Below are 106,480 nucleotides of genomic sequence, written 5' to 3'. Positions count from 1 at the left end.
AAGTGAGGACTGCGTTTTAGCCAGGTTTCCTGTGACAGGTGTGCGCCCCTCTTCCAACCCACGGCTCTCACAGACTCCTGCCCGCCCCTCCAGCATTCCTCAGCTGTTGGAACAGTTGCTGATGGGTCTGGATGGGCTCCACCTACCAGCAGCTGTTGAGCTGTATCCCGAGGGTAGAAACAGATGTCTAGAATAGTGGTGACTAGCCACTGAGGTCAACACCGGGAACATAGCCCAGGGGGCTGATGTCAGCCTGGGGTGCATAGTAAGTCAGGTTTTAGGCAGAAGATGGAGTGTTGAAAGAAACAAAGTGACTTCTATTCTCCTTTTAGAATGGCACAATCCCCCATGGTTTCTCTTTCTTAAAAATCCTCTTTGTATGTGGCATCCAGCAATCTGCATATGGTCAGAGGACAGTGTGGGAAGTTCTGATGCATACACTCGTGAAGAATTCTTCACCAGAATGGTATGCGATACACATTCATGAGTCATAGTGAATGTGCCACTCTGGTGGGGATATGGCTAATGGGGGAGTCATGGATGTGCATTTGGAAATCTTCTTGATCTTTATGGGAACCTGGAACGGTGCTAAATATAAAGCCTTTTTTCCCTTAAGGGCTAATAAAAGTGTGGTATTAACTCAACAGGATGACTGCCCCCAAAAGCTTCCCTTCCATGCCTTGTAGTGCCTGGTATAAGTGGACACACCCCTCTCCCCATCCCAGGCGATGCTGCCGGTGCAGAGCACAGCTCATCCCAAAGAGAAGAGAGACAGTTCTCTTGTGCCAAACATGAATCCCATGACCTGGAAACACGTATTCGGGTTGTCACAAAAGACGTGTCCCACAGTGGAAGCAGTCACATGATGTTTTATTAGTTACAAAATGCAAGTCATTGATCAAGGAACCCACCAAACACGTGACTGCTGATCACAGGCACACAGATTGCAGTGAAACAGGGAATATGCTGCTGTAGGTTTTAGATGCCGTCTGAGGCATCTGTAGCGTATGGATTGGTGGGAGTTACTGTCTGCTAAGAATACATTTGTTTGTAAATGTTAATATATTTTAAGATGTATTTGTTTATTTTTATATGCATGTATATATGTATTTTATATGTATTTGCCTGCATGTACGATTGTATGCGTGTGTTTATGAGTACCACCTGCATGCCTGTTGCCCATGGAGGCAAGAATAGGGCATCGAATACCTCTGGAACTGAAATTACAGGTAGTTATGAACCACACTCGGGTGATGGGAACTGTCCAAATGCTTTACCCCACAGTACCAGAGAGGCTCATTTCAAGGATCTGTTGAAGACAGAGCTAACTAAGCAGAACAGCAGTTCTCAGGAGTAAGACATTCTTGTTCAAACCATCAAGGGAGGAGTCCCTGGAGCATGCCAGCATCATCAGGCACCTTGGTCAATTCTGGTGTGGACTATTACTTTAACTGTGTAAAGGTGTGCTGCATTTGTTCATGCTGCATTTGTGTGGTTATGTAAAGACGCGCTGCTGTTTCCCCTTGCCTGCCTAAGGCACCTGAGTAATAAAAACCTGAACAGCCAATAGCTGTGCAGGAGAGGTAAAGGTGGGCTGGTGAGCAGAGAAGGAGAGAGAGAGAGAGAGAGAGAGAGAGAGAGAGAGAGAGAGAGAGAGAGAGAGAGAGAGAGAGAGAGAGAGAGAGGAGAGAGAGAGAGAGAGAGACAGAGAGAGACAGAGAGAGAGACAGAGAGAGAGACAGAGAGAGAGACAGAGAGAGAGAACAAGGAAGAGAGGAGGAGGGAGAAAGAGAGGGGGATGCCTAGGGCCAGCCAGCCAGATACCTGCCAGACAAACAGACATGGAGTAAGGCATACAGAATGAAAGAAAGGTAAAAAAAAATCCTGAGGCAAAACACAGAGGAAGAGAAGCAGATTAAAATGAATTTTAAGAACTAGTGGGACAAGCATAAACTAAGACTGAGCATTAGCTGATAGTAAGTCATGACTTGGGAGCTGGCTGGTGGCCAGAAGAAAGTCTGATACATAGGTGGGGTTGTTTATTTATTCTTACCCTCCCTCTGCATCTAACAGAAACATCAACATATGCTATACAGTAGGAATGTTATACTCAAGATTATCAAGAACGCAGTATGACCTAAGAAAGTAAAGGCTCCCTAACCAAACAAGAAATTTTGTGTGTGATAACATGCTTTTTGGCCAGACTGACTGTATGTTTCTCCTTATGTCCACCATCTTTTTTTTTGGTGGCGGGCGGGGAGGGGGAAGGGGGTTCGAGATAGGGTTTCTCTGTGGCTTTGGAGGCTGTCCTGGAACTCTTTCTTGTAGACCAGGCTGGTCTCGAACTCACAGAGATCCGCCTGCCTCTGCCTCCCGAGTGCTGGGATTAAAGGCGTGCGCCAACTTGCTCTGCTGTGCCCACCATCTTTGTACTTATTCTATGACATATTTTATTTGACGTTCGGAGTATTTTAAGCCATTTATCGTTTTAATTTTACATTTCCTTTTGGACAGTTTTTCCCTTAACTATAACTTCATATGGAAGGACAAGCTCTAATTTTAAGAAATACTAGTTTTTAGTATCTAAGCTATTTTACCTCTTACTTGTGACCAATTTTCATTTGGTCTATAGGATTGGTATCCAATCAGATTTCAGTTTGGAGAAACAATGTCACATTATGAAAGAAATCAAGTATTAATATAGTATCATTTTAAATTCTTTCCCAACAAGACTGTCTTTTCTCCACATACCGAATGAGACAGTCACAAAATGTCAGATTTAGGAGAAATCAAGATTGCACAGATGGAGCGTGGGGGAGGTACATGTATGTCATCAGGCTGGTGTGGAGACCAGAGTGCAGCCTTGAGTGTGTTGGTCCTGACTTTCCTTGTTTCAGGCAGGGTCTCTTTGTTGTTTGAGTGTTACAGTCCACAGGCGAGGCCAGCTCTCAAGCTTTTGGGGAACCCTCTGCCCTCACTTCTCATATTACCACAGGAGAGCTGGGGCTATAGACACGCTTGTCTGCTCATGATGTTTACATGGGTTCTAGGGACTCAAGCTCAGGTCCTTACACTTACACAGCAAAGGGATAAATGAATTCTAGATTGAGCTGTCTCCGCAGCCCCTACATGCTAGATCTCTCTCTCTCTCTCTCTCTCTCTCTCTCTCTCTCTCTCTCTCTCTCTCTCTCTCTCTCTTTCTCTCTCTCTGTCTCTCTCTGTATATATGCAAAAGCAAAATTTTAATCTTCATAATCATAAGGGAAACAACGTTAAAAGTCACAGCTACTCTGTAATGTTCCCCACTTGTTGGGGGAAGTCCTGTGCATTTGTCAATAAAGTACTGTTAAGCCAATAGGAAACCTAGATAGGAGGGACTAGGAGTCCAGGAGAACTCTGGGAAGGAGAAACACAGGAGTTTGAGATGTAACACCATGGGGTAGGAGCCCGGAACTATTCTCTGGTAAGAGACATACTTAGATTAACAATTATGGGGTAATTACTTAAGTCAGAGCTAGCCAGTAAGAAACAGGCAAGGCCAACAGCTTCATAATTAATACAGCGTCTTGTGTGTTATTTGGGGACTACAATGCGGCAGAGCCCAGGCGGCTGGCGGGTGATAAACCAAAGCGGCTAGCAAGGAAAAGCTCTTAACACCCACTTTTTCAGCTTGGCAAAATATAGTGTTTAGTATTTTTTTTTTAATTCAGGATAACTGTACTTTGGGATACCTTGAAGACACATTTAGTAAACATGAGTTTTTGAGTTGTAGTCTCTTAGGTTGCAATTTCCATCTTTTTGAAATAATATTGTTTCTTCATGTCCTGTTTTTGGACATGAAACCTTTTCAAAATAAGATGTTCCTTAAAAATTGTTTTTAGCAAATGTCGTCTGTGTTAACATTCTTAATCCATATTATTCCATCAGAGAGGTCTCCTTTGGCTCTAGCATGTGGCCAATTACCCAGCATTTTCAATTACACTTGTTAGTTAATTATGTGTATATGGGGGCATGCACATGGCAGGGAACACACATGGGGTCAGAGGACAACCTGTAGGAGTTGGTTCTCTTCTTCCACCATGTGGGTCCCAGGGGTCAAACTCAGGTTATCAGACTTGGTGGCCAGCATCTTTACCCAGTGAGCCATCTTGCCAGCCTACTTCTGTTGGGCCCCAGCCCCTACGGGGTCTCTGTGAATTGCTTGTCAGCCAATAACCACAGGTGCATCCTGTTTTCTAGTCCTGGCTTACAGCCCTGGCCTTGCCCCATTGGCATCAACCTCTAATTATGAAAACACAAACTCTTACACCTGGGGTTTCTACAGTGTGCTGTAAGTCTGTGTGTAAGGCTGCTCCCTCCTTGCAATACACACACACACACACACACACACACACACACACACACACACACACACACACACATTCTCTTAGCACAAACGGCCGGGCATCTTGTCTTTCATTTAAATCTCCAGGCTTTTGCCTGATACATTAAACTTGCTCATGGCGCAGGCAACACATACTTCACCAATTTTGATTGAAAAGCACCACATAACAAAACAAAACAACAATATCAAAACCCACTGGGAATGTTATTGCCATTGGAGAGTTTTTATATAGTTTGGATTAAAGAAGTCAATCCCCAACATTTGGGTGTCTCTAAGAAGAGTCAGCAAAGTCAAAGCTACTTCAAAGTAGGCAGAGGTGTGAAGATACTACAGGGCTTCCCAGCGCCTTTTAAGCCAATGTACATTCTAACAATCATATCAGCAGCAATACAATAACCCAATTGGTTAGGTATTCTTGACTTTTTCTCAAGAAGATGCCTTATTTTGGGCTCTAGGAGTTTGAATCTAAAGTGAAACTCCCCCCTTTCCCACCAAAAGGGGAATTTAGGGCCTGGAGAGAAGGTTCAGAATGTATATAATGTCCTTGTAGAGGGGTTGGGAAACAAGGTTCAGAATGTATATGATGTCCTTGTTGAGTTCCATTCCTAGCAGCCACATAAGGTATCCTGAAACTCTAGTTCCAGGGGAGCCAACCCCTTCTTCTGATTTCCATGGGCCCTGAATTTAAATGCACAGACCCACAGTCTCTCTCTCTCTCTCTCTCTCTCTCTCTCTCTCTCTCTCTCACACACACACACACTGAATATTCGATCTTTTAAAAAGGAAGATTTAAATAGAGTTCTAAATAGAGTTCTTAAAGACTATAGTCTGGAATTCTCCTTTATCCAAATTCTATGGAATAAAAAAAATGTTCTTTTTTTTTTTGGTGTGTTGTTATTGATGTTGATGCTTGTTTTTAAAACAAGGGTCATGAAAAGTTTGAATCTTTTGAAGCATAAGGACCAGCATTAAGTGAAGTAGGAGATGGAAGGAGTCACAGGAAAGCATGGCTGAGGAGAGGATGTGCTATCAGCATCCCCATTTCCCCGTTTTAGATTCACTAAAGCCAAGATTAGCATTAGTTTTTATCAATTTGAAAAATACACCAAGATGAGTCACAGACATTTTAGACAAATTTCAAAGGATCAAGAAATATGAAAGAGTGAGAGCTGTAACTGTCAGAGGGGTTTTGGGTTCAGTGACTTGGGGCCCTCAGCACTGAGGTAGGTGACAATGAGGACCTCCCACCTCTCCTGAAGTCTGCATGGATGTTGTCTGATAAAGTTGGTGCCAGTTTGAGATATGAAACACAAATCCAAGAGTTTATCTTCTGAAGTTTTATAGCAGAAGAGGTGGTTAGAATACCCCACAGGGTTCCTTTGATGGGGAGGAGGGGAATATGGCCAAGGAGACACGGGAACCGCAACTGAACGATATAATCATTTCGTACACACTCAAAGCCTGACCCCCTAGAGGCAGCTGCCTGCAAATCTGCTGGGTGAGATGGATTAGGCTTGAGGCAGATTTCAAGTGCTGGCATGGAAACCCCCAGGCTGCTTGTAACTAGTTTTCAGGCAGCTGGCTTCCATTGTTAGATTAAAAATACGTCTTCAGTATTGGCACATGATCTGCTTGTAACTAAAATCAAGTAAAAGATGTAACAGAGGCTTTAGGCTGGCCAATGGACTCCAGGGTACCCAGACAACAGAAATACAATGAGCATCCTTTGGCTAACAAGGTATAAGGCAAATGGACATAATCAATGCAGCTATGAGTCAGCGCTTCCTACGGTAGGTGTTTTCTGTGTTCTAGGTCACCCAGAGTTGCTGCCAGCCCACTACAAGGGTAACCTAGATGACATTAAAGGTGAACATTTCCTCCTGCGTTTAAGGCCTACGCCATTCTCTGAGGAAGGCCATTTTGTGCTACTGCCAATAAAAACTACAAGGAAAAAGGCTGGGGTACCTGGTTCGTTCTCTTTTCCAGGGTGTCTGGCTTGTCTCTCTGCAGGGAATCTTTTTTTACTTTTACCCTGTTAAAAGTATGACTTTTCCCCTCTTTGATCTCTTTCCCTCAACCCTGACACTCATGGCCTTCTCAGTCTTTAACTCCAGGAGCCTTGGGTCCATTCTGTGTCGATTCTCTCCCTCCCTCCCTCCCTCCCTCCCTCCCTCTCTCTCTCTTTCTCTCTCTCTCTCTTTGTTTTGTTTTTTCTTTCTTTTTGTTTTTATTTTTGTTTTTGTTTTTTGAGACAGGGTTTCTCTGTAGCTTTGGAGGCTGTTCTGGAACTCTCTTTGAAGACCAGGCTGGCCTCGAACTCACAGAGATCTGCCTGCTTCTGCCTCCCGAGTGCTGGGATTAAAGGTGTGTGCCACCAATCCTAGCCTGTGTTGATTTTTAAATTCTTTTATCGATGAGATTAAGAATGTGCAAAGGAGGCTTTGCATTCCTGGTTATGGAAAGATTAAGGAACATTTAACTAGGCTTGTATTTGTAGTGTAGTTGTGATTAAACTTAGAAGAAAACTGATGCTATTGGAAACACAAGGAAAACAATCAAGTTTTTAGGTGACGAAAGTTTGGGAGGCCTAACTGAAAGGTTGGATGTCTAAATCAATACCAAGTTTACACCGACCAAAGTCAGTTCATTGCAAACTTTACTGTGGCTTTGTCTTAAAATAATTCATTAGCACTAGGGAGGCAGAGGCAAGTGAATCTCTGTGAGCTCAAGGCCAGCCTTGTCTAAACAAGTTCAGGACAGTTATGGCTACACAGAGAAACCCTGTCTTGAAAAACCATATAATAATAGTACATAATAATGATAATAATAATTCATTAGATTTACATTATTGAAGTAATTCCTGACTTAGTTTACATTAGAAAATATGTAGGGGCCGGGCGTTGGTGGCGCACACCTTTAATCCCAGCACTCGGGAGGGAGAGGCAGGCGGATCTCGGTGAGTTCGAGGCCAGGCTGGACCGATAGCCTCCAAAACAGAGAAACCCTGTCTCGTAAAACCAAAAAAAATATGTAGGGTTTTTTCAGTCCACATCACAGACTCAATTTGAACCAAGAACAAATGTGGCTGCCAACATGAAACCCACTCCAAGATGAGTGAATAGACATCGCTCTTATAAAAGTAAGACCCTTTTTTGTGCATGTGGGGAGGGACTAGGAGGAGAGGAAGGAGGGAAAACGATGACTAGGATGTAAAATAAGTATTTTTTTAAGTAAGACTTTACTTGTTTTGGCTTTTGAGACAGCATTTATCTGTGTAAAGCTGTCCTGGAACTTGCTTTGTAGATCAGGCTGGCCCTGAACTCAGAACTCAGAGATTTGCCTGCCTCTGCTTCCTGAGTGCTGGGATTAAAGGCATGTGCCCCCAAAGCCTGGCTTTTACAGATGATAGCCTAGACATTTGGATCGTGGAATTATGACTCTTAATATAGGGCTCTTCTCGCCATAGCGTTAATTTCCCAGCTTATTGTATATATTTTGTATTCATTCATTCATTCATTCATTTTGTTTGCGGAACATAGGTGTTGCACTGCATCAACCATATGGCAGGAGTCATTCCAGGGACAGAGCACAAAGAAATGGACAAACCCAGCCGCACGCTTTAGACACTCACAGTTCAAGAGGAAGACGGAAAAGCAGACGGCAGGATGAGGTGGCAGCTGCGTTCACCGCCACAGAAGGCGTGGTTGTGCACGACGCTGTGGAGGCAGGCGGCAAGAAATATTCAGTGTGGTCTTGGCTGAAGAGTAGGCTTTTGGGGCTGGAGAGATGTCTCAGTGGTTAAGAGCTCTAGCTGCCCTGCCAGACGTGCTGAGGTCACTTCCCAGCAACCACATGGTGATGTGGGAAGTCCTGTGATTATGTCAATAAAGCACTGTTGGGCCAATAGGAATCTATATAGGTGGGGCTAGGAGTCCAGGAGGACTCTGGGTAGGAGAAACACGGAGAGTCAAGATGTAACACCATGGGGTAGGAAGCCCGGAACTATTCTCCGGTAAGAGAAATACTTAGATTAACAATTATGGGGTAATTACTTAAGTCAGAGCTAGCCAGTAAGAAACAAGCAAGGCCAACAGCTTCATAATTAATATAGCCTCCTGTGTGTTTATTTGGGACTGATGAGGCTCTAGAACCAGGCTGGCGGGAAGGCTACTCTCAAAGAAAAGGTTTCCCTTACAACATGGTGGCTCACAACCATCTAAAATGGGACACATGCAGACAGAGCATTCGTACATAAATAGATAAACGTCATTCAATAGTAGACTTTTGACATTTCCTTCTAATGGAGCTACGCCTTCCGCTTCGCTTCATGCTTACAGGTCCTGTCATCTTCTCTACTGTACGAATGCACACAGTGGGCCTGCAGATTGTTGGACGAAAGCTTTGGATAGACTGTGACTGTGGTGCTATAGCCAGAGTTTCAGGACTGAAGCCTGGGCTCCGGCAGCCCCAACAGGCTAGGACATCACCACTCACCTTAACACACCAATTACAGAGACAAGAAATGACGGAAAAACCAAGCAAGGGGGCTGGATCACTGGCCACACTGAGAGGGAAAAAGGAAAGATTAAGGGGCCCGGTGACCTCGACTCTGTCTTTGGAACGCTGGCATGTGCTTTGGGTTTAGCTGGGAAGAGCCGGGACAAGGGGCAAGTCCAAGAGGTGAGCATGATGAAGCCGTGATCCTGGTCACCTCCTCATTTCTGGTCTTACAAGGTGCTCTGTACAGTCCTTATTTCTTGAGGAGAAGGTCTGCCTCTTCAGAGCTGCCTACCCTTGCTCCAGGGGGCCACTTCGACACCATGAATATTTAACCCTGCAGGGGCCATGCTCTTGCTGAGGAGGAAGTCTGCCCTGCCTGACTGTGCTCTTGCTGGAATCCTACATGGCTGCCCACAGGACAGTGGCTTATCTCTTTTGTGCCTTCTGCCTTGAAGAAGGGAGGAGATGGGCGAGGCAGACAGATACTGCCTGGGTGATTAACACGCCTAGACTGAGTCAGGCAGCACAGATACCATAACAGAAGTAAAGGAGACACTCAGGAAGGGGATGGAAATTCCAAGCTTATATCTTGCTTTCCAGTTATCTTGGGAGCCCGGCAGAGCATTCAGGGTTCTCTAGCAACAGCAGTTCCTGTGTCAACTACAATGTATTGTGTGACAAACCTTTTCCTGGGGGGACACAACACATATGTCTACTCACAGCAGATAGGGAACTCATGACAGACCAAAGTATGGACCTCCAAGTCCAGCTTGGTGAACCAATGTATTTGATTGTAGATACTTACAGGAGTATGGGTGAGGGGCTACTTATAGGAATGACTCAAAGACAGCTGCATCATCCAAAGCCCACCCCAGCATGGGTGACGGCTCACAAAAGCTGGGAACCTGGAGCTCACTGCACAGCCTGCAGGCAGCTCAGCAGGTTGCACAGTGTCCTTGCCAGGTGCTGCAGTTGGTTTAATCCTCTCCCAGGCAGCTTAGCTGACTTTGGCTCCTTCCAGGCATCTGGTCGTCTTTGCAGCTTTTCTCCTCTGAGTTTTCTGGGCAACTCTGTTCTCCTAGTCTCGGGGGGGGGGGGCTCTCAGCCTTTACAGCTTATTCAGGCAGGGTGGGACCTAGTGAATCTACTTAGTTTCAGGGACTTCCTGAAGCTCTTTTGAGTTGTTTACCTTCCTGATTACCGAGCTTTCCTGCAGGATGGCATGTTTCAATCTCGGAAGAAACTATTATACGACACAATGCAAAAGAATTCATGCTTAATTCATACCTAACATTTCAATCCATTGAGCAGATGGTTGATCATTCTCCATGCTGTGATAATTGCCAGGGTTAAATGCTTGCTGGGCTGCTGTAAAGGTTAAGTGTCATGTGTAAGTTCAACACATCCAGCAGTAAACACGCCCCATCCCAGCAGGGGCCATTCTCTGTGCTTATTTTTGTGGCATTAAACATCTGGCTGTGGCCCAGTTACAGATAGAGCCTGAGCAACAAGAGACCTGCATTGTATCACAGTGTGAGAGAAGAGCGCATAGGAGTCCCTCCAGTGCAGAGATGCTAACCATCTGGAGAAGAACACGCACCTGGAGACACTAATGGCCTACTAGGACCCCACGATTCTGGCACCTTCTTTCCTTGTTAATGATTGCAATTAGTAATCCACCTTTGTGTGACCCTGGGAAAACCTGCCAGGTGTTGCCCTGCCCTCTAAAACAGTCACTTTGCTGCCAGAGAGAAAATGTCTGGTTCTTTTCCCCCCTTTGAATTCATCAAGGGAAGGCTGTTCTTTCTAATGGGTTTAGAATCTGAACTTTCATAAAAGGCTCCTTATCTTCCTGGCTTCCTCATATGTCTTCATCTGTTCTATTGACTCTCTTTGATGGAATATACCAGCAGGCACTGCAAAGTGCTTTTTAATACTTTCGTAAACAGTTGAGAGAGAAACCTCGTTACAGATAAAGTGAGAAGTGAAGTTGGACAGCCCATTTATCTTACTCAAGATGAAATAAGGGCTATTGTTCAATTAGGCTAAAATGCAACCTCTCATGTTTCCTTCCTGATGTCTTGTTTGGGAGCAGGGGTGGGGGAAGCAAGTGGCAGGATGTGTAAGCTTCTGAAATATTGCCCAGGAATGTGCAACAGAATGTGACCTGACGAGGGAGGGCACTGGGCTCAGCAGCTGCTCCTGCAGAAGTTTCTGGGCACCAGTTTCTGCCGCAGGAAGCCAGGCATGAATCCCCAGCTAGGGATCCCTGGGAGAGAGCATGCTTGGGTCCTTCCACAGTCGGTTAGTATGCCTCAGAAGGGAAAAGGAAGGAGTAGGTGGCTGGCACTGGGTGTGAGTGTGGCTTGAAAGGAGGAATAGTTGGACAGTCCACCTGGTCTACACTAAAATGTCTAAAGATTACACATCTGCCTCGTCCTTTAGCCATTAGTTGTAGAAATTTATTTTGTTTATTTTTAATGGGATGGAAGGGGAGAGGGGCTGGGACAGGCATTGTGAGAGGATGGCGTGGAAGGGAGAAATAGACTTTACACCTGGCTCTTCCTCAGCCTGCTGGGCTGGCTAAGAAAATGCCTTAAAGTTTTCCCTTGGATTCACATCGATTTTCAAAGAGTAGTGCCATGCCCCATTTCTGGTTTTAGATTGAATTTGGTAGAAGGCTGATAGCTTTGCTAAGATTCATGTGTTTTGTTTTGGTTTTTGAATCAGGTAAGATTTACTTTGAGATGTCTATCAAAAGTTAAACAAAAATAACCACAAGAAAAGAAATCCTAAGTCCTGAGTCATCTGATGTCATAATACCTTCTGAGTAGGATGTGTTAATCTTTGCACTATAACTATAGTACTTTTTTTGGTTTTGTTTTGTTTTTTTTCAAGGCAGGGTTTCTCTGTATTGTTTTGGAGCCTATCCTGGAACTCGGTAGATCAGGCTGGTCTGGAACTCACAGAGATCTGCCTGCCTCTGCCTCCCGAGTGCTGGGATTAAAGGCGTGTGCTACCAACGCCCAGCTAACTACAGTACTTTTAAAAACATATATTTAGATTGAAATAGAAGATGGTTTATTCATCCTTTTCTTTACTGTGTGTGTGTGTGTGTGTACACGAGGAGTCCAGAGATTAACCTTGGATTTTGTTACTCATGGCAGCCATCCTCCATGGTTTTTGAGACAGGATCTGTTATTCTCTTACTGGACCTGTTCCTCATGTATTAGACTAGGCAACTTGGCCAGAGCCACATGGATCCTTGTCCCACATCCCCAGGGCTAGAATGCAAGCATATGCCACCAATGTTCAGCTTTTCGAGTGAGTTCTGGGAATCAAACTCAAGTCCTCATGTTAGTGAACTGAGAGGATCTGAGGTATAATCTTGTGGGAGTCTCTTAAAAGTGAAATGTGTAAGCTAAGCTCCACTGTCCCAACGCATGTCTACTCACAGAGGTAGACTTCTGGTTTCCATGGGCCTCCAGGTAGGGTCTTCCAACCCAAATGAAATGCTGGACCCTTGGAGGTCTATGGAGCTCTTAGTTAATTTTAAGGGAATTCATTTTAGATCATCAATTCTGACTGTGCCCTTTCCTAAAACTGATATGTCAAGTCTGTGACTTCCTGATTCTTCCTTCTTCATCATTTAAATTCTCTTTGGTGAAGAACAAATCTCTCTTCCACCTTAAAATGTATTAATGTGAATTGCTCCACGGCAGCAAACATAGGGGCAATTATAGGATGCCAAGGCAGGACCAGTGTTAGCAGGAAACACAGATGGGAGCCTCCCCTTTGTCATTCCAAAGATAAACTCTTGGCAAGGCTGAGTGAGGACTTATCTCTCCACCCACCCATCCACCCATATTTGAATTAGACTTTAAAAGTGAGATCATTGTCTCCGGGATGGACATTCATATGCTTATCTGAATTGAAAAATGAAGTCAGACTTTCTGATAGAAAAAAAAATGCCTGGTTTTGATGACTGCCTTACAATGAGAAATGAATTTGCCAAGTTTATAGTTGGTATCCTGCATACATTGAATATCTAAGCATACATTTAAAAACATTCTGAGTCAATAGGAACTATGAAATATGTTGAAAATTAGACTTAGAATAAACATTTTAGTTGTACATTAAAAATTCTGTACAGTGCACATAACTTGGTTTTAAAAATAAGTTGAGTGTGCAACAAATTGAAGAAAAGTATTGTAGGGTCTTGTAAGGGATTGGCCAGACTGAGGCAACCTGAGGATGGTTCTTGAACTGGTAGTGTTGAGGTTGGTATTGGAGAACGATAGGACTGGTTCAATGTAAAAATCAGGGAAAGGCCACATGTGCAAGAACTCTGAGGTTGTACCTACACTGTCAACAGCATGGGAAAGAAGTTTAAGGCTGTACCACCATGCCCATTGTCATTGACAACGGGATTACCAGCCTCATCTTGGGACAAGAAGAAATAGAATGTCAGGGACATTAACTTTGTCACCTGACTAAGCCTGGCAGAAGCCAAGGTGAGGAAAATTGGACAGCTGAATGGTTGGTGAGAACGCTTAAAGGTTTTTGATACCGTAGGATGTAATCTGGATATAATCAACCTCTCTCAGTGTTTCTAAGTAGAATATGTTGCTCTTCCTCTGAATTCTTATGAAATGATTTCCATTCTTTTTTTGTTTTGTTTTGTTTTGTTTTTTTCGAGACAGGGTTTCTCTGTATTGTTTTCGAGGCTGTCAGTCCAGCCCAGCCTCGAACTCAAAGAGATCCGCCTGCCTCTGCCTCCCGAGTGCTGGGATTAAAGGCGTGCACCACCACCACCGCCGCCGCCGCCGCCGCCGCCGCCGCCGCCTAGCTGATTTCCATTCTTTAACTACAGGATGTCTCCCATGCCATGACAACTATTTGTTTATATGTTGGCCTTGTATAATCTATAAAGTCTTCAAGAACACAGACTGTCTTCTCCATCTTTTTAATTCCAGTCCCTAGGGCATCTTCTCTCTAGTGACAAGATCATCATAGAGTTTTGATTAATGATGAAGGACCAACAAAAGAAATCCAACAGGAAAATAATGAGGGCTGGCATAAGAAAAGAGCTCAATAGTATTGCACCTTCCTAGGTACCAGGGACTCTTGGTCATCAAGCTAAATAATTCATAAGAATCAGTTCTTAGGGTTATATTCATCACTGTGAGAATAGGGTGGAAGAGACAATGGCATTGACTTTTGTTTTCAGTCACATGTGTATATGCACATGTGTAGGTATGAATTTTTATTTGTTCTGAATGAAAAAATGGATTTCTAACTGTGGGTCACACTGAAAACAGTTTTAGCAACACCAGAGCACTAGAAGAAACCATCCTGAGTGAGATAACCCAGCCACAAAAAGAGAAACATGGCATGGACTCACTCTTTTTTTTTTTTTTTTTTTTTTGGTTTTTTGAGACAGGGTTTCTCTGTATTGTTTTGGAGGCTGTCCTGGAACTCACAGAGATCCGCCTGCCTCTGCCTCCCGAGTGCTGGGATTAAAGGCGTGTGCCACCAACACCCAGCATGTACTCACTCTTATATGAATTTTAGACATGAATCAGGGAAGTGCCAGCATACAATCCCACTGCCAGAGTCTGGGAAACAGAACCTTCATCCAGCCACTGATGGAAGCAGAGGCAGACACAGCTAAACACTGAACTGAACTCCTGGAAGCCAGTTATAGAAAGGGAGAACTGATGAGCAAAGGAGTTAAGACTGGGCAGGTTTTACCCACAGAAATAGTTGACCTGAACAAGGGGGAGTTCTTGGACCCCAGATTGATGGCTGTGTGGAAAACATGGGACTGACCCAGACTCTCTGAACATGGGTGTCAGTGAGGAGGCCTAAGTAACCTATGGGGCCTTGGTTAGTATTTATCCCTGGCGTACAAACAGACTTTTAGTGCCCATCCCACAATGAGGGAGGCTCTCTCAGCTTGGACTCTTGTGGGAGGGCCTAGGCCCTGCCCTGGATGAATGACAGTCACTGGAGATCCATCATGGAGGGCCTCACCCTCCCTGGGATCGGAGTGGAGATTGGGTGGGGAACTGGGGGGCCTGGTGGGGAGGAGGAGTGGGAGAAGGAGTTGGGATTGACATGTGAAACAAGCTTGTTTCTAACTTAAGTTTAAAAAAAGGAAGAGAGGGAAAAAAAAAAGATGTCCATGACTTAGAAACAGAAGACATTGAAACACACTGGTACAATGTTTGCAAAAACTGAAGTAGCCGGTTGTCAGTCTGCTCATACATTTCCATTTACTTGCCGGTGGTCACTGGGTGGGCTTATCTGCCTGGATCTTCTGTGCGCGGGGTTATGCGAAGTGCTTGGACCAATGAACTGTGGCGGAACGTGTACTGTCTGGTGTGAGACCTTTTAAAATTGTCATTCCTTCTGTGTGGATCATGGAAAGGTTTAAAGTGCTATTTTTTCCCTGTGAGTCTGAGACCAGGAGTGAGGGGATTTGGGGCAGGGCTCCTTGGCCAATACCTGATGAGCAGTGTTTACACTGTTCACATCAGATGAGCAGGAACAAAGAATGAGCAAGAGAGAAACTGTCTTGAGCATCATAGTAAAACGTCTCCCAGCCTCAGAGATGGTGGTATACTCACCCAGTGGAATACACTCTTCTTTCATTTGGTTTCTGAGGAAGCTCTTGGCCAGTGAGCAAATCTAGTGTATGAAGTGACTACGAATTGAGAACCCAGAAAAAATCCATTATTCAATAACATTAGACATAGATTTGTCACAGACACGGGGGTTTACCCTTGCCTCCTTCTCCAGTTGTGGTCTCTCAGCTGGGGCGCAGTGAGCCATCTGCTTTCTTTCTGGGTTAGGCAGCCTTACCCCACTCCCACCCCAATGTCTTCATCTAATCTACCCTGAGAATGGGGCGACTTTCCACTGTAGAGGCATTTTGCAGATATCGTTAATGCCAAGGATTTGAGATGGGAAAATCATATCAGGTTGCCCAGGGTCCAGTGTAGCCACACGAGTCTTTTGAAATGGAACCAGCAATGGCGGCATGAAAAGTATTCAACACACTCTTGCTGATTTTGATGAAGGAGGAGAGGGTGCCAATGGTACAGGCATAAACCCCTAAAGAGAGGCAACAGTTTCTCCAGTGGAACTTTCAGCAATGGACACACCCATGCTAGTCCTTGGCTTTAGCCCAGCGAGATGCAGGCAGGACTTCTGACCTACCAAACTACCAGACAGCTTGTATTTTTTAAGAGACCAAGCTTACTTGTTACACAGCAAGAGGAAACCAACACAGTGCCCAGCTCCTATGTGACACTCTGACTCTGTCTTCCTTGTGTGTCTTGTTTCTTTCACCCTCTCGGTCTGATGCTTCCCAGTCCCACTTACTGGAGTCCCTGACTAGAGGGAACCCTTTCTCCTCCAGCCAGCCTCTTAAGTTTCTCTCCCGTCTTTGCATTTCCAGCCTGGCATGGGCTCTCAGTTTCACGGATTTCCACTATTTCCTCAGGTGATTTCTAGCACGTCATCCGTGTGACTCACACATACATTGCATGCAGACGTGACAAAGCAGCACTTTCAGGGGACACAGTTGTGTGGTGTCTTTGTTTTCCTTTACCCATGTCTTAACCACTGCAGGGGACACTTGGGACATCAGTCCGACCATAGTAACATGTACTACAGTTATTGTCTCTGTACATGCCTGTGTTGGCTTGACGTTCTTGACCATGCACACCGCTGCCTGCACACCTGAGCCTCTTCTTGGTTTCTTAGCTTAGAACCCCGATTTTCTTTTTCTGTTGTCTACTTTGCCCTCAGAGGCCTAGGGGCCTGCACCCTTAGCTTCTAGGGTGTTAGATCTTATGGGTTAGGGTTAATTATGGCAATCCCATTCTCTTTCCTAGTGACTGCTTTAGACACGACCAGAGGAAGGAAGCTGAACTAGAAGGGTCTTTATAGAATGAGATGGCAGAAGCGGCCAGTTTCGTTTTTTTCAAAGGCTAAATACAATTTTAAGGGAAGGGAGGGGCTTCTCTTCAGGGCAATGGCCATGCATTAGGTGAAAGCAGAGGGGTTTTTATGTTAAGCCAGTGAGGTCAGTGAGGATCTTAATTTACTTCTCATGCTTTGCTTAGACAAGATAATGCACTTAGTACTGCTTGGCTGGTCTCACATGCTTGGCCGCCTCTCAAAGAGCCTTTGGTTTGGGGAAGGGATAGGACAGGGCGTTCCCAAGCAGCCTTATCAGCACCAGACAGTACTTGAGCTGCAGCCTCAATTGTGCATGCCTTCTTTTGAGAGACCTTTAAAAGGCTGGGTCTGCTTACAGAGCCATTAGCTGTGGGGTCCCACAAGCCACCTTTCAGGGGTGGCCGAGCATCCCTTCTAAGTGCTCACCAGTAGAAACAGAGACTTTGTCTCTTAACCATTTCCAACCCAGTGGTATTTAGCAGAGGCAGGAAGAATGGATTGGGGCCAGTGGAGGCTCCTTGGAGGACTAGGATTCTCCAGCTGTCCATTTGCTCGTGAACTCAGCCTTTCCCAACAGGAGTTCCTCCTCTGAATGGAAGTGCACAGACATTACTTTCAGTGACCATGCTCTCTGCTCCTCCAGGATGCACAGTCACACTATTCTTGATGCACAGTTGAGAAGGTAATTCATATGGCGGACGATAAGAGTGTTAGGGCTTAGTTCTCCCATGGAACTCCAGCTAATATATTCAATTCATTTATACATTTATTGAGTGATTATTATATAACAGATACTCTTGCAGGTGTTGGTTATACAGTAGTGCACATGTGGAGTCATGCTTTAATGGAACTTATATTCTAATGTGTGTGTGTGTGTGTGTTTTAAGAAGCTCTATCCATAGATATTGAAGAAAAGGTGTGACAAACCTACCAGAAGGGGGAGCTAACATGATTTGAGAGGGCATGACCACATGGAAATGGGCCTAGGACCTATCTGCTTTCTGCTTTCCCCATATAGGAAAACCTAAAAATGCAGGCTGTTCTTGATTCTACCATGGGACCTCACATCCTTGAGTGCGTCTCTATGTCTCCTGGGATTATGGTTAGGGAGTGCTCCGGAACAGGTAGTCTTGAAGTCATTACCTGGGGAGATCCTAAGAATTTGATTATAGGGATCTCAACCTATTTGGAAGGATGGACTCATCTATGGGCCATGATCCGGGGACTTGAAGGGGTCCTGGTTCCGCAAAGTCTTTCCTGAGAGCATTTAAGTTACTTCACATGCCACCCCTACCCACTGCTTAGGCTTGAGGCTCAAGTTTTCAAACTTCCTATTCACAGAACATTTGCTTCCCCCCCCATGGCTCTTCTAAGTCAAAAGAAATTTGTAACAGTTGTGTTTATTAAGTAGGCCAATCCAAATAACTTCATAGTAGTAATTTGTGCACAGCCTGACAGATGTGTCTGTGTTTCCCTTGGAATTTTAAAAACACCCCAAAGTCCCCCTGTGAATTCACTATCAAATGCCTAGCATGCGTTCATCCTCGAGGGCTTGAGGCTCAGAAAGTGCTATTACAATACAAATGGCCCTTAACGGAGATAACTTATCATCAGCCCCGAATGCCAGATGCTTCCATCTGGTCTGCTGGAGAGTGAGTGGGCTAAGCCTAGAGAGATGGAAAGGAGGGAGATTGAGTTTTGGAGGGAAATGAGAGGAGGGGCAGGTTTTAAAGCACATGAGAGAGAGAGAGCTGGGAGGGGAAAGAAGGCGGCATCCGGCTCTGCTGAAGCACTCCTCAGCCCCGGAAGTGAAGGGAAAAGGTGGTTGCTAGGTTACCTATTTCTTCGTGGTCTGAGTGCGAGGTGCTGCTCTGCAGGGCTCATGGGCTCACTCAGTCTCGGTTGCTCAAGCATGCCGTGTTCTTCAAATTCTAAAGAGGTTCACCCTCAGCCCCTCCTCTGTCTCTGTTCCAGCTGTCTCACTTCCTCTGTGTGCTTCCGGGACCGGTAGGACAGTCCACCTTCACATCTCACTTACGGCATGAATAACCTCGCCCAGGCTCTGTCTTGATGCCACAGACATGTGAGGAACAGTCTCTGTTTTTATGAACTCGGTGTACCGGCACCTGTCCAGAAAACCTTTGGGTCCTCCTAGTCTCATTGATTTCATGGCTGGGGTCATACTCAGGTTCATCATGCCTGTTGTGAGAATTCCTTCCCCTCCCCAGACAATGCCTACTCTACCCTATGAAGTCCCCACAACAAAGCACAAGTCCACCAATGTTCACTTTAAATCGGTGATCTAATTACATTTGGCAGCACTTTTTCTTGTTTCCAGAAAAGTTAAAATGTGAAAGACAAGGTGTGTCCTAGAATGGATGGAGTATGATAACTGTGTAAGCATCCATGATGGTTTGATGTACATGTATCATACTTAACTTGCCTTCTGTGCTTACCACCTTGTGATAATTTCTGCATGACTAAGACATGTTCAGAATTTTGTTACATCATCAATGCATTCATCTCTTAGTTTAAGTTTCTCTAAAAGCAGCATTCAAGACAAGAATGTACAGAGGGACGCCATTATTTGTAAGGTCTGGAGCAGGTGTAGAATGTATAGGGGGATGCCATTATCTGTAAGGTCTGAGCAGGTGTAGAATGTACAGGGGGATGCCATTATCTGTAAGGTCTGGAGCAGGTGTAGAATGTGGAGGGACGACATTATTTGTAAGGTCTGAGCAGGTGTAGAATGTATAGGGGGATGCCATTATTTGTAAGGTCTGAGCAGGTGTAGAATGTGGAGGGACACCATTATTAGTAAGGTCTGGAGCAGGTGTAGAATGTATAGGGGGTTGCCATTATCTGTAAGGTCTGAGCAGGTGTAGAATGTATAGGGGGATGCCATTATTTGTAAGGTCTGGAGCAGGTGTAGAATGTGGAGGGGGTTGCCATTATCTGTAAGGTCTGGAGCAGGTGTAGAATGTACAGAGGGACGACATTATTTGTAAGGTCTGAGCAGGTGTAGAATGTATAGGGGGATGCCATTATTTGTAAGGTCTGGAGCAGGTGTGCAGGAACAGGGAGAAGGCAGAGGGAAGGAAGAAGCTAATCAGTGTAAATTATGGGGTCACTACCTAGAACTACAGGGCGTTAGACCCTGTGGTTACCGCTGAGTCTTACACAATAGTTTTCAGAGTAGTCTAGGCGTAGGGAATTTGCTCAGTGGTTCCCATTTACCTGCAATTAAGAATTATTCCTGGAGGTTTTAGCCATTCCCTTTTCCTGTGTGAACCTATGTGTGGATGGACTGCAGTTCTACAGAGAGTCAGGAGATAAGAGAACAAGGGAGGACGCACTTGAGACTCCTTCATGGCTGTAGCTGTGATTGGGAAGAGGGTATAGGACAAGGACCTGGGCCACGTCTGAGAAAACCAAGCGAGTCTGAGCCTTCTCTTGTGATGCATTGAGATGCTGAGGTACACTTCCATCACTTGATATACCCAGATCTGTACAGCAGTCCCACATTCAGTGACCCTGAGACGACACAGGTTCAGAGACACACCTGGCTGCTAGTCTCAGCATCTCCATTCACCACCTGTGTCCAGGTATCTGAGCCAGAAAAGCCCTGCCAAGCTATTCCCAAGCTCTTAATACACAGACACTCTGAGAGCTAACTGCTCTTTGAAGACACTGAACTTTGGCCCCATTTGGTTTATAGATCCTATGCCTGTCGCTCAAGTCAGTCTTAACCATAGACACAAAGTCACTACCTGGGTAGTGGCTCGAAGTCTATTGTCGATGCACATCTGTCTCCTCAGGCGGAGGGCCCCAAGCCACCAGGGTGGCCCTCACAGACTCTTACCCCAGGGGGGTGCTTGTTATTTTTCGTATCACAGCATTTGTTAAATGCCTGGTCTACAGTAAAGTCTATGCTAGAACTAAGTGAAGCTTACACTGATCTCAGGGAATACTGCATGAGACAAACATGAGACATATAATTAAATTGTGATGAAAGAGCTGGGTGCATTTAGGAAAAATGAACAGTAGGGCAGGCATAAATTTGATGGGAGGAAAGTCAGGGCAGGGCACCCTGAAGAAGCCATGTTTAGGTTCAGACTTGAAGATTAGAAAAGGACAGGCATTGGGAAGAATGCTGCAAAGGAAACAGCTTTAGTGGAGCCTGGGGGCTAGAAAGAACTTTCTAGATGGAATCTCGTTCAGCCTTGCTCTGAGCAGTACGTGTGATCTGGGACTATACTGCTTGTTTTTTCATCTGGGCTGAACTAGAGTTATTAGGGCCAGCTCTTCTCACGGTGCTGTCGGAAGCCTCAAAGGCCTAACCTAACGGTGCTAACACACTAGAAGACCGATTCTCATTCTGTAGACTCAGGTATTGGCCATGAAGCACACTGTCCTAAATGGGACCTTTATCAAACCGCTTCCCTCAGGGCTTGGGGATCTATGTGGAAGAGGAGGCAGACTGTAAGAATGACAGGTGGTGTGCAAATCCCAGTCCAAGACGGGGAAGTGACCACAAAGTCCCTCCCCTAACCAAGGAGCTATCTGCAATTGGTACCTGCTGTGGAGGGAAAATAAGTTTTCTCCAATGGAGTGACACTGGGTATTCCAACCACACTCCAGGACAGGCCCCGTGCTTTAGAGGAGATGACAACACCAAGTAAGGCTTGATGTTTTACATGCACTTTTTGTTTTGGTGTTTTTTTGTCTTTTTCTTTTTAGGTTTTTTTTTTTTTTTTGAGAGAGAGAAAGAACATGATTTTGGGTGGGTAAGGAGGTGGGAAGGATGGGGAAGGAGGGGAGGGGAAATAATATGATCAAATACATTGTGCAGGTTTTTTTTGTTTTTAAGCCAATACATTTAAAAATGGAGAAACAAAGCCAGAAACGGTCCATGTGCTCCAACATCGCGGTAATGGGAGATGGTACTTTTAAGATGGGTTGAATACATGATTGGGTAATGATGATCTCTGGAGATGATTAACGGTGCTGACCAGTTCCAGGTATTCTGTTAAAGCAACACAAAACAAACTAATGCACTTAGCATTTCATTGTACAAGAAAGTCACACGGCCAATGTACACCCACCAGGTAGGGGAGAACACTCTTCTGATGGAGATGGGAAAGCAGATACGTACATTCCCTTCGGGAGCACAGTTTAAGTGTGTCGGCTGAACATAGTGCATTCTCAGCTATTGTAACTGCTACCCCTGTGCCCATGCTTTATATGCCTATTGCCTTTCTGTGTTGTACCTGACCAACTGGTCCCACACGGCCACCTGGGCTGGGTCCCTGCACCTGCCCATCTGGCCACGCCTTTTAACCCTTGTCAGTGCTCTCCTTACCCGATTCTCCATTCTGTTTGCCTCATTCCACAGCACTTAGCTGTCTGTGCTGCCTGTACTCAGCTCTGACAAGACAATTTGATGAAAATGCAGGAATCTGGCAAAAATTCATTCTATGGAGAAAAAGTAAAATCATTTAGGCTAATTAGAACACTGAAGCATAATTGAATTGGAACAGGGGCATTAAATTCACTCATCTTATTGGGATGTCATGAAAACTAGCTTGTCAGTATGCATGGTTTGAGCACAAAAGAAAAATTGTTATTGATTTACATATAATCTCTGTGGTGGGTCTTCCAAAAGCCTCTGTAGCTTCTATACATCGGGGGGGGATGAAATCAAATGTCAAGCTTAAGGCCCATCTATCTTGGATCTATTTTTTTAAAGCCCATTAAAGAGCAATGTCGGTGCTGGCAAAGACAGCACTACTCCTGTGGCTGTGGGGTGGGAAGGAGTGAGATCTGCCTCTGGAGCCAGACATAAAGAACTGCAGGCTAGTTTGTACAGCACCATTGCAGCGCAGCGCGCGCGCGTCATTAGATCTTCCGATGAGAACCTTCAAGGCGCCACTGTTTTTGTTTTTGTTATTGTGTTTGTTTGTTCGTTTTTTTTTTGTCTTTGCTCCAGGCCCCATCTCCCACCCCAATTGGCAACTATCTCACAGTAAATGCTGGCCTGCACCTAATTACTCAGGGCTTGCTCGGGTAGGCAGCTGTCTTTTTCTTTGACAAACTGCTTCCTTCCATTTCTCAATCTCCACCTTTACTTCTGAGTCTACCAGAGCGGAAATGGAGGAGGGCCGAGTGCATCTCACTGGTGATGCTGGTGATGGCTGTCTAGAGGAGGCAAGGGAACTTCTGCCTCAAGGTTCCGAAGCCAAAATAAGAAGTTTCTTCCCTCCAACTTGCTACAGCGATGTCAGCTGAGAAGAGTTTTCCCATGGCTTGGCCTTGGTTTGTTTTTGTTTGTTTGAGTTAAAGGCTATCATACAATTAGAGTGGCAATAGTCACAGGAAGACATGAACAGAGGATTCCAGACAGAGTAAAGTACGTCAGATGTTTCATTTCATTGCCCCCAGTGGTCTGCAGGGGGGGATTTGTATGACCCTTATTCATCTAGAAGTTAGGTAACTCACCTTCAGTCCTGCCAGGAGAACAGGAGAGTCATGGAGGAGGCTTACTTTCCAGCGGAAGGAGCACCACCACTGCTTGGGTCCATCCCACTGACCCTTCCTGTGCACTGACCACCACTTCCTCTCCTGAAGTTACGGAAGCTCGAGTGGAGATCGTCACACTCTTCAACATCTGAATGGAATAGAGGAATGTTCAAGCCAGCTTATGTTTAGATAGAGAGACACTGATATGAATGTCTAGAATGGGCCAAGATGACAAACACTGGACACCTTGACATTGCAAAATGACTGACATCATGCATCTGGGGAAACCCAAAATCAAGCAGCGATGTAATGTTATATATCCATTCCTGGTAAAGTGCTACTCTTGCGTGAGTCTGTATAAATATGGCCTTGAGGTCAGAAGGGTGTGCCTTCCCTTTCCCTGTTTGCCTTTGCTAGTCTACGTAGGGCTGAGTGTGCTTATCTCTGTCTGTGTGCTGGCCAGCCTACATGTGTGCCTGTGCCCACCCGGGGACAGCCCATTCATGCTGTCATGTATGTGCCTGGGTGCCGGTCAGCATCTGCCTGCCCAGCAGCCTGGGTGCTGGTAAACAAAGTACGTCTTATCTGTCTACTCATTCTTTGCAACCTCCTGGCATCCTGAGACACTCCTTCCTTTGCAGCCTTCACAGAATTCCCATCCAGCCCCCTCCACGCCTCTCGCTCGAGGGGTTCCCAGCAGTGCACTGTGAGAGTTGTCTACACAACAGTGCCTCCACACAGACTCAGGTCTTCACAACTCTCCTAGTGAGTAAAGCCCCACAGTGGAACTGCCCGTCACACCAGCTCGGCGTTCAAAACGACTGGACTCTGTTCCTGCTTCTGCCACTTAGTATTTCTGGGATGATGAAACGGCACTTAACTTCTGTAAATATCATTTTTTTTTCTGTGTGTGCATGTGTATGCATGGGGGACAGGGGACAGGCAGCCTGGGTGTCATTCTTTAGGAGCTGCCTGATTTTTTTGATATTGGCTTTTTCAGTGATCCGGCCTTTACCAAGCAAGCTAGCCAAGGGACACATTTGCTTCTGCCTCCTGAGCTCTGGAGTGACAAGTGTGTACCAGCACCTGTTTTTTGTTTTTTCCCAAGTGACATTAGGGAACCGAGCTCATGTCTTCATGCTTGCAAGGTAAGCACTTTCCCAATGGAGCTGCGTCTCTAGTTCCTCGCCCTTACCTCAGTTGCTTGAGCCTCATCTTATGTTGGCTGCCTAGAGCTGCTGGGAGTTGTCAATGTGAAAGTGCATGGGGAGTGCTTCAAGTGTTTGTTAAGTGTCCATTAAATACCATCGTTCTCAATCCACTGGGCTCTCCTGGATAGCTCCAAACCCACGTTTGCACAGACGGCCCTGGTTAAACCCACGGGGTCACAAAAAAGCTCAAAAAGACCTAACGGTGAGACAGGGATTCGTAGGGAAGCACAGGGATAGGAGGAAGATAGAGAATAGAAGGTTGGGTGACAGTCATCAGAATGAGCTATATGCATGGATGAAATTGTCTAAAAAAAGAACAATCTGAATAAAAAGTACAAAACGCTCTCATTTCCTACTATACTCTTGTCATTTCATAGACTTCAGGTGTGTGAACGGGTTCAGGGAATTGAAGGGTCTTCCAGAACTCTACAGGGTTCTCATAGCTGCACTAAAAGTTTTAGGTCAATTATAGATTTGAAAGATTTTGGGTCACTCACCTGGGAGCCTCACCAGCATTTGTAGCTTATGAATGTGCCCCTCTATGTTTTAAGTGATTGACTCTCAGAGGCTCTGCCCAAGCTACCAGCATTTGTAGCTTTTGAATGTGCCTCCCTGTGTTTCAAGTGATTGACTCTCAGAGGCTCTGCCCAAGCTACTAAGCTGAGCTGAGCACATTAGAGAAGAGAGGAGGGTGACTGTTTCCTACACTGAAAATGCAGCTAGGAAGGGTCCCAGTTCACTGTTACAGGTTCCAGAGGGAACAAATACAAGGTAAGGAGCCAGAGGAAAGGGAACTGGCTTCCTAGAGAAACATTATGGGATGGCAGATGGGAGACTATGCCTGAGCTGTGCTTGAGTTTTCTGTTGCAGAAGGGATCAATCACTGCCCCCTGATCTAAACCTTGTTAACTGATCTAATAGTTCCCAGCGGAACCCTCTAAAGCAAGGCCTTGGAAATGGGGAGATTTGGGTCAGGACCCAGGCTGTGTGAGTTAAGAGTCTTCATTACCCCTTTTATGGAGCATAGGGAGCAAATGAGATGGATGTAAATCACCTTCAGCACTGTCCCGCTCTGCAGTTAATCCTTAAATCATTGTAGCTGTTATTATTTCATTGCTTTAAACTTTCAGTGTTTCTGCTAATGAGACCTTTGGGGGAAGGGATAGGGAAAACGGGAAAAGGAAGTCCTGCCCAGACACTATGACTTTTCCTGTGGCTCCTGCGGTCAAATAAAGCAAATGACTACAAATGGCAGAAGCCAAGCTTGCTGGCTTTCTAATGTGAACACAGGTCTGTCAGGAGCTTGGTAAGTTTCTGGATCAGTACCGTTTGTTTACTACAACACTAAAGGTTTTAAAAAAGCTTTTGGGGACTAGGGATATACCTTAGTAGTAGGGTGCCTTGCCCATCACCCTGGGTTTGATCCTTTGTACCATAAAGGGAGTTAGGGTGATGGCTCAATGGGTAAAGAGCTCATGCTGTGCAAGTAGGAGGATATGAGTTCAAATCCCCAGAGCCTACATTAAAAGCTGGGTATAGTGACATGTCTGTAACTCCAGCACTGTGGGAGAGCAGAGGCAGAAGGTGCTCACGGGCCATTAGTTAACTCCATGCTCAGTTAGAGACCCTGTCTCAGTGGAATAAGACAGAGTATGATAGAGTAGGGCACTATAGGTCCTTTTCTAGTCTCTACACACCTGCACAGGCCCCACTCCAAATACATCAATAAAACAAAACCCTTTGCATTGGAATGCACGAATCGTTGGGAGGTAGACGTTCTGTGATCCAAACGTCACCAATGGTCTTTCCAACTTGTAAGTCCTGAGCAGATGACTGCTGTGGGCTCAACAGACTCTGCAGTGTAGCACTGTTGAGACAGTAAGGATGTCACTATTCCAAGAGAATAGCTTTTGGCTACTCATTTTTTTATTAGACCAATCAGGTGCCTCAGGCAGGCAAGGTGAAACAGATGGAACATGTCTTTACATAATTAAATGCAACATAAACACATGTTAACATACCTTTACACAGTTAAAGTAATATTCTGCAGCATAAACAAATGTAATACATCTTTGCCTAGTTAAAAATAATATTCCACAACATATCCCCCTTTTTGTTTAAATAAAAATAAAGGTTTTAATTACATATAATAAGATTATATATAAGAAAAGTTATCAAGTAAGAATTACACTTATAATATCCAGTCCATTTATATTTGGCAAATTCAGGGAAAATACTCCACTATTTATTCTGTCTTGGTGAGTCCAAAGTCTTGTACCTAATTTATCTTCTATTGTAACTAAGGAAAATTATAACTATCTAGTCTTCAACTCTATCAAAGAACCCAGAAGGATATAGTATTACTTGAGTAAACAGAAAGTACAGTGCAAGCCACTTCCAAAATTATAGAAATTACAGACATCTGGCTGCTTGGACAGTCACCAAGGCTCCTCTGCAAGGTTGACGCATCCATTTCCAGCCTACAGGTGTAGAATATTTGGCAGACTTCTCTATGAAGCAGGAGTTTTGAAGGACTGTACTGCCTAGTATTGGCAAAGTTCAGCAGTTGCATTCTTGTGTGTCTTGCAGAATGTCTGGCAGACTTTTCTGTGAAGCAATAATTTTGAAGGACTGTCCAACCTTTTCTCGGCAAAGTTCAACAGTCTTTTTCCTTTGTGTCTTGCCTGTCCAGTATGTACAGCATACTGTTAGCAGTCAAGACAAGAACAGTTTCTTTGCCACAATGAAATCAAACTCCATAAGGAGTTTCTCCAATGGCCATCATCTTCTCTGAAGTAAATTGGTGCTGCCAGGAGCAGACAGATCTCACTATCATAAAAAGACTTAGGTTGTTAAACACCTTAAATGCCATATTCTGTAGGTCTTTGAAGTGTTTGAAGATCATCTGTCTATCTAAATATATCCATTTGACCCTGAAAACATACTTAATATGACTACAAGAAATACTAACCTTATTTCTTAATTATACATTACATTTTTAAATGAGCTGCCTAGATACAATACCCAAAATGAGTAGAAACATACACACAGTATAACAAAATAACTTTGTATCAGTATACCAAAATCCATACCAATGTAAAATATTTGAGGTTAACAGTTGTCTTTTTATCCTATATTCCCCCTAAATGATGTCAAAAATCCATAACCCACAGAATGACCAAAAACCACCCACCCTGCCTCTTCAGAAAGTGGGCAATGTGTTCTCTAAACTGCTTCCTGTTGCTGTGCGTGAAGGCATCTTTTTAGAGAACCTGAGAAAATTAAGATAATGGTCAAATCCTGGGAGAGGTAGCCATACATTTGTTGTCTAGTCTCTGAGCAATGATAAAGTACAAGGCTTATCTGCAGTCCTGGCTAGAATAGTCTGTGAGGCTGGACCATCTCAGCCAGAAGCCTTGAAGCTTTCTGGTTGCAGAAGTCTGAAGAAACTGCAACAGTGGCACTCTGAGAGGCTAGATCTGGGCCACCCATTTTCATTGGTGTCTGATCCCCACACTCTGAAAGCACACAAACTTTCAAAGGTAATATACATATCTGAATTATCACAAGTATAGACTGTGCCAAAGGTGATTTTTTGTTTTATGTCTGAGCAGGTAAAATATACATCACTTGTCTTGTAGTTTCTCTAGGTTTATTTGTTTATACCTGTAGCCAGCACTTTTAGGGGATCTCCCTGATCAAACCTGATCTCTATTAACTTTGAATGAATCTACAGTCTTTCATTTCCTGTGCAAACAAAAGCATACCTCTTCCCCTAAGCAATACATTTTTTTTTTAAAGTCAAGGCATTCCTAAAGTATCTAGGCTGGTAACCTGATCATGTTTGCAATCTATGATTTGGCATGTTGAAGCTCAAACTACTTCACCTCTTGCCTCTCCCTGCCCCAGTATAGGCAGATTCTAAGAAAAATCCCAACTCTCCTCTAATACTTCCCTTTTAAGGAGGTGAGATTTTCTATTTAGATCTCTGTGGTGATTTGAATAGGAATAGCACTTATAGGGTAATATATTGACTTGACAAAGATTAGGAGGCATGGTCTTGCTGGAGGAAGTGAGTGGGGTGGCTTTGGGGTTTCAAATTCTCAAGCCAGACCCAGTGTTTCTCTCTCTTCCCATGTAGAACTCTCAGCTACCTCCCCAGCACCATGTCTGCCTGTGTGTGGCCATGTTCCCCACTGTAACGACAACAATGGACCAGACATCTGAATTTAGGCAAGTCTCAATTAAATGTTTTCCTTCACAAGAGTTGCCATGGTCACTGGTATCTCTTCACAGCAATAGAACACTGACTAAAGACGATCTCAATCAAAATGCCATTGTCTACATGGTGAAAGTATAGGGGTGTCTTTCACATGCACATCAGAAATCTTAATCTCAGACTTTTGACTGTCAAATTCTTATAAAAAGCATTGTTATGAGACATACAGAATTTTCCTTGAAAAGTGTGAATAGTACATTTCATTAAAATTATAAGTTATCTAGAAATTATTAACTACAATATGCAAGTTGCATAATTTTTTTAATTTACAAAACCGTGGTTCAATAAGTTTTCACACACACCATGTTCTTAGGGTTTGTTTAGAAACAGCTTGTTGTACTCTATTCCTGGAATTTCTAATTCAGTAGAGGCCTGAAATTTGCCAAACTAATATATTCCCAAATGGTCAGCTGCTGGCCTGGGAGCTGTTTCAGAATTACTGCATACCACACACCAGGGAGAAAGAGCATGTCAATCCATTCTTTCTAGACAGAATATCAGTAGTGCTATTTCATAGCAATAGCAATTGGGATGGATCCTAGAAATAAGGCAGGTCTCTAAGAATCCCTATATTATATTCTAAATATATTAAAATATGGATGTTGTGATACAGTCCTAATCATAGCCAGAGTGTAGGGCAGAATACTACTTCCAAAAGAAGCTTCTCTCTTCCCTTTCCCTTCTCTAAATCCTCTCACAGACCTCTCCCTGCCCTTCTTCAAATTCTTAGCTTTTTTTTTTTATCAATTGTTATTGTATGCATATATGTATTTGTACACACACTTAATTCTTAAATATAACATGCCACTTGCATGTATGTTTTCATTAGCAATAGACAACCAACTGGTATGCTCTTCCCTGGGGAGGGCTACCTCTCCCTCTCCTAGCTGTATTCAGTTTTCTGTGGTTCTCTGTATAGGGCTATGGCCTCATGGGCTTTGCCCCAACCAGTCTGGCATGCTTGTTGGTGCCCTCCTTGTTCAGCTCAAGTTTGGGCAGTCATGTTGGCAAGACTTTACAGATGTAGCTTCTGATGTTACTAGGAGACACAATCTCACAGCAAACTCCCTGATCCTCTGACTCTTAAGACTTCCTGTTCTGCAATGTTCCCTTGCACCTTAGGTGTGGGATTGATTTGTAGATGTATTATGTATTTTACTAGCCATCCTGATGAAGGTGCTCTCCTGGGAGAAATTAGCTTTGTGTGTAAAATCTAAGGGTTTCTGTACTTGACTTGTAAGAGCCTTTTGTTGAGCACAGGGAGAAATGTGGCTTTCATACCTTGATGCCCTGACCTCCACCAGTCTGAGGCAGTAAGACTAGGCACTTGGTGTGGTATACAGCAGTGAGCGAGGGTATGGATGGGTGGGTGGGCTAGGGAGTCAGTATGAAGCCACGTGTGGGCCAGGTCTCTGTCACTGAGACTGCTATGGCAGAGGGCTTCCATTAGTGTGAGTGTGAGTGTGTGTGTGTGTGTGTGATATGTAGGCACTGTGGAATATTAAAGATATATTATTTTTGTTTATGCTGTGGAACATTTGTTTAATGATGCAAAGATGTGTTACATTCTTTTATGTTGCATTTGTTTAACTCTGAAGCTGTGTTACTTTGTCTAAAATACCTGATTGGCTTAATAAATAGCTGAACGGCCAATAGCTAGGCAGGAGAAAGGAAAGGTGGGGCTGGTAGGCAGAGAGAATAAACGGGAAGAGAAATCTGGAAGACTGAGGAGCAAAAGAAGGAGGGCATCAGCCACTCAGCTATGGTGTAAAAAGGGAAGGAAAGGTATATAAAATAGAAAAACATAAAAGCCCAGGAGCAAAAGATAAATGGGATAATTTAAGAAAAGCTGGCTAGAAACAAGTCAAGACTGGGCACTTATAAGACTCTGATTTATTTGGGAGCTGGGTGGTGGGTCCCCAAAAGAGCAAACAATAAAGAACCAAAAGAGAAAAACAAAAACAAAATCCCAAACAAACAAGCATATATAAATATATGCACATGTGCTTATGTGTTTTTGTATGGGAGGTGTGAATGGAGGCATATTACAATGACTATGTGGAGCTCAGAGGATTTTACCTTTCACCTTGGGACAAGGTCTTATTTTGTTGTCTGCTGCATACGGCAGGCTAGTAGGCCCATGAGCTCATGAGGAGATGCCTGTCTCCCCCTCCCATCTCACCACAGAAACACTGGGATTACAGATGATTGCTACCACAGTTGGCTCTGAGTGACTCTGGGGATTCAAACCTGGCTCCTCAGGCTGACACAGATATTTTACCAGCCCCATCCCATTACTTTTTAATCAGAGAGAAAAGATGCTACTAGGCAACCAAGGAAAGATTTTGAGTGTTGACCAGAAACTTGATTTTCAACAACACTCACTAAAATCACTTTCTACAGTCTTTTCTGTAGAGTGAACGCTAGAGGCTGGCAGTGTTCAGCTTTACCAACTGTCCGCTCATTCCCTAGCTTCACTGGCAGCAGCCACAGGGCAGGAGTGTGAGATGGGTACAGGGGAGGGCTGGTTTGTGGACATAAGCAAATGTCAGAGGCCCTGGAGATATGCAGCCCAAGGGCCTCTTCCACTTGCCCAATGCAGGCTGTCAGTGTGGTTCGGGATGCAAATGGAAATCATCTGTGTTGACTGTAGCTTCCGGTGGTGAAAACTTTGGTGTGTAATGTAAATTGCATTCCCCAGTGAAGGCAACTCCAGTTTTCAATTCTGCCTTAATGTACCTAATGTCCATGTGCTCTCTGCGTGCTCCTGAGGGGCTGTTTGCTGAGCAACGGCAGACTTTCACATGTGAATGGTCAACCTGAAGCTTGGTCACACTTGCCTCCTAGAAATTTCAAATGGCAACTGAACAGATGCTTGATGTTTAATTTTCTCCTGCTAAGTGGTGGTGTCCCACCTAACATTTTTGAAAGAAGGGAATCATGCAGAGAAGATAAGGAGAGTGAGAACAAAGAGGAGAAAGACTTAGGTAATTGTACATAGAATAGCTTTATTAACAAAAATAGCCCAATCCCAACAACCGAGGTGACTGATGGTAAATCTGAAGTTCAAATGTAACCAGCAAAGTTCATTCTATACTAAGTTACTGTTATGTAAAGTAAGTGAGCCAATGGGAATGTGGATTGTGGGGTTTACTCTTTAAAAAGTAAGTGTGCTTTGACTGTATTTAGTCATGAAAGCTAAGTAGACCTAATAGTACCTATACACAATCAGTGGATCTTTTATGTAAATTGGAAGACTGTAAAGATTTATGAGTATACTAGCTACTTGGGGATACAAAGTCCTTGTCCTTGAGATTCAGCTAAATTTGCAAGTAATTTAAGGCAGCATGTGCCACAATGATGTGTGTGTTTGCATGAGTGCATTTGTGCTCATATAATTTTGCCAGAGAAAATCCAGAATATCTTTATACAGTGTTGAATTTACTCTGGGCAAATTCGGTTTTCAGGAGGAAACTGCTAGAACAGATTACACACAGAAGGCAACAGGCATCTAAGTACACTACGTTGGGAACTACCTGGTACCGCTCAGTCCAGAAAATGTCACTAGGAAATGACACAGTAGCTCTAAAATGCGGTGTGTGGCAGGCTCTAATAAAAAAAAAAAAAGCCTCTTAGAATCATCAGTCCAGGCCCTGACCAGTCATTTGTCTTGTCCTCATAAACCTCCTTTCAGCTTCCCTTCTTTTCAGGCCCCGTAAAAGTTCTCTTATTACCCCTCATTGGCTGAGCAGTTTGGCTCATAACAAACCAGAAAGCTAATTTAAATGTACTGCGATTCACTCAACTGTTAAAATGAGTGGCTTCTCTGGGCTTTATACTGCAGCTCTAACCCTAGAACAGGTACCTTTCTGGAAATGCTGCCAAAGCTAAAGTCATCCACTTTTCTGAACAGTTTTCTATCACTACAGACTAATCAGTTATGTGTTCTTATCTGTAGAGATGCTTCTGGAATTTGTCAACTAAAGTTACCTGCACTGAATGGAGTCTTCAGAGGCCCAGCTTTCCAAAACACAAAAGTAGGGCAGCAGCGGTTAGAAGTTTTAGTAGGCTGATGAATTCCCTCCCTTTTATTGCTACTCTAACCCACTGCTGCAAAAGCATGGCAATGCTGGGTGTCCCCTAGCCACTCCCTTTGTCACTTGTCTGAACATTTGACTGGCAAAATGAGCCAGGAATGTATAATCAGACTTTGTAGGTACAACAGAACGTACAAGACAATGTTCAGTCATTGAGACAACTTTCAAGGAAGAATTAATTTTCAATAGTAACTGTTCTGATACACTTATTTGGAGCCCTGCTAGTTATTTATTACAAATTGGGTATCACCTGCTCTGTCTATAATGTATCTGGTTTTCAGTTCTACAGTTAGTTCAGATTACTTTCATTCTAGAGATGAGGCCTCTAAGAGGTCTACTGACTAACATCAGACAACCAAGGGGAAAAGTCAACACTGTCTACCTTTCCAAGCACACTTGATGTTTTCAAAAACACCAGTCTGTCTCAAAACTACCATAGGATTCCAGTCTAAGACTGCTTCTTCCTATCACCTCGGCAAAAATTAAAGACGGTGGTAACTTCCAGGAGGCTGCATAGAAGCTTCAGGCAGGTTAGCAGTATAAACATTTCCAAAGTATCACAAAGCCCACGCCAGAAGAGACAGAAAAAATGAAGACGGATGACTGTTGACTTTCAACTGTCTCTTTCAAAACCAAAGCTACAAAAACATTCAGTTGGATGCCCCGCTCCACAATACCCATCCCTATCTATAGCATCTCTTCATACGGTGCTGATACAGCACAGTGCTAAATGTCTTCTGGGGGCATGGTGGCAGCGGCAGAAGCATTTGCAAACTGGTATATTTTGTTTACCAGCAACCCCACTTCATAGCACTCGTGGAAGTAACTAGGAACACAAAGGGTTAGCGGCACAATGTTCTTCAAAGCAGTTTATTAGTGAAAAACTGGAAACCTAAAAATTCAACAGTAGTTTAATAAAATGTGGCACATATGAAGAAATACCATGCAGCCATTAAAAAAGATGTAGAAATACATATGACACAGCAAGGTCGTCATGGTACTGTTGAGTGAAAAAGTTACAAAACAGCATGTACAATTTGATCCCATTAAAAAAATCTTTAAAGGTACAGAGTCTGGAGGCTACACACCTGTCCCAGTGCTTATCCTCAGATGGTGGAATCGCAGGCCATTTTTGTATTTTTACCTCTAAATTTTTCCTTTTGTCAGCATATTATGACTTGTGTTAATAAAAAAGTATTAACAATTTTAAAAAAGTCTACTTTGATGTAGGAATAAGAGTACAGCTTAGCAACCTGAGGTACAGTGATGTAGATACGTTAGTCTATACTGCTTCACTGGGTTATCTGGGTGTTCTGATGCTAAACACCAGTTCAAAGGCACTGTGTGGAAATATGGTGGTTAGAGCTCATCATTCTTTAGACCAGTGGTTCTCAACTTTCCTAATGCTGTGACCCTTTAATACAGTTCCTCATGGTGTGATGACCCCAACCATAAAGTTATTTTCATTGCTACCTCATAACAGCAATTTTGTACTGTTATGAATCATAATGTAAAATCTGGTATGTAGATGTCTCTAGGCAACCACTGTGAAAGGGTCATGTTGAGAACTGCTGCTTTAGACAGTGGGTCCACATTTCTATAGACCTTAAATGGCATTCTAAGTAATACTTTCCTTACTGACACTAAATCATCCTTCCACCTTCTTACCCACTTCCAAGACTGATCTGAAGGTGTGTCAACCCGTTAGAGGGTGGTAAGGCTTCAGAAGGCAGGGGAAATTGTCACGATGTCAAACTGCAGGTGCCTGAGGGTGGAGGGCTGGCTGCTAGTTCTGCAGCGCTTCTCAGCACAACTGCAGCAGGGTCACACAGATGGCTTACTGTACAACTGGGGGACTCTGCTTCCAGAATTGAGCTCAGCAGGTCTTGTGGGGGAAGACATCAGTATTAGCAGGTTTTTTCCTTTTACCCAACATGTATTTATTGAGCACATACTAAGAGTCAGGCTGTGTGCTAAGAGCAATTTATAATTAACAGAATTAAAGTCTCTCACTTAGAAAGGCTACATTCTAGAGTGAAAAGTACATGCTAAATAAATAAATTACAAACACAATATAATTACATAGAACATAATAAAGTAAAATTCCTTTTTTGTCTTAAAATATTTAAAAAGCTTTCACATGGCAGATAAACACTACTAATTCCACAGGCCCATGTAGACAAAAGTATAAATAAGAATATTTGAAAACAGCAAGTAGCATTTTCAACAAGTTTCCAGGCGATGCTGACACTGCTGGTTTGAGGTCTTGTCCTCAAAAGGACAGAGTAGGACAAGCGTGGCACTTTGCTTAGCTTCATAGTCTCGTGAAGGGAAGGAGGGCCTGAGCACAGCTGCCTGTCGGCACTCTCCTGGACAGCTTTTCACTCTGGCTTCTGCAGCTAGGCAACTCATTTCAAAGTTTCAGGTATTGGGGAGATTAGAAAGTGGATTTTCAGGGACTGCATATCAGCAAAGTGTGGCATTCTTGAGACTGCATATACAAGTCTCCTGTCCCATCCTGCCATCTTTCCCTGCTACACTAGCTTCCCTTTGTCCTGTTACCTGAAGGCTAACACTGTAGCACACTGGGGCTGTGGCTCTACTCTCCTTGTTCCACAGACTGAGATACACTCTCATTCAGGAACTTCATCTGTAGTATGAATTTGTTTATTAGCACCATGAAAATGTTTTAACTACAAACCTTGTGGGTTACATCCTTTAAGGGCAAAGGTGGATAAAATCCATTTCTTTTTCACTTTGTGGAGAGCCTAAAATACCGCCTTGTTTACTGTTCCATGAGTATATGCGCCCTTCATTCATTACTGTGCTACTGGATTATGCTCAGGGGCCAAGGGTTTATTTAAGTAACTCTGAATTGCACCATGAATTAATGGGCTTCCCAAGAGCCTTCTTCTATGCTTAACAATCCCCTTGGACCTTTACCTCAGCAAAAACTAAAATTAAACAAAACATCCAGCCAAACAATAAAACCTCATTAAAACAACAACAAAATAAAAGACCATGCCTACAGAATATGGCAGATTTGTGGTGGACAAAGGACAAGGACCCTTCATCCTTTAAAGCCTCCATATGAATCCTATGGGAGGGAGCGCTGTGCTGCCTGGAGAACCATACTCCGGGTGGAAAGTCACAGGACCTGCTACAGAGCTCACACTGAGTGCAGTGGGGAGAGCTGGATCTGGCTGGGTTTACAGTGGGTGGAGAGTGGACTGGACAGGAATACGCACAGTGTAAGATGTTCTTCTAGTCCAGTCACAAAGCCTACACAGCAAGGTGGACTAGCTACAGGGACTGGGAAAGGGCATCCGTGTTTATAAAATGTTTACTATATGCCAGGTCTTTGCTTAGGAGCGAAAGACAAAAAGTAATACTTGTGGAAGTCTCCTATAGGTGGCATACTTATTACCCCCTTTTTACCTTTACAAAATGGCAGTTATAAATCTGAGTTGAAATCCAAGGAGTGCAATGTGAGGAAGGCTGCATATGAACTCAGGATTGATTCACTCCATATTAATATTTTCTCCTGTATTGTTCTATTTCCCCAAAACCTAACTTGCTGAACTAAAGCAAATTTTTCTAGTCCCTCAAACCTAGATTTGGACAAGAATAGCAGACGGTACTACAGATGCTTTCCTCACTTGACCCCCAGAACAGAAGCCGCCTTGAGCAGCTCTGGGCTTCGTTCAGTGTGCAGCTGGAGTCAGAGCTTTACACAACGATAAGACTGCAGAAGAGTGTGTCTGACAGCATAGGAACAAAGGGGCTGGTAAAGCTGGGACCAAGAACTATCTCTACATTTACTGAGCTCATAAGCGCGCTTAAAACGAATGGATGCTTAAAAATGCCATTTAAACATCACCTTCTTGGAGTTGAAAAGTTTACACTTCTAGAATCTCTGACTAAATGCACTACACTTTTGAACTTTACTGTTAAGCTAATCTAAACAAACTTAAGCTCTCTTGCTTCAAAGATCCAGTACATCTTTTTCTTTTTACCTGTTTACTTCTGACTTCTTAGATATGAATTAGGTGACTCCTAATACAATACTTCCTATTTCTTTAATCATAATATTAGTTCTGTTAGAGGTTATTATTTTTGTCTTCTTTAGGAGCATCTTGTTTATAGTAGCACCCTTGGTTGGATCAATAAAGTAGCTGGTTCTCAACAAATGTCTTTTGGATGAATGGATGGAGGGATGAGAACTGAATACCTGACAGAAGAATTTCTCAACTAGCAATTTAGAGAAATTATTGCTGATGTATAGCATGATCCTCGTATCAATTCTCTGGCTTCAAATGTGTCCTTAGTAATTTCCAGAGGGTGTACTTCATAACTAGAGACTCAGATGAAGATAAACTACATTCATTGCATATGACTTACCCCATAATTAATGCTATTGCACTAATCCTTATTTTTGCACACACTTGTTCAATAACAAATCATTACTGTAGTGTAGTATGTTCTTAATGGATGCAATTCTGATTATGCATCAAATTGTGCCAACTGAAAAATCTTATGACTATTCTTAGTGAATAAATTTGTCCCCAGTGTTCTGCAACCTTAACAACAACTTTTCAAGGACTTAGGTTTAAAAGAAACTATCCATAGTGTTTTAAAAATTAACAAACCCAAACCAAACCAAACAAAAAACTGCAAAGCCAAGAGACCCTACTTAAGCACAGTATTTAAGTCATCTAATTCCTATTGGGCAACAAGGTAAAAATGAGTTTTTACTTTATTCTTTGGCTATTATACCTAAAAAATGAGTCACTAGAATCATGCACAGTAAATTTATTTTGCATAAAAGAAAAAGCTTGCTGTTAATGAAAAATTCAGTAGAAAACAATCCTTTTGTTTTTAAATTGGGGCTCAAAAGTAGAAGTTGCTTGTTAGTGAAACCTCAGTAGAAAGAGAACTGTGTAAGAAAACATTCTTGTCATGAAATCTCTAACATAAATTCTGTAATGAAGTATTAACCATGCAATTTTACTGGCAGAAATGCCAGTTTCTGATGGCTTGTAATTTTTCCTTTTCAGTCCCTTATGACATGAACATGAAAGATACTTAAGCCTGCTTTAGAGTTACTGTATATAAATATGGTGTCATGATAGGTAATCGTTCATAGTTTCCCTATTTAATTGAGAAGTTCTAAGTAGGTAATTGGCACCTTGCCTTTCTGATTTCCTCTCTCCCCCATTAGCCAGTCTGAATCCATTCCAACGACACTGAACACAGTGATTACCTACAAAATATAATATTTCCAATTATTAACTATATAAAAAATAAGCATATATCAAACAAATCAAATTTATATTAAATATGTTTAAGCTTTCATTATTTAAGAGTTTTAAACATCCATTTAGTTGAAAATTTACATTTAGATGAAAACTTATGATTTTATCAGTGGCAGTTTTAAACATAGGCAGAACTTGTATACATAAACATTTAAAACATTATTTATGTTTCTCTATGTAAAACAGAATTTTAAGTGTCCATATTAACAAGTGGGATTCATGAAGCATTCATAATAAATGATGTCTAAGTTAGTAATGAGAAGCTTACATTTTGTCCTACTATCAGACTGCATGTGTCTGTGTGTGATCGACTCACCTCATCAGCCAGAAGTGACAGTTCAGTACTGTTTGCAGCGTCATAGTCATAGAGCACCCTGGCCCTCCTGCAGCCGCTTGATTCCTTACGGTCATTGAGGTTGGAAGGAGAGGTGAGTACTAGGTTACCCGTTGAAGCCATAGCAGAAGGACCAATGGCGTTTGATAAAGCAGATGGCACAGGTGTTCCAGAAGTCTGATTGTTGTTAGAAAGATAATTGGATGGAAAACTGTTGGAAAACAAACAAAAACAAAAAAAACAAACCCTCAATTATCTATTTTCAAGTGATTAAATTACTCACTGTCACCACTTGATGGCACTGTTGACCAACTTCCCCACTGGAAAGATTTAGAGACACTAATACTTCAGCAAGGAAGTGTGAGTTTGTCTTCCTCTTTCTTCTTGGGTGGCACTCAAATATAAAATCCTTGAAGGTTTGCTTTAAAGAACATTTTGGCTGACATTCCTTCCTGGGGTATATGTGTGTGGATATTTTTTCTTAAATGCTGCTGAGAAAATATAAATATACGCCACGTGCGTGCGTGTGCGTGTGTATGTATGTGATATTAATTTCTCTCTCTGTGAGGAAACAAAATAAATAAAAACAAAGAAAAGCTAAACAGTAGGTAGTATTGTAAAAATTAAGTTTTCTTAATTTTTGGGAAACATTTGGTTGCCTGAGCTTTGTCATGAAATCAATATATCACATTTTCCTATCAGTTAAGTAACAAGTATGTACTAACATGCTCAACATTGCTACTTTAAGCTCAAGACACAAGATAAACTGATGTCATAATTACTTTAAGAGGCACACAGACTAAGAGATTAAAACGTTCAAGTTAATTTATTATCATTGACAATAATGATGAAATATAAGATAATAGGAAAACAGAAAATTTCACGAGTTGATTTTTCTATTACTTTAAAAGAAAAAAATAAAAGCCCTATTTTAAACAAGTGAAGCAGGGTAGCTTCCAATGCATTTCTTTTCTTTTTTGGTTTTCCTGAGACAGGGTTTCTCTATGTAACAGTCCTGGCCATCCTGAACTTGCTTTGTAGACCAGGCTGGTCTTGAACTCACTAAAATCTGCCTGCCTCCACCTCCAAAGTGCTGGAAATAAAGGCATGTGCCATCCCTGCCCAGCAGCTCCCAATGCATTTTAAGACTTGTTCAGCAATAGTCTATTAAAACACTAGGCCATGCATGCTAAGAGATGCTCTCCTACGGAGTTATACACCCTGCCCCATATTTACGCTTTAGTCAATCTATCCATTAAAATATACAAGGCCATTTGTTTGGTAAACTATAAGAATTTCATGCCTCTGGAAAAATAACATTGTTCTTAAAACTTTTTTAGAGTTACTTATTTTGCATTATATGTATGTGCACCACACACTCCTGTTGGTTTCCCTGGAACTAAGGTTACATTTGCTTGTGAGGTACCATATGGGTGGTGAGAATTGAACTTAGGTTCCCTTAAGAGCAAGTTCTTAACCATTGAGTCATCTTTATAACCTGATAAAACTCTCCTTATGACCACCATGCCATCTAGGAATCAGTCAGCCACCAGCAACATCCTGTACTACTTTTATTTTCTTAAGCCATGTTTGTCTCCTACACTGCTCTTACAGCTGAATCTAGAGATGCACAGCAGAGGGATCCTATGTTCCTCATTCCCATTCTTCTCTAAGCAACTCTCCAGACCTTCTCGTTTAAAACATTTTTATTTTATTTTATTTTTTTTAGTTTTTTGAGATAGGGTTTCTCTGTGTTGGACCCTGTCCTGGAACTCAGTCATAGTGTCAATATTAATATATCCAGTGTGTCAGGAGAAAAAGAAAAATCTTTGTTGCTTTGTCTTACATTTATGAGTAGAACCCCTTAAATGGGCCCACAATGCTGCCTGGCAATTATATATCAGGCCTAGGCAATTCACTTCTGTTGATCATTTTATATCCTCTTATTTACCTTCAAATGCCAGCAGTTCTCCACTTGGCTGATACACTGGCTTCTTTCAATGAAGAAGAATGAGGAAAGTGACATCTACTCTTACTATGGATGCTGCCTATATTTGAGGGTAATCCCCTTTTCAGGACTCTGAACCGAGACTTGGAGATTTCTCTAGTGAGCCTTTCCTCCGTCCAGTACCATCGCATGTTCTCAGTGTATTTTATCACTGCCATCAGCCTGCAAACCCACTGTTGTCTCTAAATTTAAAGAAATTGTAGATCCTCTTTTCTCCTTTGGCTGCTGCCTTTCTGTTCTTAACAAAAGAACTACTGGGAAATTCACCTCAACTTGCTGTCACAATTCTTTTCAGTCTCTCAAGTAATAAGCCCCACCCACTGTTCAACCCCCTGTCTACTGATTTAACAATCTGTGACATGATTAAGACTCTACTGTCTTACTGACTTAACCATCTGTGACATGATTAAGACTCTACTGTCCTTCTCTAACTGACCACCTTGGCACAATGCCCTGACATGTATCTTTATCAAAAGAAAGCTCTGAAAGGTGACACCCACATTTCTAAACTTTAACATTTAAAAATAGACCTATAGAAATTAATAACTAATAACACCAAATCACTGGAGTTAATTAAAAGATGGTTACCTCTGTGCCTGACACTTGTTTCCTTCTGTGAATACTATGCACTAACAGTGTCCATCTTGTGTGGTGGCTAGGACTACAAAGTCTATGAATAACACACATGAGGTGTATGGAAAATATCTGAGTACAACTTAAGCCCTACAGAAGTAAGAGATGTTATCCAGCGACTAATAGCAACAATCCTATTACAAAATGGCTCTACTCTCCAGAAACAGCTTTTGGGTTGGTTAGTGTGACATGGATGCTTTGTTATTTGTTATTGTTAAGATCTGCATATAAAAGCTTAAACAACAAAAAAAAAGATAAAGTGTTTTACTATGTAGACCAGGCTAGCCTCCTGCCTGAGCCTGAGTGCTGGGATTTCAGACATATACCATGACAGCCAAGCTGTCTTGAAATAAACGAAAGGGCTATTAACATTTCTCCCACTCCTGTCACTCGTCCTTAGCAGTCATATGTTCTTGGCAGAGAGGCAGGATGGCCAGTCATCACCAGAACAGTGTTGGCTTTACTTTGAATGGTGCTTCACCTGAGTACCAGAGATGAAGCTTTGTTTGAATGGCTGAGTGCCAAGGACTTGGTGGCTTTAAGAGAATTAAATATGAATGGTTAACAAGCACGACTCATCTGCTGCACTTCCAGAGTGTCAGGGTACGGTGCGAAAAGTGTTAGGGTTTCTCGGGTTGTCTTTGGATATGCATACTACTAACAAAACACTAAGAATGTACAAATGTAAACCAGGCAGGCTACCAGATCTAAAAATAATAGGCCACCGTTTATTTTGAAGATCTAAAATTAGCTTTGTGATGTTATCTAACTTTGGTAACATCACAATTTTATCTGAAGGATAACTTTGCAGAATGAACACTGCAGTGAGTCTTTCCAATGCCAAACTCCTTTTTATGGTTTACTTCTAAGGCCATTCATGGTGCAACCCTGTCAATTCCTCTAGTCTTACAAACAACTCCTTTCTCCACTAAAACACTATGCTCACTAGAATGAAGTATTGTCAATTACCCAACTTCCTGCTTCTCTTTCTTCTGCATCCTGATTACAATATTCACCCTTGCCTTGTTCTTCATCTAGATGACTTCCACTAAAATAACTCTACCTGGGAAACTCAGCTAGTTGCAGCTGGGCCATAAGTAGATGTCCTCACAACAACCTGCTCCCTCTCTCTACATTTTACCTAGCTTGTCTTCCTCTGGCTAGTACTCTACTTAGAATTCATACGGTTTCCAATGTTACCTTACAATGTGAGCTCCAACAAGGCAAGTACCCTAGCTTGTTTTGTTTGCTGATGTAACTCCAGGATATATATGGGGACTTAAGGCAGGTATTAAATAAATATTTGATAATTAAATGATTTAAGTATGGACTTTATATACTCCTTTGCTTTAAAGAATATTATCATCCTTGAAATAATTATGTAAGGGACTTGAGGTCTTCAGACTATTCCAAAATTAACCAATTAATGAATCAGCTTACCTTTAAGGCAACAAAATAATGTAGCTGTATCTATCTTCTTCAACCAATAGCAAAACATATTCAGTAGTAAAAGAAAAGTTTAGTCTCAATATATCTATCATTTTCTTTGTATGGCACTAGAAACTATTCCCCTAATTATCTTCTCATGTCTGTAACAGATTTGTGCTAGGAAGGCTAAAGACGTAACCTCTGAAGTCTGATAATTAAAAAAAAATTATTGTGTACAAGCTAATAAAATCCTTAACTCTTTCATTCTCACCCAGCTACTGGATTATGTACAAAAATCTTTGTTTTTAATTAAGTTTTATCTATTTTTCTGTGGTGAGCGCATGTATGTGTGTGACGGTGGGCATGCTAAGGTCAGAGGACACTTTTCAGATGCCAGTTCTCTCCTGTGGGTCCTGGGAACTGAACTCAGGCATCAGGCCTGGCAGCAGGAACTTTACCCGCTGGCCATGTCACCAGCCTCACATAAAACATCTGAACTTCTTTCATCAGGACTAAAAAAATCATGTCTTGCTTAGTTACTGTGCAAAGAAATGAGCTTTATCCCAGCATTTCCCCTCGTGTGTCAGGCTTTGTTGTTACTCATTTTTCTTCTCTAATGTCCTCCCTGTGTCCCTGCTAGCCTGTGCTGCCTGGCCCGGGAAGCAGGGCTCATCTTGTCTCTTTCTACCATCTTGCTGTCACAGTGCTGGGACTTATTCAGGTCCTCATGCTTGTGTGTCTCGTGCTTACCCACTCTCCCCATCATGACTTTCATATAGGAAAGGAAATGGCTACCTTCCCAATTGTTTTTGGAGGTCTAACATGTACTGGTAACACTGTGCATAGTAAGTCATCTGAGCTTCCACGAAGTCATTCAGACAGCGGAGATGATGGGCCTGGAATGGAAAAGTTAGTCAGTTCTCAGTTCTTCAAGAGGCGCAAGTCAAGGCAGAACAAGGATAACACTGTTGTGAAGGAGGTCATCTGTATTACCCTACTGTAAAGCTTACTAATGTTCACATTCCCATCAGGCTTCTTAAGACTAATTACTGGTGAACAATACATTGACAAACTTAGTTTAGTCAAGAAGAACCAACATGAGGATTTATGAAATGGGGGAAAAAAGTGAGTGATGAAATGTAAGAGAAAATTTAAGTATTTCTTCAGATCCCTTCAAAATCTCACACTTTAAACTTTCCCTTGACTGATAACTGTCTGTTATGTAGCTCAGGGTGCCTTTAACTTCACAAACTCCTCCTTAGCTGTCTAAGTGCCGTCTCAGCGTCTTTTGTTCAGGATGATTTAACACTCACGTGGGTACTGCTGATTCCCTCCAGCAGAAGTCGGGTAATCTCTGCCTGACGATCAAATTCACTTTGAGTTATTCGCAATTCCTGTTCAGACTTAAGTTAAAAAATACTTTAAGGATCTTGTTAGAAATTTAGTTCACTTTACACAGACCTACCTCTCCAAATCCCAATATACTCCAAATAAGAATTTGATGATTCCCTAATTGTGTGTGTATTTGTGTGTCTTAACTGGTTTTTAGTTTCTAGACCCATCTGTGTCACCAAACACAATGAACAGAACTGATTCTTCACCAACACTTGACTCATACCAAATCTGAATAGTCTGAAGACATATGACAGTCAAGATACCCAAATACCTTTTTTAGTATTTTGCTGAAGTATTTTACAAAATACTGAGTACCACAGTTTTATAAAACAATATTACTTTCAAAAACTCCAAATTACTGTGTGCTCTTTTTTGTACTTAAAGTTAACAACAGTCTTCAATTTCAAATCAAAGACTACAAGAGTAAAGCCAGGATCCCCACCTCTCACCTTTAGTTCCCGAACACTTGTTGCTAAGACAGTCCTTGGTTGTCCCACAAAGTTAACTTTCTTTTGTAATCTCTTCTAAAGCATGTCATTACCATCATTATTAAGATTAGGGTTTAAAAGTTTTTCTATCAGTTACACTGGTCTTCAGTGCTGTGCTGGTGCACAGATTCTAAGGAAAAAGGAAGTGCTCTAACATCCTGATTTACAGGGTATAAATACTCTGGCTTTGGAAATGAGAAGTAGGTAGCACTACTGGCTTCTGTTTAGTGCTAGAACATGAAAAATTAAGCAAACCTAAATACACTAAGCATTAATATCTCAAAACTTTGGTTAGAAGTAGGTGGTAAGAAAATGAGGAGGAAAAATAAAACTTCACAGCCTATTTGAAACAATGAGCTTAACTTCACTACTGGAAATCATCACAGTTGACCGACTCTCTAACATGTGGTTACCCATATGCAAACACTGTGGGTGGGCTAGGCAAGCCTCCAGCCTCGCCCCACTTCCTGTTATCTCTTTCTGTTTCCTATGAATGGATAAAGATGGAAGATACAGTCAGTCAGTTTCCTGCTCCCGTTGCCATGTCTTGCCTTCCCTGACATGATGGACGCTCCCTCTGGAACCATAAGCCAAAATAAACTTTCTACCTTAGGTTGCTTTTGGTCATGGTATCTTATACCCTGATTTCATGGTTCAACTTATATTCCCTCACATGTTGGTCTGCCATCTTTTCCTGTTGGAGGGATGGGACCACACTAGGTTAAGATTCCACACAGCAAGACGAGACCTTAAATCAAGCATTTCACATTGCACAGCCAAACAACACAATCAATAGCTCAACAAACTATGCATGAAGCACACTGTAGAATCAGCAATTCCATAAGTGATAAAATAAAAGTTAAGGCTTACCAAGCTATTTAAATATCTGAGGCCACAGTCAGTACCTATCCTTAATTACTAACATTATCTTAAATTGGAATGCAGACTTTGGTAAGCTTGAGAATGGCAAGTAAATGACAAATATCTGAAGACCTAAAATAACATTTGAAATGAATCTACACTAAAAAAAAATCACAATTTCCTTGAGTTAAAAACTTGATTTCCCAGCCAAGAGAAAGTGAGCAATGGTAACAGAGGCAGAGGGACCACTAACAACAAGACAAGCAGACAGATGGCTTTTACAAGTAGCAGTATGACACTAAGGGAGAAGACAAAAAGCAAATGATGTACTTGTCATATCGCACAATGATGAAATTGTAATTATGACGTTGACTACAAACATTTTCTAGGCTGGCTTATGTAGCTATAAACTATACATTTTACAGGTATATTCTACTAATGTGACAGAAATTTCATTTTGGGGCTCAAGAGGCCCACCTTTACTTCCCTGAAACCCAATTCTCTGAAGACAGGAGGTCATAACATTTGGTGTCCTTTACTTTTAAAGTAACTGTCAAGGAATAAATCAAGTATTTCACCTGTCTTCTGCACACACTGTGTGAGTACCACTTGCTCACCTGCTCTCTAGGATTCCTCATGGTGTACACAGCCCCTGTGGAATGCAATTCTAATGCTGTATGGACTGCTATTAGTAAACACACTTGATAATTTCCTTAATTTTCAGATTTTAAAAGATCTGTAACATAGGCCATATTGTCAGAGCTCCAAGGCTGGTGCTCATTTAATGTTTACTGAATGTCAATTTTGTAGTTTAAAATTTTACTTACTTTTGTCACTTCCTCTGCCCAAATCTAGCCAGCATTAAAAATTAGAGAGAAATATAGAGCATGAAATAAAGTTGGAGTTACACATTTCCTACAACTTAGTATAGAAAAATACAGTTTAGTTTAAATGGCATACTTCTCCCCCTTACCAAGTGAACACAGTAGTAATCTAAATCAATATAGCTGAATATATTATGAACTGCCTCTTACATGTATCAACAATACCAACTTTAAAATCTTATGATAACTCTACAAATAAGAGTAACAGCTTTCTCAAATTGAGAATGCCTGAGCTTTCATAGAGAACCTGCAGTCTCTCATGTAAAATGAGAGGTTTGAACTACATGATTTCTAACTTTGAGGAATAAATTCTAAAATTTTAGAAAATAAAAACAAAACAAGGATATATAGACACTGAGTGTTACTGATGAAACTATTTCTAGGGAGAAAAAATTTGAAATATAGTAAATTTAAGATTGCTAGTTAAAAATCTTATTGTAAGTAGATGATAACCAGCTACAAAACAAATGCTTTTAATAATCAAGTAAAGCCTTGCTAATAGTTTAGAATATTTTTACCATAACAAAAGGAAACCTGTGATTTATATAAAATTAAAAATGACTGAAATAGTCAATTACCTATAGATAAGACAATGGAAATAAATAAATACATTCTCTTGCTATATAATGAAAGCTGTTATTTAGCCAGGACTTCAAAAATTAAAAGTTGGAAACAAAGGCAAATACCAAATGTCAGGTTTATTTTTCCTGGTTTGAGTTCAATGCTAATAGAATAAAAGCAATCAATCAATGACCCATTAATTGTTAAGTAGACTATTGATTTCTTGCCACTTTAAATGGCAGCAATTTATTCAGAATATAATTCCAAGAATTATTAATTCTTTGTGTGTTTGGTATATGTGCTCGTGTGTGTGTGCGTGTGTGTTGGGGGTAGCAGCGGTGGCAGTGGCCCATACATGGAGAGGCGGAGACTGGACTTTAGGTGTCCTCCTCCATTGCTCTCCGGCTTACTCTTTGGCCTGGGCTCTTACTGCACTGGGAGCTTACCAACTGGCTCCAGGGATCTTCCTGTCTCTACCTGTACTTCCAGTGCTGGGGTTATAGACAGGCACTGAAATTCATGGATTTTTTTATATGGGTGCTGGGGAATCCAAACTCAGGCAAGCATGTGCCCAGCCCCAAGGACTATCAATTGCTAGAGGCTAACATGAATTAACTGTTTTTTATATTCATATAATTTTATTTAATTAAGGTAAAAACACAAACCAACAAACCTAGCATCTCAAAACTTTCTTCAGTTTGAGCTAACTATGTACATTAGCTACTATAAACAATTTGTATTCTTTTATTCCTGGGAGTTATTTAAGGGAGTTAGCACTGGATATGGAATAGGCCTGGTCACTGCAATCTGTCTCATCTGGAATGGCAGACAAAATAATTCTATATTGGATTTCAACAACAATATGGTAAAACAACAACAACAACAACAAAAACGAAGTCAATTTGTATACTTTTACTGTTTTCCAAGTAAGGCAAATTTTGTTAGCTTTCATTGCTTTTTTTGTTTGTTTGTTTTTTGTTTTTTCGCGACAGGGTTTCTCTGTATTGTTTTGGAGGTTGTTGTTCCAGCCTAGCCTCGAACTCACAGAGATCCGCCTGCCTCTGCCTCCCGAGTGCTGGGATTAAAGGCGTGCGCCACCACCGCCCGGCGTTAGCTTTCATTGTTAAACTACCACTAAACTACCACCTTTACTAGATGTAAAAGAGCGTTACACACCTATGACTTTAAAATCTGTTTTGGCATGACCAACAAATCTCGTGGTTCTTCAAGTTTCAGTATCACTTCAACTAATATTTTTAGCCTGGATATAATCAATGCTTAAACTTCAGCTATTTGATTTCTATATGCAGCTAATAGCAAGAGAAGGCATTTTACTGAAGATGTAGAAAACACAGTAGGCCAACAAACCTTCAGCCATTTTACATGCAGGAAGTTGAGCATGTAAGAGAAATTTACCATAATGTTATCTCCTTCAAGCCGGGCGGAGTTCAGTTGCTTAGTGCACAGGTGAGAGACAAAGAACACATTATACCTATGAGCACACCGCAAGGATTACATCTGCACACACAGCACATTCTCAACAGCACAACAGACCATTGCTTTTCTACATAGTTCATGTAATGGTGCCTACCCATCGCAGAATTTTCAAAACAAAAGCCAGCTGATACTTAATTTCTGATCAGACTTGTTTGGGGGAAACAAACCTCTTTCAAAATTACAAATTAACTAACACAACTAAAATTTCATTTATGAACGCCTACTTCATACCAACAAGCTTCCTATTTAAAGCTCCTTTCTAGTCTGAATTTTTGGCACCTCTAACCATTCTCTGTTTCAGTTCTCAGTCAGACCTTCCTCAGAGTGTGAGGGCATGCAGTCCCTGTATTTCTCAAAACTGAAAATGCCAATGTGTGCAGGTAAAGTTACGGTTACAGAACAGTGCTCTAGCCTACTGGGATTGTAGGGTAAAGGTTTAGATTGCGGCGGAGGCACAGCTTATGTTCACAGAGAGAACATACACTATGTGAATTATATGAAGGATCTTCTTCTCTCAGATGCTTTTAAAGGCTCTAACATTAAAAACAACTTTTTTTCTCATTAAACAAAATTTTAAAAAAGATAATATGATTAGATTACCAAATATAATTTAAATGCACCAATTCAAGTTTTTTTCTTGCCTCTCTGACATAATGTCTTACCTCAACATACTACACCACAAAACAGAAATTAGTCAAGACTGGATATAGGTAGATTAAAAACGTTTTTTAAATGATAGGGTTAAATCATCAAAAAGTTTAATCTAATAATTTGTGAACTGAGGGTGACAGAAATTTTGCACTATTAATGAAGTTCATAATAGAGCACATTTCACAAAATTAGTGTTCAATACAAAGAGAATTTAAAGAATGAGACCAGGAAAACAGTAAATGAAGTTATTTTAGCAAGTAGGGATAAACCTCGCTCCCAAACCTGACTAGAACAGTAATGGGTAGTCACAAAAAAAAAAATCCACATAAACAAAACAGTGAAATGAAACAATATCTAGGGTAAGAAATACCCTCTTAACTTGCCAACTCAAAACCAAGAGATGTATCAGAAAGAAAGAAAAAAAAAAAACCCCAGCAAAACTAAACTCCCAGCAGACTATCGATTTCATGAACTTGAAAGACAGGCCAAAAGTAATTCAAACTACGGCAATAATGTCTGAAGAACGAGTCATGCAGAGAAGGAATAAAAACAGAATTTTTGTCTGGACTAGTATTTTTATTTTTAGCAACACATTAAGTTTTGTTTGTATTGTGTAGTAATCCTAAAAACCTTTACATAAATTGCTGGGATATACCACCTGCATCATCTTTTAATTTTGAGCATGAATTTTCATGGCTGTATCAATTGCCAACTTTTCCAGATGTATCAAGAAGAATCGTTTTTCCGAAGGTGACCAGATTTAGTTCCTGTGCATCCTAGTAGTGGTGCTACACTATGTCAGTACAATCAAAGGGCAGTTAGAGTTAGGTCTGTGTGCTTCCTGGCACTTTCCTAGGTTGGAAAACAGACCATCACCATAATGGTTGGTAATTAAACATCTGTACTGGAACCTGGCAATGTTATTCTTATTCCACAGCCATCAACATCCAAGTTTTTCTTTTGATAATTTTCCCAATGATCCTTGTTAGTATTTTCCTGACTATAAAATTAGTATCTTAAAAGTAAAATCATACTAAATCACTTTCCTTAACAACTAGAAACCAGCAAACTAATTTAGGGTCTCATGCCATCTACAACATTCTTTTGTAAATTTTAATATTACGGATAATGTTTAATGAAAACCACACTGAGATAATGATGTCATGATAATCTGAGAAGTGAAAATGAAAGTGATTGGCAGTTAGTATCTTATCGAAGCTAGCCCTTCCCCAGCAGTAGATAATACAAAGTATCAACTTCATGATATAATAATTTTTAGCCTTTCCTTCACCATAGAAATGTATACATTATCACTAGCCATTCTAGTTACATGCGCATTATGAAATGACTGTGGCTGTGGTGGGGAGTCCAGATATTATGTCTCTTAACAAAACACATCCATATGCTCTAATTAAAATGCTAGCTTCCTCTAACATCTCATTCTTGTTTATGTTATAGTATTTTCAAACTGTTACAATTCAAATCTAACTCAAGTACTGTACACAACAGACTGAAAATATAGACAGCATATCTATTAGATTTAGTTAAAACTAAAGCCTTTTAATAAAAGTTAGACAAAAACTATTTTAGGGGATGGTTTTCTAAAAATATACCAGAATTTATTTATCCATATTATGGGTTTCTTCCTCTTCGAAAAAGCTACCTGGGAAACCATGCTAACATTATTTAATGTTTTGTAACTATTCTTGGTGACAATTCCTCTATTTATTTTGAGATAGATATCTAAAGAAAATTACTTACTTTTTAAGCCATAGACAAATATTCTCAAACTTGATTCACTTTCATCTTAATTAAATATTTTACCATTTCCCATTATAATAATCTTTTAAAAAAGCATACTAGCCAGTGCAGCTGTAGGCCCTACCTCAGTTTTGGTGATTAACACCTCTTGATAATGACTATTTTGTATCGATTTGGATGTATTTAGTTCTGATCAATCTGTTTCAAAACAAAAACCACATCCCGAATGCTGCCATACTCTATTCTGTACTCTGTATTTGCATGATGTACTAGTAAAATACTTCAGTCTTTCAAGTTATTAAGCTGAAATGTTTTTCTATTAGAAACAGATAAATATATACTACTTACTGAACTTTTAGTTTCTGCAGCTTTTGCCTTTTTAAGTCTTGTTTTTGCAGCATCCAAATCCAGTCTCTTATTCTGTAATAGTTTTCTTTCTTTCTATAAATAATCAAAAAGAACAAAGTAAAGCTAAGGAGGCTAAAATGCATAAGCCATCCCCATCTGAGGACTCATTCTGCATGGAGCAGTGTGCCAGTTCAAGAGAGGCCGTGGCCTGACAGGTGTCCTTCCTTTCTGTTTGATACAGGATACTCACTATGTGGACCAGACCAGACTGGCCCTCAACTGTGGCAATCCCCCTGCCTCTGCTCCCCTAATGCTACGATTACCAGCATATTATACCCGACACTCCTCCCCCCTGCCTCTTTAAAATTACTTTAAAACATTCCAGATTTTGAATCCCAGAAACAAAGGTGTGTTAGTTTTAATATCTTCCCATGTTTCCCTCCCACCAGGATTCCCTCTGGAGAACATTTGGCACTACCTTCAGCTGTCACAAGGGTGTTAATAGCACTTACCAGGCAGACCTAGGATGCTGTTAGTCATCCCACAATGCACTTCAGCTTCCACAACCAAGAGCCATTTGGCCTAGTGTTGGAGGTGGCTAGGCTAAGAAGCTCTTTCAGACTCTTCGGGAGGCCCAGGACATGGCCTGCAAAGTCCTATGTGATCTCCCTTACAGACTGGGCAGGCTGTTTTTAATATGCCACAACACCAAATGTAACCCAACTACTCCAAAACAGTTAGTATAATGCTAACTGTAATAAGGGTCTGTTTCCTTAATCTTTGTATTTTATATATTAGATTTCACCCATCTGATATGTTATGATTTTTTAATGGATGGGAATGAACCCCAGACTTCATCAAGCAATACTACTGAGCCATAGTCTTGGCATAAGCTAGTATCTTCCTTAGTTATCAATTTAGGCCAAGCCTAAACTACTTCTGTATACAGAGATAAAGCCATGGTTGAGCATACTGAAACTTCCCAGGACATTCTGTAGTATAGAATATGCAAATTAAAGTTTGAAGTTGTATGTACAACAATGAGTAGTACTGAGTAAGTCTTAAAGAAAAATATCCCTTAAAGCTTCCTTTTTTGTCAGCAGTAAGACAAGCTTTATGGACTAACAGATTAAGTTTAGAAAGAAACATGACAACATAAATGCTTATACAATAAATAGCATTTTAAAAGCAAAAACACTTCTTGGGATATACAGATAAAGTATAGGAGCCAAAATAATTAGTAGGTTTCCAGCTCCAGTTTAAATTAACATGCAAGCATACTATAATGATATTTTGTTTTCATAATTGTTACAGGAATTTCTTCATAGATTTGAGTGTTGGTAATGCATGAAAATCAATGTACAGGCATATTAACAATGTGGGATTAAAAACTAGGGATTATGTTAGCAACAGTCCTTTCATGAGGTTTAGTTTGTGTTCTGAAGAGTATGTACTTGTTTAGAATATGCAAGTGTTTTAATCTGCAACATTACCACTACTAAGAGGCTAGATTATCTATTAAAAAGTAAGCATGGCTAAATTATGTGACAAATGGAGTATTTCCAACTCACTGTGATTGTTTTGTAATCCCCTTCTATGAAGTTTCTTAGAGGCGTGAGGAAATTTAAAGCTGATGTTTGAATCAGCTCTCTGTCAGCTGTTCCAATTCGCTTCTGTGTTTCTCCACATTTAATAAGGGCATTGCCTGCAGAGGAACAAAAACAAAAGTTTTACTTTTTAAACTATGCCCAGATTTTTAAGCAGAGTTAGAGTAGAGCACACAGAAAGAAAAGCACGTAATCAGTTTAACATGAGATTAGATCCCGAGTGGGAAGGAGACAAGAACTCCTGTCTCTGAATACACACATCTCCATTTGATTTGGTACCTGTGTGGTCACAGATATTTCCTTGTTTTCAAAATGGGCACAACAGAATTTATACTATTAAATATACAATTGTTATGTTAAATAGCAATACCCTGTTCTCAAAACTCTAAGAGATATAAAAAAGTGAGGATTTACCAAAATATCAAATAAATATATTATACTGTGCTTAGAACAATGCCAGGAAACCCATTTTTTTAGCGATTATTTTCTATTAATAGAGTCTCAAAGTCTAATTTCAATTATCAGGATACATTCACCAGAATTACTAGAAGCACAAAGAGATTAAGAGAAAGAAAGTTTAAATATCCTAATATTCATGTTCTTCTAGATCTCTGTTAGCTAAGGAAGGGGCTGAGCCTTTATGAGATCAGGACAAGCAAGCAATGACGTGTCTCTAAAATTAGAAGTTACAATTCAATTTCAAACTTAATCATTCCAGATTTCTCAAAGATTTAGATTACAAAGAATACTTAAATGCTACACACACATATATGCATATATATTTAGTTGACTAGTGGCATTAAAATTCAGGTTTATTCCCTTCTGACACAGAATTTTAGCATAGATCTGAAGTAGTCCTATGTCACAAGAAAATTAAACCTGATAATAGAAATATGGAACTTTGAGGTCCCCGTAGTGCCAGAGATAGCTTAACGGGTAAAGGTGTTTGCTGCTAAGCCTGTCAGTCTGAGTCTGACTTGGGACCCACAAGATAGAAGAGAGCACTGACTCCTACAAGTTGTCCTCTGATCTCTGCATAAGCACTGTGACATGTACACACATCCATACAGACACATGAATTCTGACACATGTACACAGAGCAGAAAAAGATGTAATAACAGCATAGGAACTAACAGAGCTGGGTTACTTACCTGTAAACACCTGATAGAAAGCATGAACTAGAAATACAAAGCATTCTGTGTATCCAGAGGAGATGACTGCTAACATACCCTGGATGCTGACACTGCAGAGGTCAAACAAAAGCAATATGGACTGGCCAAACATTTACTTGAGTGGAGTACTTCCAATGCAACATAAATAAGCACTGAAAGTTTTAATGTAAACAATTACTACTGCAGTGAGATAGTGAAGACCAATCACATGAATTCATTTAACTTTTAGATCTCAGAAAGAGGTGAATGCTCCTCTAAATAACTATTTTTCCTTCAAAAATTTAACATAATCAACAAAGTTAAAACTTATTCTACCATATGCTGATATTTTTAAACAGTAAAAATCTAACTGTAAAATGATTTCCTTTTGGAACCTTTCACTTTCACTTACCATAAGCTGTTCCTGGACCAAACTCAGTCCCTGCATCAATCATGTATTGTCCCAAAAGTTCTGGGTTATTTATACGACTTGGTGCTTTTCTATCCAGTTTCTCATAAACAAATTCTTCTATCCTGGCATCTAGGAGAAAGGTTAGAAATACCAGTGTTTCAAATGAAGGAAAAAGGCAGGCATGGTGGACTCCAGCAACTCCAGCACTGGGGGAGGAGGGGAGAACACTCCAGTCCATGGGCAGCGAAAACCTCCCTCTCAAACCAAAAAGAACTTTAAATAAATTAGCAATTATTTCAAGAGCAAAATCACTTAAAAGTTTGTTCTCCTTCCAGCCATTCACTACCTCTTGAAAATATACAATTAGCATTTATTCAAGTATGTATCTTTAAGTCTAATCACATATAATTATGTTGACTATTATATAATCTCTAAAGGTTTATGGTTCAAAAACCTGGTAATGTATCTCACTACAAAAACATTCTAAAGTTAAACTTATTATTTGGGTATTCTTTGAGATCTTAAGTTTCAGAAGAGGAATTATAAACTTAATATCAAGTGAAATTGCCTTTAATCTACTCTAAAGTTACTTTTATCATTTTAAAATCAGGGATATTGAGCTACAGAAATATGTACACAAAGTTTCTAAGATCCAAGAACTACATCTACATGTTTTTAGCATGAACATGTATTAATTCTCTCTTATGGAGGAGTCTAAACACAGGCACCAGAGCTTGAGGGCTACGACTGCCCTGCCTTGGAACAGTCTTCAGATCCACTGACAGTATGACACCTAAAACTTGTGCTCATATGCACACACATGGGGCCTTGTGGCAGTCAGAGGTTAAAACGTTTGGTGTCTTCCTAAATAACAGTGAAAATTGTTTTTGTTTGTTTTTTAAGGATCTGAAATAGTAATGCAAATACTTTACAAGTTGGCTAAAATAATGTTATTTATAATACATAAAAGGGTTAGTTTGTAATACACAAAATATATGAATTTAGATGACATCAAAAGACTACTAGCTTTTTTGACAGAGTCTTCTGCAAAACCATAACAACTTTAAAGCAGAGCTTAAAAACCTTCAATTAGTTAGGCATAGTGGCTCATGCCTTTAGTCTCAGAATTCTGGAGGCAGAGGCAGGAGGATATCTGTGAGTTTGAGGCCAGCCTCATCTACTTAGGCAGTTTCAAGCCAGCCAGAGCTATACAGTGACACCCTGCCTCAAAAGAAAACCAAAAACCAAAAAACCAAAACACTGCCAACCAAGATGCGTCATTTTGAAATAACCACCTATGAATGCTGACCAGGCTTCACGTTTTTTATTGTGATTTTCAGTTATAATTGCATTTGACCTATATGGTCAAAATGTGAATTCTAAATTGATTTTGATTCAGCAAATAAAATCTCTGGTATATTAGTAAAATACTGCCTCATTTCACTAAGTCATTCACCAGATATGAAAATATGCAGGCAATTCTGCTGTAACATTATATATTTATGCATATTTCTCAAAATATCAAATTTATAGGACTTTCAGGGAAAATAAAAGGCTACTTTCAGTCTATATAATTTTATAATCATAGCACTAAACAATCAACCTGATTTATTTGCTGGAAAACAATGGAGAGAAGGATAGGCAGGCACTGTATTATATTCCACTATTTGCCAGTTACTGAGCTTACAAACTGTATACACATGTGGGACCTCTGGTCAGAAAAACAGAAGTAGTTTTAAAGTATAGTTGTGAATAACTTAAGTTTTCTTTAATGATCAAGAAACAATGTACCATGCCCATGATGACCAAAGATACAAAGCCTCACTCAAGGCTTACATTTTTAAAGGTTACTAAGTATAACTACAATGGCATACATTATTAGGATTCTTATACTGCTGGGAATTTAAGATTGGAATTTTACAATGTGCTCACAATGGCATCAGGGAAAGGAAAACAAGCATTGTTGCTTTTCCCTTTAGTTTTGATATTTAAAGCACACCTTAAAAGACTAGACGTCTATGTGTGAGCTTCTAGGTGAAGCTCCACTTCGTTAGGACTTTGCATATGAGTACACTTAGCAATCCCATTTTGCAAGGCTATGTTGACTTGTTGTGGTTGTCCAAAACTCAAATGTAATAACTCACGGGAAAATACGAGACTTAAAATGTCAGGATTCTACTAGTGTTTCTCTAAAGTTGTTAAGAGACACACAGAAACATTCACCATCTCTTCTTAACCCAGATACACATAATAAAAAGGCCACAGACCCAGAAGAGACAGACTCTACTTTGAACCTTAAAAACATTTACTAACAACACTTAGGGCCGATGAGGAGCAAAGCGTCTTACTTGGATTTGGCTGCAATAGCACTTCAGTCTGCTTCATTATTTTTTCTGTCCATATTTTGGTACATTCGGCTTTGCTAAGGAGGTTTTCCAAGTGAGCATCCAATTCTGTCTTCTCTGCTTGGCCAAGCTTTTCTTCTGTGAACTGTGATTATTTAAAATGAGTACATAAATATATAAACACATCTCAAATACATGTTAGAAAACTATCAGTAAGTGAAAACCAAATTCAAATTCAAACAATCCTAAACATGTAAATAATTACACTCCAGGCTTGTTTGTAAGGCACTGCTTATGACGTGTGTGTGTGTGTGTGTGTGTGTGTGTGTCGGGGGGGGGTATGGTAATGCATCACACTCCTACATCCTACTATAGCACTTATGATAACTATCTTACGTATCCTACTAAAATACATGATGTGAATTCTGCATTTCCTGGTCCATAAACATTTCTAACAAAGACTGAAGTTTGAGTCGTCTGAATTTGAGTTCAGACCCTGACATGGGCAAGCTTTTTTCCCTTTTGTATCCTTTCTTATAAAAGTGATAAAATAATGTTCTTTTTGAGATAAGGTTTTACTGTGTAGCTCAAAATGGTTTTGACTGTTTTCCTAATTCAGCTTTCCAAACAATAAATATTTTGAGAATTAAGACTGTCTATCGAGAAAAAAAAAGGCTGTTTATAGAAATAAATATCTACTTAGTCAGGTAATTGTTATTCAGATTTGAAATTTTAATGACATATATTACTTATAAGTTTTTTTTTTTGAGACAGGGTTTCTCTGTGGCTTTTTTTTAGAGGCTGTCCTGGAACTCCCTTGGTAGTTCAGGATGGTTTCGAACATACAGAGATCCGCCTGCCTCTGCCTCCCGAGTACTGGGATTAAAGGCATGCGCCACCAACGCCCAGCAATAAGTTTAATTACACCCAAGTCACACATTTATGGGACCTTCTGAGCAAGCATCACTTGGGTTGTTTTTTCAGGGAATGCCCTAACAATGTGTTTATAGGATATTCTTTGTTACATTATTCACACAGTACAAGTATTTTTTATAAGATTTTTTTTAAAAAAAGAACTTAAATGTGTGTGTGTGTGTGTGTGCATTTGTGTATGAACACATGGTGTAGGTGCCCACAGAGTCCAGAAGAGAGCAATGAATTTCTGAAGCTGGAGATACAGGGGTTGTTCCTCTGTTGTAGGAATTTAGCAGTCACTGTATGGGGTAGATAGAATGAACAGGTGTTTTTTTAAAGAAGTACTCTGACCTTGAAGAATCCTTGTAGAAAATAGTGATTGTTTTGCTGAAGGGGCATTGCATCCATCCCATGACTCTGGTCACAAGATGCCTCAGGCACAACCAAGGTGCTCGAATCATTGTGTATTGCAAGCACTACAAGAAAGGACTGGAGTCATGGGGCGTGTGAAGCTACCCTTCAGGAAGACATGTACATTAGGTCAGGGACCTTAGTATGAGCTGATACTTTGTGTAGCAATCAATAAATACACATCTGTATAGCTCCTCGGGGTTCAGTCCATCAGAGAGGCTGGACCTGCCAGGTGCCACCTAGGCTTAAAACTTCATCTTGGAGTGCCTCCTTCCTTTAACTGACCAGCACTACATGGTGCACCCTGGCTGAACTCAGGTCCCCTGTCTGCAAGCACACTCAGTATGCACTCTCATCTACCGCGCCATCTCTCCAAAGTGGAGGGGTCTTCTTTAACGATCAGAAAGGGAGGTTGGATACACTCACCACACCCATTTTTAATATAAGCAATGTCTATATAATAGAGAAAAAAGGTCTCTGGCCATATGGGGCCTTTGGTTACTTTCAATTAAACAGCAGAGGTCATATCTGAGGCTCTACATCATCTGTAATTTTCTTCTGCAATGTCTAATCAACCCTTGGTGATTAGTTAACAAAACAATGTTTACCTCGCCCCCCCCTCCTCTCATTTCTTACAGTTCTGTCTTTTGTTTTACTTTCTGAGTTTTATATCTGTTTCTTTGGGTCTCATTCTTCTAAGTTTCACACTTTCAAAGGATTATCAGCACTCCAAAGATCCTATATGGGGTCAGATCAACTACTTCCTTGAGACCCCCTAAACTTGCCATACATTGGCCACCAGCAATCAGTACACTACCTATGAACTGGGCAGCAGTAATAGCAAACCCCGATCCCAATGTCAGTCATGTCAACTGCAACCTCATTCTTGGGACAGGGCCTGGTATTCTTCACTTCTTAAGGAGTCTAAGAATCCACTTGGAGAGGTGTACATCAGAATTTTACACGTTAAAGCATCACCTCCAATAGTGAAGGAAAACTCAGAAAGCATAGTGAGAAAGGAAACACACTTAGGTGAACATCATCTTTAAAAGATGATCAAGAAAAACTTAAAAATATATGCTATTTGTTCCTTTATTCCATTTATTCCTTCAACAAATATTTAGTCTTTCTTTAAAACTTTAAATTACAATTTATTTATTGTATCTGTGTATGCATATGCAGACATGTGACAGTCAGAGGACAACTTGTAGAAGTAGGTTCTCTCCTTCTATCTGGGTCCTGGGAGTAGAATTTAGATCATCAGGCTTGGTGACAAGTGCTTTTACCTGCCAAGCCATCTCCCAGGTTCTCCATAAATACTAAGAACGTACGTGCGCGCGCGTGTGCTTGGACAGACATTTAGGTTTCCAACAAACAGGCAAAGTTTCTGTTTTTAAGAATATAATTTTTTTCTTCCAGAGACAGGGTTTCTCTAGTTTTCTGGCACTCGCTCTGTAGACCAGGCTGGCCTTAAGTTCACAAGAGATATGCCTGTTCCTGTCTCCTGAGTGCTGGGACTAAAGGCATGCGCCACCACCACATGGCCTGAATATTTTGTAGAGAGGAAACAAAACCTAAATAATTAGAGAATAAGCATGCAAAGGTTTAAAGATACTCAACACAAGACCAACATAAGTGATTCTATTTTTTCCTGAATGATATAATAAATCTAAGTAGAGAAGAATAGCCATTTGGAAGAGGAGGAATCAGGAGAATCCGGGACATCTTCACTGGGGACTGAATGAACCTGGAAGAAGCCAGGAGCAGCGTCTGGGAGAGGAGCTTAGAGCATTGCTGCTTGTGAGAAAGGAGAACTCACCACTACTGTATCCATATCAAACGTTAATTGAATAGATCCACTGCAGAGATCAACATCATTAATTTAAAAATTATTATTCGTTAGGTCAGTCTTTGTGTGAGGTACCCTTCGAAAAACAAGTTAAATGGTAGAACAAACTGAAAGGTACTATAACCCCTTCCCCTTTCTAGTATATAAAATGTCAATTTTGTCTAGTATTTTAGAAATACTAGATTTAAAGGTACAGATTAGAAACCATTAAAGCATGTTTACGATAGTGACTCAAGAAATAGTCACTGCATTTATCAAGACAAGTTAGGATTCAGGCAAGTTTTGTGACAGTATTTCAGAGAACTAATGGTTAGAAAGTTAATTATTTGGGAAAAATACTTCATAATCTCTTTAGTAGGGCTGTTGGATTAGTATTTAAATTTTTCTTATTTTTTTTGGTCTCAAAAAATATATTGAGAATTTAAGAGGGCAAAGGTGATATTTACAAGTCCTGTATTTGCGGCTCTAGGACCAGGCTGGCGGGAAGGCTTCTCGCAAGGAAAAGGTTTCCCTTTACAGCTATGGGGTTTGAGTCTTCAAAGAAACAAGAAAAAGGCGAATCTTACAGAACTTTATCTAACTGTGACGTCTAATCGTGGCTGTTACCCTCACACACCTGGTAGAAGGAAAACCACAGAGACACTGCCTCCCTCAGATTGGCCTGCAGGCATGTCTGTGATTTCCTTGTGAACTGAGGTGGGGGCAGCCCACTATAGGCAGGACCATCTGTAGGCAGGTGGTCCTAGTCTCTATAAGCAAAGGCAGCTGTGTGTGAGCCTAGGAACAGCAATGCTCCCCTACCGTTTCTGCATCAAGGTTCCTGTTTTGGCTTCCCTTGCTGGTAGATTGTGACCTGGATGAATAAACTCTTTCCCAAGTTGGTTTTGGTTATGTGTTTATCGATTACACAGTAAGAAGTGGCTTACACAGTAAGAACCTTCAAAAATGAGAAGTCTTTTACTTTTCAGGGCAGAAGACAATGAACAAAACAAACCTTCAATGACAGTAATAGTAAACTCCTTATGGACAAAATGGAAGTCTCTCTCAAGAGTCTGAATGTGTAGACTGTTTAGAAAACAGTCCTGGAGAAGGAAGGCCGCATGGACAAGGGAGGAAGAGCCGGCAAAGCGTTCTAGCATTCACATTCTAAACATAGCTTTGTTATTTGTTTTCAAAAACTTCCACTAATTTACCATTAGCATCATCATCATTATTATTGAGAGGCACACAGTCATGGTATACGTCCAGGCTGGCCTTCAACTCGATTTTCCTGCCTTACCTTCCCGAGTTCTGGCATTGTGATATGTGCAACCATGGCTAGCTTATTTCCTTGATTTTTTTCCCCCCACCAAGAATATAATGTATCTTTGCTATGCTTCTGAATTTCCTCATTTCAGGGCTCAGTTTGTGTGAGAAAGGTCCATATACTAAGGTATGTGTCTCATTTACATCAGATGAAAAATAACCCTTACAGGGTAAGAGTACTAATTCTACCGAGGAATGAGCTGGGGACTGGCGTGACTGAACACTCTAAGTGTCAGTTTGGGGACTAATAATTACTTGTTTACTTTGCTACCATAACCCAAATGCGCCAGACTCTGCCTCCTTGTGCTGCGGATTTGTTCACAGCACTGTGGGCCTAGCTTTGCTTCTTACAGGAGATTCATTCAGTTAGTTACTGAATTAAGGATGGCTTATATGCTATCTTGAATTAAAAAAAGTGAGAGGTGGCGAAGGCAGATACATAGTAAAACTGTTAATGTTATATTTCTATTTCTTTATCAAAATGTAAACTTCCAAAAAAATAGAAATTTTCCATGATCTGACATGTGGGGGCTCAACTTCTCAAAATTTACAGTCTGATGCAGTTTTTCATACTATTTCATCTGTAGTCCAGTAAAACAGCATGAAGAAAGTTTAATTCCTTATATATTGTCTCTAAACACTGCTGTCTGAGTTGGGGGCATTATAATAGGCACTGGATGTGTTAGTACCATTCAGTCACTTATACATTCTACCCTAGTATTTTTTTAAGTATCAAGACTTAGCTACCTATTTATAGACTTGAACAGCTTCGAAGTCATGTTTCTTTTTAAAACAAGAAATTGACTTTCTAATGAAAAATGTCTAGGAAAAATGAAAGTACCTATTGAGTACCTATTGAGCAGGGAATGGCCCACTTGTTTTAAAGCACACTGTGATTTGAAAAGGAATTATGTAGGGATGAGAAAGCCTAGTTCTCGATACTACTCTTCACGGCACAGGTCTTAACTATTTTTAGCAGGAAACTTGGCACTTTGGCATTGTACCCATGATCACCACAGCTCAGATAGTAACTCAGTCATTGACATTAAATGCTGGAATAAGAAAGATGTTTTGCTGTAAACTACTACACAGCATTCTAGTTTTCCTATTTTATTTTAGAAACACCCTTTCCCCTTAAAACCTTAATTAAAAACAGACACACAATAAACTAACAGTGCAGTGGAGATGGTGTAAGGAAACTTCACAAGCCGCCCCCAAGTCAGCTCCAACAATCCTAAGAAGCTGCTCTGCTCTTCTACCTGTACAGCCAGCCTCCACTGTGGGTTCAACCACAGTATTTCAGCATGGGACACTAGCAGTTACAGACACTGCCAAAGGGCACCTAACACTCAGGAGATTTTCTCCACTTCAGATTTCCCCTTCTTAATAAATGGTGAAGGCAAAATCCGAGGAGTCATTTTTAACATCTTTTTCTCATACTCCAGAGCCAGCACTGTCAGTTAAGTCACAAACAAATACACTTTGCCTGGCCTGTGGCCACAGCTCTCTCCCACCTGTATCTTTGAACTTGCGTCTTGTCTGGAAACCTTACTTCCGAACAAACTACATACACTTGTGTCATTACTTCACGCAGGTCTCTTCGCACTTCATCCTATTAGGACGGCAGGCCTAACGCTCCTATTTCCGCACTATGACAATTATCTCTACTGCTACCCTATTAGCTACCCTCACCTGGTATACTCAGAGTCTGTATCTACTAGGCTGTAAATTGCATGAGGAGAAACACTATGTGCTGCTAATCAGCGGTGTTCCTAAGACGGAATCTAAGCACGGGACATATGCCTGAATAAGACTGGGAATTATTTGCCGGCTCACATGCTAGATATAACTGAAAAACTGTTTTAAAAACGACTTGAAACAATAAGCAATTAAAATTCATTTGAGAAGTGCAGCTTTTAAGTTTTTCTATATTTACTTTTTAAAACGGAGTCTTTCAATAATTTAGGTTGAATTTCATAAGGTGCCGTGTTGTGGCAGGACGCGGCATGTGTCTGAAACACAGCTGATTGTATTAAGCTGTGGCATTATGTATTGCCACATCCTCGCTAACGATCCAGAACAACGGGTACCGCGCTAACATCCCACCACCACAAGCTCTGGTCCTGACTGGAGGCCGTTTCCTAGTTCACCTCCCGCTTAACCATACAAGTCTGGGAGGAAGGAGGATAAAGTATGGCAGTTAGCCTGCCACTCATCACAGCGGTCCAGGAAACCAAAAGCTCGATGGAATTAGAATTCCCCACTTCTAAGAGTTACTTGCTGGTGATAATAAGACTTTTGGATTTCAACGGCTGAGCTATCCCTCCAGCCCTCTCTAAGTTCTTTTAAGGCCACATCCTATTGCTAGTCTCCATACTGTAAGGCCCATTCTGGGAAAAATCAGTTGCTAGTGTAGTAATAGGCCAGGGGGCCACTGGTTACAACAGGCCAAGTCAAGTCAAGCAAGTTATCTACATCTCCGAGGCTGCTTCCTTGTACACAAAGGAGGGTTAACAGCCTCTCTCTGACAAGGTGACAGGGGGCTGCAGCTAACATTAACACGTACAGCAAGCACACTGTTCCATCACCCTATTTTTTCCTAAGGGAGGCAGTCATCACCTTGGGGAACTCTCCCCCTCTTTTGCCAAGGATAATGCAATACGTTATCAACGGTGCCAAATACAATTAGGGTAAAGGACACAAGAAACGATCCCGGCACATAGGGCAATACTTTTGTTTGCTCCTTACAGAAGAGGCTGCAGCTGCTACCATAAGTCACTAACTTAAGTACCAGATTGTTTACAACCCGCGTTGTGAAATTTACATCTGTTCACAGATTTAACTGCGTTTGCATAACGCGGTGTCGACTGTAAAAAAAAATCCGCCCAAGTTCCCTATTGCCCAAGTTCCCTTCCTTGATTGCAGAATACGGAGAGGCAGTGAACTTTTCCCCTCCAAGTGTGCCTGAAGCATACCAATGTGACCGTGGACACAACAACGTCGATCTCGCGCTCCTCCTCTCACCCCTGCTCTAGAGCCCGTTTGGGGAATGGCTCGGGGCATCCCTAATCCCAGCTTTCCTGCGCCCTAGGTCAAGTCTGGCCACCGGCCTGGACGGGCGAGCTCCGTCCGCTTCCCCCACGGGCGGCCAGGCTCGGCGCCGATCCTTCCCGGGGCGGAGAGGGCGCGGTGGGACCAGAGCCCGCAGAGGGGCAGGAAAAGGACGAGCCCCCTTCCTGGGGCACGGTCGGGAGGGCGAGCGCGACCCCGGGGCGGGCGGGGGTGGCGCAGAGGAGGTGCCCGGGGTGCCCTGCCCGCCTCGCCTCGCCTCGCCTCGCCGGCTGGGGCAGCGAGGCCTCCGCCCCGGGCGAGCCTAAGGTGTCCCGGGAGGAGGACGCTCGGGGCCGCGTCCCGACTCGGCCGAGCGGCGGTTGGGCCGAGCGCGGCGGAAGCGGGCGGCCGGCGGGGCCGGTGGGGCCGGGGCGCCGGGCCGCGCCCATCAGCGGGCCGGGTCCTCGGCCTCCGCGGGCCCCCGCCCCGTCCGCCAGCGTCGCCGGCGTACCTGCACGGCCCGGCTGAGGAAGGTGCCCGCGTCGGCCGCCAGCTTCTTCACGTTGAAATCCATGATGTTCATGCCGGGCGGCGGTGGCGGCGGCGGCGGGGCAGGGCCGCCGGCGGGGCTGGTGGGTAGGCGGGGGGCGCCGCGGCGACGGCGGGGCGGACGTGGGAGGTGGCGGGAGGCGGCGCCAGCCCCGCGCAGCTGTCGTTTCCTGCGGGGGAGGGGGCGGGGAGGCGGAGGGCGGGGCGAGCGCGAGAGCCGGCGTCCACCCACCCCGCCCCCGCCGAGCGCGCGCCGGGCCACGCACGCACGTACGCGCGCGCGAACGCGAACGCGGGCAGGGCCAGGCGCGTCCCCGAGCAGCCGCCGCCGCCGCCGCTGCCTCCGCGATGCTTGGCCGCCCGCAGTGTGGAGCCGGCTCCGCGGCGGCGGCGGCGGCGACGGCGGCGAACGGCCTGACCGCTGGGGGTGGTGGGGAGGGAGAGGGCGTGGCCTCAGAGGGGGATGGGGGCGCTCCCGGGAACAGCGACCCCTGGCGGGCGGGCTGGCACACAGGCAGATTTCGTTTCTGGTTTCTGACACAGGGCCTCATGCAAGCCAGGCTGGCTCCAGGTTCCCGAGGATGGCTTCGAATTCATCTTCCTGTCTCTGTTCCTGTTTTCTGTCTATCTGTCCCTTTCCCTCCCTTGTGGCTGGAACTAAACAACTGTCCATGCTAGGTTCTGTTTTGTGATTCTTATCATGTACCTTCCACCTTGATGTCTCAGGATGCCTCAGCGCATACAGCCTCAAGTCAACAAAGCAGACGAGGGGAACGGCGAAGGCACACACCAGCTTAGTGTTCTTTCTCTTCTCGAAGTCAAGCGTTTCCATATCCCCCAGCTGCTGAACTCTGATTTTCCCAGCACTAGCTAGAACTGGGCCATTCAGTTCCTCACAATGGCAATTCAGTCGGATAAATGTAATGTGCCCCGGTTTAAAGAACAAAACAAAACTAATAGCATTTGTGAGAGAATAGTAGCTCTCATGTTTAACAGTACACATTGTCGTCTCGGATAAAACAGAGCTTGTGTTAGCGAAGAGCGAGAGAATAGTTATTGGACAGGCAACTATTAACATTTGCTCTGCCGTTGTTGGGCAAGAACTAAAGGATCTTATGCTCCCCAGAACTTATCTTCAGGGTTTAGGCCAGTTATGCAACTTTAAAGAATGAGGAGAAAATTTTTTTCCAAGAGTATGTGTAAGGCTGTGGATTCCATTCCCAACTGAAAGAAAGCAAAGAAAGGACAGTCCCATTAAAAGGTGCTTGAACAAACTGCAATTTCTTCTGTTGTGTATCATTTGACTCATGATAGCATTTCTAAGATTTACCATTTAATTCCGTTTTAAACAAAAGCTAAATAGTTAAATTATTTGTGTGAATTTTGCTGTATATAATTAAGGAACAATAGCAGACAAACATATTTGTAAGTTATAGTGTGGAATGGCTTTAAAAAAACACATATAGGGGTGTTTTGCCTGTATGTATGTCCAAGGACCACATGTGTGTCTGGTACATTCAGAAACCAGAAGAGAAATCCCCTGGAATTATAGACAGTGACCCACACTGGAGAATTGAGGACTGGACTCTGGTTCTGAGCCAGCTAGCCAACTCTCCAGCTTCCTTTAGAGAGAGAGAGAGAGAGAGAGAGAGAGAGAGAGAGAGAGAGAGAGAGAGAGAGAGAGAGAGAGAGAGCGCTGTGGTTGCTTCCAGAAGACAGCATGGGTACATTGAAGAATAGAGGGTAGGAAGTTTTGCCTCTGCACCTGTGTCTTTCTACAATGCTTGTGGTTTCAATTTCTGTATAGATATTCACTCAGGTGTGTGTGTGTGTACATGCCTACACTCGCATAACATTTCTTGCATTTATATTTGGATTTTAAAGCAAATACTTCAGTGATTTAATGAAATAATGCATGGCCATTAAAATATTCAACCAGCACAGAAATGAACCATGATGAAAGCAACTAGTACTTCAAACACTCAGAACTGGCCAGCTTTGATATTTGGTTATTGTCTTTCTCTGTAAATATAGCTGCAGCTTGGGTGACACAGACCCAAGCATGAGAATGGAGCCATAGAGTAATAGGATGGGGGGACGGGATGGAGGGGAAGACACATAGAGTAATAGGATGGGGGGACGGGATGGAGGGGAAGACACATAGAGTAATAGGATGGGGGGACGGGATGGAGGGGAAGACACATAGAGTAATAGGATGGGGGGACGGGATGGAGGGGAAGACACATAGAGTAATAGGATGGGGGACGGGATGGAGGGGAAGACACATAGAGTAATAGGATGGGGGGACGGGATGGAGGGGAAGACACATAGAGTAATAGGATGGGGGGACGGGATGGAGGGGAAGACACACATGAGTTATTTTGTATGAGAATTTTCTTTTTCTTCTCCGCCCCCTTTCTGTTTTTAAGACAGGGTCTCTCTAGCCTAGACTGGCCTTGAACTTGAAATCTCCCTGGTTAGGCTCCTAAGTGCTGGGATAGATGGATGTGTTTCTCTGCATCTATCACTACCCTCTTTCTTCTCTTTTCCAAGCTGCTTGGTTTAATCTTAGGCATATCCATTTACTGTATTAAACATGAGGTAATGGGAACTCATGTATTTATTCAACTTTCCTTTGTGCTCTCTCTGCTAACTTGTATTGCTTTTTAAAATTGTTGTCATTATTGATAGAGTCACACTGATTGAACAGTGTCTGGTGTTATTAGAGGACATAAACAAGCATTCCTTTTCATTTCACTAATTAACTTTTTGTGTGTGGCATCATGTGTGTGCATGTGTGTGTGTGTGCATGTATGCACATGTGCCCGTGCCCATGCATGACAAGGTAAGAGGAAGATTCAGTGAGCCCCAGGGTTCCTCCTGTCCCAGAGCCCAGTGCTGGGGTTACATGTGCAGGTGACCAGGCCTAGCTTTGGCACTTTTGTGATCAGGACTCAGGACTTGCGGAGCAAGTGTTTTTACTGTCTTCCCAGGATCAGCAACCATTCTGTTTATTCCCAGGGAAGGGAACATGTAAGCATCCCTTTCCATCCCGCTTACATTTGATCCTGTCATTCCTTCTGTCCTCCACCAGAGGTCAGTCCTTATGTGCATGGACTGAATTCTCCCTCTCCTAGCTCAGAACTTGAGTATCATCGTTTTGGATTTTCCTTTTCCGGAGGACCCTTACTATCTATCAGGATCTCCTGATTCTAATGTCATCTCCCTCCATTGTCACGATCACAAATACTGTCTCTATTCGCCGTCACAGCTCTGTCTCCTTCCTTCTTGGAGTGGTCAAAGCTTTTGAAAGAATGTTAGCAATTATTGTCTCAATGTCAATTAATTTCCATTTACACCAGATCATGTTAGCGTGGCTGCTTCTATGTTATTTCCAAGAGCTATTTTTTTAATCAGAATTTTTCTTCACTATTTTCTTCTCAGCCATCATCATAAGAAGAGTGTGTAATGAGGATTTAGCATGTACCTGTTACAGCTTTGACTTGTTAACTTTATGTGTAGTATTTTCTCTCAAGTCCTCTCTTGTTTTGCCCGCATTATATGTCCCTCCTCTGATATTCCTTCTACCTCTCAAGTACGACCTCACGCACATGCGTGTGTGTGTGTGTGTGTGTGTGTGTGTGTGTGTGTTTCTGCATCACCATTTTTACTTTAATGGAAATTTCTCAAGGTCTCACTCGTTTTTCTTTACTCTTTTTCTGTAACATTCTGTCTCCATTCAAGTGTCTGCTTATACACAGATGTCATCAAATTTTCTGTTCTTATCTTGTCAAATATTTCTGAAATACCATTACTATGTGTCAGGAAAAGTTAACAGTATTTCCTCAGTATTGGCAAGTGGCCCATAAAAAAACAACTTTCTAACTATCATAATTATAAAATCCTTCCAAATTTAAATAACTGATATTTCCATCAAGTTAATCTTTTGCTTTCAATCCATTCATGCCTTCTCATTAGTTTTGGGATAAAGAACAAAATCTGTCACCTGCTTGAAGGCCATGCACATTTTACTTGTAACGGCCTAGTCAGTCAACCAGATCAATGGAGTGCCTTTTGGCTTTTTGAGACAGGGTTTTTCTGTGTATCCTTGGCTGTCCTGGAACATGTAGATCAGGCTGGCCTTGAACTCAGAGGTGTGAGCCAGCCACCACTGCCCACCTGGGATATAGAAATCTTAAGTCATACTTCCTTCATATTGATTTACCTTGAGTTGATATACAACCTATAATATTAAAAAGTCTCATAGGGGCCAGGTGCGATGGTGAACACCTTTAATCCCAGCACTTGGGAGGCAGAGGTGGATCTTTGTGAGTTTAAAGCCAGCATGGTCTACATGGAAAGTTCCCGGTCAGCCAGGGGGCATACTTAGTGAGACCTCTGTCTCAAACAACATTGATGGTGGCAGCAGCAGCAGCAGCAGTAGCAGCAGCAGCAGCAGCAACAGCTGTTAGTGTGTAGGCATCTGGACTGGCCTGCCCTTGGAGTCCTGACATGATACACCTCCAGCTACTGCCACTAAGAGCACTACCTGTGCCTATTGACTATGTTCCCTTTAAAAGGGCCCTATCCACTCCCCATCCTTCTCTCTCTCTTACTTTCTCTCCCTTTCTCTGTCTCTCTGTTCCCTCCCTCCCCTCTCTCTCACTGCTCCTGTCCCCAGAGGCTGGTTTCCCCCCCTCCCCTTTTCCCTTTTTTACGATCTTTTTCCCTTAAAAAAAAACCCTCCACTTGAACTCTGTTGTGTGGTGTCTTTCTCTCTTGTGCTGCTTTTTGAAAATTACAACAGCAGCAACCAAACAAGCAACCAAACAGCATTAGAGATTAAGTCATTAGTCTTTGCTTAGAATATTATTAGTTTTAAAAAGTAAAAAGTGTATATCTTATATATTTTGAATGCTTATAATGATTCCACTAGATGTCAGAGTAGCCTAAAAAGTTAATTGCTATATAATAAAGGTATTGAGTAAAATTGCAGTTAGCTACTGTATGTTTCTATGTTAGTTTAATGAGAAAAGAGAATGCTTTTGTTGATACCTTTGAAACTGAGGTTGTAGATGTATATTGAATGTGAAGGTTAGAATTTTCCTGTGTTAACAGAATTTTTTGTTTTTCATTAAGCTCAGAAGTTTAAACTATCTATAAGACATAAAAGCTATTAATATTTTACTCAGTACCAAATACAGCCTGATAACTTACTAACATTTTATTATTGTGTCATATTTATCCTCAAATTACAGCAGCAAATAAAAGCATCTCAAAGGCTGACAAGATGACTCAGGGATAATGGCATTTGCTTCCAAACTAATGACCTGACTTTGATCCCTAAGACCCACATGGGTAGGAGGAAAGAGCAAATTTATATAAGATGTCCTCTAACTTTATATTCCCTTGCAAGCAAGCAGACACACAGACACAGACACACAGATACACACACACACACACACACACACACACACACACACACACACAGAGAGAGAGAGAGAGAGAGAGAGAGAGAGAGAGAGAGAGAGAGAATCTAAATAAAACATTCCCAGGTGAGATATCTAAAGAAGTTAAGTAACTATCCTTAAAAATCCTAGCCTATTAACTATTCATAATTATTTATAAGACTAAATATGTATTCTAAACACTAGAGATGTCTTAATCACAAGTGCTTTTAACATCCATAGTAGGTAATGATGCTGAGGTGTGGAAAGAGTGTTTAGGTTTGTAATTAGACCCTGGTTGTCAGCAACATCATTTGTAGCCTTAGTCTGATCTTGGGCAAGTCATTTCATACCTCTGACCTTTAGTTCCCTGTTATTATGGTTTTTTTTCTTTCCAAAGTCTCAGTTTCACCAAGAAAGACTTGGGAGCTAGATCCTGGGGTGGAAGCCTGCTAGCTCAGAGAAGCAGAGAAAGCACCCAGCTGACTTCCACCTCCTCCAATGTCTCTGAAAAGAGAATGCCTCCAACTCCATGTCCATCCCTTCTACTTCCTGTGGGTCTCTATCTACCTCTCCTGAGTCCCTCTTACTCTCTATGGTTTTATCCTGTCAACCTGTTGCTTGCTTGTGTTTTGACCTATGGGTGACTTTATTTAAACCTGTTTACAATGAACAGAAAGCTCTTGGGTTAAAGGTGTATGCTTGGGGCTGAACCACACCACAACTAGAAACAGGTTTTTCCAGTAAACAATGCAATCTTGGGGTTCACAGTGTGATCAAATATCCTGCAACAGTTCTCTTATTAATAGAGTGGAAATACAGCCGAGTGTTTCCCCCACAATGATGACATGGAGGCTCAATAAGAAAATATATTCCATCTACTGCATTGTATTATCTTTGTGAACCTGAGAGCAAAGCAAAATTAATATGGGTTAAAACCCCTCCTATTTAAGTCATGGTGGATGACCCAATATTGGTGTCCACATGCATCTGAATGTATCAGTAGACAGTTTACCTATAAAGACTAGTATTGAATTTTAAAAACGAGTCAAGAATTACAATAATTTATTTTGCACTCAACCAGTATCTTTAAGTACAGAGGTTACTTGGAAATGAAAGTGGAGGAAGTGGAGAATTGAGTTTCATTCTCTTCATGCTATGCTTGTTACTACTTATCACCTACTATGATCTATTACTTCTTTAGTTTTTTTAGATTTATTTATTTATTTGATGTAAATGCATGTTTTGCCTGCAGGCATGTATGCATTACATGTGTGCCTAGTATGTGTGTGTATTACATGTGTTCTGGTTTGTGTATGGGCATTACATGCATGACTAATATGTGCATTACTGTTGTGTGATATTTTGATTGCATTTTGATGCTCCCAAAATGACAATAAAGTTTCTTTTGAATCAGAGGTAGGAGCTACTAGCTGACCAAAATTAACCATAGAGGTTTTGGAGGACTGAGGACGGATAGAGAGACAGGAAGTAGTAGGGTGGGGCTTAGAGAGGGTGGTATTTTTTTTGGATGGAGAAACTGGTTGCTTCTCCACCATTTTTTGATCATTCAGGTTCTTAACCAGATATCTGATTCCTGAGTTTTTATTAGTAAAGAATTAGATAAATGTATGTGCATTACATGTGTGCCTGGTATGTGCAGCGACCAGACAGGCTGTGGGATTCCTTGGGTCTAGAGTTACAGATGGTTGTAAGCTACCATGTAGGTGCTAGGAACTGAACCTGGGTCCTCTGCAAGAGCTGCCAGAGCTCTTGACCACTGAACTGTCTTCCAGCCATAATATAATACTTCCTGCTGAACTCTAATAACTCCCAGATATTACTCCATTTTTGTCTTCTTTGCACAGTTTATTTCTTCTTGTTTTGAAGATGAATATTCTGAAGGCACAGCCCAAACACCTAGCTCAACGCCTGCAGGTTACTAACACAGTGAACACATACCAACTCTGATTCATCATACCAGAGACTTTTGCCAATTTTCCCGTATAGTATGGCTCTGTATGTATGCAAAAGTAGATCAAGATAGTGGGCACAGCATCCAATGTCTCTAACTCAAGTTCATAATTTGAGTTTATTTGCTAATTAATTTAATGGGTCTAGAGTGAAAAGTTATTTCATACTTGAAGAAAGTAAAAATTGAGAAAGTAAAAAAATGGTATAACAAGAACTCTATGATAATAAAAATTACTATCAGGAGGGTAAGAGTGCTTGTTATACTATTGGTTTTGTTTGCTTTCCTTAAATAGCTACGTTTTAACTCTACAAAACCTATACTGTCATAGTTGGAGATGGCTCAGCAGAGAAGAGCATGTGTTGCTCTTACAGAGGACCAGAATTTGGATCCCATCTCCCATATCAGGTAATTTACAACTGTAGCATGAAAAATAAAAACCCAGAGGTAGATATTGGGGTTCAAGCTGATGGTCAGATAAACAAAGCAGCCAGCCACTAGCTCTTACCTCTACCTCAGACTGAAAGGGTGGTCCTGGCTCCACGAATCCTCAGAAACAAATGCTCTCCCTGTCTGGCAACTAAATCTCTACATGAGGCCCTTTGCTTCTTCCTTTTATACTTCCCTAGTACATGTGATCCCATGCTGAGATCATCTTTGTGTGAGCTATTTCTCACACAAAGGTCTGGATCAACTTCCTGTAGCTCAGTGTGGCCTTGAACTAACTGCCTGTCTTCTGAGTTCTGGAATTAAAGGTGTGTGCCTCCACCACCACCAGGCTCTATGGCTAGCTAGTATGACTGCTGGGATTGAAGGTGTGTATCACTCCTGCATGACCTCTATGGCTTGTGCCTAGCTTTGCATTCAAAACCTTCAGACAAGCCTTTTTGAATCATAAATAATACATCACCACATAAGTCTCCTGCAAATCCACTCCAAGGGATTACATACTCTCTTTTGTCCTTCATCGACACCTGCACCCTGGTGCACATAACCCACTCCCCATGCATTTTTTTTTGGTTTTTCAAGACAGGGTTTCTCTGTATTGTTTTGGAGGCTGTTTTGGAACTCGCTCGGTAGACCAGGCTGGCCTTGAACTCACAGAGATCCACCTGCCTCTGCCTCTCGAGTGCTGGGATTAAAGGCGAGTGCCACCACCGCCCAGCCATACATATAATTTTAAATAAAGTAAGTCTTTAAAAACTCCCTATATCATTAACTTAAATTACCTTCCTGTCCCCATCCAAAGTATCTACGTGAAGAATTTAGTGTGCTTCTTGACCACTTATATCCACAAACAAACATAGAACCACTTTTATTCTAATCTGTGCACATTATATAACACTTACCTGTCATTCTGTGATTTTCCTTACTCTTACACTTTCGAGTATGTTTGATGTATTTCCTTCAGTTTTGTATACACTCCTTAGTTTTTGTCAACTTGATACAAACTAGAGTCCATAGGAAGAAGGGACCTCAGATGAAGAATTGCTTCTATCAGAGGGTCCTGGAGCTTGCCTGTGATGGCGTTTTCTTGGGTGATAGCTGTGGGAGGATCCAATCCACTGTGGATGATACCACTCATGGGCAGGTGATTCTAGGTTGTCTATCTGAGCATGTCAGAATAAGCAAGCCAGTAAGTAGCTTTTCTCCATGGTTCCAGCTCTGGATTCCTTCAGTTGCAGACTGGGACTGGGACACGAAAGCCAAACGGATCCACCCCTCCACAACAAGTTAGTTAGTGTTTGCTCTAGTGATAGAAAGTGACCAGGTCAGTGTAAGAGTTGATTGAACGAAGGCTTCACCTTACTTGTTGAGTTCCTGAATAGTTTTTCTTTTCAATTTTTAATTTTAAAGTTTTGTGTATATTGATATTTTACCTACCTGAATGTTTGTCCACCACATGAGTATAGTGTCCATAGAGGTGAGAAGAGGGTGTTGTATTCTCTAGACATGGACTTACAGATGGCTGTGAGCCTCCATGCGGGTGCTGAAGATTGAACCTTCCTCCTCTGGAAGAGCTGCTACTGCACCTAACTAAAGAGCCATCTCTCCACCCTTCTGGTTTTAATTCATAAAAACCAACCTACAGCTTGTTTAATTTTTGATATTTTGAGATGATGTCTTGCTATGTAGCCCATGCTGGGCATAACCTTATGAGCCTCGTTCCTCAGCCTCCTGACTTACAAGCATGCACCATCATATCCAGATCTAGTGAGAATCTTTCTTCACAGATTCTGAAACATAAATGCACACACACACACACACACACACACACACACATCCCTGGAAGTAGTGTACATGTCTTTATGCTTACCAAATACAACCAGAATCCCTCCATCAGGAGGTTCCTTTCCCTTCTCATTTCATGAAAACTTGACAAGTCTATTTTTCAGTGATTGATATAGCATATACAGATGTTATTTTTATATTAAATCATTTTTGGATTACTGGCCTGAAGTCAACTAGGTAATACTGTTCTTTTGAATTTGGTTTGTTGATGTTTCATGATTTCATGTTGTTTTTTTCTTTGAGAAATTTAAAAAGTTTTTGAGATCTTGCCTGTAAACGAAGGGCTTTTCTCTAGTAAAACTTTCTTTCTTAGGAAGATCATTCTATGACAGTACTTCCAGCTTGTATTAGTGTCTACATTCTACTGAAGTTTTACATATATTTATACGTACTTTTTTGAAACTTTATGCTTTAGTTAAGATTGATGTTATAAAGTAGATCGTTTTTTTAAATTAATTTAGTCTTATTTTTCACCTCTTCCTCCCCCCTTCTCATCCCCATCTGTCTCATGCTCCCAATTTACTCAGAAGATCTTTTTTATTTCCCCTTCTTACGTGGATACATGTATGTCTCTCTTATGGTCCTCCTTGTTTCCTAGCTTCTCTGGTGCTGTGGACTGTTGGTTATCTTTGCTTTATGCCTAATATCCACTTATGAGTGAGTACATACCATATTTATCTTTATGGGTCTGGGTTACCTTACTCAGGATTTTTTTTTTGGTTCTGTTGAAAATTTCCAGATGTCTTTGTTTTTTAACCACTGAATAGTGTGTTCTATTGTGTAAATATACCACATTTTCCTTATACATTCTTTGGTTAGGGGGCATCTAGGCTGTTTACGGGTTCTGGCTATTACAAACAATGCTGCTATGAATATAGTTGAGCAAATGTCCTTATAGTATGATTGTGCATCCTTTGGGTATATGCCCAAAAATGGTATTGCCGGGTCTTGAGGTAGATTTATTTCTAATTTTCTGAGAAACCACTATACTGATTTCCAAAATGGCTGTATAAGTGTGCACTCCCACCAGCAATGGAGGAGTGTTCCCCTTACCCCACATCCTCTCCAGCATAAGCTGTCATCAGTGTTTTTGATTTTAGTCATTCTAACAGGTATGAGATGATATATCTGAGTTATTTTGATTTGTATTTCCCTGATGGCTAAGAATGTTGAGTAATTCCTTAAATGTCTTTCAGCCATTTGAGTTTCTTCTGTTGAGAATTCTCTGTTTACATCTGTATCCCATTTTTTAATTGGATTATTTGGTGATATGTTGTTTAGTTTCTTGAGTTCTTTGAATATTTGTAGGTCATCCCTCTGTCAGATGTATGGTTGGTGAAGATCTTTTCCCATTCTCTAAGCTGCTGTTTTGTCTTGTTGACCGTGCCTTTTGCCTTACAGAAGTCTCTCAGTTTCAGGAGGTCCTATTTATTAATTGTTGATCTCAGTGTCTGTGCTACTGCTGTTCTATTTAGGAAGTGGTTTCCTGTGCCAGTGCCTTTAAGGTTACTTCCTACTTTCTGTTCTATGATGTTCAGTGTGGTTGGATTTGTGTTGAGATCTCTGATCCATTTGGACTTGAATTTTGTGCATGGGGATAGATATGGATCTATTTGCATTCTTCTACATGTCAACATCCAGTTATGCCAGCACCATTTGCTGAAGATGCTTTCTTTTTTCCATTGCACAATTTTTGCTCTTTTGTCAAAAATTAAGTGTTCATAGGTGTATGGATTAATATCAGGGTCTATGATTCAATTCCATTGAGTCACCTGTCTGACTTTATGCCAATACCAATGTTTTAATGACTGTAGTTCTATAATAGAGCTTGAAATCAAGGATGGTGATGCCTCCAGAAGTTCCTTTCTTGTACAAGATTGTTTTGGCTATCCTGTTTTTTGTTTGTTTTTCCATATAAAGTTGAGCATTGTTCTTTCTGTGAAGGGATTTTGATGGGGATTGCATTGGATTTGTGGATTGCTTTTGGTAAGATTGCCATTTTTACTCTGTTGATCCTACTTATCCAAGAGCATGGGAGACCTATCCATTTTCTGGTATCTTCTTCAATTTTATTCTTCAAAGACTTAAAGTTCTTGTCCTACAGGCCTTTTACTTGTTTTGTTAGAGTTACCCCAAGATATTTTATGTTGTTTGTGGCTACTGTGATGAGTGATGTTTCTCTGATTTTTTTCTCAACCCATTTATAATCTGTGTATAGGAGGGCTACTGATTTTTGAGTAAATCTTTTATCCTGGCACATTACTGAAGGTTTTTTATCAGCTGTAGGAGTGCCCTCATAAAAATTTTGGGGACACTTGCTCACATATACTATCATATCAAATAGCGAAAGTTTGACTTCTTCCTTTCTCATTTGTATCCTCTTGATCTCCTTTTATTGTCTTATTGTTGTACCTAGAACTTTGAGTACAATATGAAGAGATATGGAGAGGGTGGACAGCCTTGTCTTATTCCTGATTTTAGTGAGATCACTTTGAGTTTCTCTCCATTTAGTTTGATGTTGGCTGTCGACTTGTTGTATATTGCCTTTATTATGTTTAGATATGTACCTTGTATCCCTGTTCTCTCCGAGACCTTTATCATGAAGGGGTGTTGGGTTTTGTTGAAGGCTTTTTCAGTGTCTAATTAGATAATCATGTTTGTTTTCAGTTTGTGAATTATGGTGGATTACATTGATGGATTTTGGTATGTTGAACCTTCCCTAAATCTCTGGGATGAAGCCTACTTGGATGATTTTTCTGTGTTCTCAGATTCACTTTGCCAGTATTTTATTGAGTATTTTTTGCATCAATGTTCATTGTCAAGGGCCATGAGAAATCCAGTAGGATAATTAATATTCAGCAGGCTGACCTACCACATGAGTGATAAGGGAGCTCCACCTGGCAAAGCCTGGAGTCACTTCCTCTCTTCCCTAAGAACAGCTTTGGGTGTTTCTCACTGCTCTTGTGTGTTTATCACATGAAAATATTCCGTCTACTGATATATGTATCTATGGGAAGTCAGGAGAATTACTTCATTTGGCTGTGTAATCTTGATATATGGAATAAATACTGGGTGCCTTGTATTCTTGAGTCAAAAGGAATTCCTTCTCACCAGGGCTTTAGCAGTAAGAGTGCTCCATTGCTTACCCTGAGGCTGGAAGCAGCAGATTCGGTAATCACACTACTGAGCCTTACCTTTTCTCTTTGGTATAGTGCTGATAAGTCCCCTTTAATTAGCTAACATTTGGCAAAAATTCTAATGAGGATGAAATGCTACCCATTTTCCTTATGCAGCTTATGCAGGTTACCATGGTTACCCTAATGGAGCTGCCTTGGAAGCACAGAGGTAAAGTATCTCTTCCTCTCCTCTTTTTCTACATTTATCAACTACAGACTTCTAGTTTAACTAACCACACAAATGTGGGTTTTACATACCAACCCCGCTTCTCCAGTTTAGAAATCATAGCCTCTTACTGCCTCTTAAGCTGTGCCCAGACATTTTACAAGTCACACACCCTCTGAGACAGGACGTGCCCTCTTTTGTCTGCCTTCCTGGCACTGAGAGACATGCATGCCTGCTATACTTGCTTTAGCCAGTGAATTGCTGATTGTGCCCGTATTGGGTATATAAACTGGAAGCCTTGTAGGATGGGGGAATAACTTTTTTTGAAGAATAAAGAGCCATGAGAAATATTTGTGTGAGCTGTTTTCCCTCACCCTCAGATCCTTTTAGTCAGCCCTGCCATCTTGCTGTTTAGCTCCTGGCCTGAACCATGAGAGAACTTTGAGACTGGAACTCAGATGTCCTCATTGGCTCATAATGGAGATTGGTCAGTGATTCACTTAGTTGTATCTTTGTGTGTTTTGGGTATCAGGGTAACTGTAGCCTCATAAAAAGAGATTGGCAATGTTCCTTCTGTTTCTGTTGTGTGGTACAATTTGAGGAGTATTGACATTAGCTCTTCTTTGAAATTCTGATAGAATTCTGCACTGGGCTTTTTTTTTTTGGTTGGGAGACTTGATGACTGTTTCTATTTCCTTAGGGTTATAGGTCTATTTAATTTGTTTACCTGGTCCTGATTTAATTTTGGTATGTGGAACTTATACAGAAAATTGTTCATTTCCTTTAAATTTTCCAATTTTGTGGAGTACAGGTTTTTGAAATATGATCTGATGTTCTCTGCATTTCCTCAGTGTCTGTTGTTATGTTCCTCTTTTAATTTCTGACTTTGTTAACTTGGATATTCTCTCTCTGCCTTTGGTTAATTTGGATAAAGTTTAGTCTATCTTACTGATTCTCTTGAAGAACCAACTCTTTGTCTCATTGATTCTTTGTGTTATTTTCTTTGCTCCTATTTTATTGATTTTAGCCCTCAATTTTGTTATTTCCAGCCATCTATTCCTCCTGGGTGAGTTTGCTTCTTTTTGTTCTAGAGTTTACAGTTGTTCTGTTAATTCATTATTGTTGCGTTTCTCTAGCTTCTTTATATAGGCATTTAGTCCTATGAACTTTACTCTTAGCACTGCTTTTTTTGGATTATTATTTTTTATTTTTAAAACAATCTTATTTTACATGTCAATCCCAGTTCCCTCTCCCTCCAGCCCTCCCACTCCCCACACTTTCTCCATCCCCCATCCACTCCTCAGAGAGGGTGAGGCCTCCCATGGGGAATCAACAAAGTCTGTCATCACTTGGGGCAGGATCAAGGCCCCCCCCATATCTAGGTTAAGCAAGGTATCCCTCCATAGGGAATGGGCTTCAAAAAGCCAGTTCATGCACTAGGGATAAATACAGGTTACACTGCTAATGGCTCCACCCAACTGCCCAAGCCACCCAACTGTCATCCACATTCAGTTGGCCAGTCTGGTCTTATGCAGGTTTTCCAGCTGTCAGTCTGGAGTCCGGGAGCTCCTACTCACTCAGGTCAGCTATTTCTGTGGGTTTCCCCAGCATGGTTTTGACCCCTCTGCTCATCATTCCTCGCTCTCTATACCTGGATTCCAGGAGTTCAGCTCAGTGCTTAGATGTGAATCTCTGCTTCTGCTACCATTAGCTACTGGATGAAAGCTCTGTGATGGCATTTAAGGTAGTCATCAATCTCATTATAGGGAAAGTGCAGTTAAAGTAGCCTCTCCAATACTGTAGGGAGAGATCGTACTTACTCATAGCGCTAACTATGCCCGTTTGGGCGTGGTCACAGGTACATAGACCATAAGGGGGATAAAAGAGCTGGGGGGAAGGAGACACTCGCTCTTTGGGTTCTGGTTGTGTCCCAGAGAGCAGCATGCAGACCTTTGGTTCTTGGCTTTCTTGGCTTCTCACTTAAGTGACTTCTCCCTCAATAAAATATCATAGGACATCCCTATTTGTGTAGCTTAATATTTCCGTATTACCACTATTGCTCAGATTCCTAGTTTGGGTCACCCTTGTGGATTCCTGGGAATTTCCCTAGTGCCAGTTTCTCGTTAACCCTATAATGGCTCCCTCTATCAAGGTACCTTTTTCCTTGCTCGCCCTCTCTGTCCTTCCCCCAACTCAATCTTCCTGATCCCTCATGTTCTCTTCCCCCATACCCTTCCCTCTCCTCCTTCCCCTCCCTCCCTCCCTCCCTCCCTCCCTCCCTCCCTCCCTCCCTCCCTCCCTCTCTCCTCCTCCAAATCTACTAAGGAGATCTTGTCCTAAAAGCACTTCTTAATATAGTTTCTGGAAGTCCTTGCTTATGGGCTGCTCTCTCAGCCACGGAAACGTCGCCCCTTAAGACCTCTCTTCCTCTGCCAGCTTTTGGGCCACTTGCTTGGCTGCTGATGACCTCTCTCTATCTCTCCAGGCTTCCGGGCTGCTCCCTCGGCTGCTGAGAGTCTCTCTCCTGGCTTCCTGGACCATAGGTTGCCTGTTGAGGGTATCTCTGCTAGCTTTCTGGACCATATATCGGTCATTGAGGGTATCTCTCCTGGCTTACTGGGCCCTAGCTCAGCCATTGAGGGTGTCTCTCCTGGCTTCCTGGACCATAGCCCGGACATTGAGTGTATCTCTGCTAGCTTCCTGGACCATAGCTCGGCCATTGAGTGTATCTCTGATAGCTTCCTGGACCATAGCTCGGACATTGAGTGTATCTCTTCTGGCTTCCTGGACCCTAGTTCGGCCATTGGAGGTATCTCTCCTGACTTCATGGACTCTAGCTCGGTCATTGAGGATATCTCTGCTAGCTTCCTGGACCATAGGTCGGCCATTGAGGGTATCTCTCCTGGCTTCCAGGACCATGGCTCGGTCACCGAGGGTCTCTCTCCTGGCTTCCGTGCTGCTTGCTCGGCCACTGAGGGTCTCTCTCTCTCCCGGCTTCTGTGCCGCTCACTCGGCTGCTCTAAAATAGATCATTTTTATTTAAGTTCTCACATTATCATGCACATGTTATATTATATAGGTATTGTTGATGTGACTGGGCTATATTTTTCTTTGAAAGTATAAAAGAATTAACTTATTTAACAGATATTTATTGGATATTAAATTCTGACCTAGATGAAAAGGTTACGCCAGTGAAAAAACATCCCCGTTCTAATTCTACATCTTGGTAATACTCTTAAGATCAAGTGATGGTCCCAGGACAGAAACAGGACTTGATTGTGATGCCCGCAATTCATGGACAAAAGAACTTTTGTTAATCATTTCATGCCTAGGACTGATAAAACACCTGCAGTCAATGAAAAAAGACATTTGACTTTCTCCTCACTTTTGACCATTTTTCTTTAAAAATTACTTCCATAGTCTCTTTTGATTACAGTTGTGTAAACAGGACGTATACTTCACCAATTATGTTACAAATAATTCAACTATACAATTATTTACTGTTATCTGTATTGCAAAAGAATTGATATTAGTAAACTCAAGGCATTTTTCAACTTAGAATGTGAATTTTTATATTATGTTTGTTGACTAGCAGACAGTGGGTTTAGTAAACTCATTCTAAAGAAGCTCTTAGCAAGAATATATAAGATTGGATTTTAGTTCTAATATTTTTCTAATGTAAAATATAGTTGAAAATCACAATATTAGGGCCCAGTGCAGAGATACCTTGTTCTGGAGGAATAAACTTGACAGCCTGTGCGATGTTGGAGATCACTGAAGTGAGATTGTCTTCGTCGATGGTCTGAATTGCAATGTAGAGCTTGGTACCATTTTCTATTTTCAAAGTTTCTGGTTTGAATTCAAAATTTTCTTTTGACCCAGCCTCCTTTGGCACCAGACCAGAAGTATTCACTAAAGTCGCATTGTGAAAATCTTCTTGGAGATCCTGAGAATGTTGACTGGTTCTGATGATGTATCTATGCGCTGGAAGAGACAGACACATGGTCTTTAGAGTCAGGACGGGTCTCTGCACACACTGCGCCTGCGTAGGAGTTACAGAGCAGCATGCTAAACTCCAGTGATGCAGAGCCCAGGTACAGTCTGTGTCTGGTTATCCCGTCTCACTGACTTTAAAGACAAGCATATGGACATTCATTTAAAAATAATGTGCAGTCACAAAATCACAGAAAAGCTAATTCAGTCTCATCAATACCAGCTCTCCACCCAGAATCCAGGTTTCCGTTCATAAATACGTAGGAAGAGCTGAACTCAGGAACACACAATGTTCATGTGCAGTGAAGACCGCGAGTATCTTCTGTGGTTTTTATTAAGATGAAAGGAGCCATGGGGTGGGCGGGGCACACGGTGACAGACAGGAGGGGAACCGCTGAGGGTGAGTCAAAGGGCACAGAAGCCGATGAGCACTGGATACACGTGTGCTCGGGACCTAGTCCACATCGATGGGCACCCCGAGTCTATTACTCTCCACTGTTCTCTTTTACATTAATTTTAATATTTGATTATGTGCATGGGTGTTTTGTCTGATGTATGTCTGTACCCCATGTGCTTATCTGCTGTGGTTGGGACTGGCCTGTAGGTGCTGGGAATGGGATCTGAGTCCTGTGAGCAAACGGCCATGCTCTTGATCTCTGAGGATGCTGTAGGAGATGGGGGAGGGAGCGACACAATCTTAAAGACCGATTTTTAGAGCTTTAAGGTAAAAATACAGGAACAACTCTGGCTAATTCCAACTTTCTTGAAGTTCAGGTTTTACATTAAAAATAAATGAATAATGGCCTATAGTAGAGACTCCATAAGTATTTTTTATGAGTGAGACCTTGGAAAAACTTTGGTAAAGAATGGCAATGAGATTTTATTTAGAATACATTATTGAATACATTATTTTTATGTTTAAATAAACATTTGTGCATACCATACTTATCATACTTATCAGCTCAACAAAGAACTGTATTCATTCCAGGCAACAAGTTTTGTAGTATCTATTCAAAACGGTAATACTGTCAATAATTTAATTTATTACAAACAACCCATTCTGAATACTTTAAAACTCAGTATCAAGCTTACCTCTTCCTCTGTCGAGGACCTTGCCAGGGGCTGTCCATGTCAGGTGAATGTGACTTCCTTTAAACTCAGCCTCCAGATCTGTGACTTTACTAGGTGGAAACACATGAGCGTGGTTACCACCAGGGGGCGCTCCAGACACGGTAAACGACCCTCCAGAGGTGAGTCTGCTGAAGTCTTCCACTGGAGCTCCTGTCTCTTGGATTTCAGGTCTGGGTGGATTCATTACAACTTTCCCTATGAAAAACACCCCCAGAAATTTGTATCTCCCATATTGTCTGTTCTTTATTTCATGCTGCTGACCTTACAGCTCTTCAGGGCTCATGTAGGTTGACGACAGACATTGAAAAGTGAGAGAAAAGCTTCTTTATATATGACTTTGATGTATGCTATGTTAAAACTAATGTTTATGCCAGGCGTTGGTGGCTCACACTTTTAATCCAGCACTCGTGAGGCAGAGGCAGGCAGATCTCTGTGAGTTTGAGGCCAGCCTGTTCTACAGAGCGAGTACCAAGATAGCCTCCAAAACTACACGGAGAAACCCTGTCTTGAAAAAAAAAAAAACAAAAGAAACAAACACACAAACAAACTAATATTTTACCTGTCTTAATTTACTACTTTTGCATGAGTTCCTTGATCACAGGTATTCATTCAACTCTCTAGCTCTAGCATTTAGCACAGGGTTCTTCCATGAGCTCAGGAAATGTGTTTTGTAAATGAAGCAAAGTGAGGGAAATGCTAACAAAATATGTGGAATATGGCTTATGCTGGGTCCACCAACATGAGCATCATTTTGAATTCCAAAGGCGATTGCATAATTATATACCTGGGATTCTACATAGTATTCCTTTCAGTGTTTGTTTTATAGAATTTACTGAAGCAGGTAACACATTTCCATTTTAATGCTACTCACCATCTTCAATATATAGAGACTTGCTCTGTTGTCTTAAACTTAGTCTGGCAGTGTTTTTTCTTGCCTGGACATGCACTTTTAGGCTGTATCTACCATTTCCATGATAATCTGTGAAATATCTTGTGTAGATGCCATCATTTTTAACAGTATCAGCACCTTGACAATGAAACACAACGATTAGTCATGCAGTAAGTTAAATGAAGATTGACACTGTTCACAAGCATTGCTGATATGAGTTTATCAGAGAGTATAGCACAGTTTAAGCCCTAGACAATAGTATTTTCATTCAAATCTTAGCTTCACTGTGTGCTAACTGTTATTTCAGAAAACATAATTCATAATAGGCATCCAGTTAAAATTAGTGCTTATTTTGATTTCACAATAGAAACTTGACCAGAAAACTCTTAGAACCGACAAAGATATTTAGCAAACTAGCAGGATACAAAGCCAAAGTAAAAAAAATCAGTAGCCAAGTTTTGTGCAACCACAGTTCTGTGAGCAATGAGGCTGATCCAAGGTCAGTTATTACGGATTGAAAAGGCAGTAGCTCCCCTATATACCAGTAATGAGCAGGCTGAGAAAGGAATAGGGACAACAATACTATTTCTAATACCTTTAGAAATACCCAGAAATAAAACACTGGAGGAAATTGAAAAAAGATACTATAAGGTGGGAAACCTTCCATGTTTACACATCAGCAGAGTTAATACTATGAAAATGGCTGCATAGCTAAGAGCAATCTACAGACTGATGCTATTCAAATAAAAATGTCCAGTGACATTCTTTACAGAAATAGAGAAAAATAATTATAAGATCTACATGGAAACCCAGAAGACCCAGAATAGCCAAATCAATCAAAAGTAAAATGAATAATTCTGGCGATATCACCATGGCTTGTAAGTCATACTACAGAACCAGTCATGAAGCAACATGGTTCTGACATAAGAGATACATACAGACCAGTGGAATAGAATAGAGGACACAGCATTAAGTCCACACAATGAAACCATGTGATTTTGGACAAAGATGCCAAACAAACACTTTGAAGAAAGATAGCATCTTCAACAAAGAGTACCGGGGAAATTGAACAAATAGATGTAGAAGAATAACTGGAATACTAGTTTTTGTCTTGTATGAACTCAATTCTGAGAAGAGCAAACACCTTAGTGTAACATCTGAAACTCTCAACCTGTTGGAGGAGAATGCTTCAGGATGCAAACATAGACAAAAGGGCTTTCTGTGAAGGACGCCAAGAACTTAGTAATACAATCAAGAACTGACAAATGGAACATGAAATTAAAAATTTCTGTATAGTAGACAAGCAAATGTGGCCTACTATATGGGAGAAAATCTTTGGCACCTATAATCTGATAGGATAGATGTCTAGAATGTAAAAATAATAATTTTAAAAAGTACCAATGACAACTCAATAAATGTGCCGGTGAAGTAAACATAGAATTTTCAAAGATGAAGTTCCAACATCCATTGATAATGATCATTGAGAATATGAGAGTGTCCAGTATCCTTTGTCATCAGGAAAACGCAAATTAAAAATACTTTGAGATTCCATTTCCCCTTCTCATCTCATCCCAGTCAGAATGTTTATTATTAAGAAGACAAATGATAAAAAATGCTGAAGACTTGTACTCTGTGTGTCTTTGTGTGTGTGTATGTCTGTAGAAGAGAAAACTCTTATACAACACTTTTGGAGTTGTAAATGAGTTGAGTCCCTATGGGAATCAGCATGAAAGTTTCTCAAAAACTGAAAATATAATGACTGTATTACCCATCCAGATCACTCCAAAGACTTCACTTGAACGTCTATGTTTCTTTCCCCACTATTCATAATAGCCAAGCTATAGAATCAGCCCAGGTGACTGTCAAAAGATGAATTGATAGTGGAAACGTGCTACACATACACAATAGAGTGTTTCACAGCATACAGAAGAATGAAATTATGCCATCTTCAGGAATATGGATACAAGTTCAGACTGCTGTATTGGGCAACATAAACACATGTAGACAAACCTCCACATTTTCTTCAATTTGTAGATACTGGATTTTATATAGATAAATACAATTATATATATCTGAAAGTAGATGTGAGGCCAGGATAATGAAGGCCACTCACAGGAGAAGCAAGAGAGAGGATGTATAGGAGGGAAATATGTTTACAGTATGGAATAAGCCTGTATGAAAGCCTATAAGCACGTACACTATTGAAAAAGAAGCTTACCAAAACAAAGGAAATATCACTAGATGGAAAAAGCATATGCAAAGTGCTAAGAATAATGAAAATGGAAAAATTGTACTTTTAATTTCCAGGGGAAACATGAAATTGATAATGAACTTTAATCAAAATAAGCATCTAGGCTTTTTTTTGTCAAGACAACCAAGCAAAATTATTTAAAGACATCATTACTCAAATAGATTTTTAAGTATATTAAAAACATTGGCTTTGAAGTTATGGAATTCTGTAGGAGTATTTCAACTCAGGGGCATCGATGCAGGTTCCCATTACCTGCCCCGTTGTCCCAGAGCTCCAGTGTGACTCGATGTCCAGCTTCAGCTTCTATAAAGGCTGTGACATTGGCTCCCAGAACAGGCAAGAACCCCTGGCTGACTCGTGCGTAAACAATCATCGGGCTAGGGTACTGTGCTGTCTTGTGACTCATGTGAGCAGTGGCGATTACTGGGAGTGTGGTAGGACTTCTTGCTCTAGTGGTCACTGTCACCGTTAGCAGCTGAGATCTGGCATTCTTATTTAAAAGACTGTAAGTCCAAGTACCTGTCTGGAAAAAAAAATCAAGAGCTTTGCTAAAATTTCACTGCTACTTGGGACAATTATTTAGAAATGTGAAAAAATATTTTTTGGGGAGTACCAGTGCTTCATGAATGCTAAACAAGCATCCTATTAGAAGTAGAGACTTATATTCCTAACCTTAATAATGATTTTTAATATGATTGTTAAAAAGATGAGTAATATAGATATGAATGCTTACATATTCTATTGAATTTTGAATGAAAACTACTCTGTAATAGTTTTAGTATCAATAATGTAACATGTCTTTATTTCTAAACAAGGGATGGATTAATGAAACAGTGAAAAAAATACACTTACTTCTGCAATGCCTGGTATTGGAAGTCGAGCAGAGCGAATATTTAGCTTATCATTTTTGAAATCTGAGGTTGTGTATTTTTTCCCCTTTGGATCATGAAGAATAATTACTGGCTTTTGTACTGTCCAGGTGACAACAAAGAACGTGTCATTTCCAATGGTACTATCCACAGGCACTGTACCACTTAACTGTTTTCTCCCTGAAATATCCAAGGCTTTGCTCTCCAACTGTTACAGAAATAAAAAGGAAACCCATAAAAATCATTTGTTGTTTTAAGTAATGAAATTTTAGTATTTAGGTAGTTCATGGTAATTTAAAATTCATATTAAGGTTCAATTACAATGACAAAGAATTAAAGCATTTTCCAAATCTCTCTCCCTCACACACATGTTGCTTTACCTTCCTAGGGTGGGTGAACTTTAAACTACTAGTGGCCAGCCACCCATGGCCATAGCCTGGGGGCAATTCTGTTTCCTTAGACAATGGCTCTGTTGCTGCCACTAAAAGTGGTTGTAACAAATTCTCTATATTCTGATAAAACTTAAGATTCAAAGGCTAGGGTGAAGACCTGTTAGTTCAGAGAATTAGAATAGAAACTGTCTAATGGTCTCTCTTTGTTGGGGTCCTGGAAGCCACTCCCTTCTACAAGGCCCCAGCTAAAAACCCATGCTAAGTTCCTCCTTGCTACTTCCTGTCAAGCAGTTGCTAACCTGCCTCACTGGGCCCAGGTTAATTTTATTTAATTAAGGCAATGCAACACATCTTTCTTAACAAATGCAGCATGAACAAATGCAACACATCTTTGCCTGGTTAAACAAATATTCTACAACACACACACACCTGAAACCTGACGTGTCTAAATCTTTACTGTGGGATTGAGTGGTATTTTGGGATTGAGCAAACACTTTGTACTTTATTTGAGGAACCGTAGAGACAGAAGCTTCTGTTTGGCGAGAAGAATAGAAATAGATAAAGAATTAATGAAGAAGGTACTGAATAACTTAAGCCATTTTGTGAAGAAGTGGAGAAAGAGGAAGGAACTTAACATGAAGGTCAAGGAAGAGACACAAATGAACTTTAAGATAGCAGATTGGTAACAGCTTCTACTTTACACACACACACACACACACACACACACACTAGAAGAATGCAAGAGAAGGTGTTTATTCATATAAAAGAAAATTCAACAATGGTGTATTTTGCCATGGAAACACCTTTTATACTTTTTATGGCAGAAGAATGGTTTATTGGAGAAAGGCCATGCAATAGTAGCAGAATAGGAATTTACAGCAACTAAAGTATTTTGCGAAGTGCTGACCTGCAGTGCCCGCTGAAAGATGTCTCCACTTCCAGATGAAATAGCACTGAAGGCATCCATAAGGCCAGTTATGTCTTTATTGGCATAAAAGTGAAGCCCTCCTAAATAGGAAAAGCAGATGTGCTATCAGCAATGCTCTTTAAAATCCCCTTGAATAAATTCCTTTTTATTATTAAATGTTACATTTGTTGTGTGTGTGTGTGTGTGTGTGCACGCGCGCGCACGTACAGTAGTGTAAGTGTGCATTGTGTGTGTGTGTTTTCGAGTCATAGGAAAGCTTTTTGGTGTTGCTTCTCTTCTTCCACCACGTTGGTCCAAAGGTTGAACTTGAGTTTGGAGGTAAATACCTGTTTTCACTGAGATGTCTCACCAGCCCATATGAACCAAACACTGTACAAACGATGAGTTTCTAAGAATCGCATGGACTTTCAGTGTATCTCTGAAGCTACAGTAAACTTATATTAAGCAAATATTATTCAAAGTAGACAAATAAAGATAAATGGGAAATGTGCGAATAAGGCAAGTTTTTTGATTGTATGTGAGCTAATCATCAAATGTAAGTGCATTAGTCAAATTGATCTGAGTACTGAATAATTTAAGAAGTCATTATATGAAGAAAATAGAGAAAGAGGAAGGAACTTAATTTGAAGGTCAAGGAAGAGACAAAAATTAACTTTAAGATGGAGAATGGTTAACAGCTGCCAGTTTAGGAACATCTGTCTGAAGTTGTACCTGTCATGGTTGACAGAGTCTCCAGTTCCTTGGCAGCAGAAGGCCCCAGAGCGATGGTGTGGATGATGGCACCACTGTGTTTGACCTCCTCAAAGCATGAACTTATTTGACTATCTTCCCCTTCTGTTAGCAATATGATTTCAGAACCAGAAGTCTTCTTATTACTGGAAGTGATTGCCTGTGAAAAGCAGTGTGTTAATTACACTCCTAATAAATGTAAGAACACATATACTTTTTATATCCCCTTTCTAAGTTGAACTGATATATGGAATGAGTAGAACACTAGATTTCTCAGTGCCTTTAGTCCTCACTATATATACATTTTGGGAACCCAATTGAGGAAGAACAAATCAATAACAGTTGCTGGCACATAGTAGCTTCTTAATGAATATAAGATGTTGTTATCATTCACTGACTGCTTGATGAAGACATGAGACACACAGGCAGTTGTAGAAAACTTCAGACTGAATAGCATTTACAAAATAATAACCAAGGTTGAGTGAGCAAAATCCAATTATTTGTTATGTGACTTTCTAATGTATTTTATTTAGTGACTACTAAAGAACTGTATGATTCTTCAAAAAGAAAGCAAAACTAAACAACTTTGACTTATCATGAAGGAAAGTTAATATATTTTCAGTTATAACTGGTTTTCATATTTTCTTGGCTATTCTTACTAAGAGTATTAGTTAATAGTCTATATGTTAGATACTTTGGTTTTAGGTACCTTGAGAATAAATTCTATTTTCTAAGCATGAATCATTATGTTTAGTCTTTCCTGAAACTTGCCTAAACACATCACGTACCAACTCACCCACCCACACTCTACAGATTGTTAGTTTAATGATCAAGTTTATAGACTCTAGAGATCAGGTTTTCAATTGTACATTTGGCAATTGTCTTAAGACCTTGAGATAGATTTAATTGCAGTTCAGCTTCTTTTTGTGAATAAAGGTCATAGTAACATTGCAACACCTAAAATGGTAAGGGTATAAGATCCTGCATCTCAAGCATTTACCACAGAGTAAGGTAGTATACAGTCAACACATAGCTACTTTTTAATGATTTTGAAAGTGATAACACCTAAGTATTGATAAGATTTCATTAAGTAAAAGCTGTTTACAATGTTGAATGTGGTTTGTTCACCATCTTTTCAGCAATAAACTTTGTGACCAAAATATAAGATATAATAAAATTTACTAAGAAAAACATACAGCAATTTATAGAATCATCTGAGTATATTTCTAATATATAGTACTCATATTTTAGAACCAAATAGACATATGATAATTATTTTCATAGTAGCAAATCTTTTGTAAACAATTACTTACTTTACATATTTACCACACTTAAATGAGGTAAACAATATTAATACCCATCTCACCTGGATTCTGGAAACCAATTTTCAATATTGAGTTACTTTCATAGACCTTTTAGATAATTCACAATAAAATGGGCACCTCAGGTTTCTAAAGCCAATCTGGTTTTGAGAAATTGGAGCCTCGAAGGAAGTTAAGAGAGACTATGGGCCAATGGTCTGCATATAGCAGCAGTAATGACTTTGACAAGTGAGGATCAGTGGCTCAAAACATGACCATAAATACACTAGCATGGAGGCTGACTGGGGGAGGAAAACTAGGTGAATACCTCTGAGTACACTGGCCAAAAGGAGCTCCTCATTTTTAAGTTCACAATCATGATTTTGTTTTACATCCGCCTATGTTCATTGCATATTGTATGTGAAACTACCTCTATCTCTGGATTTTTAAATGTAATTTAAATTAGTGTGTTATGATTTTATCCATACTTTAAAGTTGTCACTGCTTTCTTTCTGTGTATTCAATGGTGCTATCTCCTAAGCATAGAAACTGTCTGCGAGAATCTACATGTGTAGCTCCTCAGTGACTCTTTGATGATTGCTTGCCAAAGGAGGTTTCACCACAGCCACTCCCCAGTGCCACTGCATCCCAAGATTTTATCAGTGGAACAACTGGACACTGAGAGGCTGTGGCTGTCATGAACAGTCGGTGAAGCTACCTTCTTCTTCCAGAAATGCTTAGTCTGATTCAGATCACAATGTTATTAAATGCTGCAACCCTGTGTTCATCGCCCATGTTCAAAGCTGAATGAATAGGATGGGAAGCAGTAAGTAAATGGGAAATTATATTAATTTAAATGATTACCTGAAATCCTGCTTCAAGCCCTCTGCAAACTGAAGTTCCACCCGAAGCTTGCTGTGGGAGATTTGCAGTCATCTTTGCATAGTCACTACTATTAGTTTTTTTCATTAGATAATTTTGGATTATAGCAGTTGAGTCAAATGTGACTAATCCAACCCTAGATTTCTTTTCAACAATTTGAGTTAAATAAAGTTCTGCTGCTTGATTCATTCGAATAAGACGGTCTTCCTGTAAGAAGAAGATTCTCTCTAAAGACTGACAGATTAATAAAAAGGCACAGACATTCATGGGCCAGATAACATGGTAATAATTGATAGACTTTTTAACCTTAGCTCTTTCGTATTATTAAAAACTTTAAAATGTTTAAAAGTCAGTTGTTATTAGTGTAAAAGTCTTCAAAGTCTAAGCCACTTTATGAAATAGTTATCTATTTGCAAGTTTCACCTGAAGAAATGATTTTTAAAATGGAGAAAGATGCTCATTGGAATGCATTTTCAAAAAAGTAACACAATGAATATCTCCACTGGTAAGAAATTATTTGAGTAGATTATGGAACATTGTTCCCATGATAAAACCTTTAAACGTTATTTCTGTGCTCTTGATGGGATACTGTCCCAGAAGGCCTAGGTTATTATAAACTCCAGAGACAAGTGTGGGATACCTTCCTATGAATTGCTGACCAAGGAGGTTTCTAACCCTCCCCACAAACAGTATAGGTCATTGTTATTGCTGTTGGCTGCCCCCAGAACTAGGCAACACACATTGGTTGTAGGACACATAGAAATTAAACTGGAGATAGGCAAGAAGCATCTTCACTGTTGGATATCTCTCATGTTTCCAGGTGTATATAGGTTCCTGGAAATAAAAAAGTCAACCATGGTCTTATTCAATGGTGTCCCCTGAGTACTTTAACAACAACCCGACCAACAGTGTGTGTCTACTGGTGGAATAGACACATGACTCTTGTGGGTTTAATCAGTTGTTTTGAGATCAGATAGGTGGTCCTGTCTACAAGACAGAATTTGTGTTTCATACTTCAAAAATGTTCATGAGCCCAAGGCTGGTGTGATCACAGACCTTAGTAGGTCACCTAAGTTTTGCCAAGTGTACATATTATTAAATATGTAAATTTGCTTTCTAACTATGTTTATACGCATGGATTAATGCAGCCTTCAGAGTCCTAGTTTCTTGGTCATTCGTTGAGTCTTCTTTTTGCAGTGGGAAGTGGTTAATTCAGAGGCTCAAATGGTCAAAGTGCTGAGAATCAATGACTTTTGAGTGACTGATCAACCCTAAATGGCATATGTGTATCCTGCCTTCCCCGAAGTCCTGGAAACATGGCAGGAGAGGGGGTGGACAAAGTAAGAGCCGGAGCTGTGAGTCACCACCCTCTGGGTATGACATGGTCATCGCACTCACCAACTCATAGCAGCTGTGGTTCCCTGACAAGATCAAGTCCATCAGCATTTCAGTATGGATGAGGAGGACTCATGGGTAGTTAATGGCTTCTGGGGAAAGGGGGTTCATATTTCTCCACATGCAGCCACTGATAAACTGTCTAAGCTTACTATATTCATTTAGTTATTATATAACACCCATCAAAGTAGTAGGGATATTTGTTGAGATGGAGAGAGAAGGGACAAGACCGGGTGCTGGAGTGAACATGTTCAAAATATATACATTATGAAATTATGACAAAAATATTTTACAATTTATGTCATGGAGATGGGCCTATATGCCCACAATCCAAGCACCTGGGAGCCTGAGCAGATGGAATGACACAAGATTGAGACCAGTCTCTGTGACATAGTGCCATTTTTTTCATGAAACCATTTTTTATGAGGAGTGCTTATGGTATATTCCATAAAAGCTGACTTACAAAATATCTAAAATATAACAGTTTTGTAGAGGAAAAGCATATATAATAATAGTAAAACTGGAATGATACATTGAATGGTGAAATGGTAGGTTTTTCTTTTTGTATTTTTTTTTAGTAATACTGAAAGTTAAGGAGTAAAAATGACCAATAATCTAATAAAATAATTTGTTTTATAACTGATTCTATGTATTAATTTAGATAAAAATCATTGGGCACATATTTATTTGAACATATATATATATACATGAGTATTTATATTAGTTTATTAGAATTATACCTAAGAACAAATTATAGTTGTATATATAACTTAATTATTTAATTTAAGAAATTCAGTAAAAGGTGTCTTACTGAGTTCATGTTTTCAGATTTATCTAGCACCAGGCAGACTACCCGCTGCTTGGACCTCAGCAATGAAAACGTAGGTGGAGGCGGTGTTTCTGTCCCCGTCATGGGAGAGGCATTCTGAAAATCAGCAGACTCCTTGATTACGTCCCATGTGCTTTTGCGATTACACATTTTGTTTTGTAGATTTGAGGCTTCCGTATTGTGTGTCTTTTCTGTGCAAAATTCAACCACCTGAAAAAAAATCAATTCAAACGTGATATTGTAAGAACTCGTAAGGGATCCCCCTCTTTTCCAAGTATGAAGTTAGCTGTCACGTGCATCCTGAACAGGATTTGTCTCCCGACAAGAATCACTGTATAATCAGATGTTTGGACATGCATTGCGCATGCGCTGAGTGGAAGCGAGGCGAATCTAATGGACAGCTCATGGTTTTGGGAGGTTCTTTTGGTGCTGTGTAATTGCATGGGTGAAGCATGAAGGCAGCTCACACAGCTCCTTGAATTTGCTTCCAGCTTTCTCTTCTAGACTTTTGAGCACCTCACATCTTGAGTTAAGTTTAAGAAGAAAGGGTTAGGGCTACTTTCTAATGGTCCTTCAGAATGGTACAGGAGAAATGACTGTCTCTTATTGTCCATGCTCCTCATCTCCAAATGGACCCAGAAACTTGAGGAGAGACACTCACATCTCAGCTCATTATCTGTGCTGATGGATTCTGACATATAAAAACAGTCTGCCTGAAAAATTGATAAAAGTGCAGGTAGAAAATTAGAAAATATAATTTTTGCTCTGTGTGATGAATTGCATCTAATCATTCTGCCAGCGGATGTTCATTACTATAGACTTTGAAAATCCTCCAGGTTTCCAAAACCTGGAGCAAGAAGGACAGGCCATCAATTAGCACAGTGTCCAGAAGGAAACACCCTACAGTAAGCTCTCAGAAACGGTCTTTAACATGTTTGTTACATGTGTGCAGATACAAGCTCAGAGTCTGGACTAGCTGGATACATCTAAGTATCTCATATTTACACTGTAAGTGTGTGCTTTGTTTCTGACATGCTCAAATGATCAAATCTCCCAAATGGGGTAGTATTGGAAGAAAAATGGACGCAAACAAAACAATGCCTCGTATCGTTTCCAGGTGGGAGTGAATGCTCACCACACCAAGCCTCTCTTCCTCTTGCTACCCACATTGACTTTGAATCAAGCTTTGTGAGTGCCTGTTTCTTGTCTCTGCCCCATTCCTCATGCTTGTCAGCCTAGGTCTTCTGGTCCTATTATCTGTCCCACCAATGATGAGCCTTCAGGACATTGTGCTAACTGAAATAAGCTAGTCATAGGAAGACAAATGCTTTGCTCCTGTGTTGAGTCTAAGAAAAGTTAATCTAATAGAAGTAAATCCAGTAGGGGTTCACTGAAGCTGTGCGGTGTAGTGGAAAGGGAGATGGAAGCGGGTTAGGAGGTGTAAACTCCAGGAATGAGTTCCAGTGTTCTACAGGGTGCCAGTGTACATACTGGGAGATCGCAGCTACCATAATTCTGAGTTTCAAAATAAATAGCTATGAGGATTTTGAACATTTGCATCACAAAAAGTATGTGTTTGAGGTAACGAATGTAACAATTACTTCTAGATGATTATTATACATTACATACATCTATGGGGATACCACACTTTATCCTAAATTTTATTATGTATTTGTTGAAATTAGTTATTTTTATCAATTAAAAACTAGGAAAGTGAAAGATGGGCTAATCCTGAGAAAGAGTCATGAAAATATATTTTCCAACTAAACTATGGATTTTATAATTTAAAATCTATTAATTTTGTGTTCACTTTGTGTCAAGCATTGTTAATATGTTGTCTGTATCAGCCCTTATGAACCAACAATCAATAACAATGCAGACAGCACATTGTAGTTTTCAGTTAAAGAAGAGAAAACAGGGTCCTGAAGAGATGACTCAGCGTTAAGGGCACATGCCACTCTCTTGCAGGACTCGGGTTTGGATCGCAGCACCTATGTGGTGACTCACAGCTGACTGAAACTCTAGCACCAGGGAACTGGATAACTAGGGCCTCTGCAGGCTCCAGCAAAATACACACCAGGTACACACACACAGATATACAGACACGGGGACATAAAGACAGACACCCAACTAAAAATAAATGTTAAAAATAGATGAGAGAAATAAATCTCTGATTTACCAATTTTCCCTCAATGATAGTTTAAAAATGAAGAATGGGTTTTTCTACTGAGATATCTGATTCACCTCTTGTCACTCATCAGACATTTAAAGATATTTTAGGTCAAACAATAGCTCAGTGAACATTTTGTTGTTATATCGTTTCTGTGGAGATACCACAGTGCATATTTTACAATACCAAAGTTTTATAACTATTTGGTAAGCTTTAGTGAGAAGAAAATGGAAATTTGAGAATGTTGAAAGCTCCATTAGAGATTAGAAGAGTAACTTGAATAATGTCCAGGGAAGAATTAAAAACAGGGTTGTTACTCCAGACACAAGGTCAGCAGACATAAACGAAGGGAGAGATACTCTATGGTGGTGTCATGTGATTCTGTTGAGAAAGGTACTCTGCTACATATGAAGGAAAGACATAGGTTAATAAGAAAGAGCAGGACAATTCGCAGACACTACATGACACGGTCTGGAGAAAATGGCCTCAAATCAACTGTAAGTGTAATTTTCTTCCACTCTGTTTGTACACATACCATCAGTGGAAAGCCAGCTTCCATAGTTCATCTCCCTCCAAAGATTCTTTTTTTTCCAGAAAATAAATAGGAAGTACTTACAGAACTGAGGTTGGGCATGAACATTATGGAGTCCCTGGCAGTCTGAAATTTGTCTGGGATAAATGTGCATTTGGATTCAGAGAGCCCTATAGTTGAGTCACGTCGGCACGGCCTTACCTCGGTGCTGCCTCTCTGACTTTCACTGACCACGTTTGTCCCAGTGATCCCAGTGGAGCGTCTACGACAGAAATGTCAGATTACTGTGGTGGCTCTGGGTGTGGAGAGCAGGGGTGTGCACACCAGGGCAGCCTCTGCCAGTCGTTACTTCCTCAGCCCCCATTTTAAACTTCCTCTTTTTCAGTACTGGAAGTCAAACCTAGGCAAATCAACACCCTAAAATCTCTCTCAGCGGCAACTTTTACTGGTCGTCACATACCAAGAACTCCATTTTGACAAGAGTACATCCAGGTTTACCCATCCTTACCATGTGTTGTTATTTTTAATGTTTCTGTATGTTTGGCATATGTATTCATTGTGTGTGTGTATGGATGTGTACCTGTGGAGGTCAGAGGGCAACCTCAGCTGTTAACTTCAGTAATTCCATTCATCTCCTTTGAGGCAGTCTTCCCTTGGCCCGGAACTTACCCATTAGGTTAGACTGACTGACCAGCAAGCCCCAGGAGTCTTCCTTTCTCTCCCTCCCCAGTGCTGGGATTACAAACATGCACCATCAGGCCAGCATTTCTGTGTTGTGTGACTTCTAGGGATCATTCTTAGTTTCTCATGCTTGTATGGTAAGTACTTCATAGTCCGAGCCAGACTCCCCAAGAGAGCAGCATTTTAAGGTCATGTTTCTTAAACATCCATTGCTTGCTAACACGATCAATAAGTCTGTTGTCTTTGCCACCTTGAGTTAAAAAGATAGTAGTTCCTATATTGCAGTACTATTGTAAAGATTTTAAATGAACTAAGATTTACAGAAGCATTTTTTTTTGGTGGAGTGAGGTGAGCCAAAATTTTCGTTAGAATTCTCTTAAATTTCCACATATGATGTACACGGCTTTGACTTTATTGTATTCTTCACTTTACATTTTGATCTACATTGAAGGAGAAAGTACAAATAATGAACTCAACCATTTGGCTCCACGATAATGGTAATTATCCCTGGCAGGGCAGGCAAGGGGCAGCAGAGCAGGAAAAAAGGATTCTAGAGAGTTTCCATTTATAGGAAGAATTTTTTTCCCTTTTAAGCATTGTGATATTAGTTCACTCCCATAGGTTAGCTTTATTCCAAGGATAATGGAGATGTCTGGCAGATAATATCTTCCAAGAGAGTGAGCTTCAGGGCTAGCCTCAAAGCTGAGCTGACATATGATGGCACTCACAGTTTCTGGTGTGCTATAGGTCCTCAGGGATACACTCCTTTTATTGACTGGTTATAAGGAGATCCACTGATTATTCCTTAGTGTATAAAACATTTATTCTTTGATAATTCTTGTTTAGTTTTGACTTTGTGCTAGTCTCAGTATGAAGAGATTAAAAAAAAAGACATAGTCCTCAAGGATCTTAAAGTCTATTGAGAGAAAAAATTTTTGGACGATCAGGGCTGTGTGATAACACGTCTGAGAGGCCAGTACCTGTTGCCTGGACTCTTTTCCCAGCATTCCCCATCAAACCTCAACTGAGAGGAGAAGAAGGATCTAGAGATAATCTGTAGTGGGAAAGGGGGAGTAGGAGGGAGCATTGAGAGCTGCTCAGCTTGTGTGCAAGGCTCCAGGAAGCTCTACAGACCACATATCACAAAGAGGACGGGGCAGGCATCTTCTAGAACACACTTCATCTGATAGACGTTCTTCCTAACACTCATTGCCTCTTGGCATCCGTTTCTATTTTTCTCAAGACATTTAAAAATATTCTAAGTGTGTGTTTCTTTCAGTTTGAAGGTTTAAACACCTTACAACTTTATATGTAGAGTTTGGCTGCATTTACCCCAGAATTACATTTCTTAAAAAAAATCAAAGTGCTCACTTATCTTCATGAGAAATATGATTTTTCACTAACTTAGAAGTAAAGTATATTTATCACAAATTCCTCTAGCAACTTATTTGGTTTCAGTGAAACAGTAGGACCATAAAATGTTTTAAACACATAGAATAAAAGATGCATAGAGTGGAAATAGAAATGGGGCATTAGATAAGGTAAACAGGGGGCAGACAAATGTCGCATGTCTTCTTTCTGCACAGAATTAGTATAGCATACATGTGAAGAAATAAAAGTGTAAAATAATATAGGCTTCAGTTGTAATTTGTTGTTGGTGGTGTGTTTACTTGTTTCATTTTTCTGCTACCAATAAATAATGTTTGTAAAATTCCAGTGAGTACTGAAATAGGTCCCAGTACCTGACTCTCTGCATCCCAAGATGGGGACACAAGGAGTAGTCAGACATGTATTAACACACAATGGTGCAGCCTGAATATGTGGTGGCCGCCTGAACACCCACCCTCTCGTGCTGCCCGGAACAGAGGGATGAAGCCATAGGCAATAGAGTGTAGAATCAGTTTAGTTCACACTGTGATACCTTGTTGCTTCAATCTTGTTCTTTCCGGACATGTAGAAGGGCCGGTCTGTGTTATACTCATCAAATACTCCCCACCGGAGATGGGCCCACTCATGGACGAAGACTCTGCCTGAGGGAAGATTGTCATCTATAAAACTGTAGCTAAGATATTTGAACAGTTCCTTTTTATTTTCAGTCATTTTGTCCATTTCCAAAATTGAAATCCTTACAAACTCTAGAAATTTATTCTATCGTAAAGCCCCCAAATTCAAGTATGCCAGTTACAATAAGTGATCCATTATATTTATAAGTTTGGATGCACAAATAGGTGGAATGTAACTGCCATATTTTCAAACAAAGGTGTTACTTAATATTTACGTTTCCTAAAGTCTTAGAAATCCACATTTATAGTTGTGGTTTCCTTTCCCCCACTGGAAATAAGAAGTATAAAATGGATATTTCTACCTCGGGGTCCACACAGAGGCAAATTATCAGTCAGGAGGAAGTTTGGAGTAAAATGTATGTACTGTCCTCTGTCTCCACACTGTCCATACTGAAGTGTGTAGGGATCATCTCCATATTTCAGGTAAGGTTCAGCAACTATGACGTCTGCCTAACATGCAGAACAAACCCAGTCAGATCTCAAGGGTGACAGAAACAAGAGATTTTACAGACAAGATTGTCTTATCTAAACTGGTGAAAGTTGGGGTTGAGTGGATTAAGTGCTGTTTATCTACAAGGACTGGAGTTCTAGTCCCAACACCCACTTAAGTGCTGGGAATGTTGACTCATGTGTGTAACCCCAGTAGTGAGGTAGCAGAGATAGACTACTGGAAATTGTTCTCCCACTGGTCTATACAAGTTGATGACTCCTAGACTCAGGGACACACCCTATCTCAAGAAATTCAAAGTCAAAAGCACATAGAGGAAGACATCAAATATTGACCTCTGACTCCAACATGAGGATGTTCCTGTACATACACGCCTCCCCCCAACTACATACACCACTCACAGGCACACACACTACATACACAGGCACAGACATGCACACACATGCACACATGCTACACACAACACACACACACATACTATATACCCATATATGCGCATACAACTACATACCCACACATGCACACACACTACACACACACACACCCTATATTCACACACTACATACACACACAGACTTGCACACACAATAATTCACACTGTACATGCACGTGTACACACCACACACAGTACACACAGGCAGGTATACATTCACAAACACATCCTCAAATATGTGGCCCTATATACAAACATAGTCCATACATGCTTACACACATACACAAACAGCAAAAGAAAAGTTTTATTACTAATTACTAACTTAATGATTTTAATTATCAAACCCTGTAAGTATTCATTTAGAAAAGGCACAAGAAACAGTTTAGGGTCTGGATGTGACACCTACTTTGTCATATGATTCCCATTTTGGCGTTAGGTACTTGGATTTTGATTTCCAGGTCATCGGGACTAAAATGCTTACATTCCTGAAATAAAATCTTCCTTTGCTGGCTTCAAACAGGTAAGTAGAGGCTTGAGTTACCATTTCCTGGCAAAATTAAAGATGCATTATGGTACTAATATATTAAAAAAGAGCATGAACATCTGTACCCCAAACAGAAGACACTAATGGGGCTTCTCTTCCTCAAATGTGCTTGCACAGCATAACTGAAAAAATGGGATATGTTTTACTGAATCCTCCAATGTATAAACTCATTTCCATATGCCCAAGCCAACTCTTATTTTCACCTGCTCTCCCCTCCCTGAATGAAGTCTCTGGGTGGGGTACTAACATGATTATGATCACAGGTCTATAGGCAAGTAGTTTATTCATCAATTTTCTTAGAGTTGGTTTATTTAAACAAAATGGAGATTTTAAGTGTGGTAACATTTTATCTGATGTTATGTAGATTTGTTTTTGTTTTATTTTAAGTTATCACCCAAGTAGATTGTATATATAAAAAATCAAATTATAAAACATATTTTTTGAAAACTTCATGTACATCTACATCACTCCCTCTTTATTACCCCCTCCAACTCCTACCATAACCTTCAATCTTCCCACCAAGTTTATTACCTCATCTTTCACTATCGTTACATATATTTATAAATTTCTACATATACATCTGTATATATAACTACTGAGTCATTGTAGCATTGCCCAAGTACTAACAACAATGATAAATAAGACTGAATTGTTTCAGTTTGCTACTTGCTAATATCCTAAAGACCAATTATTCCATTTATAAAGGACATGAACCCTGTGTTGCTAACCATCATTGAGATTTTGAGAGGATCTAAGAGCAAAGTACATATTACACAAATGCTTTTATCATACAAATCAATTAGGAACAAATCAACTTCAAACATGTCTAAGGTTTTCATTAAGGTAAGTTAGGTAAGGATTTTAGGTTTTCCAAAATTGAGTGTGTAGGAGCAACTGGAGAAATGCATAAGACAACAGCTTCTAGGGTTTAAGTGTACATTTGCTGTGTTGACTTTGTAAAAGCAACATCATTAAGATAAAGCATGAGAACATTTCTCCACTTGCTCTAAAGTCTAACCTAACTAGTTACTAATTTAACACTAGTTTTAATGTATAATAAAAACATAAAGCTAGGTAGATACCCTCTCTCTCTCTCTCACTCTCTCTCGTGTGTGTGTTTGTGTGTGTGTGTGTGTGTGTGTGTGTGTGTGTGTGTGTGAGTGTGAGAGAGAGAGAGAGAGAGAGAGAGAGCTTAGATGCCTAGGTAAAAAGAATTACTGACATGCAAATATGCAGATAATTAAACTCTTCTTACCTTTATGCTTTGGATGAGTCTATCATCTTCTGGCACACTGGGGTTAATTGCAATGACCACTCCCTCGTATCCGTTGTTGTTCAGATGGACCATGGAGCTTTTCACCCCCTGCAGGAGATGCAGGCTGAGGAACAGAAGGACCTTCAGACCTGGCACCATGTCTGCACATGATAAGTGAGGTAGCAAGTCAAGGAGGGTATTTATGTGCCTGCGTCACTCAGAAATTTGGATCAATACCAGAATATTCACATATAATTGACAGAGAGAAACACTGACATCTTTTGGTGACCTTTCTTAGCCAATGTAAAGACTTAGCTGTTCAGTGACATGGGTGTTGTGGTGAATACATTTATTGTCGTTTCTAAGACAGTAGACAGTGTGGAGCTGCTACAAAACTTTACTAGATAAGTTCTGTTTTCATGCGTTTATTTTGTACAACTGTAGGTCTTCAGTGTTTAGGCGGGGGAATGAAGAGTCCTGATCCTGCCAGACTACCAGCAAAACAGGATACTTGGATAGCAACCAGGGAATTTTGGCATGCTCCTACTTCCAAGTGTTGACAACATTCCTCTGTTCCAGCCCAGTCTTGCTGCAGCCTTTCCTGTAAAATCCTTCCATGTTATCTGTCCTGGAACATCTTAGTGTTTTGTTTTCTTGAGTAGTCATTGTAATTGTTTTTTTGGTTTGTGGGTCTATATTTTATTACTGGACAAACTATACCCCCAATTTAAACATGACCAGGTTCCAGGTTAAAAATGTTCAACATCATCTGGTAGGCTTGATCGATGACCACAATTCAGTATAAACTCTTAGTCTTGCCAATGTGAGAACACAGATCCAGCTTCATTTTTCTGCAGTGTCTTCTCTTGGAGTTGTACCTGATTTTGTTACCTGTTTTCATATAAATCCATTGAGGAATAGGATGGTTTTGCTTTTATTTCTTGTCTGGGAATCACTTGAGTCTGAAATTCTTGTGAGAAGACATGATTAGAAGCCAAGTCAAGTGCATGTTGCATTGTAGAATGAACCATACAAAATCCAGAGACAGACACTGGGAGTCAATCTTCAAGCTGCAGATCAGAGAAGCAAAGCAGCTGACTATTAGCTCTTACCTCTTCCTCATACTGAAAGGTGATCCTGGCTTTCCCTAACCTCAGACTGCAATCTCAGACTGCCATGCCCTCCTCAGGGTGGCTGGAGAATCCTGAGACTGAGTACTGAATATCCTTGTATCTTTTATACCTCTCTAGTGGTAGGATTAAAGGTGTGTGATCTGATTCAATCTCAAGTACCCTGGGTGGCCTTGAAGTCAGAGAGGTCCATCTGCCTCTGTCTCCTGGGATTAAAGTTGTGTACCACCACAGCCTGATGTCGATAGCCTGAGACTGACTTCCTCAATCCTCAAGCAAGCTTTGATAAATCATATATAATATATTACCACAATTCCCCTTTTTTGTCTAATAGAAAAAGAAGGCTACAACCAACATAAAACTATATACAATAAGTACTATATATATGCAATAAGTTTGTCAACAATATATAGTACATCTGCATTTTACAAATTCAGAGAAAATACTTCATTATCTATCCTATCTTGGTCAGTCCTAGTCTTGTACCTAATTTATTTTCTATTCTAGTTTAAATTATCAAAATAACTTTTAATGTCTCTCAGACCATTTACACTTTATATATATTTAGTGAGTATCTGTTCTGAGTCTTGTAAATTATGAAAACTATAACTATACTAACTAATCTTTAACTCCTTCAGAAACCTAACAAGGAAATATTATTAAATGTGTAAGCAGGACGTTCAAGGAAGCGGCTTCCAAAAAATGTGAGAAATGACAGAAATATCTGACTTCCTGGACAGTCACCCAAGGTTCATGTGCAACGCTGGGACATCCATCTTTGGCCTGCAGTCCTAGTATCTCTGACAGACTTTTCTGTGAAGCAGGATTTTCTGAAGGTTTTTTTAGTCACTCTCTTTTGTGTCTTGTTTGTCCATTTTGGATAGCATGCTGTCAGCAGTCAAGGCAAGTCTTGCCCATTGGTTTACCTTTGCCACAAAGAAAGTATACTCCACATAAGTTTCTTCAGTGTCCATCATCTTCTCTGAAGTAGATTGGTGCTGCCACGAACAGACATGTCTCATTGTCATAAAATATCTATGTTATTAAAGCATTTTAAATGCCATATTCTGTAGATCTCTGATGTGTTTGAAGATGACTTGTCTATCTAAAATCTACCTCTGTTTGGCCTTATAACATGCCTAATATGAATACAAGTTTGATTGTAATAGGTGACTATGTACTAACCTACATTTTCTTATTAATTTATGCAGTTCTTAATAATAACTTTCAAAGACTATAAATTTACGTTATATTGATAAATGAGCTGTATAGGTGTAATACATTGAACAATATTAGAAATGTATGTACAATATGCTTTAACAAATTAATTTCAAATGTGTCAATATACAGTATTAGTATGCAATATAGAAAAGTACAATCCAATGTAAAATATTTAAAGTTAGTAGTTGTTTTTTAAAAGTAGATTCAATAATCTACCTTTTTATCTTATTATATCTATATCCTCCCTTTTTTTCTTTTCAAGAGTAGATGCAATAATCTATCATTTTTATTCTATCATATCTGTATCCCCCTTTTTTCAAAACAAAAATCTTGCGTCTAATCTCCTTTGTTCAACTTTCTTCTTTACTGTAATCAACAATGTTTTGTAGCCAATTTCTCAAACAATGACAAGTATCCATAACCCACTGACTGACCAAAAACCACTCCACCCCTAGGGAATATGGATGCCATGTTCTTAAAGTTACTTCCTGCTGTCTGGGGACAATGGAATATTTAGGGAATCCTGAAAAAAACAGTTGGGTTAACTGTCAAGTTATATCATTTTTGTTCAGTTTAAGCATAATGGGAAAGTGCAGGGCTTGGCTGAAGTCCTGGCTAGAGTAATCTGTGATGCTGAATCATCTCAGCTAGCTTCCTTTAAATTGTTCTGAGCTGTGTCTGTGAGGCTGGATTGTCTCAGTTGGTCTTCTTGAAATTGTTCTGAGCAGTTTGTAGTCCAAAGACCAGCCTCTAGTTGGAGTTGTTCAGCTTAATGGTCATGGTCCTGGAAAAACTGTTGGAGTGGGTTTCCTCCTCCTCCCCCTCCTTCTCCTTTTGAGACAGGGTTTCTATGTGTTAACAGTTCTGGATGTCCTGAAACTTGCTTTGTAGACCAGGCTGGCCTCAAATGATCTGAGAACTGTCTACATCTGCCTGCCAAGTGGTAGGTTTAAAGGTTATGTGTGACCTACACCTGGCTTGGATTCAATCTTCTTTTTGGAGGCTTTAGAGACTGAAGTATGTCTGATTATTTCTTTTCTTGGTAATTTTTTCGGGTAGCTCTCCCTTCTTTGGATACTTATTTGTGCAAAGGTTTTCAAATTCTTCAAGATGCTTGTTTTTATTTTCTTTTAAAGACAAAAACAAACCCCTTCCCCAACCATAACTTTGGGAAGGTTCCTAATCTAATCATTATCAATTTTGATTTATGGTTTCCCCTACATTTTTTGTTTTAGCTTCTTAAGATCTTCTGTCATCGAGAACAATATGTTTTCTTTCAATAGGCATTAGGTTGCTTAATTGTTGTAGGAAGGAGTTTCATCCAAGATGGAAGGAAATGAATGAACATGGTTTGGGCAATGAGATTTCAATAGGCCCCTCAAGGCATGTCCTGAAGGCAAAGGATTACCTTGATAATCTCTTATTGATTTACATTACTTAGTCTAATGTCTACTTTTGCCATACATTCTGCATAATCCAGAAAGGAGGGGCATTCTGTTCCAATTATGCTTAGAAAAAGCACTGTTGCTAGGAATGCACTGTTTACAATCCTTTTTCAGGTGACCTTGTCTGCCACAATTAAAATATTTAACATTTTGAATTTTCTTTAAACCTCTTGAAATCACCTATCCTGTCCGAGTAGCATCATCATCATGGCCATGAACTTCAGTATGAGTTGCATCTAAGATCCAGTCCTCCAGAGGACCGGATCTTGCTTTTTTTTTTTTTTTTTTTTTTTTGGTTTTTCGAGACAGGGTTTCTCTGTGGCTTTGGAGGCTGTCCTGGAACTCACTCTGTAGACCAGGCTGGCCTCGAACTCACAGAGATCCACCTGCCTCTGCCTCCCGAGTGCTGGGATTAAAGGCGTGCGCCACCAACTCCCGGCTCCCGGATCTTGCTTTTAAAGGCCTAATTATCCATTTGCGTTGGCCATTAACATTTTTGAAAGTCATTGTTTCAAATATTATTTTTCTAGCATTTGAGTTTCATATCATTCTGTTTACTGCCAATGAGAGTCTTTGTTAGAAGTCTGTAAATACTTCCTTTGTGCTTTTCTTTCTTGCTTCTCCAATTCTGTCCCAAGCATTCAAAGCAGCTGCATGGCACAAACCTAAGAGGTGATCATCATATAGACATTGATAAATCCCCCTCTACAGTGCCCACAACTTTAACCTCTCTCATTCTCAATTTCTTTAGCTGTAAAATGAGGACAACAGTATCTTTCTAAAAGGAACATTGCAAAAGTAAAATAAAATCATTTGTGAAGCCTTTGGTGGCCTACACTGCTGGATTATGTATGTGGTGAGACCATCTCAAAAAAAGCCAAAACCAACATGAAAAATAAACAATTAAGTGAATGAATGCATGAATGAAAAGAAAAAAAACAACATGTGTGACAGCATGTGTCCCCCAAACACCAGTAAATCTTGGCACTTTTCACCCACACAGAAGAAGATGAACTTGCTTTTCTATGATCTGTGCCTTCCTAGCTCTCTGTATGAGGACAGAATGGAGTCGGTGTGGATATATCCTCTATAGGACATGAAGACTTATGTCATGGGTTAAATTGGAATAATATTCAAAATACAAAACAGAGTGAGAAAGTCCTGTAGAGAGTTATAGCACAGAGACAGTGGGCCCA

The 106,480-nt window shown here is 40.8% G+C and overlaps 2 protein-coding genes and 1 pseudogene across 5 annotated transcripts; all 3 read right to left on the bottom strand.

Moving 5' to 3' along the window:
- Positions 1–21,704: 21,704 nt before the first annotated feature.
- On the bottom strand, positions 21,705–64,867 carry Sh3glb1 (SH3 domain containing GRB2 like, endophilin B1). 4 transcript variants are annotated; one of them, XM_040751664.1, is made up of 14 exons: positions 64,683–64,859; positions 56,644–56,785; positions 54,296–54,424; positions 52,697–52,830; positions 51,126–51,218; positions 48,237–48,323; positions 46,251–46,274; positions 43,993–44,082; positions 43,475–43,575; positions 38,593–38,821; positions 38,155–38,224; positions 23,354–23,522; positions 22,218–22,330; positions 21,705–21,881 (listed from the first exon to the last, which is right to left on the bottom strand). In XM_040751664.1, the coding sequence occupies exons 1-12, from the start codon at positions 64,752–64,754 to the stop codon at positions 23,395–23,397; spliced, it is 1,299 nt and encodes a 432-aa protein (XP_040607598.1). In that variant the 5' UTR covers positions 64,755–64,859; the 3' UTR covers positions 21,705–21,881; positions 22,218–22,330; positions 23,354–23,394. The 4 variants fall into 4 exon arrangements, with proteins under 4 accessions (XP_040607598.1, XP_040607599.1, XP_040607600.1 ...); XM_040751665.1 differs by having other exon boundaries at positions 48,285–48,323; positions 64,683–64,857; XM_040751666.1 differs by lacking the exon at positions 38,155–38,224 and having other exon boundaries at positions 64,683–64,867.
- Positions 64,868–80,076: 15,209 nt separating this feature from the next.
- On the bottom strand, positions 80,077–101,943 carry LOC101830628 (calcium-activated chloride channel regulator 3A-1). Its single transcript, XM_040751660.1, has 15 exons — positions 101,489–101,943; positions 100,096–100,236; positions 99,111–99,258; positions 98,667–98,775; positions 96,266–96,326; positions 93,345–93,572; positions 91,121–91,345; positions 88,938–89,115; positions 88,206–88,306; positions 86,890–87,114; positions 86,290–86,560; positions 83,769–83,924; positions 82,859–83,092; positions 81,500–81,757; positions 80,077–80,792 (listed from the first exon to the last, which is right to left on the bottom strand). The coding sequence occupies exons 1-15, from the start codon at positions 101,645–101,647 to the stop codon at positions 80,164–80,166; spliced, it is 3,123 nt and encodes a 1,040-aa protein (XP_040607594.1). The 5' UTR covers positions 101,648–101,943; the 3' UTR covers positions 80,077–80,163.
- A 341-nt stretch (positions 101,944–102,284) lies between these two features.
- LOC106022104 lies at positions 102,285–102,473 on the bottom strand (annotated as a pseudogene).
- Between the last annotated feature and the right edge of the window lie 4,007 nt (positions 102,474–106,480).

Source organism: Mesocricetus auratus, unplaced genomic scaffold (assembly GCF_017639785.1).
Source record: "Mesocricetus auratus isolate SY011 unplaced genomic scaffold, BCM_Maur_2.0 Super-Scaffold_100009, whole genome shotgun sequence".
NCBI lineage: Eukaryota > Metazoa > Chordata > Mammalia > Rodentia > Cricetidae > Mesocricetus > Mesocricetus auratus.
The sequence above is the reverse complement of the archived record's forward strand: the minus strand, read 5'-3'. Positions and strand labels throughout refer to the sequence as shown.

What these genes read in the sequence shown, in the direction of transcription:
- Sh3glb1 (XM_040751664.1), bottom strand. Translation starts at nt 64,754, where the DNA reads ATGAACATCATGGATTTCAACGTGAAGAAGCTGGCGGCCGACGCGGGC. An exon ending in TGCATGTAAAATGGCTGAAG is followed by an intron (nt 46,275 to 48,236) that starts GTTTGTTGGCCT and finishes AATGCTGGCTAG; the next exon opens with ATTTGGGCAGAGGAAGTGAC. An exon ending in TGTCACTTCTGGCTGATGAG is followed by an intron (nt 38,225 to 38,592) that starts GTGAGTCGATCA and finishes TATATTTTGTAG; the next exon opens with GTAATCACTGTGTTCAGTGT.
- LOC101830628 (XM_040751660.1), bottom strand. Translation starts at nt 101,647, where the DNA reads ATGGTGCCAGGTCTGAAGGTCCTTCTGTTCCTCAGCCTGCATCTCCTG. An exon ending in GGCTTGAAGCAGGATTTCAG is followed by an intron (nt 89,116 to 91,120) that starts GTAATCATTTAA and finishes TGCTTTTCACAG; the next exon opens with GCAATCACTTCCAGTAATAA. An exon ending in GACTCTGTCAACCATGACAG is followed by an intron (nt 88,307 to 88,937) that starts GTACAACTTCAG and finishes TTTCCTATTTAG; the next exon opens with GAGGGCTTCACTTTTATGCC.